This window comes from Lacerta agilis, chromosome 15 (genome assembly GCF_009819535.1).
Source record: "Lacerta agilis isolate rLacAgi1 chromosome 15, rLacAgi1.pri, whole genome shotgun sequence".
In the NCBI taxonomy this organism is placed as follows: Eukaryota; Metazoa; Chordata; class Lepidosauria; order Squamata; family Lacertidae; genus Lacerta; species Lacerta agilis.
In genome coordinates this window covers 32,505,920-32,619,532 of record NC_046326.1, presented here as the reverse complement: position 1 = coordinate 32,619,532, position 113,613 = coordinate 32,505,920, and the positions used below count along the sequence as shown (strand labels likewise).

General features: G+C 46.3%; 4 protein-coding genes and 1 long non-coding RNA gene across 6 annotated transcripts; 2 read left to right on the top strand and 3 right to left on the bottom strand.

The window, feature by feature from the left end:
• The first annotated feature begins 11,547 nt into the window (after positions 1–11,547).
• Positions 11,548–20,861, top strand: RFC2 (replication factor C subunit 2). The gene is made up of 11 exons (XM_033172160.1): positions 11,548–11,703; positions 12,805–12,874; positions 13,423–13,464; positions 14,054–14,160; positions 14,719–14,820; positions 15,929–16,029; positions 17,058–17,215; positions 18,321–18,386; positions 18,571–18,651; positions 18,895–19,008; positions 20,548–20,861. The coding sequence occupies exons 1-11, from the start codon at positions 11,588–11,590 to the stop codon at positions 20,656–20,658; spliced, it is 1,068 nt and encodes a 355-aa protein (XP_033028051.1). The 5' UTR covers positions 11,548–11,587; the 3' UTR covers positions 20,659–20,861.
• A 1,714-nt stretch (positions 20,862–22,575) lies between these two features.
• LOC117060392 (linker for activation of T-cells family member 2-like) lies at positions 22,576–33,100 on the bottom strand. Of its 2 annotated transcripts, none has more exons than XM_033172611.1 (9): positions 33,045–33,100; positions 32,742–32,779; positions 29,925–29,963; positions 29,130–29,160; positions 26,939–26,997; positions 26,670–26,726; positions 25,867–25,935; positions 24,750–24,798; positions 22,576–22,751 (listed from the first exon to the last, which is right to left on the bottom strand). In XM_033172611.1, exons 1-9 carry the CDS (start codon positions 33,056–33,058, stop codon positions 22,739–22,741), a joined length of 369 nt encoding a protein of 122 aa, XP_033028502.1. In that variant the 5' UTR covers positions 33,059–33,100; the 3' UTR covers positions 22,576–22,738. The 2 variants fall into 2 exon arrangements, with proteins under 2 accessions (XP_033028502.1, XP_033028501.1); XM_033172610.1 differs by having other exon boundaries at positions 22,592–22,751; positions 24,750–24,801.
• A 2,573-nt stretch (positions 33,101–35,673) lies between these two features.
• On the bottom strand, positions 35,674–38,764 carry LOC117060129. The gene is made up of 3 exons (XR_004427972.1): positions 38,459–38,764; positions 36,238–36,350; positions 35,674–35,758 (listed from the first exon to the last, which is right to left on the bottom strand). It is a non-coding gene; the product is annotated as an uncharacterized LOC117060129 (long non-coding RNA).
• Positions 38,765–45,499: 6,735 nt separating this feature from the next.
• Positions 45,500–63,238, bottom strand: EIF4H (eukaryotic translation initiation factor 4H). The gene is made up of 7 exons (XM_033172671.1): positions 63,097–63,238; positions 54,127–54,311; positions 53,460–53,524; positions 53,257–53,356; positions 50,644–50,712; positions 48,264–48,422; positions 45,500–47,558 (listed from the first exon to the last, which is right to left on the bottom strand). Exons 1-7 carry the CDS (start codon positions 63,153–63,155, stop codon positions 47,419–47,421), a joined length of 777 nt encoding a protein of 258 aa, XP_033028562.1. The 5' UTR covers positions 63,156–63,238; the 3' UTR covers positions 45,500–47,418.
• A 3,761-nt stretch (positions 63,239–66,999) lies between these two features.
• On the top strand, positions 67,000–112,234 carry MYBBP1A (MYB binding protein 1a). The gene is given in 28 exon segments (XM_033171674.1): positions 67,000–67,209; positions 68,678–68,776; positions 69,056–69,139; positions 70,626–70,700; positions 71,360–71,467; positions 72,199–72,389; positions 72,752–72,919; positions 73,428–73,545; positions 73,839–74,128; positions 75,478–75,594; positions 76,745–76,870; positions 77,071–77,273; positions 77,782–77,894; positions 80,245–80,338; positions 80,523–80,680; positions 81,789–81,878; positions 82,185–82,367; positions 84,037–84,201; positions 86,662–86,819; positions 88,306–88,440; positions 90,920–90,940; positions 90,942–91,038; positions 91,798–91,929; positions 92,376–92,444; positions 99,761–99,874; positions 106,330–106,431; positions 110,061–110,185; positions 111,752–112,234. Coding segments are annotated over 28 exon segments (3,921 nt in total). The 5' UTR covers positions 67,000–67,014; the 3' UTR covers positions 112,143–112,234.
• The last annotated feature ends 1,379 nt before the right edge of the window (positions 112,235–113,613 follow it).

Below are 113,613 nucleotides of genomic sequence, written 5' to 3'. Positions count from 1 at the left end.
ATCACAACATCACAAGATTGTGAAGGGATACCTAAAAGCAACCCCAGGAAGTCTTAAGGGTTGGCGTTTTGTATTATTTTGATTGCATTTTGAATGGACAGCCTATTTGTGTCTGTGCCAAAAAACATTTTACTTTATCTGAAACGGCTTCTGGCTTCAATCAGCAAATGTTTCTTGCACTGGATTTAAGAAATCAATATCTGAAATATTACAATAAGGTGCAGAACTACACCCTTTCATTTTGTCTCTAAACTATGATTCCCTTTAAATAAACGGGGAACGCACAGAATTAACCCATTGGGTTGTGGCAGCAAGAATGGGGGACTGCTCGGAAATGGAAAGCCCCGAAACTACCCCTGGCTGGTGAGTGGATCAACAAGCTCTGGCAATTGGCTTCAGTGCCAAAACTAACCTACTACATCAGATCAAGAGAACAGATTTGTGGAAATATGGTCCCCGGTTGTAATACATTGCCAGAGAAATCATTCTCTCCCAAATGCTCTGTATGGTGTTGATGTTTTGAAGAATAGCTGATTCTAATAATTAGAAGTAGATTGCCTGTAATAAAAGAGAATGTAATAGGAGCCAGAGTGATGCCGTTATAAAAGTGAAAAACTTAATCGTGTATCCAGATGAGTTAACAACTTCTCATTGGGGATGCGTTCATATGTCAGAAACGCACAGTGCTTCTTATATGTTCATCACCGTTTTTTAGTGCATACGGCTTCCCATTAATCATTTGTTCATCTCACACTTGTAAGTGCCTTTCACTGTCACTTTCCCAACAGCAAACTGTCTGTGTTTTCTTAAAAGCTGTAGAGCAAGGGCTTGCCGACCTTGGGTCTGCAGCAGTTTTTTGGACTATAACTCCCATCATCCCTAGCTAGCAGGTCAGGGGTGATGGGAACTGTAGTCTAAAAACAGCTGGAGACCGAAATTTGGGAAATTCTGCTCCAGAGTGACAGAGCATTTCAGCTCACTTTATGTGGCTGGGGAAACCCAGTGATGTGGGCAGGGTACTATTATTATTACCTGTATTATTATTATTATTATTATTATTATTATTATTATTATTATTTGCAAACCCGCATTTGCAGCACTGAAGTGACCTCTCCGAGGCGCTAACCTGGGCAGTGTGTATGGAGCACCTGGGCTGCCCAGGTGAAAAGACCCTCCCCTCGGCCTCACTGAACAATACATTTGGCACCAGCTTGGCTGCAGAAGTTGCCGGAAGGAGGCCAGTATTTGCTCAAAAAATCCCACAAAATACTCAAGGAGCCTTGAGGTCATGCCTGTGACTTTACTCCCCAACAAGCCATACAACTACCGCCCGGCTTCCCCTGCAAGAAGAATGCAGTGACCTTTAATGTGTATTTAAAACAATCATTCAATTTCTTTTGCGAGATGAGTATCTTGCGTCCTTCAACGTCTTCAAAAGGGCACCAGCGCTATCATCTCGGTGATACGCGAGTTTATGTTGCATTTCACAGATGGATCATTTAAAAGGTTCGAAGTTAATCAAGGGGAGGGAGGGAATCTTTAAATCAGCAGGCAGCTCTAAACAGAGTCCTCTTTAAACACTAGCCAGAGCCTTGTACCGTTTTGAAGCCGAATGAAGTTTAATATGACACAAACCAGGCTTTCCCCAACCAGGTGCCCTCCATCAGCACAGAGGTAGTCGCAGGGCTATTTAAGCCTCAGTCTGAGTGGGCTGGTTGCTGGATTTACATTCATAGAACTATAGAGCTGGAAGGGACCCCATGAGTCATCTAGCTGAACCCCATGCAATGCAGAAATCTCAGCTAAAGCACCCATGGCAGATGGCCACACAGCCTCTGCTTAAAAACTTCCAGTGAAGGAAAATCCACCACCTTCCAAGGTAGCCCGTTCCACTCTAAAACAGAACTTGCAATCCCAATGTCCTTTCTTGTAATTTGAATCCACTGGTTCGGGCCCTACCCTCTGTGCCTCCAGAAGCCTGCCATATCTAAGTAAAGGCACTGCTTGGAGCTATCCAGGGTGCTATTGCTGCTTTGCCTGTTTGACCTCTGCCCAACCTTCCATATCTGGGCTTGCCCTCCAATATATTGGCCTTGCATTGTGGGAACTTGACCTGTGCATGACCTGATTGTGCATCTTGGACCTGGAACTGGTATAGTATCTGGTGTCCCTGGAGCCAGTGTGGTGTAGTGGTTAAGAGCAGTAGACTCGTAATCCGGTGAACCGGGTTCGCATCTCTGCTCCTCCACATGCAGCTGCTGGGTGACCTTGGGCCAGTCACGCTTCTTTGAAGTCTCTCAGCCTCACTCACCTCACAGAGTATTTGTTGTGGGGGAGGAAGGGAAAGGAGATTGTGAGCCGCTTTGAGATTCCTCCAGGTAGTGATAAAGCAGGATATGAAATACAAACTCCTCCTCCTCCTCTTCTTCTTCTCTGGCTTGCACAATACCCCACTTGGGTCCCATCTGCACTGTATCTCTAAAGCAGTTTTGTACCACTTTAAAAAGTCATGGCTTCCCCCCCCCCCAAAGAATCCTGGAGGCTGCCGTTTGTTGCTTGGTGCTGAGGGTTGTTTGAAGGCCCCTATCCCCCTCACAGAGCAACAATTCCCAGAGGGAAGAGGGATTGTTTGTTAGACCGCTGTGGGGAAAATAAATAGGTCTTTGCCTGACACTGAAAAGACAACACTGTGAGCCCCAGGCAGGCATCACAGTAAATCCCACAGAAAAGTATACCCACCTTTACTATGAAGCAGCCTTCCCCAAGCCCTCCAGAGGACGCTGGACTACAATGTAGTGGTTAGTAGTGGTTAGAGAATTGCGCTAGGACCCGGGAGACCAGAGTTCAAATCCCCACTCAGCCATGAAGCTCACTGGGTGACTTTGGGCCAGCCACCTACCTCACAGAGCTGTTGTGGGGATTAAATGAGGGTGGGGAGAACCACTTACTGTATTTATTTTCCCCGATCTGAACTATAAAATGGTGATTTCCTTGAGTCAAAATGAGAGTATCCCTAAACATTTTTTATTTTATTTTTTAGAAAAAAGGCACTGGTTGTAGGAATTAAATGAGGATGAGGAGAACCACGTATGTCACCTTGAGTCAGTGTTAGAAATTAGCCAGGCGCCAGGCACGTTTTGCTACTGGTGCGGGTCCAATTGCGACCATGTGGAGATCTCTGGATGCCAGGTTGGCAACTGACTTCTCCATCTGGCTGGCTCCTCCAACTTTTTATTTTTTTTTAATAAGGATTTATTGGATTTTCAAAATAAAAATACACAAAATACAAACACTACACAAAATACACACAAACAAAACAATTAATTCCTCATCCTTATCTTCTTTCTAATCCTAAACTTGGGACTTCCTCACATCCTCTCTTTTGCGTTCATTTCAAATCTTCTTTAGTAACTTTGTAACATTGTAAAATCTACTTTCTTACATCTAATCTTAATCTCATAATTATAATCAGTATATCTTAAACCTTAAATCTTATTCTTATCAAAATATCTCAAATCTCAAATCTTATTTTTATCAAATAAAACATCAAATTACACATCTCAACCTCTTTTATCCTCTCTTCACTTAACTTTGTTATGCTGTGGCCTATATTTCTTCTGATTCCAATTTCAAATATATAATAAAACACATTTAACAAGTACCTAAATATTCCTTCCATTTTCATAATCCGTTTTCCCTCTGGTGTCAGAGTACCGTGGTCAGCCTTTCATTCCCCAATAATTCATACTTTACCCCACCCCTCTCCTGTCCATCATCACCCTTCCCTTTACCTTTCCCATCCCCCACCAGTCTCCCCCCCCAACATTCCACCAGTCCAGGTTCTCCTTCTATTATTTCCTTCATGTTTAATTTTACTTCTTTTCCTTCTGTTCTTTCCTTCAGATGTAGCTTCCTCTGCTCCAGAATGTAGCAATCTTCTTGATAAGTAGTTGCAATAAGTTTATCACAAAGTATCTTTCCTCCACTCCTCCAACTTTTTAAAGCAGGTAAGCAGAAGGGCTTATTTACTGGAGTTATCTCCCACCTTTTTCTCCAAAGAGTACATGGTTCAGCCCCCTTCCTCAGTTAATCCTTATGACGACCCTGTGAGGGAGGTTAAGAGGCTGTGGCTGACTCCAAGTTCGCCCAGCTTGAAATATTTTCCTTGAAGCTTGAATTTGTTTTATTCTTGGTTGTTTTATTTGACGTTTCAATGTGTTGCAAACCACTCTGATATTTTTTTTTCTTTAAAATATAAAGCGGTATAGAAATGAAAAATAACAATAATAAATTTCATTGTTAAAAAAAGGCACCTTGACATTCCGTTGTGGCGACTGTAACCTAGGTAATAAGGTGTCATTTTGTGATTAGCATATATATATGTGAGTTCCTAACGCTGCCTTGAGCTCCCGAGAGAAAAAAGTTGGGACATAAATGGAATTGATCAATCAATAAGTCTCTCATTATCCCCAATTCATTGATCATGCTGATGGGTGCTGGAATGCAACCACATCTGCAGGGCATCAGAATCATAGAATCATAGAGTTGGAAGAGACCACAAGGGCCATCCAGTCCAACGCCCTGCCAAGCAGGAAACACCACCAAAGCATTCCTGACAGATGGCTGTCAAGCCTCCGCTTAAAGACCTCCAAAGAAGGAGACTCCACCACACTCCTTGGCAGCAAATTCCACTGTCGAACAGCTCTTATTGTCAGGAAGTTCTTCCTAATATTTAGGTGGAATCTTCTTTCTTGTAGTTTGAATCCATTGCCCCGTGTCCGCTTCTCTGGAGCAGCAGAGAACAACCTTTCACCCTCCTCTATATGACATCCTTTTATATATTTGAACATGGCTATCATATCACCCCTTAACCTTCTCTTCTCCAGGCTAAACATATCCAGCTCCCTAAGCTGTTCCTCATAAGGCGTCGTTTCCAGGCCTTTGACCATTTTGGTTGCCCTCTTCTGGACACGTTCCAGCTTGTCAGTATCCTTCTTGAACTGTGGTGCCCAGAACTGGACACAGTATTCCAGGTGAGGTCTGATTGGGAGGAACTGATCTAAACTGTAATACAGGGATGGGCAAGAACAGAGGCAAGGCTCTGGAGGACTAGAGAGATATTGGCAGTGAACCCCCCAGGCTTGCAGAAGCTGAAAACAAAATTTGCCATGGGGGAGGACACCCCCCCCCCAAAATCCCAGTAAGCACTGAGCATGCCCAGTGGCTCTTGAACGCTCTTTTTTTGGCAGGGGGAGGAAAACCAGGTAGACTTGGGGAGACAGAACAGAGTGGCTGGAATCTGAACAGAAGAACTCCCACATGGCAACGTTTAGTTATAGGACCCTTTGCCGCTTGTCTCACGTCGTTTCATTCACAGCGTTTTCCATTTTCATTGGGGGGTTTATCGTTCTCAGTTTTATCATCACAGTCAGGTTTAATGTGAGCCATATGGACGGGATCGGATTAGAAAGCTACGTTAAGGAAGCCGAAATTGCTTCGGAAGATTTTGGCCGTGGACGAAATTGCAGCAGTTTCTTGTCGTCGTCGTCGTCTTCAGGCGGATTTAAATGCAGTTCAGGAAAATTGGCAGGGGGTTGGGAGTTTAGACGGGGTAAGAATTGCGCAAAGGCACATCAAAGCACCTAACATTTAACTGCACGTACAAGAATAGGGACAAAAGCTTGCAAGTCACCCACCCATCATAACAAAAAAATCCTAAGCTAAGACCCTCCAGGCATTAGGCAGTCAGTCACTGCTGAAGGCATCATTCTGTTACAGGCTATATTTGCATGGAGGCAGAACCTGTGGCCCTGGAGATACTGTTGGACTTCAACTCCCATCAGCCTCCAGCAAGCACAGCCAATGGTCAGGGGTGAAGGGAGCTGTAGTCCGACAACACACAAGCTTTCCACCCTCACATCACTTCTTCTGCAACAGCCAGCAGTCCCCTAATTGTTAAAGCCCACAGGGTGGTGGGTCTTTTGCTAACAGAAATATTGGAAAAATCTACCCAGAGTGGCTGGGGAGACCCGGCCAGATGGGCGGGGTATAAATAATAAATTATTATTATTATTATTATTATTCAAAATAAACCTCAGCAGCCACTGTAGGTAAAATTGCAGGCCATCCTGCTGCAAAGCACCAAAAGTATTCATGTGTTTGCATTTTTATATGCATATACAGGTGAAACTCGAAAAATTAGAATATCGTGGAAAGTTTCATTTCTTTCAGTACTTCAACTTAAAAGGTGAAACTAATATATGAGATAGACTCATGACATGCAAAGCGAGATATGTCAAGCCTTTGTTTGTTATAATTGTGATGATTGTGGCATACAGCTGATGAGAACCCCAAATTAACCTTGGGGTTTTCATCAGCTGTGCGCCATAATCATCACAATTATAACAAGCAAAGGCTTGACATATCTCGCTTTGCATGTCATGAGTCTATCTCACATATTAAACTCCAGTAGCTTATGAAAACAATTGCTTACATATATGGACTTTTCCACGATATTCTAATTTTTCGAGTTTCACCTGTATGCTACCTAGACATCCAAACCTGATGACTGCGATGTGTAAAAACGTCCATAGGTGCAAAACACAAATGCTCGTTTCAGAAACTTCAACAAGCGCTAGTGCAGGCCAGGAGTTTCAAATGCATTGCAAATTAGCTTGCACCAAGAACACTGGTTCCTGGCGTGTTTTTAAAACGCTGATACTAAATTGTAAAGCCCTAAATTGCTTGGGTCTGGCTTATCTAAAGGCTCGCATTTGCCTGTGTGATCCAAGCCTCTCTGGGCGGCTCCCAACAGAATTAATAATAATTAAAAAGCGATAAAACATCAAACATTAAAAACTTCCCTAAACAAGGCTGCCTTCAGATGTCTTCTAAAGTCAGGTAGTGGTTTATTTCCTTGACATCTGATGGGAAGGCGTCCCACAGGGTGGGTGCCACTACCGAGAAGGCCCTCTGCCTGGTTCCCTGTAACCTCACTTCTCGCAGTGAGGGAACCGCCAGAAGTCCCTTGGAGCTGGACCTCAGTGTCCGGGCTGAACGATGGGGGTGGACATGCTCCTTCAGGTATACTGGGCCGAGGCTGTTTAGGGGAAACACACTGACGTTAATGGATATGACTAACTTAGTTTCTGATGTATGGTGTGTTCTTCATATTCTGTTGGAAGCCGCCCAGAGTGGCTGGGGCGACTCACGTCAGATGGGCAGGGAACAAGTAATAAATCATCATCATCATCATGATCATCATTATTATTATTAGGACTTAGGAGGATGCAACCCCATATTACAAGAGAGAGATTTCTGCTTTTGGAGCAGGAGGTCTGAGCAACCAAAACAATATGAACTTCTAGGCTACAGCAGTTGGCAACAGCTCATACTATATTCATCAACAGCAAAGCAGGGTGGGTGGGTGGTGGTGGTGGAGGAGGAGAATCTGAAGGTCCAGGAAGTAAATATTTCTTAGGGACACTGGAGTCACCCCTGGCCCACATCCAAAAAAACAAGGGATGGCCAGAGAGGCCGGATGAGAAGCAAGAGATCCCTTTGGAGGCCAGCCCAGCAATAGGAAGGAGATGGTTGTAGGAGGCAGGATAGCTTCCTTCTTGGAGCTGAGCTCTCTATCAAAACCTAGAAGCTTGGCACAGCTCTCCAGGCCCACCTCACAGCGCGGAGTCTCAGAATTGTAGAGTTGGCAGGGACCATGCGGGTCAACCCCCTGCAATGCAGGAATCTTTTGCCCAACATGGGGCTCAAACCCACAACCCTGAGAGCAAGAGTCTCATGCTATTCCATTGTCGTCCTCTCATCTTTTGCTGACCCCTGAAAGGCACCAGAAGAGATTTAGATTAACTGTTAGGCTAAGTATTTGTTAAGAGCAAGAGTGGCAATCTTGTGGCTCTCCAGATATTTTCTGAACAACCACTCCGATCAATGTTTTCTCACTGGATTTGCTGGCTGAGTTTGATGGCGGTTGGAGTGCAAAATCCAGAGAGCCACAGATTTAGCCAATCCTGCCGAAGAGCAAATCGCAGAATCATAGAATTGTAGAGTTAGAAGCGACCCCCCAGGGTCATCCAAACCAACCCCCTGCAATGCAGGAATCTCAACGCGGTCCCCCATCCAATCTGAAACTACACTGGACCCTGCTTAGCTTTGCTAATGTGCTACCAGTTATATTGCTGCACCATTAAGAGGACATGTTTGTGTTAGGAATTATGACCACCAGGGAAAGGTTAAACGCCTTCCCCTTAAGAGGCAGCCCTGATTCAGATATATCTATCTATATATTGAAATACAACATACAGATACTGAAATATAGAATCATAGAATTGTAGAGTTGGAAGGGACCTCAAGGGTCATCCAGTCCAACCCCCTGCAATGCAGGAATCACAGCTAAAGAATCCCTGGCAGCAATGCATCCGACCTCTGTTGGAAAACCTCCAAATAAGGAGAGTCCACCCCCTTCCAAGGGAGTCCATTCTACTCTTGAACAGTTCTTACCGTCAGGAAAGTCTTCCTAATGTTCACCCGGAACCTCTTATGTAGCACAAAACTTTGCAACAGAATAGATGTCGTTTATGTGCAGTCATTTAAACAGCGGACCTTGGAGACGAGTTCAAATCCCACATTAGGCACAAATTAAGGGAGAGTCCTCCTTCCGTCAGTCTGCAAAGTGGGATACCCAACAGGGGCTGCTATAAATAAATAAATACATAAACACATTGCAGCAAATTTCAGTATAATTTTGGCTGACACTGCTTATTACTCATGGCTGAGTAATGCAACTGCGTAACTCAGGTCCGAGCCAAAACTGGGTGCCAATTTCTCGGAGACAAAAGAAGATTTTTGACCTTGCAAAGTGGCCGTTTTTTTCCTCCGCAGATGAGTTTCTGATCATCCCAGAAGTACAGGCTCCCTCTGCTGCTCAGTGTTGCAAATGCACACAATGACAATGTTTCTGCACCAGCCATTTACGGTATAGCACAACGAACGCACATTTGTTACTCATGTTCCTCTTCCTTCAAGGCTGAGAGTCAGCCACCGTCGGCATCCCATTTTAGGAACATGGGAATGTAGTTTATCTAGCATAGTATTGGCCACACAGACTGACAACTTGTCCACAACTTGGTAGGGTTCTCTCCCAGTCCTAGCTGGAAATGTTGGGAATTAGGATCATAAAACTGTAGAGTTGGAAGGGACCATGAGGGTCATGTAGTCCAGCCTCCCAGGATCTTCTGCAAGCATTGCAGATGCTCTACCACAGAATTATGACTTTTTCCTGATTTTGCAAGGTCTGGATGTGCTGCATTACTTTCTCCTGAAAAATGCAGCTCCTCTCCTCAATTGCACCCCACTTGCCACCATCATTGCTGCATGAGAAATGGCTGGATCTTGTCTTTGGCATCAACAGTATTGGCCGTTGCCTTTAAAGAAGGTGGGCGGAAACTTTGGCCTGCCAAGTGCTGCTGTACTACAACTCCCATCAGCCCCGGCAAGCATGGCCAACAGCCAAGGGTGATGGAAGTTATAGGTCGGCAACATCTGGAGGGACAAGGATTCCCCACAGCTGCTTTATAGCTCTAAAAGGCTTGGGACCCAAATACTTGAGCAACCATCTTCCTGTACCTGTGTTACAACATCTGTTTTGGGGGCCCTTCTCCAGGGGCTTTGATTATAGGAGCGGCACCACTCAGCTGTAGGAGAAAGGGCTTTCATTGGCATAAGCAGGGAGCCACCACCAAGAAGGCCCACCCTCCGCACCTCCCATGGACAGGGCACACAGAGAAGGGCCTCCTGCAGAGCTGATATTCCAGCATTCTAGGGGGTTGGACTATGATTCTATGAAAGCATAGGTAAGCGACCAGAATGCTATGACCTCATTTAGGTGATATGGGAGTTTCAGAGCTTTTGGCATACCTGTCCAGGCTCCTTAGCTTAAATCCACACGTGTGCACCTAGCAGCACTTCAGAGTTATTTTAAGCACTGCATTTTGTTTTCAGCAACTGCAGTGCAGAAAGCTCCTCTCCGTTTCTACAAGCAGTTTGGAGGCTTGGCACAAGAGTGGGTGATGAGGTAAGGTATTTGGGGTGTGGGGGGAATGCTTGTACATTTAAGAAGACAGTTTCCATTTGGCAGACCTGTGCCAACGCCAACCCCTTCTTGGAATGCCTTTTATAAGGGCATATAGACAATTAATTCAGGGATTTTGCAGCAGCAGGTGGGAGCGTAGCTGTCAACTTTCCCTTTTTTTGCGGGAAATTCCCTTATTCCAGCGCCGTTTCCCACTGCAAAAAAATGGGAAGGTTGACAACTATGGGGGAGCAAGTGTCACTAAGCAGCAATTCTATAAACCAGGCCTGGGGAGACTTTGGCTTTCCAGAATATTGCTGAACTGCACCTCCATTAATCCCTGGCCATTCTGCATGCTTGCTGGGGAGTTGTGGTTCAGCAACCGCCTGCAGAGCCAAAAGTTCCCTGCACCTGCTATATACTATAACCTGTTTTGGCAGGTGAAGCCCTATCTAGAGAAAGCTGATTGAGCCAGAGTGATACGTAACGCAATGACTTGTTTGTGTCCATTGTTAGATTACTGTAATGTGGTGCTGTCTTGGAAAATAGCCCAGAAACTGCAACAGACGCAGAAAGTGGCAGCTAGACACTCAGACCATGCAATACCTAATTTGCATCATATCCAGCCTGAGTTACTGCAGCTGGTTTTGGCCTTTAATTCCCAGAAGGGTTTGGGGTGACGTTATCAGAAGGAACACCTATGTGAGTTATGAGCCTTCTGAGGCTTTAACATCAGAGACCTTGCTCTCTGGCCTGCCAGTGGGAGCCTGTAGGCTAGTACATATGAGGGACAGGACTTTCTTGGTGGTGGCCCCACCACACCTTGGGAATTCCGCCCCTTCCACACCAGTTATGTGTGACTGGCTGTGACTTGCGGAGGGGACAATTAAACGCTTTTGTTTTGTGTATTTTGCAATAGTTGTTTTCATGTCTTAAAGACTTGTGTCCCTTGAAAGGTGCGTTAAAAATCTTCTGAGCAAATAATGCACGCATGTTTACCTGTGAGTTAAGTCCCATGGAACTCCTTCCAATTAAGAATTGCACTGTAAGGCCACGATCCTAATACACACTTACTTCAGGGTAGATATGTATCGTATTGCGGTGTCAACACGCCTTATTTCCAGTTCGACAGGTATAAAAATCGCGCACCTAGCGCAGTCAAGATGCGGTTCCTTCAACAACACCGGCATGAAAATGGCATGAGCGGGCGAGCTCTCCTTGCCGCATTTCTGCCTGCCGTGCAGCTCGTTAAAAAGTCAAGAGGAGAAGGAGCGGGGTGGGGAAACCAATTGCAAAATGGGCATCTCCGACATCAGCCAATGCGGCGACAGGGAAGCACAGGCCCCGCCCCAGTGAGGGCGGAAGCGTCGCGCGGGCGTCAACCGCTGAGGTACGCCCAGCCCCGTTCCTTCATCTGCCCTCAGCCAAGATGGCGCCAGGCCCGTGCTCTGCCGCGGGAACAGGGGGCGGGGCCAGCGAGCCTTTCGGCGGGAAGCGAACATGGCGGCGGTTGCCATGGAGGTGGCCGGGCCTGAGAAGCCTCTGCAAGAGGAGAAGCCGCGGGGAGGCGCCGCCGCCTCTTCCTCCGCAGGGAGCGGCACTTATGAACTGCCCTGGTGAGAAAGAGAAATGCGACCCCCACCCCCAAAAAAAGAGTTGCAGGGAGCACCATGTGTGTTGCTATGGGGCAATAATGGCAGCTGGAGGGAAGCAGCATTGTCTGGGGGAGGGGGGGAGTACAAATAGAAGAACATAAAGCTTCTTGGAAGGATATTACCTGGGGGACATAAAGATTGATTGGAGGGAGTCAGGGACTATCACTTGGGGGCTGTAACACTTGTTTTGGGGAAAGCATATATATTTAGCTGGGGGGCATATATTTGGCATGCTAGTAGCTGGAGGGGTATTGTTTTGGGGTGCTCATAGTGTGTGGGTCGGGGAGCATAAAACTGGTTGGAGCAGCGTTGCTGGGAGGGGGTTAGAATTATAGTTTTTTTGGGGGGTATAAAGTTCATAGAGTTGGAAGGAAGGGGTCCCCCCAGGGTCATCTAGTCCAACCCCTTGCAGTGCAGGGATCTCAACTGAAGTTTTTGGCGTGCCCTGGCATGGGGTCACTTCTCCAAACTGCTTCGCACGTGAATGTGCACCCTGCTCAGAAATCGGGGGAGAGGGGGGAGCTTCTTGTGAGATGGAGCAGAAGTGATTTGTAGCGTCGTCAATGCGCATGGAGGCAAAGTAACGTGCTTGCGCTTTTGCAGGTGTATGCTTGCATGCCGCGCTCGGAAGGTTTCCAGGAAAGCTATATAGTCCTGGCCATAGTCCTCGCTATCCAAACATCTGATGCCCCGTGCTTTATTTCAGTGTTTTTCAACCACTGTTCCGCGGCACACTAGTGTGCCGCGAGATGTTGCCTGGTGTGCCGTGGGAAAAATTGAAAAATTACTTTATATATAGTCAATATAGGCACAGAGTTAATTTTTTTACCATTTTCTAATGGTGGTGTGCCTCGTGATTTTTTTCATGAAACAAGTGTGCCTTTGCCCAAAAAAGGTTGAAAAACACTGCTTTATTTCATACTAAGCTGAAAGCATTTCCCCTTTTAAGAAATCTTCGCTAAGGCTTCACTTTGAGACTTAACTCCTCAGCTGGGTTTGTTTTCTTCTGGTCTTTTATACGAGGGAGGGGCTTAATGTGTCTCATGGATTTTTTTGACACAGGGTCGAAAAATACAGACCTGTGAAGCTGTCTGAAATTGTTGGGAATGAAGACACCGTCAGCAGACTAGAGGTATGAGACAGTTTTGCTGTAACAAAGATCCCACTTTTGAGTTTCCGTAAGTGAGCTTACTCAGGAATACAGTTTAAGTCTGTCTTGTAAATAACCCCCCCCCCCCAAGCCTACAGAGGTTTTGCTTCCTGCCCCCACCTCACCCCAACCTGCTGGGTGCTGGCAGACAAGGGAACACCCCTACTCTAGCAATTAAGTTGTTTAAGGATGTAAGACTTGCTAGATCAGGCCAATGGCCCATCATTCATTACATATCCATTTTTATCTACTGTATTTCCCAGTGTTATAAGAATTTAAGTTCTCAAATATATAAATTAAATGTTCATAAATGTACAAGGCAAACACGTACATAAATATTTAAACCACATGTCTGAAACACTACAGGAAAACAGTCCTGAAACCATTTTGACTCTCCCAAATTGACCAAATGTTTCTCTGCAAGGAGGGAGGAAATGGGAAAAAACCTCCCCATTGTCTCTTTGCTCACAAATCCTGCTCTTACACCCAGTAACCTAGTCATTCCCTTTTCTCTCTATTTCTCTCCACAGGTCTTTGCAAGGGAAGGAAATGTCCCAAATATTATTATCGCAGTGAGTATTGATCAGATCAGTGGAATGCCTTCTTGCAGATCTTCCCTTTTGAAGATTTAATCTCAAACCTGAGCAAGGCTTAAAAATAGTCGTTACGCACTATCCAACATTGGTCACACTCAGAGTAGACTCATTGAAATTAATGGACATGGCTAACAGGTTCATTAAATGCAATAGGTTTACAGAGCTGCCTTCAGATGTCTTCTAAAAGTTGTATAGTTATTTATCTCCTTGACATCTGATAGGAGGCTGTTCCACAGGGCATGTTACTATTTTTAAGGTGCTCTGCATTGTATTTGCCTCTGCATTTTACACGTCAGGAGCATTTTATACTCTACTGATCCTTATTAGCTGGTCTCTTTTATTGTGATCTTTGTGTTTTATTTTAAATGTGCAAACCAACCTGGGGACTTCTTTATTTGAAAGGTGATGATACACAAATGTTTTAAATGATGGAATTCCTAAAGGTCAGGTTGTTTTGAACATGAGTGTGTGAGAGAGAGAAAGAAAGAAAGAAAGAAAGAAAGAGAAAGAGAGAGAGGGAGAGAGAGTTGGCTAAACCTTTGGGCAATCTTTCTTGTGTTGGAAGGGTCCTCCAGGAACTGGGAAAACCACCAGCATCCTCTGTTTGGCACGTGCCCTTCTGGGGCCTTCATTGAAAGAAGCTGTTCTGGAGCTGAATGCGTCAAATGACAGGCAAGTCCAAAAGGATTCCAGTGGGAATTGGGTCATGCCTGGCTTTGCCATGAAGCAACACAAAGCTGTTGGCAGATTCCAGAGGAAGTGCTGTCCCTGTGTCCTCAACCATCTGTGTGGGCTGTTGGTTTTGTTTTTGTTTTTCTAATGCTTTGGTCCAGTTGTATTGGAGTGATTCTGACATGATTTCCCCTCCTACACCCTACACTGCTGCTTCCTCGAAGCCTTGCCCAAAGGTCTTTTGGATTTCTGAGTAAACCCCGCAGCAGGCTTTCGGGCTCTTGTCCACCTTGGCGGATCTCCTTAGTTGTAAAACAAATCTAAGGGTTGCGTTCACTGTTCCAGTTGTGCATGGGCTTGTGCATCAGAACTTCTCCCCCGCCCCCAGTGCCCTCTTGATCTCTTTGGAGCTGTAGCTTTTCTGCACCAAAAACTGAAAGGAGATGGCATTTTTCTCATTCTTCGTCTCATTTCTTTTTTTAAGAAAAAGGTTTCTCCCCCATAAAACTTGCTGTCTGTGACCCACAATTAAATAATAATTGGACCTTTTTCTTCCAGAGGCATTGATGTTGTGAGGAACAAAATCAAGATGTTTGCTCAGCAGAAGGTGACGCTTCCAAAAGGCCGACATAAAATCATCATATTGGATGAAGCTGACAGGTGCACGAATCTTTCTTCTAAACCAGGTGTGAGGAACCTTTGGCGCTCAGGTGTTGCTGAACTATGACTCCCGTCAGCCTGAGCAGGCCTGACCAGCAGGTTTTGTATTTCAGCAGCATCTGGAGGGCCAAAGATGGCCCACAACTGTTACAAACCACATTTGACACTCTCTGCGTGTGTTTCAAGGGCTGCCTGCCTCTCCGAGTCATGAGAAAGATCAATGCTACTTATCTCACAGTGCGGAAATAACTTGACAGGACCATGCCGCCACTCCTCCCCTTCTCACACTGTTGTGTTGCTTGGCACCAACTTGCACTCTGCTGAAGCATCACAACATATTCTAGTTGAGGTTTCATCCCTGTGCAAGAGGCATTGCAGGGAACAGCAGCAGCAAACAGCAGGCTCAAAGGGTTATTTACTTGTCATTACCTCACATCCACTATTCTAAGGGCAAGCTCGTTCTCAGAGTGTTTATATGGCCGAAACAGCACAATCCACACACAGGAGGGAGGTATCAGCAGGCTCGGGGGAACCCCAGATAGAAACGGCAATTAATCCAGAATTTGGCAGCCAGACTGGTGACAGCTGCTGGGACCATATAACACCAGCCCTGAAAAACCTACATTGGCTCCTGGTACGTTTCCGAGCACAATTCAAAGTGTTGGTGCTGACCTTAAAGCCCTGAAAAGCATCAGACCTGTATACCTGAAGGAGCGTCTCCACTCCCGTCATTCAACCCAGACATAGGTCCAGTTCTGAGGACCTTCTTGTGGTTCCTTCACTGCGATGAGTGAAGATACAGGGAATTAGGCACAGGGCCTTCTCAGTAGCGGCAACTGCCCCATGGAACGCCCTCCCATCAGATGTCAAAGAGCTAAACAATTACCTGGCTTTCCGTACACATCTGAAGGCAGCCCTGTATCAGGAATTTTTTAATGTCTGGTGTTTCACTGTGTTCTGTTATATTCTGTTGGAAGCTGTCCAGAGTGGCTGGGGTTTAAGTAATAAATTGTTGTTGTTGTTGTTGTTGTTGTTACAAAACCTACACATTTTGGCAAGCTTCCCTGACTTAAATTATCTTAAATTTCTTCCCCACATCCCCAACTAGCATGACAGATGGAGCCCAGCAAGCCTTGAGACGGACAATGGAAATTTATTCCAAAACAACTCGCTTTGCTCTTGCTTGCAATGCTTCTGATAAAATCATAGGTAAGAGCTTTCAGCCACTTGGGGTGGGTGGCATAGATCTCTTTCAATAGTTCACACCACATGCTCCCTCCCCTCTTGTGCAGCTCTGGTCTGGCATAGTGTAGGAGCTAAGACAGAATCAGGAAGTTAGTTCACATCTCACCTTTGGTGTGAACTCACTCAGATACCTTAGGCAAACCGCACACACTCTCGGCATTGGCCCTCTTCCCTGTCATATGGGCATAATCATGACCTGCTCTGCAGGTAGGGCTGGGAATTCACCTTCACAAATGCAGTGGCAGAGGAAGGGAGGCGTGAGGGGTACGGGATGCCCCAGGTGTCATCACTGAAGGGGTGACAAAATGACAAAAATATGAGTTTTAAAATATGGGCTCACAAAACTTTAGTTCAGTCAGCAAATGTAACGAAACGCAGCTGGTACTGGGTGCCACACCGCGGGGGCCAGCACTTACTGCAGGGCCTGCAGTGTGCCTGAGCCACGCGTCTCCTGGGAGTGACGTGGTGGCTTGGGTGCCTGCAGGCTCCGCGCTGCCTAAAATGGCAGCGTGGGACTTGCGTCTACCCTCCACCTCTCCCTCAGCTGCCCTACAGCTGACGGGGAGGCGGCAGAGAGGCTCCATGCAGTGCGCCCCGCCCCTATGGGCGGCTCACCCTGCCCCCAGCTGCAGGGCGCACGCACCGCACTTGGCACCCAAGCGGCTAGCTACGCCGCTGCACAAGTGACATTGTGGCCAGTGGTCCCCACAAAGTCTTTTCCCATGCAGTTTGATCTCAGGTTGTGTGAACAAAAGAAAACAGGTCGTCCAACAGCATTGTGATGTCAGGTGATCAACAGGTGGCTGGCTGCACCCCACCTGTCAAACTTGACCTGCCTGGGTGGGCAGGTAAGGATGGAGTCTCCTGGCCAGATTCAGTTCCCCACCGCTGGTGTGGGTGAACCTGCAGTCTGGCTGTTTTAAGGCAGTTTCCTAGGCTCCCGAAAGGCAGGATCCCACCTGCCCTTTCTCCCTCTGTCTGTCCCCCACCAGAACCCATCCAGTCTCGCTGTGCAGTGCTCCGCTACACCAAGCTGACGGACGCTCAAATTCTTGCCAGGCTGATGAAAATTGTCGAGAAGGAGAACGTGCAATATACAGACGATGGGCTAGAAGCCATTATCTTCACGGCCCAGGGAGACATGAGGCAGGTGAGCGCAGAATGGAAACCATCCTTTCACAGCTTTTCTGTTTTGTATTATTAACCAAGCAGTGTGGCTTTGCAGCTGTCAGTTTCCGAGGCCCCACAGTTCAAGGAACTGTGGCCGTAGCCGGAGGGAGCAGGCATCCTGCAGAGAGCTTGTGGTCTCTGCTGCCGGCAGGGTAGTGCAGCTGGGCTTGCGATGTTGCCAAAACCACAGAGAGAACTCCGTGTTACCAGAAAGCAACCGATCAAAAACTCTGTGACTTTTATGTCAGCCCCACTCTAAAGTGGGGGGTGCAATGGGGAACTCCAGGCCTCAGAATCCAGACTGCAGAGGTCCTTCCCAGGCCACACCCTCTGATGACACACAAGCTGCTGGACCCCACAAGTGTCTTCCTGAGCTTCTGCATTTCCCCTGCCTTCCTTCCTTTGGCATCTCTTGGAGGGCAAGGAGAACAAGAGACCAGAGGGAGGATGGTAGACAGGGAAGCTCAGAGCCAGTCATGGAGTGCAGCAACCCTTGTTAGCTCCTTTGTCAGCCCACTGTCTTCCACCATTGGCAGCTTACTGCATTTCCACGCACACAGAGTGGAAGCCAAGCTCTGTGAGCACACACACACACACACACACACACACACACACACACACACACACCCTATGGCCCAGCCTACCACCAGTATGTGGACCCTGACCGCTTTTGCCAAGGGACTCGGACTTTAATGCCCCATGAGCAATGGATGGCTCTTGCACAGTGTCACAAACAACTTCAGTCCAGCTATCCCATTCTGATTTGCAAATGGAGCATGGGTGGAACCTGCAGCCAGATCTTTGCAGAAAGATCCAGAAGACCTTGCTGGTCAAAACCCATGCTATAAAGAAGAGGAATCCATCAGGCCAGCCCTCACATGAGCAGAGAGCTGGTGTACTGTGTAAAAGGAAAAAAAAAAGTCTGCTTGACCTTGCACACAACTGCAGTTTGCTCATGCAGGAGAGCCAAACTTTACACTTCAGGAACACACCAGCCTTTCGTTTTGCCAGACAAAGAGTACTGAATAACTTGGAAGATCTCCATCACTTAAGTTCATTTTTAAAAAAAACTCTTTTTGAAACAGGCGCTGAACAACTTGCAGTCTACCCATTCTGGATTTGGCTTTGTCAACAGTGAGAACGTGTTCAAGGTCAGCAAAAGTGTTTTCTCCTTCTCTCTTTAGCCTGACCAGAGAGTCCACAGGGCTCCTGTATTTTTCAGGACCTGCACAGAAGAGAGGACAGGGTGTAGGTCGTCCTGTGGCTTTTCCAGGGCCAGAGGGACTTGTGCAGTTCAGAAGCTTGCTTCATGCATGGAATGCCTTCTTTCCACAGGTGTGTGATGAGCCCCACCCTTTGCTGGTGAAGGAGATGATTGGCCACTGCGTCAGCGCCAATATCGATGAAGCATACAAGGTGAGTTCAAGGGGAGCGTTCAATCTCTTGCTGCCCCACCCTATGGATATATCATTTTCTGGGCAGCCATGACACAGAGCCAGTCGAGAGAGCAGTGGTCATGGATTGAGATTCTGCCTCTACTTTTGTGTTTGCACATTTGCTGATTATATTGCTTTTAATTTACTGCTGCTAAGAGATGAGGATAAAAAATATGTTAGATATATGTTTTTTTTTAACGACTCGTACTCCTTCCTGGTCCAGATCCTGTCCCACTTGTGGAGGCTTGGCTATTCTGCCGAAGACATCATCGGCAACATCTTCAGAGTGTGTAAAACTTACCAGATGGCTGAGTATTTGAAGCTGGAGTTCATAAAGGTTGGTTCTGGGGGAGGGTTGCCAGTGTAAGCCGTGGCATTGAGATGTCCAGCCATCCTGTTGAGAGGGGAATCTGCTTAGCATTCGTGTCTCAATTTCTCCACACGAGACATCATGGCAGGTGTGAACATAGTGGACAAAGAAGGCTTTCTCCCTCCTTCGTAACACCAGAGAACTTGTGGACATCCTGTGAAGCTGAGCGATGGAAGATTGAGCATACACCTGCATTTCCCAAACTTGGGCCTCCTCTCCAGCTGTTTTTGGACTACAACTCCCATCATCCTTAGCTGGCAAGACCAATGGTCAGGGATGATGGGAATTGTAGTCCGAACCAGCTGGAGACCCAAGTTTGGGAGATGCTGGTATAGACAAAAGAGAGTACTTCATGCAGTACAAAGTTAAATGATGGAATTTTCTGCAACAAGGACAGCACCTTGGATGGCTTTAGAAGACAAATTCCTGGAAGATAACTGGTATTCAGAGGCATCCTTATTGCCTTAATAGGAATTGCAGGTGGGGGGAGTGCTGCTGACCTCGGGTCCCTCTTGCAGGTTTCCCACAGGTGTCTGACTGGCCACCTTGAGAACAGGCTGTTGGGCTAGATCTCACGTTCTTATCTGGGATAGCCTCTTCACACATGCACATGTAGAGACTTGCTTCTCTAAGTCTGTCCCCGCAGCAGACCATGCAAATACTCAGTGCAATCCTCTCTGAAATAAGTGGAATGAACATCTTTGGTTTATATCACAAACAGTATATTCGGCAGCTTGACTGAGATGCTCTTATTTGGCATCACTTAGTGCAGAGATGGGACACGGGTGGCTCTGTGGGTTAAACTACTGTACCGCTTGGGCTTGCTGATTGAAAGGTCGCTGGTTCGAATCCCCACAATGGGGTGAGCTCCTGTTGCTCGGTCCCAGCTCCCGCCAACCTAGCAGTTCGAAAGCACGCAGTGCAAGTAGATAAATAGGTACCGCTCCAGTGGGAAGGTAAATGGCGTTTCCGTGTGCTGCTCTGGTTTCGCCAGAAGTATCTTAGTCATGCTGGCCACATGACCAGGAAAAACTCTGTGGAGCGGCAAACACCGGCTCCCTCGGCCTGTAAAGCAAGATGAGCACCGCAACCCCTGAGTTGTTCGCAACTGGACTTAATTGCCTGGGGTCCCTTTACCTATACCTTTAGTGCAGATACAAAAGTTAATTAGGGAACCAAAGCTCCCTCCCTCCCCTCCCAGGTTCTGAGATGTCCACAGGCATTTCCTCACACACTTGTAAGATCTTTCCACCAGGAGGGCTAAAAGCCTTTTTTTAAAAAAATTAAAAATCCCTTAATGAATCTGGAGGTTCTCAGGAAGCGGTGTCCTTTTCCAGCTGCAAAAAAAGGCCCTTGATCTTGAGGTCTTGGTTTAAGGATATGTGTGAGCACAGAGGTGTTCTTTCAACCATATTTCCTTGCACGTGTCTCAGAGTTCTGCGTTTTCTCTCAGCAGAGGAAAAAAGGTAGACTACCTGGATCTTAAATGTCTTTTTGTATGGTTAGGAAATCGGCTATACACACATGAAGATAGCGGAAGGAGTCAACTCGCTCTTACAGATGGCAGGACTGCTAGCCCGCCTTTGTCAGAAGACAGCGGTTCCTACAGCGAGCTGAATCCATGGATGGGAGGTGGACCTTGTGAGGAGGGAAAACTGCAAGTGAACCAACCTGTTTGTGTAACAGGTGTGGGCATTTGGAGTTGCACTTGGCGGTTTGGACACAGTTGTCAAAAATATTTGTGTGAACACATGTGAGTTGTAGGGATTTTTTTTTTTTTTACCACTTCAGACCGAAATAAAGTTTGATATAAAGCTGAAGACCTCTCATTTCGCTGTATTGATAAGATTACCACAATCAGTAAAAGCAGATGCCTTTTAAAAATTTTCCTCACCTGTACTGCTCTGAGATCTATGGCTAAAGTATAATAATGATGTCTTCTTCTTTGGTGATCATTCATAGCCGAGTAAGATTGTCTTCCATGAACACGGTGACTGTGGAGCCCGATGATGATACCGTTTTTAAGGACCTGGGTAGCACATCTTATCTTCTCATGAAGGATGTTTGCTCAGTTAACCACCTACATCAGGGTTTCCCAAACTTGGGTCTCTGGCTGTTTTTGGACTACAATTCCCATCATCCCTGACCACTGGTCCTGCTAGCTAGGGATGATGGGAGTTGTAGGCCAAAAACAGCCAGAGACCTAAGTTTGGGAAACTGTACATAATGCCCTTTTTAAAAGCACTCAGTGCAGTCGAAGCATCTGCTGATCTTTAGTAGTTGGAGGAATATCTTAACATTGCTCCTGGGAACACATGTAGACCTGGTGACATAATCCTTTTTTTGTTTGTTTGTTTTAAACACCCCAAGCAAGTTGATATTGTCAGCAAACTTGACTGCTGCCTCGCTGGTCACATCTGGATCATGGAGAACAGGTTCCAGCTAGCTGTTAATCAGGTGATACCACAGTGAAATCAGATGCCCCAGAGGAACATTTTTCCTTTGTTGGAACAGTTTGACCCATGCCTGCAGGGGCAAGATCCTTTGCATTGAATACAAGCCAGTGGTTCAGTGGGGAAAATTTGCATGGCAGTTACGCTCATTGACTCTCAGAGGTCCCCCATCTTTGCCTGCTGTGGACCATTCATGGACAAGTTATAAAAAACAGGTCCCAGTGGCACTCCTCAGGTGACTCCACTTCCTACATCCCTCCATTGGGAGAACAGCTTCTACTATCTTAATTTTGTTTCTTAACTACCTTACTGAGCCATAACAGGACCTGTTCTCTTACCCTATAACTGATGAATGTGCACTTTGCAGACCACAGGGGCCTCAGAAAAGAATAGACCACACTGAGCTGAAGTGTCTATTTCTTTCGCAAGAGATCCACCCACTCGTTCTTCTGCTAAGCGATAAATGTTGAACTTGCCTTGCAAGCTAAAACAAACACAGCTACAATTAACTCACCGGAGGAAAGCGAAGATGTTGTCATGGGACGAACTACAGAAGTGTGCTACCAGTCTGCAGATACAACACTCAGAATAATTCTTTTTTAGCCTCACTTGAAGAACTAGGGCCCAAAACAGTATTTTCACAAATCAGAAGCTAATGGTTGTCCGTGTCTTGTATTGGCAAAGGGAATAAAGATGTATCGGGATCTGTTGCTAGGTGTTTGGTGCAAGAAGGGCAATAATTTTGCTCCCAATTATTCAACCATTGCAGAGCCCACATAAGGCTGCCCCACTCTGGGGCTTTCAAAATTACACTGTAAACAGCACTGCTGTGGAGTAACCTCAACTTCCCAGATGTTATTGGGACACATTCCCCACCCCAGCAGAACTGTTACATCTCTTGTTGTGAATTATACACAGGGGCTTCGGTTGCTTCTTTTATTTTCTAAACTGCTTAGAATACAATAGACTTTGCTCTGGCTAACAGACAGAACAAATAAAGCAAGAAAATGAAATGTAGATTGCCATTTGCTCATACTTCATTTATGAACAATCTCTCCCTCTCTCTCTCAACACATGCGCACACACTTTCCAGTTGACTCTTTTTGGAGAGTAGCAGCCTGCCCTGGTGAGGTGCACATCACTGCATTTGCTTGGAGTTGAACTGCAAGGTAGGAACTAGCTGCAAGTGGCCAGGCCCCCTGGACTGTAGAATGAACGACTGCCGAAGCTCTTTCCGCCAGCTCTTAGGCAGGAAACCTAAAGGGAAGAGGGTGGATAGATAAGAGGTCTCTTTACAACCTCAGTGAGTTGTAGGGGATCTAAGTCGAATCCCCCATTTGATGCATTCCCAATAGATGGCCATCTAGCATGTGCTTCAAGACATCCAACAACCAAGAGATCCTCCATCCCTCCTGGGTCATTTTATTCCATTGTTGAACTTTTCTTGCAGTTAAGATGCTGCTTCTGCTGCAAGAGGCCCACCCCACTCATTCTCCCTGCGGGCAACTTAAGCAAATTTGATCTAGTCCTGCCCTCGGGCAGCAGCAGAGACCAACCTTCACTGATATGAAAACCATTCAGATATTGCAACTTTGCAATCATCCTCGCTCTGCATTCTTCAGGCAATTCCTCCGACCCTTCCTGGTCAGACCTTCCCCCCCCCCCATTGCCCTGTCCTGAACCTGTTGTAATTTATCTGTACTCTCAAAAGTGTGGGGCCCAAAACAGGACACAGTGCTCCATAAGAGGTCTTCCTAGTGCAGAACGAAGTAAAAATGATTACCTATTCTGACTTGGAAACCCTGGCTCTAGGAACTCAAAAACAGTTTGAGGCTTTTCCCACTTCATTTCCCCCTAACGATCAGGGGTACCCTTTACCTTTACCCCAAAATGCGGCATGCTGTGAAAGACTAAAGGAGTGGCTCAGAGCTCTTAAAAAGTTTGAGAAGGAGGATATGAGAAACTCAGTTGCTCCAGCCTAGTCTTGTCTACTCAGGGTTGGGCAACCTTTTCAGAGCTGAAGGCTTCATTGACTTGGAGGAAAGTGGTCAGGGGCCACCAACCAATGGCAGTGAGTCAAAGCAGAAAAGTGGGTGGGACACCCCTTTTTTTCTCCCTTATTTGACCATCACCCATTCATTGTCTCCCATTTTCTTTTGTGGAACATACGGGGAGCATCATAGGAGGTGGAGGGCCACTAGCAGCTGCAGATTGCCAACCTGTGGTCTACTCTGGCAGCAGAACAGAAAGGGGAAGAGCCATGGCTCAGTGGTAAAGCAGCTGCTTTTGATGCTAAAGGTCCCAGGTTCAGTTCCCAGTGGCATCTCCAGGTGGGAGAAACCCAGAACCACTGCTAGCCCGGGTAGTCTACGGAGTTAGCCCACTCAGTATATATGGCAGCTTCCTATATAGTTCTCCCGACATCTGAGCTGAAGGTCTTCCCTTGGTCCTGTATACCTGAAGGAGCATCTCCACCCCCATCATTCAGCCCAGACACTGAGATCCAGCTCCGAGAGCCTTCTGGCAGTTCCGTCACTGCGAGAAGTGAGGTTACAGGGAACCAGACAGAGGGCCTTCTCGGTAGTGGTGCCCGCCCTGTGGAACGCCCTCCCATCAGATGTCAAGGAAATAAGCAACTATCCTACTTTTAAAAGACACCTGAAGGCAGCCCTGTTTAGGGAAGTTTTAATGTTTAATGCTGTGTTGTGTTTTTATATCCGATTGGGAGCCGCCCAGAGTGGCTGGGGAAACCCAGCCAGATGGGCGGGGTATAAATAAATTATATTATTATTATTATTATTATTATTATTATTATTATTATTATTATTATTATTTTCCTAATCCTCCCTGCAACTAAAAAAACAGCACAGCAGGCAAAGGACAGGGCTTGAAGCTCTGTCCTTGGTGTGCTAGATTTCTAACTGCAAGGAGTCCCCTTGCCACTCTATATTAGGCAGGTTTTGCATCTGGGACATTAGGGGTATAACCACATGCTCTCAACACTGAACCATTGAACAAATTGAGCTGAGGGAGAAGCCATAGAGAGTACTTGAGCAGACAATGACTGCGTGCAAACTTCCTCTCCATATGTTTTGGACCACAGCTGCCACTAGCCTGAGGCCACATGTGCTGGCTGGGGCTGATGAAAGCCATAGTTTAAAACATCTGGAGGGAGCAGCTTGGAGAAGCTTGCTTTACACTCGTCTTGCCAGAGGCAAGGAGAAAAAGGCAGACACACACACAAATATAAATTACCTGCAGTTTGGATCTGAATTGATGTAATCTGATTCATCGTCGTCAGAGTCTTCTGGTTTGAGATAAACATTCCAGGGTTGGTCCAAGACATTTTTGATGTAAAAATCTCCGCATATCTCCCTCCCAACCATGCACTAATTAGCTGGGGCATGACCTACCACAACTTCATTCTGCTGAAGTAAAGGAGTCTTAGGCAGTTCATCATGTTCATCCTAGGAGAACTTCCCAGACATTTGAGTCCTATAGATGCAGTAGCTGACTTCAACCACCCAGCTAAACCGTAGTTCGGTACAATGCCAACAAGCCACAGTGAGCTTTCTCCTAACACTAACAAAAGTTTAAATGAGCCAGCTCTGGCTTGTTTGAAACAAACAATAAAGGCTAACCATGGTTGGGTCTAGACAACATAAAACCATGGTTAACCCAAAGTGGAAGCTTCTGAACTCCTTGCAGTTGTGTGGAAGGAAAAGGGAAGGGGCATCGCCAAGGACTCCGGGCACAGACACAAATTTGCCTAAAATTTGCATGTGCTAATTTATATTGAAAGAGACAGAAACGAAGGGGGGCATTTTCCAAAAAAAGAGGCCAGGAGGAAATAAGTGCAGATTTCTGTTTACAACAATATGCACAGATGCAAATTTAGTTCATCTTTCAGAAGGGGAAAAACAAAACTCTGGCTTTTGCTATCAGGGCTTACTTTTAACAGGCTGAACGAAATAAATAAATAAATAAAATTCCTCCCAGTAGCACCTTAGAGATCAACTGCCGGTAAGTTTGTTAATGGTATGAGCTTTCGTGTGCATGAAGAAGTGTGCATGCACACGAAAGCTCATACCAAGAACAAACTTAGTTGGTCTCTAAGGTGCTACTGGAAGGAATTTTTTTATTTTTTATTTTGTTTTGACTATGGCAGACCAACATGGCAGCCTACCTTTTACAGGCTGGTACATCAATACAATCCGTTCCACAGCTAGAAAGCAGGAAAATGCTTTATGTGCAGAGCAGATAGCTCAAGAAAGTTAGCCAAGTCACACATGACATGCATCATATAATCAAATGATTAAGATTGTAGATGATTTCTAAGGTTTCCTCAGAGAATTTGCAGCCCATAGTTCACCTGCGATCTGCGAGTGCTTCCATATCTGGATCGTCGTGCTGTTTTCGTAGACGTCCACATCTGCCAAGACTACAGAAAGGAAGGAGAATCCAGTCAGGGGAGGGAGCTAAAATTATTTGATTATTATTATTACTACATAAAATGTCTTGAAGCAACTTACAATTGTAAAAAGAAACAAGCAAGCAAGCAAACAAACAAACAAACAACTGCAAGGATTTAAAATGTCAAACAATATGAAGATTGCTGGCTGAGCAAATCTCATCCAGGTTCTATAGGTAACCAGTTAGGCACCTAGGATTCTGGGGGAAAGAAGTAGTGGCTGCTCTGAAACAATTGCATTGTTTGTTCGCAGGCTTACTTCCAAACTTCTCTCTACCCCATCATAGTCTCCTCTGTATTCAATGGCTCTGAGTGCCACTCCTTATGTATCCAAAATGGCACCACCCACATTCTGGAGGGATGCCTCAGCAGGCTTCACCCAATGGAAACCCAAAGAGCAGCCCAATGAAGGTTGAGCACGCTCAGTGGCCCACATTCCCCACCACCACTATCCAGTGCTATCAGATTGTTGCAGGGGTGCGTGTGTAAAACTGGGAGAGGATGGAGAATGGAGTGTGTGCCAGTGGGCATGGTCATGTGGCTGGCTTGCAACAGTTGACAGGAGCACTCTGCGCACCCTCGTTTTGTTCAGGTCCCAAAATACTGACAACAAATTATAATCCTTATTAACAAGACTGGGCTGATAAAATTATGCCTGGTGTTTAGAAAGTGGAGAGATAAACACCCTAGTAAACAGAATTTACCAAGCCCACTGCTTCTCGATGGGCCAGCCACATTTTGATAAGAGTAGGTATCGTCACCTGAAAGAGGAAATATTTGAGAATCAACATGGCATAATAAAGAAGCACAGTATCGATTAGGTGCTTGGCTGAATGCATATGGAAGGAGGGACGTGATCATTCCCCCCTGCCCCATCCCCTGGGTGCACAGAACACAGTGCAGTATCTCAAGGACCCTCCGCACATCCAAACTGCACATCCTTCATCTGTGTATTATTGTCTTGTCCACTTACCACTGGATTGCCTTAAGAAACTCCCACAGTTGTAATAAATATCTGCAGCGATTGGTTTGCTAGAAGAGGGAAGAAGGGGGGGCAGGAAATCCTTATGGAGTCAGAGAGAAGAATTTCCACCCAGAGCTCAATATTTTGGCGACCGAAAAGGCACTGTGACTTGCCAGGGAGCATTTGCTACAATGCTTCGACATTTATTTATCAATGGCACCTCCATATGAAATACCACGAACAGACTAAAAACACAGTATTACAATAAAGACGTCAGGCACACCAGCAAGAGCAAGAGCTGGGAAATAATCTTAGGCTCAAAAGGCCTGTCTGAATAATAGCAGTTTTTAGAAAAGCGAGCAGGCTCCTGGTGAACTTCTATTGGCCAGGAGTTCCACAGGGCACTGTCCTTACAAACTAAAGGCCTGGTCCCTGGTACAGGCCAGTTGAAACTCAGGGGCACATGAGGCCAGTAAAGGTGGCCTACCACCCTGCATTATGGTGCCTGTTTTCTGAGGTGAAGTGCTAAAAAGAATGTAAGAATGCACAGAGGCCCCATACAGAGTGCGCATGTGTGGAATTCTGCGCATTAGCACTCCGTACAGGGTCAGAGTGCACATGCGCGGGATGCCACACATGCGCACTCCATACGGGGCCGCCGTGCGCTAGCAGCAGCCCGTACAGACTTGCATGGCGGCCAACGGGCAGCCGCTTGCGCGGTGGCCCCATACGGAGTGCGCATGTGTGGCATCCCACGCATGCACACTCCAACCCCGTACGGAGTGTGCATGTGCAGAATTCCACACATGCGCACTCCGTATGAGGTGCCACTCGCGGGCCTGCCCCTCGCCTCTGTAGCCGCCGTGCTGATCGAGGCTTTGTGGCGGGGCGAGGCTTGGATGTCGTGGGGCGAGGGGCATGTCGAGTGTCACCCCCTCCAGTGTGGAACACGGGGCGCCCCGCCCCATTGCCCCCACCTTCCTATGCCACTGTTCAGAAGCAATACTACCTCCAACTGTGGAGGGAGAGCAGAGCAATCCTGGCTAGTAGCCATTTGTTAGCTTTACCTCCATGAATTTGTCTAATCCTCTTGTAAAGCCATCCAAGATGGCGGCTGTCATTGCCTCCTGGAGGGGAGCCAGTTCCATAGTTTCACTATGTACCACATAGGAAGGGACCACGAGGGTCATCTAGTCTAACCCCCTGAAATCCAGGATTTTTTTTGCCCGATGTGGGTATCGAACACTCTGATATACCTGAATTATCAACTGACTGAATCGCCCTTGTTGCCGTTCTCCCGCCGAACCATTTTGTGGTCCTTTTGAGAAGAGCAGCCATGGCAAATCCAGCTACATTTTTACATATACAGGGCAGAACCTGAGGGACAGCATCACAGCAACAATACTATAGGGGGATAAACATCTAAAGTTTGTTTCTCCAGTGACCAGAGTCCCTCTTGGCAGTGTTGTGAGAGGCAGGAGGCACTGGAAGAGGCCATAGCTGAAATGCTTTCCACCCCAGTGACGATGCCAAGCATTTTGAGACTCTCTGGGCCAAAGAAATACGTTTTTTGATGGACCACTCTTTCCATCTAACCCTAGAAGCCTTCCAAAGGAAGCCACTTCCAGAAGACTTCATAGGGGGCACAAGAAGATTGTGGGAACGGTTTGCTATATATTCATGTAGGCAGTTTAGGGGCTAGTTTTGGGTCTGAAGCTACTGGATATTTTGACCAGAGCTTTATAGTCCCTTCAATACTGATGTACATTAAAGGAACTGCTAATTTGGGTCGATTTGTGTTTTTTTTTAATGTTACGTTGTAGTAACATTATACTTTTCATTGTGTACCCTTATGGTACTACTGAATTTAGATTGTGAACCACACAATCATAGGTGTGGAAGAGTTGGAAGGGGTCTCTGAGGCTCATCTAGTCTAACCCCATGCAAAGCAGGAATGTGCAGCTGTCCCATACAGGGGCAACCTTGGCATTATCCGTGTCACGCTCTAACCAACCGAGCTATGTCGAGCGCAGAGGCATTTGTGGAATTTATTATAAGAAGGTATTGGCTATGACCAAGATTTCACGTGACCCATGCAGAAAAAAACCAGAGTCCGCTGCGCCCAAGAGATGAGGAGAATTTCAAAATAAGCACAACACACATATCCCGCCCCCCAAGCCTACTGCAGTCCTGGACTTACACATACGCAGGATCTTGCTCCACTTGCAGCACTGAAAGTACAATTGAGTGACCGTTAGTTCGAAGGCCATGCACATCATCGAGATAAAACTCAGAAGACTGTGCTGAGTTTTCCTTTCCAAAGCCCAGTGGCGCTTGGGACCAAAGTATATGGCAGAGAATGGAGAGACGAGCTAATCAAACAAGCCCCTCGCACACAGGGTGACGAAACAAGATGGCTTTGCTCTCGGCAAGGGTGAGGGGACAGGACAGGGCGGTGAGGGAGCTGGGGAAATGCTTCTCTTGCGCACAAGGATTCTGCTTCAGGACGATCCTGGCTCATTCTCCTCCCATCCTCAGTGGCAGCGGCACTGGAGGGGGGGGGTGAACGGGACACTCTCGGATGAAATCAGAAGCTGGGATGGCTTCTGTAATTCTGTGCATGCTGAGGGAAAATAGGGACACTTGACGGGTATGGTGCTGTTGACTCATGAAACAGCAGGGCTCAATTTTTGGGAAAAGGGATACCCTTCATGGGTATTCCATCTCCTGATTGCACACACCCCAGTTTTGGAGGAATCCTGGTTTCTCTTGGAAACAGTGGCCGAAGGGGTCTGGATCATAGCTGTCAACTTTCCCTTTTTTGCGGAAAATTCCCTTATTCCAAGGCCGTTTCCCATTGCAAAAAAAAAAAAGGAAGGTTGACAGCTCTGGGCTGGATCCCCTCTAGCCCTCTCAAATTCACCCAGCACCAGTCAGTGCTCAAATCACAGCATCCGTTTCCTTTACCTGCGATATGCTGAAGTAGCGCACTTACCTTTTTCAATATTTTGATACCTGGGCTCAGGGCAGGCTTCTGAAAAGAAAAACCATGGCTGGGTGTGATGAAGTTCTGCCTGGTTCCAGCCTGTGTCTGTTTGGCATGTGTTCATTCATAATTCCACCTCGCCCCAGTTCAACATTTATTTATTTTTTTAAAATCCACATGATATGAATTCCTGCCAGCCTAGCAGTTCGAAAGCACGTCAAAGTGCAAGTAGATAAATAGGTACCGCTCCGGCGGGAAGATAAACGGCGTTTCCGTGCACTGCTCTGGTTCGCCAGAAGCGGCTTAGTCATGCTGGCCACATGACCCGGAAGCTGTAAGCCAGATCCCTCGGCCAGTAAAGCGAGATGAGCGCCACAACCCCAGAGTCATCTGCGACTGGACCTAACGGTCAGGGGGTCCCTTTACCTTTACATGATATGAATACTATTTAAACACACATTGTTCTGCCACAACATATTGACAAATGTATTTTATGCGAATGCAGGCATTTGTCAACATCTGTTTATCCTAAAATACGCCTTGGAGATCCACTTGGGTACTTCAGTACTAAAAAAAAGGGGGGGGACAAAATATGGAAAGTGCGAAAACTGAAGAATAGTTCCATTCAGTTCCGAATATTAATCCCCAAAGTCAGTGAGATCTGTCGGTCTTTCTTCTTCCCAGGCCCATTTTTTTTTAAATCTGGGTCAACTGGCTGCTGAGTGATTTTGAGTTTGAGTGGAGCCTGTCAAGCATTCAAACTGCTTGGACATTTGCAAAGCAATAAGCAGGGGCAGGTATGGTTTCAAATTAGATGGGCATTATTGTTGTGTTGACATTTCTGCATTGCATAGGGTTGGATTAGATGACTCTCAGGGTCCCTTCCAACTCTACAAATCTATAACGAGAAATCAAAAGAGAGTTTTGCTCCCCATCGCTTCCCCAACAAGCTAAATTCGAAAGGCTACAATGCCCCCACCCTCCTGAGAGTATCATGGAGAATGAGTTGGGGAGGGAAGTGTTCCCTCCCTGACCCCAGAAATATCTGCCAGCCATGGGTTGCTCTCTTCAGAGGCTGCTCTGTGGGGGTCTCCCCAGTACAGATCTGGGGAACCTGTGGAGGTAAAAGGGACCCAGTGGATAACTGTCCAACACCCTACAATAGCAGGAAGGAATATACATTAAATATTATCGGAGTTGAGTGTTGATTTTGTGCTCTTTATTTCAGCTCATGGTAAACAGTGGGTGACTGCTTTCCCCCCAAACATCTGGCTATATAGACATTATTTATGCAATGGGTCCCGTGTGATTGGAGCCTGATTGGACTGTTCCTGCAGGCCAATCAGGTTGCTGATTCACTTCCTCCTGGAGCCAGATTGGGCGGCTCCTGCAGACCAATCAGGTTGCTGCCTTCTAGGATCCTACCTGCCTATTGTTGTAGGATCCAAGCTCAGTACATAACAATGAAGCTGTCTCTTCCGGGGATCAAACCTGCAACCTTGGTGTTATCAGCACCATGTTCTAACCAACTCCATCTCCCATCAGGCATCTTGCCCAATATTCAGGGATGGTGGGAATTGGGGTCTAGCAACATCATCCCTATTTAGGAAAGTTTTTAAAGTTCGGTTCTATTTTTAATATTCTGTTGGGAGCGGCCTAGAGTGGTTGGGGAAACCCAGCCAGATGGGTGGGGTATAAATAATATGTTGTTGTTGATTCAAGGTCTATGATGAATACTCCTGAAAAATAATCCTCAATTTTGATGTATATTCTGTATTGCTTTGGAATGCAAACCACTGCTTGCTTCCAGAGGTGGTATTCCCCAATACTACTACCCTCAGTATCTTAGCTGAGTTGCGTACATGCTTGCTTTCAAGTGATGTGGATGCTGGTTTCAGCCACTCCTGTGACTTCTCTGTATCGTTTAACCAGTTTCTCCTCCTCACCCTTTGCGAACCACAGTTCCCAGGATTCTTTGGGGGAAGCCATGCCTGTTTAAAGTGGCACGATACTGCTTTAAATGTGTGGTGCGGAGCTCGCCAAAATGGGTTTTTCATGTGGCCTGTTTCACAGAAACACGCCAGCATCAGGAAAACGAAGCTATCGGACTTGCACGCTTAAAAATCCCATCAATTCCAGCGAGAGAATGTTGAAGCCTATGCTTGAGTTTAGTCTGGCTCACAGGCAGGGGCATTCCTAGCCCCTTGGCTGCTCAGGGTGGGAAGCCAAGAGGCACCCCTGGGGGCAGGGGCATCACGGCGCGTGCGTGCGTCATGATGTCATGACGCACGCGCGCGCCGTGATGCCCCCGCCCCCGGGGGATGCCGGGCGGGGGCTTTGGGAGCCTCTGCGGGCTGCAGAGAGTCCCGAAGCCACTGCTGTAGCACAAAGGAGTGCCAGGCTGCGGCTGCGGGACTCTCTGCAGCCCGCAGAGGCTCCCAAAGCCCCCGCCCGGGCCCCCTCAGGGGAGCGCAAGTGGGGCAGGGAGAGGGGCGGGTCAGCGAAGAGGGGTGTCACCTCTCCTTGCCCCAGCTCTGCAAGCCAGCCAGCAGCGCGAAAAGCCGCTGGAGGACGGGGGCTATTTTCGGCGCTGCCGGGGCAGAGCCGCAGGGGCAGCCAGCGAGTGGGGCGACACTCCGACTCGCTGGCGGCCCCTGCGGCTCCACCCCGGCAGTGTCGAAAATAGCCTAAAAAGAATTTTTTTTTAAAAAAAAAAAAGTGAAAAAAAGCCCAGTGGGCGGGGCCGCCCCCAATGTGCCACCCCCCCTGCGACACCCCTGCTCACAGGGCCTCTTCAGGTCCTGTTAAATGAGTAAGAATACTTACGAAGGCGGCTTGCAAGGGCGGGATGTATGCTTCTTTTGCTAAAATATAGAGGGACATATTTTGAAAGACAGCAAGACTACGAGAAAGCAAGGAATGTCTGGATTGTGGCTTGCCCAAGCCTCCCCAATTGCCTAGACTGGGTTTTGGGCCAAGCAGATGGTAACTGGCTACAGGACCTTTTCAGCAGTGGTACCTGGTTTCTAAATGGGGAGGGAGGGGAGAGAGAGTCCATATTCAAAACCCTAAGCACCCACTCAGGTAAAAAATGAAATAAATGCATCAGACCAAAGCAACCCGACCTACCTTCGTCCTGGCATGTCACACGGGATTTTTGGACAGTCATGTCTCGACACTGAAAACAGGAGAGACAGAGGCAGCAAGTAGTTAGTTATGCCTTTGGAGGGGAAAGATTCAAATGCTACTAACCACATCAATGCAGAGGTGATGCCTGGGACTGGTTGGATGCAGAGGAATTGTGAAAGGAACCAGCTGGGAATTCCCCAGGGGAAGAAGGCTCAGAGCCCGGGGAATGGTGGTGGGACAGGGGAGAAGACTGCGAAGAGGAGGTGTCAGAAGATGAAGAGGTAACAGGGCTTAGTGAGCGGGGAGAGGCTGTGGCAGAGAGAAGTCTAGACTCAGAGGCAGAAGCAGAGATGGGCCAAGAGGCCGAGATGAGTCAGGCTAGTGAAGAATCACAGGCAGGCCCGGATTTAGGTTTGATGATGCCTAAGCTACTGAAGGTAATGGGGCCCTTTATATGTCCAGCTGTCCTTTGTCAGCAACAAATTGTCACTGTTTTTATGTTGAATATATGCTATGTGGCAATTTGTGGACCTAATAGGCATCTAAAGCCATTTGCACATATAACAAAATATGTAGTTTATCAAAGTAATTGTTGAACTTATCTTATATTTTGGAAATGTACATCTAGGTTTTTTTCCCTTTAATTTTTTTGGAACCCCCAAGAGAGTGGGGCCCTAAGCTATAGCTTGTTTAGCTTATACGTAAATTTGGCACTAATCACAGGTGTCTCCCCCTCCTGCTGCGGCCAGCTCCCTTCCCCTCTTGTATCCCAGAACCAGAAGAGGCATGAAAAGGGCGGAGGAGAGCCCTTGGCTGCACGCAGGCACATTCTCCAAATTATTGGAACAAACCCTGGAGAGATGAGGAGCTTGTTGCAGCAGGAACGGGCGAAACTCATGACTCTTCACCAGCCCAACTCATCTTTGCTTCTTGGCCTACCTCTTTCTACTCTCCTGCTTCAGCTTCTGCCACTGATTCTGGACTTCTCTCCATCACAGACAGCGAAGTGGAGACAGCCACCCAATGGTAAGCTCTCTAATCCCGGGCTGAGATGGCTAACTCCATCATCCTTCAAAACAGAACATGGTTTCCAAAGGCCATATGTCAGGTGCAACGCATGATCACCTATATGGACCCACTTTGGCCACAACAAACAGTGAGAGTTAACTCAAAAGAGACACACACTTACTCGAACAGGAGCGGACCGCCTCAAACCTCTGCTGCTCTCCATAACTGAAAAGATACGGGGAGAATCTTTGGTGTTTAGTTTTCAACATTTTGCTGCCGAGGACTGCATTCCCTACATTATGTGCAAAGATGTGGGAGAAATTCAACTTAAAGTTGACAGAATATGCACAACTTGCAGACTTAACATATAGAATAAGAGAACAAGAAGAACATACGCTTAAAGTTACTGCTCCTCAGTTCAGGGATGGTTTTAGTAAGCTGTTTGGTTTTATTAAACTTTTTTATATGCCGACTTGGGAGAGCTAAGGCAGGGTAGAAGAATCTGGCCCAAAACCTGTGCTGCCTTGCAGCTACACTCATTTGTGAGAAAGGCTTCCTTGAGGAACAATCTGTACCTGCTGCCTTGTGGGATATCTTTGGGGAAATAAAAGGCTAAGGAGCAAACCCTACACAAATTCAGAGTGGATGGCGGCTTCTTATACGGCTCTGTGACGGATTGGCCCTAGGGTGGAGGAGTTATTACCTCCCGGCTCAGGAGGAATCAATCCACCTTCATCTTGACTGACAGATCATGCTTTGGGGGCGGGGCGGTCCCTGGTTTAAAAGGAGGGAACAGCGGTTTTGACAGTTGAGAAGAGGGAGGATGTGTGTGGAGACAGGGAAGAAGAAGGGTGTGGGGCCAGGACAGTGGTGGTTTAGGTTAGGTTTAGTTTATCATGAAACTATAGATCGAAATATGTTTCTGTATTACCGCAACTAAGAATGTGAATGCATGAATCTTTAAAACAACTATGTTCTCAAGAAAATAAAGTTCAGTTCTTTTTGGTGCCAAGGAGGAATCGTCATTATTGGTCCAGCAGGGTATCAAATCCCACAGAGGTGTGGACTCAAGAAAGGGCAAAACTTACCTGAGGAAATGGAGGTGATAGTTTATGTCCTAGAGTCACACAGAAAAGGGTTAGATGGTGAAAACCTAGAGTGCCATGAAGTTGCCAGAGTGTTGAGGCAAATCGAGACAGTGGGGATCCGAGCTGAGGGTGGCCCTTTACTGTAGGCAAGAGGTTGTTCATTTAAGTAACTCAGAGTAGTGAGGATACCAGGCCACGAAAGCTGGGAAAAGACTCTCATTACTATTAAGCCCTTGAAGTAAGAGGGGTTTGTTTTGAGGCGAACCAAGTGGAGGGGGGGGGTTGGTTTCACCCCTGTACCCTTGTAATTGTAGGGGGGGGTTGGTTTCACCCCTGTACCCTGTACCCTTTAGTAATTGAGAGGTGGGGTTCGTCACAGCCTCCTTCTGGCAACTCCTGCAGCCAAGCTGGTGCAGAACGTATTGCTCTGCTTTCCTTTGGACCACATCAGCGAGTCCGAGAGGGGGAGTCTTGGCATCTGGGCAGCCCAGGACCTCCACGCACACTGCCCAGGCTTATGCCCCAGACAGAGAGAAATAAGAGAATCAGACATGCAACGGTGATCAGCTACTTACTTATTCCTCTGACTGTCCAGGCCTGTCTGCACCTGTCTCCCTCCTACAAGGAGGAGAGAGAAAGAAAGAAACATTTGTGAGCTAAAATTATACAAAAGATGGGAGTGGGGAAAACTAACATAGCCATGGTCCAGAACAAAAAGTTATCATTTGTCTAGAGAAGATGAAAAGGGGGAAGTCAGGATCATTCTAAGGTTGTGTGCGGTAGGCGCATTTGCAGAGTGTGGTTGGCGGGGCAGTATCATCGTGCCCATTTTACAGATAGGCAAAACTGAGGTCGAGCAACAGTGGTTTCGCCAACACATATGCTTAAGGTGTCTAATCCTGCACACTATCAGCTTTCCAACTGCACCATTTCCCCACAATTGTGTCCAACTACACACACACACACAAAAACAAAAACAAAACTTTAACCTTCTCTTTGTGGCCCATTTTTCACAATGTGTCGGGGACTTGTATGAAGAAGGGGAAACCTCCAAACACGGATCCAGATCCATGTTTCAAAGCAAAGCAAAGCCTTACCTGTCCGTTGGCATTTCATGCACATGCTGACCAAGGCTCCTAAGAACATCAGGGAGAAGGCGCCCCAGATCAGCTCCACTTGGCTCATAGCTCGATCTTGCCACAACTACAACCTTAAAAATGCAAGAGCAAGGTGGGTGGACAACTCAGAGCTCAACACATGTATCTCCCCCACCCCAGCTGCACGGAAGCAGGCGAAGACTACCATACTCTCCAACATTTCTCTAATGAAAATAGGGACATCCCATTCCATAATTATGTTTCCCACCCCCACCCCCTATTTATACCCCACACATCTTACTGGGTTGTCCCAGCCGCTCTGGGCGGCTTCCAACATATGTAAAAACATAATAAAACATTAAACATTTTTTTAAAAAAACCTTCTCTATTCAGGATTGCCTTCAGATGAATCAGGGGTTGGATAACTCCAAGCCCTCCAACATTTCTCCAATGAAAATAGGGACATTCTAAGGGAAAGCAGGACATTCCGGGATCAAATCAGAACCCGGGACGGCTTCTCTAAATCAGGGATGTCCCTGGAAAATAGGGACACTTGGAGGGTCTGGACTATGCCTGTGTGTAACCTTCTGCTCCTCCCTCTTCAATCCTCTGCTGGTCCTGGGAGACAGTGGAGCAGGAGGAGGAGGAGGTATGGAAGCCCTTGACTCTCCACCAACCTGAACTCTCTCTCTCTTCTCCTGCCTCTGACTCTTGGGTTCCCCCAAGGAATCCTGGGAGCTGTAGTTTGTTAAAGACACTGGGAAATGTAACACTGTGAAGGGGTAAAGGACAGTTCCCAGGATTCTCTGGGGGAAGTCATAAGCTATACAGTAAATGTGCATTAAATTATGCTTTCAGTGTAGGGTGTGAAACCACCCTTTGCAATACACATTACTACCTAAAGAGGGAGGTCTCCCTCATCGCCTTTACGCCCGGAGTCTACCCAAATGCATCACATTCCCACCCAGTTCGAACGCCCGTCTGATGCCATTTGAGTGCTCGGCTTGGATATTCGAAGGGAACAAAGCAAGTCACGAGGCCTTGGCTCACCGAGCGAGGAAGAAAAGCTGGGGATTCTTGCTCAGACAACTTCTCCTGCTGCCGTTGGAAAATCTAGAATCATAGGCCTGGGGTGACCGGAAACATCGAGAGCCAGCTCTCTGGGACGCTGATCACTGGATCCCTCTAGCTCATAGAATCATGGAGTTGCAAGAGATCTGGGTCGTCTAGTCCAACCCCCTGCAATCTCAACAAGTGGTCCCCCATCCAATTTAAAACCATACTGGACCCTGCTTCGCTTTGCAAGTGTGCTAGCAGTTTTATCGCTGCACCACTCGGAGCTAGTGTCATCTCTAAGCTGACTGGCAGCAGCTTTCCAGGATTTCAGATGGAGGGTGTTCTCAGGCCTGCCTGGAGATGCTGGGGTCTGCTCTGCCGCTGAATCCGAATCCGCAGCCAGTCCTTCCCTCACATCCCCCCACCCCAATCTTCCCTAACCCCACCAGTACAAGAAAAGACTAATAGGTTTCAACATCTGAATAAGAAACAACAGGAAAAGCAGTTGCTCTCTCCTGGGGATGTAACCACTGGTGTGGCTTGCAGACTAAATCCAACATCTCTTCCTCTCTCCTCTACTGCTCACCTGGAATTGTCTCCCAATTTACCTGAGCAACGCTGCATCCCTGACATCCATTTACCCTCTTCTTCAGAACCCGCCTTTCCTGAGTGACCTTTGCTACAGCTCTTTCATGCCGAGATCCAGCCAGATTACATGGACCTTAAATAAACCCAGAAGCTGGTGGGAATTGCAGCGCAAAACGTCCAAGGGTGCCAGGTTGGTGGAGGACAGCCGACAGCATCCTGGGAGAGGGAATGGCCTGGTTATCCGACACAAGCCTGAACAGGAGGCCTCCTGCTAGGAGGGAAGGGTGTGTGACGTTATTCTGCACCTTTTTGTTGCAATTCCCACCTTGTAACGAATAAGGGCTCAGCTCAGTGGCGCATTTTTCAATTTTAACCGCCTGTCGCCCTAATGGATAGCCTCACATCTAAGTTCAGTTCTCACAAGGAAAGAAGGAGAGATATTCAAGGATATCGTAGGCTGGCGGTGGAGAGAGAGCCGTTCTTGGGATAGGAGAGCAAGGGTGAGAACCCAGAAATGAAGTGTCTGGAGTTGAGGGAGGAGGCGCAAAGGTGAGAAGGCACCTGAAGGCAGCCCTACCTTCTGGCTCTAAGCTGTTCTCAAGAGCTGCAGCTGATCCTTTCCCCTCCGGCCATCTCCCCTCGCTCACTCGTCTCTGCAGAAAGAGCCGACCTCAATGTGGTCACTCGCTCACAGAGACGGTGAGCAGACCTCTTGCTTCCTGTTCCCCTATGTGAGTCACCAAACCCAGCATCCGGCAGCCAGGCTCGGACGCGGCCCTCTCACCAAACCACAAGACCAAAAGCAGAGTCACGGGCTGGGACGCCTGCGTGTCGCATCCAGGTCAACCGCTCAGCCAAACCTGGGGAAAGGCTGGCTTAAATCCTACAGGTTGACTTGGAGGAATATCGGAAGCTGCCCTCACAAGAGAGGCAGACCACCGGGTTCAGCTAGCTCAGTGCTGCCCACAATTATGGGCAGTGGGTCTACGGGGTTTCAGGCAAGACAACCTGGATAGCTCAAAACAAAATAAATTTGAATTTTTTAAAATGCCTGCTCCGAAGGTCTTATCTTACTATACTATGGATTACATAGCTATATATGAAATTTCATGCATATCGGTTAATATCTTGACCCTCCTCCACCAAAATAGCTGTTCACTTGGCTGTTTTCCTATGTCATAAAGGTTGAAATTTCAGTTCAGAGAACACTTTACTGTTCCCAACCCTAACCCTGTGGAAAGCCATCTAATTAGACTTTGATTTGATTTTGAGATTTTATAGGAGGTAATATAATTATTGTTTGATTTTATACCAATGTTATGTATCTGATGTTAGCCACCCTGAGCCCGACTTTGGCTGGGGAGGGTGGGATATAAATAAAAGTTTATTATTATTATTACTTGTTATTATTCCTTTGTAAGAAAATATGAAATAATGTAAAACCATTTTTTGCCGGGGGGGGGAGGGAATCAATGGGGGGGTTGACAATAAATTTTCTGCACCAGGTACCACCTGACCTTCCCATGCCTGGGGGTGGGGATGGCAAAAAATTTTTTGCCCCCGGGTACCAATTTACCGTATTTTTCGCTCCATTGGACGCACCGGACCATAGGGCGCACCTCATTTTTAGAGGAGGAAACAAGGGAAAAATATTTTTTTGGTTTTCCTCCTCTAAAAGCCCTGGGTGTTTTTTTTTTTTGTTTTTTTTAAGGATCAGCTAAAAGTTTTGCAGCTGTTTTTGCAAAGGCAAAAGGCCTTTTTTAGGATCAGCTAAAGGTTTTGCAGCTTTTTTGCAAAGGGGGAAAAGCCCTGGTTTTTTTTTTTTTTTAAACAGAATTTATTAGCATTTTCATAATATAACACAAACCCAACCCCACACCTACAGATACAAAAACAAATACAAATACACATAATGTCAGGATTCTTCTTCTTATTTATATACCTTACAAAAAAAAAAAATCTAGTTCTAAATCTTGACGTTTGACTTCCCCCGCCTATTCACCTTCGGTTTTAAATCAATATACTATTTCCTTAACAACTTTTCTCTATAAAAAAATTAACTTTACTTAAAAAAAAGATAACATACTTATCTTAATCTTTGCATTATAACCTAAATCATAACCAAATATTCTTATAGCTAAACTTATTTCTTCTATCCTTTATCATGCTGCTTTTAACTTAAAATTCAATATCTCCTTACTTATTTAAAATAAACTTGTAATTAACAGACTTCACACTCCAATTTCAGATACCATGGCAGACCATTTGGATTATACATTTAGTACTTCAACCCACTCCCCCTCTGTCCATTGTCTTTTTCTGTCTTTCACCGGAACCAAATCTCCAATTGTCTTCCTCTGAGTGTCCACAGGTCCAGGCAACATCCACAACAAACCCCGCATCAAGCCTCAGGGTCTTCATCACTTCCATGGGCTCCTCCGTTTCTTTTTCTTCTTCTTCTTGTAGAAATCTCAATTCCATGTCCCTTGCCCCCGAGCTGCCACCTCGGAGTCTGGATATTGTAAATTTTCCCGTTCCAGGGCTGCCACCCCCAGAAATCGGCTCCTCCTCCTTTCGGAGTTGCCCAGCCATTTCAAACCATTCTTCCAGCGCCCCTCCCAGCTCTTTGCCAAGGTTTGATTCCATTGTGTAAAACTTTTGAAAAGCCTCCTCTGTGGACAATAAGTCCTTTTTGTTTATAATTCCACTCAAAACTTGTAGTTTTCGATTAAGCAGTTCCAGCTGCAAGACAGTGAGCATTTCCTCATCCTTTAAACTAGAGTTCGATACCAGTGCGAGCACAAAGTCCAGCATTTTAGGAGGGTGAGTATCAGATTTCAGTTCCTGTCTCTTCCTTCCTTTGTTTCAGTTTTTTCCCACGACAAACCAAGTCGTCGCCATTTCTCCGAAGCCGGAGTATAAAGACCAAAACTTCAAATGGAGATATTTTTTCCCCAGTTAACCCCCGAGGGGAAATCTCAACAGTCTCAGTTTTTAAATTCCAAATACTTTCTATCGATTGTTGTAGCAGCAGTCACTTAAAGAGTTAATTTCTTTCACCACCCGAAGGGAGGGAGGCGGGCTGCCTTTCTTCTTTCCCCCAGATCGTTCCAGGAATTACAAAGAGTCGAACAATTACTCACAGCCTCTGGGTTCTTATCCGCTCCTTAAAGACAGGTAGAACTTAGACGCTCATCACAGGCTTTGTCGCCGCATTTACATCCCGGTTGGGGCATGTCCCCTATAGCCCGGCTCCGTCGTCCCTTCACCCCCACTCCCCCTTTACAGGGGGAGCGGGGGAAGGGTTCGGAGCCACAACGGGCACAGCCGGGGCTGGTTTTTTGTTTTTTTTAGGATCAGCTAAAGGTTTTGTAGCTTTTTTTGCAAAGGGGGAAAAGCAAAGAGGAAAAGCCCCATTTTTATGGGGTTTAACTCACATTTCTGAAAAAATCTTAAGGAAAGGGAGCCATTTCTACTGTTTGCAGACAGATAATCTAATCAGCCAGTCACATGTCCTGGGGAAACAAACAACCTCCCTCTGCAGCACATTCAACAAAGGAGGGCGTGGCTGAAAGGGAGCAGGGACTCTTATCTCTCTCCCGATCTCTTGTTGATCAGCTGCTGAGCAGGGTCCTTTCAACACTCCCCTTTCTCTTTGTAAAATAAAAAGCACAATCTGCTTTTGGCCCCTGGGCAATTCAGCTCCAGGGACCACCATTCGCTCCATAAGACGCACAGGTATTTCCCCTTACTTTTCAGGAGGGAAAAAGTGCGTCTTATGGAGCAAAAAATACGGTACCTTGCTACGCCCCTGTGTAAGGGGAAGAAGTTTCAAAGGGGGGGGTGCCACCACAGTAGAGGCCCAGCAGTTCGCAATGTGCCACTTTTGCTATACAACACAATAGCTGTAACTCAGCGGTCGAGGAAGCTTTGCATGCACAAAATTCCAGGTTTGATCCTCGGCCTCTCTAGCTAAGGCTGATCAGAGAACCAGGAGAGCTGCTGCCAGTCAGAGCAGACAATATGGAGATGGATCTGATCTGATAAAAGGGAGATACAGACCTAAGATTCCAGGGAGAAAGATGTTTCCCGAGAGTGCGTTTTTCAAACAGATCTTACTGTTGGACCCTACTACAACTTTTTAACATTGCACATTGGTTAGGCGCACCTTGAAACAGGAAGCTGCTGTGCGATGGTGCCAAACCACGCCACCCCTTTGAACAGAAGGAAACATTTAATGTGAAAACAAGGTGTGTCCCCCCAGAGCTGATACAGACCCTAAAAGATCACCCCACTCAGCTGTTAAATTGCACATGGCAAAAGTTGGCTTCAGGGCCATTTGTGATAAAAGCCATGCAGTAACAGGTGACTGTATGTTTTGTTTTGTTTTTATAAATGGAGTGGAACACAAATAAAAACGTCATGTGGTAAAATTCTGGGGTCCAGGACCTAGAGCATTCCAGGGAGGCAGTGGGTTATTGTTATTGTTTTGGTTTTTATTATGTATTTTGTGTTGTTGTTTTTTTACATCTTTATTTAAAGTTCAAAAAGTACATAATTATAGAAGGTCGGCGGTTCGAATCCCCGTGACGGGGTGAGCTCCCGTTGCTCGGTCCCAGCTCCTGCCCACCTAGCAGTTCGAAAGCACGTCAAAGTGCAAGTAGATAAATAGGTACTGCTCTGGTGGGAAGGTAAACGGCATTTCCGTGTGCTGCTCTGGTTCACCAGAAAGCGGCTTAGTCATGGTGGCCACATGACCTGGAAGTTGTACGCCGGCTCCCTCGGCCAGTAAAGCGAGATGAGCGCCGCAACCCCAGAGTTGGACACGACTGGACCTAACGGTCAGGGGTCCCTTTACCCTTAAACATGGTGAGACGTAAAGAAAAGAGAAAAAAAGAAAAACAGAACCTGTGTAGAAAGGGAAATAAAGAGGGGGGGGACACCCAAAACTGTTTATTTTACAAGGTTGTTATTGTACTTCACCAGATCTTAACCTATTACAGTAAGAATGGATTCCAAATATCATTGAATTTGTCCATGGCAAGCCTGTGTTTACATGCAAGTTGAGTTTGTACAAGTCTTCAATCCAATTGTAGAAGGGAGCCGCATTTTTATTTTCCCAATTCATCAGTTATCAGTCTTTTTGCTGTGGTAAGGGCACAGAAAGTCCACTCATATTGTTCTTTTGTAAGGAAGGTTCCACGTGCTGGGTATACAATTCAAAAGGATATTTTGCTCTGTAAATGTTAAGGTTGTTCCGTACAGCTCTGTTGATAGTTTCAGTTACCTTCTGCCAAAAACCTTTCAATATAGGACAATGAAAAAACATGTTTTAGAGAAGCATAATCCCTATTGCATCTCCAACAGTTAGATAGCACTTTTTAAAAACAAATGTAATGGGGTCCAGTACAGTATATTCAAAATATTATTTTGTGTTTTTATCTTGTATTTGTATGCTGTGATCCACCCTGAGATTTACAGATAAAGGGAGATATACAAATTTAATAATTAGTAACAACAGCCTCAATCCCAACAGTATGAACAGCACAACAAGCAAAATTCTCAGTTCCTATTGATTTTGGTGGTGGAGGCAAAAAAAAACCAACCAAAAATGAATGGTGGGGTGGATGAAGTTTAAACCTCTCCACCTAGCTCGAAGAGGATGCAAATTTTACCCTCCCCAGATTTGAGCAATTATTTGATGAGTGGGGCTCAGCAGATCTGCAAGGGACATCCGTTGCAAAAGCTAAGCAGAGTTTTGAGCGAACATATTGTCCAGTCCAAAATCCAGACCCATCCAGAGGGTGTGCAGCTTACGCCACCTAAGGGCCAAATCAGAGATGGCATCCAATGCACGCCTGAAAAGGAACGTGTTGGAGCGCTGGGAAGAGAGGCAAAGAGAAGAGCTGGGTTCTGAATGGAGACACGGAAGGGAACAGCTACTCTTTCCCCCTCTTGTGATCTGGAGGGGAAACCCTCCTTTGAAGCTGGTATTTGAAATGGGGAAAAAACCCCGCAGAGGCACCAACGCATTCTGAAAAATGTGCATGTATCCATAAAGAAAACAACATTTGCTTCTGGCTCCTCTGTATGGACAGGAGTAAAGCAGCCGAGGGGCGTAAGAAGTGGGGGGGGGGGCTCTACGCCCCAGGTTCCATCATGCAGGGGGGTGACAAATTATCAAAGAACAATTACTGCCCTACTAGGGCGGTTCATAAAAAAAACTTTTCTTGAAAACGCCTGCTCCAAAGGTCTTATCTCACTACACTAGAGATTATATAGCTATATATGAAATTTCATGCATATCAGTTAATATCTTGACCCTCCTCCACGAAAATAGCTGTTTACTTGGCTGTTTTCCTATGTCATGAAGGCTGAAATTTCAATTCAGCGGAGCACTTACTGTTCCCAACCCTAACCCTGCGGAAACCCATCTAATTAGAATTTAATTTGATTTTGACATGTTTTTAGGAGGCAATTTAATTATTCTTTGATTTTATACCAATGTTATATATCTGATGTTAGCCGTCCTGAGCCCGACTTCGGCCAGGAAATAAATAAATAGTTTATTATTACTTATTTTTATTCCTTTGTAAGAAAATATGAAATAGCATAAAACCATTTTTGCAGGCAAAAATAAAAAAATGGGGGGGGGGGGTTGACAAGAAATTTTCCGCACCGGGTACCACCTGACCTTCCTACGCCTCTGAAGCAGCCAACCCTCCTCAATCTTTCAGCAGATGGAACAGAGCCCCAGGATGTGGCTGGCAATCTTTGGGCAAAGAATTCAGCACCCACAAATAATTAGGGACTTTCCCTTCCTGCCATCTCTGTGCTGCAAATAGCAGCAATATACCTAGTGTTGCAGCAGAATCCCAAGAATTTTACTTCTGAACAGGCTTCACAACTGAAATCAATAAACACTTTTCCACTTAAGCTGCTTTAACAGTATTGGTGCTTCTTTTCCTGATGTTCAGAGGTGAGTGGCAAAGCTTTTGTAGCCAAAACCGCAACATCCATGCATCAGTAGGCCTGGGGGAGCCTCGCTGTTTTGTAGAAATTATTTTATTTTTTTAGAATGAACCTGTACCCAGTGAAGGCTGATCATGCTCAGTGACCAGGGAATGCTGACCAACTCTTTGCTACAGTTACAGGTAGGTAGCCATGTTGGTCTGCCATAGTCAAAACAAAATAAAAAATAAAAAAATTCCTTCCAGTAGCACCTTAAAAGACCAACTAAGTTTGTTCTCTTTCCTGGCAGTGAGGAGGAAAGAGGGAATGGAATGGAGTAGTATCCCAAAAAGAGGATAGCTAACACACAGGCACACTCAACTCCACGTTGCTAACATTTCACTTTAGGTCCCATTTTGTCGTATTTCCAAGCTCTGTATCACTGGTTCCTTCTACAATGCCCTATCCAACACCTGTTAAGGGGGATTGTTTGGGGGGGGGGGGGAGTAATTAGGATAGACATTTTAATGTTTGCAAGAAAATCTACTAGAACACGTCCGCAAAACATACTTTGGTTTTCTATAAACTGCTGCCCCTTGAACAAATCCGACAGCCCCGAGAACTCTTCTCTGCCCAGATGGTGCACACACTTCAACACAGACCAGTCTTAAATATTACTTAATGTTTTCTTTATTTAAAAGTTCATTCACAAAATACCATATCCATAAATTTACTTTGTCATGAAGCAGAATGTGTTGAGTGTTTGGAAACTTGTCTTTACATGTTTAAAAGTCAAACAGATTGACTACCAGGTGAGTTTTGCATGGGCATCCTTTTTTTTTTGCATTTGCTCTTAAAATTCTCAGGTCTCCCACATTTTGAACGGAAGAGCGGCTACTGGATGGATTTTGATTGGAACACAACCACACACACATACACACACACAAAAAAAAATGCATGTCTCAAAAGAAAAGTAGTGTTAGACAAATGGTTCTTATTCTTAGAAGTGGACTGAAAGACAGGGGGCAGGAAGAGACATTTATACTATGATATCCAAGGGGAGGCTAGCCCTTGGAACATTTGCCTATACAAATTGGAACCTGTTTTTACACAATGGACATGTCTTTTTTTTTTTAAGGAGAGAGAAAGAATCACATCTGCTGCTTTCAATTCTACCTGTTCCAAAGCTACAACCGGACACCCTAAGCATCCACGTCAGGCACTGCAGGTGTTCACACCTTGACCAGACTTCACACTGAAAGCAATAACCTGCGAGCGAGAAACAGCTCCCTTCTTGGTCACCCAACGGCTCAGTATTCTGCTCCCTCTTTAAGTTAAGTGCGCCATCAAACCTTTTCAAGCAGAATCCTTACGGTATGGAGAGACAGGGGTTTGCAATCACCTGTGCCTTTAGCGGCACAAAGACACTGGGGTTCTGCAATCCAAAGAAAGCGTCACCCCCTCCCGTCTCCATCTGAGAGGCAAAGCATGAAAGCAAAGCTAAGTTCTGCACGGCAGCCCAAGAGACAAGAGCTGAATGCTGGAGGGGCAGGGTCAAGAGCCGTTTCCTTCGAAACAGAGCCAAAGAAAGGAAGGAAGGAAGGAAGGAAGGAAAAGTAAACTTTATTGGTTTCAGAAACTAGTTAAAAAGTGGTTAGCAAATATGTAAAAAGAAAATGCAAGAAAATGCTGGAAGAAGACAGTCCTTGGTTGCTACAGTAGGCACGAGCTTCAAGGGCCAGGGAGAACTCGGCAGGCCAAGTCAAGGAAGCAGCAGAGCAGGGGTCCTTGTCTAGATTTGGCTGCCGACACGCAACTCAGCCCCAGGCAGGGGTCTGCAAAGTGCTGGCGGCACTGCCGGGAAGGGGAGGGGTGGAACTGATTTTATACAGTATATATATATATATTATTCCAAAGTGCCTAAGGGCTAACGGGTGGCAATCCTATTTAACGTTGTGCTGCATAAGCTAATTCTACAGGGGCTGTATTCTAGAGCTCGAGACGTCTTCCGCTTGGCCGGGACTCCTCTGAGTTGAGGGGCCACGAGGTGTCGGTGGTCAGCATGCAGTGGAGGTAGAGAAGCACCGTGGAAGGCAGAAGGGAACGACATGGAGCAGCAGGACTGAACCCTAACTCGCGTGTCTCGGAAGTGGAAAGAGCCAGAGAGGAAGAAAAGGTGAAAGCAGCACCCCGGGGGGAGAGAGGTCCACCTCTGTGGAAGAGGGCAGCGCTTTATTGGCCAGAAGCCATGTGCTAGGTTTGGGGGAAATGGCTTGCGAGGGGGGGGGGGGGAGGGAGGGAGAAACTTAAGACAATGCAGGCACTAGATACAGCAAAGCCAAGAACGTACTAAAAACCACTTGTTAACAGCTGACATGCATTCGCAAGCTCTGGTTTGTTTTGTTTTTCCTTTTTCGTTTCAAGGAGGACAGGTGTCAGATGGTAGGAATGGTGGTTGCAGGGTTAATGTTCCGAGCACAGTTAGACACTCTGGGCTGTCTTGCGTTTTGTCTCCCACCCCACCCCCACCCCCTCCCTCAACCCCGTTCTCCCGCCCGCCCCCTCCCATTTCATCTCCCCTCAAGCTCATTCTTGCTCTTCCTTTACTATTTCCTCCCTCGGCTTGGCTCCACCAAATATGGCAGAATTGGGGTTGGCTACTTGATTGAGAGGAGTGGCAACCGTCCGGGGCTTGAGCTGGAGTCTGGGCCGCTGGGCTCTTTCCTCTGGAAGAGAAGAAACATTTCTGCTTGAGATGCAGCTCAGCTGGTCCCGTGAGCCAATGTACACCATGCCGCACAAAGGATTGTAGGGCACCTGTGACAGGTTGATCAAGGACAGGAAGCGTGTGCTCCTCTGGGTGCTGAACTCCCAACTCCCATCAGCCCCGGCCAGCATGCGCAGTGGTCAGGGACGACAGGAGTTGTAGTCTGACAAGATCTGGTATAAGGCTAGAGCCCATGAAGGTAGCAGAGGAGTCCTCAAGAAGGCAGATGAATTGAGAGCAAAAATTGCAAAGCCATTCTTGGCCTTATATCCCCTATCATGTTCATCTCTTTGCCACTGGCACAATCCTCTGCTCACTATCCTTGCAAATGTGTGATGTATTTTACAAGGACTCTAGCCCCCCCCCCCAAAAAAACCCCTCATGCCAGGCACCTTTAAGAGATCCACAAGACTCTCCAATGTATCTGTTATAGCAGACGGTTATGGCCTGCTACTCTGGAATGTCTCATACTCACAAGTCCAAACTTCTGTTGAAATGAATGAAACCAAAAAGCATTTCAAAATCAAGGTGTATCACAGTGCCGTCTGCCGCCGCAACTGAAGTGCGACCCTCCAGATGACGTCACTGAACGCTGCAGGCCAAGAGTGGTGGACAGCAGCAATTCAGCTGGGCCAAAATGCAGGAGAAAGCAAAGGCTGCCCACCTTCAGTTGGCTCTCTGAAATCCATGGAAGCGCCACGCACTGGAGGCCCATCCCTGAAACGACCGGTGCCTCCCATGGGTGGACCGGCTGCTCCTCCTCGCCGATCCCCAGGACGGGTCCGGCCTCCCCGGCCTCCCAGGAAGTCGTCATCTCTGAAACCTGTCGGGAGAGACGCGGCAGTAAGCGCCAGCTCTTTGGACGTGTCTGAAGCGACAGCCTTGCTTCTCACAGAGGCAAACCCATGGGCAGCTTCATCCAACCTGCGGGAGCATCTTGCAGAAGAGTGGTGGCCAAAGGACCTGCTTGGCATGCGTGGCTTGCCAAGAGATAGAAGTGATTTTAGTTAAGCAGCATGCACTGGGCTAGGAGATGACGGCCACTAAACAGGAAGAAAAGAAGCACTCTGCCATTTTATACAACTAGCTACAGAAAGTGAAAAGCTCCTCCAACAGCGGGGACCTGTATAGGCCCTAACACTGCCCACGGTTTGTTGAGAGGTAAAGGCATGGCTTTTCCAGAGTGTTTTTGAGGATTGCCTGGTGCCGACGCTATGCCTTGGGCTCTTTCTCTTGGTGGTGGTGTAAAAACTTGGCACTCTTGATTTTACTGTTAAGTGCTTATTTCATTCTCTTACTTTGATTGGGTTGCTGCCTTAAGATTTCTTTGCAAAAGGAAGGAAGAGGTGTTTGGGTTTTTTTAATAGACTGTTGATAATATGAGGGGGATCAAAGAAAAAGAGAGAAAAGGTTCACACCTGCAGACTGCAATACAAATGTAAGATTGCTGCAGCCTGAAATCACGATCCCATACGATTTCTTCCTTTTGGAGAGTGTCACTGAAGCAAGAGTGGTTGCTTTGGAAAGAAGGTAATCCTTGCTGCTAAAATCAAGATGCACACATGCATTTTTGCCAAGAGGTTTCTTTTGACCGACAGGCAATCCATCCCTACTGCAAGTAGGCTCAAAAATAAGATGGGAAGATAATCTGCACCAACTGACATATGCATACCTATAAAAGGATGCCGGAAGAAACCCCAAATTTCTGACTGGAGAAAAATGCATGGACTGTAATTATAATGACTACTTTATTATTAGGCTGTCTGTCAGTATGCTTTTTATTATGTTTTTATCATTGACATTCTGTAATGTGTTTTTAATGTTGTACACTGATCTGGGATCTTCTGTTAATGGGCAGTATATAAACTGAAATACTACTACTAATAATACTAATAAATAAATACTACTACTACTGCTAGACTTACAGAGGCTTACAGAGTTAAGTTTGAAAATTTTCTGGCCTAAAGGAGGGTGGGAGTGGAAACATGATCAAATACAAGGAGAAAGCAGTCTAAGTGCATCAGGAGTAGGACAGGAGAGGGAAGAATGAACTACTTGAGGATAAGATGACGTTACAATCTCCATCCACTATGGGATGCCTCCAGCATCTTCTCGCGCAACTAAGAATGTGGCTGAATTTCAAGTACAACCATGAACACAATGCGTAGCCACAAGCATTTGGTTTACACTCCCAGATTCTCATCTGCTGAACAAAAATAACCCTCATTAAGGTAGCTGTGGAGGTTGGATTGTACACACAAAAAACATCTTGCTAGTTTAGTGCTATGTAGCAATAAACAGGAATAAAAGGAAGGAGCTATATAAGGCTACACACCCCGCTCTGAGCAGGTCTGCCCGGCTTATGGAGCCAACTTAGTCCTGCAGCCAGAGCATATATTTATGCCGCCTCTCCCAATTGCCTCTGCCCATATTGTAAGAGGAAAGAAGCAATCCAGCATGTTCAGCTGAAAGGCAAGTTAGTAAGCTTTCAAGAGGGAGTGGGGAATAAGCTACCTGGGCCTATTCTCATCTACTTCTCCCCCAGTGGGCCCGATGCTTTTATTACAGGATCCAGAAGTGTTGAGTGCACCAAAAAGAGACAGACAGATGGAAGCAGAGTCCCAGCAGATGCAAAGACAGAGTTACTCAGAACTGCACAATCCAAGCCACGTCTTCTGAAAGCAATTCAGGTTACAAGGAAGGGTACTTACAATTGTCAAAAAGATCCAACACTTATTCATGCCCTCAAGTTTCCGAAGACTTTCAACTCCCCCCCCCCAACTATGACTAGACATTGAAATCCTTCAATCAAAGCAGAACACAGATGACATGCAACCTTTGCCACGGTCTTCAAAAATTAAGAAACATCCAGATCAAGTTTTGGGCTTCTGCCTTAGTGGCCAACCAGACTGCCATAGGATGATTTGTGGTCACAGGCATGTCTGACAAAGGAAGGCAAAAGGAAGTGGAAATAAAAACTTTTTTTTGGTGGGGGTAGGGGACAAGGAGGAATCAGGAAAATGAAAAAGGAGAAATACTGCTACCAGCACTGAAGTCATCTCTGGAATCCCATCCACCTCCTCGTGATTCCCGCGGACCTCCTCCGCCCATGCCTAAAAAGAAAGCCACATTGCAAGCAGGAGTCAATGGGGAAGGGGGGAAGGTCTAAAAGGATCCACTGCCAGCGGGCGGAAATCCCAATGCTCTCTCAGCCCGATGCAATCCTCACATTCACAAACATCGGGCAATTGTACTCTGCAGGAGAATGTGTCTAGATCAGAGGTGTGGTTGGCACATGGAAACCCAGGAAAGGACACCACACTTAGCTCTCAAAGAAGGGGGCTCATCCATCCAGGCCTGGGCAGGAAGGTTGCAATGAAGAGACCTGTGAAGTGCCAGCGTCTTCAGAAAATGCAAAAGTTCAAAGACAGCTTTTCCGTATTTCCCTGAGCTGAGATGCGCTTAAACCACTTACATCACGAAACTACACAAAGAGACAGAGGGGGCCTGCTAAGGTTAGGAAGATGGCACATTTTTCTGCAACAACATCTACACAAACCGTCTCATCTGCTGCTCCTCTATCTGGGAGCACTCAGCCTTGTGACTCATGCAGTTGCCCAGGCTATGAAGTAGAGCATTAGCAAGTTCAAGGTTCTTGATGTTAGTTACACAAGAAAAAAGTTTGCTTCCTTTTGGATCCAACAGCTCAAGCTGTATGGTATTATTAAAATAGTAGATGAACACTTGTGAGCTCACGCTGGTGCCTCCTTTCGTTTTAGAGAAATAGCCCAGCCTTTGAAATACCTTTCTGCTCCGGATACTTTTCTGCCTAGCAAAACACATACAGTGTGTAAGCCTGGAGCTCTTTAGAACAAAAGAGGCAGCAGCATTAAAACAGTCCAGAATTACTCAGAGCAGCAAGATGCATGGCTTTGAAGACGCCAATTAAATCATTAAGGGGTTATGAGTTAACAGCTCATTGCTACTTTAGCGCCTCAAGATACACCATCCCACGTAGTTTTAAACTCCATACTTAACTTTAGTTGGGGGAAACTCAACTCAAAACATAGTTGGGGGAACTCATGTCTTCAAAGGCTGGCATACCAGTCTACACTAAGCCTTTTTTGAGCGTCTGCCTACCATCAGAGCTAAGCAGTGCAAGGCAGTCACCTCCTATGTTTGCCGAGTGGCACTACATTAGGACACATTTGCTTTCAAGGAAAATGAAAAAAAGGGCAAGTTGAGGCAAACTGTTAATTCTCCCTGCCCTCCAGTTAGCCAAGAAAGCAATAATATTCCCTCCAATTCAATTTCTCATGTGCTCCACACTGATGATGTACAGGAACAGGCAGGGAGACCCAAATCTCCAGCCACAGTTCAGTCAAAACTGCTTTCGTGACTACCACACCTTGAAAAGTCACTGCTTGCAGCTCAGATTATAACTGAGCCAAGGTAGCTCCTACCCTGAGTCACTCTCCTTCAATTTGCTTCCTTGAGGTTCCTCCCAAGCCAGCCTTTAAGGAGATAAAGCTACTCACCTGCCTGGCTCTGTGCCTACCTATGAGATTCTCATACTTGGAAGAGTCATCCAATAAGGCTTGAAGTCTCCTAAGCAGGCATTTGCTGGCACACAATATGGCCACTTGGTGCGCAACAGACCTGGCTAGAAGCCAGAGCACCAGAGAGGTTGGAGAAGAGGACTTGCCACCAATGCCACTCCCCTTTGCTGCCTGCCACCAGCCACTCCTGGAACCAGCTGTGAACCACCCAGCCCAGCAGAGGGCAATCTTCAAGCTTGCAGGATCTAATTTGCATTTTACTGGAACCCTGTCAGATGGAGCCAGGTGCAAAAGACATACCCTTAGAATTAAAGAACAGGGTGCCTCCGTGCAACTGTTGAGCTCATGAATTTGTTCTGAACTCAAGAACTGAACTGAACTCAGTCCTGCCACACACAAATCAATTTCTTGTTAAATATTGTTTGCTTTTTAGACAGTACACTATGTGTGTGTATGTGTGTTTAAATGCTTTATATTTATTTTCCAAGATTTCTTGATTTCAGCAATCTAATTTAGGTATGTCATTTTGCTTGTTGCTATTGTTAAACAACTAGAAGTCAGAAATCCTTGCCAATGCACCACCAATCACCCAAATATCCAGATTGCAAACTACCTTCTGCCTACCCCGATCTAGGCTGCTCACCTCTTCTGAACTGCTGTGGCCTCCTGGAGCGCAGAAAGACTAGAAATTGATTAGCTTCTTGATTTATTAACTGGCCTGTTTGTTTTGATTTAGCTCTGAACTTGTGGTGCATGAAGTTTAGATTATACCACTCCAATAATACATTATCACAAACTCTAGATTATTCCACCATTAAGACTAATTTTTCCCATGTGTATTTAAACTGGTGTTACTTGTCTTTGAATTTATTGTTCAATACAGATAGTTTCCCCCCAAATGTTATGTCTTTTGATAATAGTAACATTTATATAATACTAACTTATTGTGAGCAACTTTGGGCACAGTTTACTGTTGAAAAGTGGCAGGTAATTAAACTAAAAGCTTAATATTATACATACATACATGCTAGTTTAAGGCGGCACTAATGCACTCATTCCAATTTGCCATATATTAAAGAGCAGCTATTTAAACATCACCTCTTTCCTCTGGTCCGCCACCTTTTCTGAAACCGAAGCCACCTTTGTCTTGTTTCCTGCCTTCGGCAATGTCCACTCGGAGTGACCGGTCCCCCCAAAGCTGTTGGACACAGAAGAAGAGGAGGAGAAATCTTACCACCAGTCATTCCAGCAAGGGCAGCTATCAATCCTCAAATACTATTTTATAAAAACGGTAAGCTTACTGCTCCATCGTATGTCAGAGCTTCTTTAAGTGATTCAACCTCATCAAATTCTACGTAACAAAATCCTGCAAGACAAAAAGAGATTAAAAACAAAACAAAAAAACAGAAGCCAATTTTCATCTCAGTATCTGGAAAGTTGCGAACCCAGATAGTGCACACAAGTGGGCTGTTAGTATGCTGAGGCAAGGAAGTCAAACTAGGATACTGGGGCAAACAGAGGTTCATGAGCTGATCTGTCTCCTTGATGTACCACTGATTTCCATCCTGTTCCCCAAACTCTTCCCTCACTTCTGCAAACAGAGTAAGGAGATTTGAGAGATGGGGAAAGAGAGAACATGTAAGCAAACCTGAAGGACAATGTGCTCCCACACAAAACTCCCCCAAAGCAAAAGTCTTCAGAGAAGTTAAGCTGAGTGACCACCAGAGACTGCCTGTTCTCTCTATGACTGTAAGCAGACTATGAAAGCTAAATGGTACAGCACATGCTATGCAAGGAGAAGGTCCCAGTTTCAATCCCCATCATCTTCAGGTAGTTCTTGATTAGCAGGGTATGATTGAAAACTACTTAAGATGGCATGTGCACCTTAAAAACTGGTATCTCTCACCACTAATCAGCTGCCTCTCTACCTCAAACTTGGTTATGAAGGAGAGACATGGAAGCACCTACCTTTAAATTTATCTGTCTCTTTGTCTCTGACTAATCGCACACTCCTTACACTGAGATCTTTGAAGATGGCATCAATGTCTCCTTGGACTGTGTTGAAGGGGAGGTTGCCAACGTACGCTGTGAAGGGGGGCTCTGTTGGAAGCTCTTTCTGTCTACGTGAGCCAACACCAGCACTGCTACGAGATCTGTTGACAAGCACAGAATTAGAGCCTAGGCCAGAATGCTCCTGGGATCAGGGAGCAGCAAGGATGCTCCATGTGGGGAAGGTAGAGATATTACAGTAGAGTTGTATCTCAGTTATACTAGCTGTGTAATATAAAAAAGGATGATATATCCTCTCCTCCAGGAGTTGACAATTCAAATTTAGCCAGTAGAGAGAAAGGAGGGTGTTAATGTATACAGAAACAGGGGCACAGAAAGTAGATATATGTTTTAACTAAAATCTTGCTTTTAATTAGCCACACAGTGCAGCCCCAACAACAGATGCCTGTGAACAAATTCAGTTATGTGCAGCTCCCCAAGTATGAAGAACAGCAGTCAGCCATGCCAAGTTCAATCACTGTGCTGCCTGATCCTATGCACATCTACTCGATGCAGTAGAAAGATTTGAAGGGGGCAACTTTCCCCAACCTTTCAGTACGGGACACTTGGTACAGGCAGGAAGGTTTAGTGAGCATGAGTAGAAACCCAAGGGCAACTTGCTTTTTATACAAAATTAATTCATATATACACAGTGTTCAATTTGATAACTTGACTGAGTGCATAAAACCAACCCCATCATCCTGAAAGGTATCTGGAACAGCAAGGTGGCTCTAACCAGCTGGCTCTGTCATTTGGTGTCCGTGATGGAAGATGTTGACAGGAAGTTAAAAAATGACATACTACTAACCATATGCAGGCCATTTTATACACAGGGCAGGCAGGAGGTAGATCAGGATGTACTGACAAGACCTTTGGATGAGCTACAGCTATGATTTGGGACTCCCAACCATTTAAGAAGAACAAGTACAGAACACTTTGCTGACATGGCTAGCCTTGTGCTGAGGGATAATCTCCAAGCCTATTTAAGCCATTATTAACTGGTAGGCTTTCTAGGACTGGGCAATATCTGGTTTTCAACAAGGCGATATATCACCAGCTACACATCGGGATCTATCACAATGTGTAAAATAAGGATGGAGCTGTGTAGAGTCATTGGCTGGCTTCACGGTTTTCCCCACACTGATTTTTGCATAGCACAAATGTATTTATCATTATTTGTGATGTATTGACAGGTTAAAAATTATGCAACTGAAATCATGATATGAACTTCAAACCTGTTTTGGGCTATATATCAATATACAGCCCAGCTTTATTGACTACATCTTTGTGTAGCTCTGCTAGCCAATTTTAAAGCTGTATTGGAATCCCATCTCTAGTAACTCAGATGTAGATTGGTACTTGCGTATTTATTTAGAACATTTTAACCCTGCTCTTCAACTGAAAAGGCTCCCAGATTGACAGCCCCTGGCTACAGTAGTCTTACAACCTAAAATGCATGAAATAAAAGGGAAAAGTGAAGAGGGTTGAAGAAAGGAGAAAGTAAGCGAGTCCAGGCTCCAGTTCTAATTGCTGGACCTCAGAGGTTTAGTAAAAAAAACACAGACGACCTGCCCATTTCTATTTCTGAATGTTCTGGCAGGCAAGGAGGGCACCCACTTGGCTATGGCTTTCCCAAGTCAATCTTTCTGCAGTCCTTATGGGAAGAAAACTATTCCACAGCCAAAGCATGTATTTGTAGTTAAAATACTTTTTAGTATAATGCCCCAGTCAAAAATTCTGCCAGGGCAGCAAGCATTTTAGATAAGTGGCACATCACTGTTAAGAAAAACTACTATGCAAGCACACAAAAAGCTAACTTCTCAGTTAGGAAGGCAGCACTTGGACAGATGCTAGCCAAACGGTTTTGGATATTTTATCAGTCCTCCATTTGGAATACATCCCAGTTGCCTTCTTTTCACCTGATCAACATGCTTCATATGCATAGAAAGATGGGTAAATATCCAAGTAATGCTATTAGAAAACCTAAAAAGATGCCTTCCAACTAAGGTTAACTAAATTGATAGTCTCAATTGAGGTAAGACCATTCCTAAACTTAAATACACATTGAAAAAGAAGATACTGAAAGCTAGGACAGGATAAGTGTGTAGTTCTGAGTGTGGTGCTGTTGAGAGATTATACTGTATCAAATGCTTATCAGTCCTACCTCCTAAATCTACTTCTTAAATAGAAGCAATCACCATAACCTACTCAGTGCAAAGATATACTCCACCTGCACCCAACTGTGCATTAAAACTCACATGATGGATACCTTACATATAACAGCAATGCCAACAGTATGGTCTCATGGATATGTCCACTACATTTATCAATGGGTGACAAATTATATCTGTCTTATGGAGTTTGACCACAAAGAGCTTAGGGAAACTGGCCCGTCCAAAGAAGTACTGAATGGGTCTTGCTTTGAGTCTTCCTTTCCACATCAACCAGCCATAAATAGGTTGGGCTTGGTAGAATTCTTCACAACAGAGGCAACAGACTGATAGAGCATGTCAACACCAGTCCTATGAAGATATGATGAACTGTTTTCTGGAAGGGTGACTCGGTCTTATGAGCCAACCATGACCAATTCATGTGCTTTCATAAGGACACTCATAAAGATGTCACATTAGACACACTTTAAGAACAGTTACTCAAGCAGTTGACCGGCAAACTAACCTCAGCACCATGAGCCCTGGATGAAGACTACCTCCTAGATACTCCCAGTGACACACCTATCCCATCATGTTTCCTATTGACAATCTGCAGTCATCTAAATTTATGAAGTTGGTTAGTCAGGGGTGGAAACTGCTATTCCATGAAGACAGAGACTATAAAGGAAATGGGATCTAGGTAAAGAGCAAATTATCTGATATACTCTGCAAGAAAGGATGTTTAGAATGATGCATGTAGACATGATGTACCCTAAACATAATCTACTTTAAAAACAACTCCACAACCTTAAATGCTTCTATATTGCTTTCTGAAGAGAATTCAATTTCCTTGTCAAAAATTCACCAGCTGCCAACATGCAAGCAACATACTATTTTAAGATACAACTTTTCTAAAGTCCACATTACTGCAGAATCCAAAGAAACTAATAACTAACATAATGCTATCACCCTTGCAGCACAAGAGCATGCGATGATTGTGGAAGATTCATGCTTTTCCCCTAGATATAAAGAGAGTTCTCAACTCACTCTCACTCCCATAGGGTCTGCGCTAGCCTGGATGAATCACTAACCCTGGATCAAGTCTTCTTGAGGGGCAGTCTTCATGCAAATGGCCTCAATTTCACTCCTGGCATATCACTGGCACCGGCATAATACTCATTAGAACAAGCACAGCTGCCAGCTATGAAGTCAATGCCATTAATAAAGAGCGAGGAAAGAAAAGGTAAAGCCTGGCTCTCTAATAGGAAAACACCACCTCCTTTCAATGGTGAGGCAGCTTATAAAGCTGAGTTACAATACTAGGTTCAACAGATGTGCATAACACCATTTTTTTTAAAAAGTATACTTGCCTCTACCAGCTAACCTGTGACCCTCCGCATATTTTGGATTACAGTTCTCATCAGCTGCAGCCAACAATTTATTACAGACAGTTTACAATCACATAAAACTAAAATAAAAGCAGACTATTATTAAAATGACAATGAAACAAAAGAATACAAGGTAATGTAAAAATCTAACATATGAACAGCTTGAAAGGAGAAGAGAGTCTTATCTTGATAAATAAATGATTGTAAGCTCAGCACAAATGAAACCACTTTGGGGGAAACTGAACAAACAGGACTAACATATCCTCCTGTTGTCACATCTGGTGGCAGGAAACCCAGAGACCAGTTGGAATGGGAGCAGGCACTTCTCTAGACATCCCTGTGTGATAAGAGCTCAAGGCGTGCTGCAATGCATCAGTGCACTTTCTGCCGGAATGGAATCAAAAATATTTTTGCTGCAGACCAAAATCTAATTTCCAGTCCAGAAATGGGGGCAATAACTTTAACATATAGTTATAGAATGGCTGCAACTGAATTTTTAGAATTAGGTTGTTTCACTGCAGTTTGATAGCACTTGAAATTGCAACTTAAGGAACTAGGAAATTACTAGGAAATTACCAATACAGTACAACAAAGGGGATATCAACTGTTTGTTATCTTCAGCAAATCTTAGGTAGTTGAACAAACTTTTTCAGGCTTGTGTCCCAGCTGTGCTTAAAAGTTTAACTTAGATTATTTAATTACTTATATTAATTGCACTGAGGCTAATACAGCCACAACAGCATGCATTTTTGCAAAAGGCAGCAGTAAACAGCTCAACCAATTTTCAAGGTATTATGCCTACCTACTGCTTTCAGAAGCCTTTAAATAAGAATGCTAGTGAACAAATGCTGGAGCCGATGAAATCTGGTATACACTTAAGAGTTTTCCATCTTAGACTACACCCATACTGTAATCAGCTCATTTCCCAGTTTGATAAACTCCAACTGAAAAGTAAGCTCCAAGTACCAAATGTTCACTTCCCTTTCCATAGGCAACACACAAGCAGCATCAGCCACTCCTCATTGCCCTGCTCCCTTATTTGATTTTAGTCAGACTCTTCTCTGCCTTTTGCTTCTTCCTTTCTCATGCTTAGCCACGGCAAAGGGCTAGGAATGCAGAGTTCTTATGGCTTGTAGCAAAAGGTACAAGCTGTGATCAGGTCAGCAAGATGCCTGGCAGATATGATGGGGAAATGAACCTCTAGGGGGCAAAGCAGATCACCTCCATACACCTGCCAGATCATGTTAATGTGGAGAATAATACAGTGCAAGACATATGCAATTCCTCCTATACAAAAAGTATCCCCTAAAAATACTGCTGAGGGGCCTTTGTGGGAGGCATCAAGTGACCAAAAGGCCATTAGTCTCTGCTCCACTAGATTCAAAACTAGCCAAATGAGTAGCCATCAACTTCTCTTTTGCTCCACCTCATAAATGTTTAAGTGCTTTAACCCACCTCCTCACCCTAAAGGATACAACCCTGTATTTCATCCTCTATTTCACCTTCAATCTCATTTTTATCCTTAACCCAATAATTCCACTTCATCTGAACTCTGTGCGCCACCTTACATCCAAAGGATCTACCTTCCCTGACCCCTAGATTCATACCATCCATCCCCACTCCTGCTTAACCTCTATTGATTGATCCATAATCTTCCTTTCTTCTGGTCTATCAAGATTTAGATTTGGCAGCTCCTTGAGGAATAGCTTTGTTTTATTTCTTACTCGTGTTATTCTGTCAAGCAATGCTGACATTAGCAGAACTACGTATAGTAAATTCTCAGCAGTCCATACAAACCATACTGTAAGGTAGACAGAATAAAGAAGGCCACCCTGGAAATACATATGAAATAGAAGGGGCAAGCTGAGGGGCTAAGTAAATCATCCTATCCAGTATGTTTCACACCCACAACTATTTTCATAAGAGATGGATATATGCTTTTCTAAAGAGAATACGCAGTCAACTCGAATGCAGACTAGAAAAGAAATCATATCTCCTAGCAGAGCCCACCCGCCTGCGAAAGAATAGGAAATGTTTAAAGTGATTCCATTCACTTGCGAAAAGTATCACCCACCCTTCACCAAATGGTCCTAGGGAGGAAAAACCACAAATATTACTTTAAAAATCATTAAAACAAAATACTCACAAGTAGATGACTCATCACTATCCCTGGCTCCTCCTGCAGGCCTGGACAAAGAGCTATGTCTTCCGTAAACGAAAGTAACACTGCTCTAGATGCGCCTCAGAAGGAAGGGCACTCCAGAGATGAGAAGGCACCCAGAGAAAGCTCTCTTATTAGTTAATTCTATCAATTTCATCCCAAAGTAGAATCACATGCCAGCTGCCAATCTTCAAATATTTGCATCACAGGTAGTTTAAGGCTTTATACATAGACGTAAGTACCTTGAATTGTACTCTAAAGCAAACCAGCAACCAGTGCTGAGCCTTTAAGACCAGTGTTAAATGGGTGTAGCCATCAATGCCCACCAGTACCCCTAGCCAAAGCATTCTGCACAAGCTGCAGCCTCTGAAACATGTGATGGCAGCTCCACATAGACAATGTGGACAATAATTTTATCAGGAGGTTATGAGAATATGAGTTATTATGGTCAGGCCTTTTTTTTGCAGACTGTAAGATGAGCCTGAAGGGTCAGGCCAATGGCCTATTATCTCATCCAGTATCCAGTTCTCACAGTGGAAAGCTAGCTATTTGTCAGAAGCCTGCAAGCTAGGCATGAGCACAACAGCACTCTGCCCACTTGTGATGTCCAGGAACTTGTATTCAGAAGCACGATGCTTCTGCAGTTGAGGTAGACCATAGTCTCATGGCTAGTAGCTGTGGCTACCCAGGAATGGGTGTAGCTGGTGAACCAGGAAGTAGACACACCTAGCCACTGAAGCAACTTGGACCTCAGGTAAACATAACTGTATAAGCACTACCCCAAGCTATCCACCTGCCTTTCAAGGAAATGGAACCCCATTTAGTTCTTGGATTCAAGAACCCAAAGCACACCTCCATCTTGTCTGGATTCATTTTCCACTTATTGGTCCACATCCAGCCCATTACTGCCACCAGCCCAGTCAACACTCACCTGTTTCAGATGGAACAGAGAAAAAAAGTCGGGTGTTATCTGCATATTGATGAAACCTTACTCCTTATCTCCTAATTACCTCTCCCTGCAGCATCATATAGGTGTTAAAAAGAATGGGGGATAGGATCAAACCCTGCAGGACACTTACCATGCAGTAGCTCCCCATTGCTACTCTGTAAGTAACCCTGGAACAGTGTGGTCACCTCCCAAAGCCACAGAGTTGTACACACATAGTACTTCTTGACTGACCCTAAAGCTTTTTTCTTATGACACTTCTATATGCTGGTTCTTTCTATTTTCTGAAACCTGTCAAGATGATTTCACATACTGAAGATTTCTGGCACTCCCTTCCCCCTCACTCAAAAACTTATTCAGGCAAGTCACTCTGACTCTCCCCCCCCCCTCCATATTTGCTATATGAAGATAATAATGATAAACCTACAGGGTTGTTATGAGAATGGCTAAGATAACTGCTCTCAAATACACAAGATATAAAGCTTCATAATTCTCTCATTTATACCACTTTTAAACAGTTTACAAAGCAGTACTGTATATCCCAAATATACTCTCTAATATTAAAAATAGAAATCTTTCAGCTTCTCTGATAAGAGATCACTCATGATTCTTACTTGAGTAATAGGACTGGTCAATAACTCCAGATTCTCTCACAAAGACAGCCCTGCAGTTATGGTTTAATGTTATGTGTGAATGCAGTCATGAGATGTGGCTAAAGAGAAAGCAAAAATAAATAAACAGGAAAAGTAACTGTTACTTTTTTATGCCCCCTTCCCCATATACTATACTTACCCATCTAGATGTTGCTGGGTGGGTGTGGAGAAGAAGACAACATTTTCCTCCAACTTCCATCCATTCCTCCATATTATTCTTTCCTATGGTATGACTTCATATGTTCCCCCCTCCTTCAAATTACCACCCCCTTGCCCACAAATAAGCACCAACTTGGGGAACAAACTCAATTACGAAAACAAACTCCATTATGGAGCCCCAAGCCAGGGCTAAGAATATAGGATGAACTCCTTATTCAACTACATGGAAAGGTTACAATATGAGGGAGGGGTAGTTTAGAAGAAAAAGTAGAGTAAGGGATGGACCACTTGACAGAGATGAAAAAGTAGGTAATGAGAAGTTTCTCTCAAATTTATTCATCAAATAAAACTGAATGGCACAAATTATGGGATTCACTGCCACAAAATGCAGGGACAACAATGGGCATGGATGGCTTTATAGGACAAATTTGTTAAGGTTAAGACCATCATTGTTTACTAATCATGACAGCTATATGCGGTGCAGCAGAGGCAGAATATATCTGACTAATAGTTGCCCAGGAACTACAGCAGGTTCCTATTGCCCACCACCCTGTCTACTTCTGGACTTTCCAGAAGCATCATGTTGGTCACTGTGATGCTTAATTAAGTAGGACCCATCTTATTCACCCTTCTCCCCCCATGGGACTGCAATTCCAGTTCCCATGCAAAAGCATCCAGGCCTGAAACCTCTTCCTCATAGGCTTTACTTACACCCCACAGAGTCCCCACTTCCGCTTCCCCCTTTAACCAACCTCCCCTGTCAGAGCCAGCTTACCTTCCATCAATGCCCAAATCAGTCTTCCTGCCCACCAGCACCACCCACCTCTTGATACCCCACCAAGAGACTAAAGAAGCTGGAGCCCTTAAGCTCACCCCATAAGCTCACACCTTCCTCGACCCGCCTCCCTTATCAGAGGCCACTTACTATCCATCAAAGCCCGTTATCCATTCCCATTAAGAGACATCTCAGGCCTGGTCCACCCCCCACCCCAATAAATTATGCCCTTCTAAATCTCCCTCTTTTTCAGCTCCTCTTTCCTGTCAAGAGGCCACTTCCAGCAGAGCCCAAAATATCCCCCGCCCCGCCCCCCCAGAACACCTTTGCTCGCACCTTCCTCGATCCCCCTTGTCCTGACCCCCCCCCCCGCCAGGGGCCACTTCCCTTCGGCCAGAGCCCGGATCCGCCACCGCCGCCCCCTTCTTGGCACCCGCGTGAGAGGCGCTCCAGGCCCGATCCAGGCCGCATAAGCTACGCCTCCGGCCCTCCCGGACCCCGCGCTCGCTCTGACCCGCGCCTTCTCCTCCCTCGACACACGCGCTCACCGCCCCGCGCACGGGCCCTCCAGCCGCCGCCACCTCGCTCCTCCCCTCGCACGGGCCCCGAGGCCTCCCTTCGTCACCCCGGCCGGCCCCGCTTCCCTTCCCCGCTCACCCGCGGCCGCCGCCGAAGCTGCTGTAGGCCCGGTCGTCATAAGCGTCGAAATCCGCCATTGCTGCTGCTCCTGCTGCTGCTGCTGCTGCCGCTGCTCCTGCCGCCGCCTCAGCCTCCCCCGAGCGCGAGCGAGTGCCGCAGGACCCCTGCGCCGCTTATATAGCGGGCCTCGGTCAGGGGCTGTCCGCCACGGTGCCTGCAGCCGAGGAGCGCTCTGCGCCTGCGCGCAGCTGGGGTGGCGCCGGCGGTGCCTGACTGGAAAGTGAAGTGTTGGGGGAGGGGGGAGAGAAGAGAGGAGGGAGGAGGAGAGGTTTCAAAATGACCCAGTCCTAGCAGGCAGAAGAACCACATGTGGGGATTGGGGTGATGGAGGATTAAAAGCTTCTCTCCTGCTACCTGAGGAGAGATAGAGGAGGCAGTGCAGCTAGCCTCCCTCCCTCTGACCTGCTGGGAGGTGCAGAGAAGTGCTTTGCCATCCCATGCATGAAATTCTAGCCTTGGAGCACTGGCATTTCCAGCTTATAATCATTCCTCTGAATGCCAGCTGCTGGTCTGGTTGGCCACTGAGGGCAAGGCACAGTGAACGTATGTGAGCACCTGCCTCTCTTGGGAGATAATGGAAGTCTGCGCCTTTGGGACTAAAGCCAAACTGTTGGAGGGTCACTGTGCCTGCTGTGGCTGTAGAGACCAAAAATGGGAGAGACATGTTTTGTTGCAGCTGGGGCAAAGGAAGGCGCCCGGTTGTGCTGCTGCAGGTGCACCATGTCATTTCTTCTCTGCGCGCTCTTCTCAGCAGTCGGTCCTCCTTGGGTCACTGCTGTGGATACACAACCTGACTGTCTCCAGATGCTGCAGTCGTCTGCAAGGGATTCAGACAGGCAGGGTTGATGTTGCCAGCCTTTATGTCTCATTGGTAATGCAGTTGGTCTGCCAGGGGTGCCTGAAGACAGCTCCGCATAGAGCATGTCTATAGGAATCCTGCCATCTGTGTACGTGACCAAGCCAGCATAGATGTCGCTGAGACAGAACTGTGAACATGATGGGGATATGGACTTGGGAGAGCACATCTTTGTTTGAGACTATGTCCTGCCATGTGGTGACCAAAATCTTCCTGATGCCGTACATTGAAGCGGCGCTCCTGGTGGGTGTAAGTTGCCCACAACTCACTTTCATAATGCTGTGAGCTCAATACACAGGGTACTGTGCTATCTGTCTGTTTGTCTGTTCGTCTTCCACCTTTGTCTCCAATGATCTCAAGCTAGTGCATTTGGTTTTCCTCCTTCATCATTTTAGCCTCAAAACAACCCTGTGAGGTAGGTTAGGCAACTGCCTAATCTTCACATCAGTCAGTGAGCTTCATATGTCTAAGTAGGGATTTCAAGCCTGGACTCCCAGGTCCTAGTCAGATGCTCTAACCACTACACAACATGACTAGATGAGCCACTGGCATAATCCAGCAAGGCTCGTTTTATGTTCTTAATAATTACAAGAAGGACGATAGACAAGAAGGTATTTGTTTCATGAATTATCCCCAGATTAAGTTTATGGGAGGAAGACCCATAGAATCCAAGTGGGCAGACTTCTAAACAGACATGCACAGGATTGCAGCATCACTGTGTACTCTTGTCAACACCACTCCATGCTGTTTTGTTTCTCTTTAAAACCAATGGGGAAATAAATTAAAATATATAAAATAAAAAAGCAAACAGGCAGAGAAGGGAAGGGATGCACCCGCTAAACTGGAAGAAGAGTTTGGATTTTATATCCCGCTTTATCACTACCTGAAGAACATTCTCCTTTCCCTTCCTCCCCCACAACAAACAATCTGTGAGGTGAGTGGGGCTGAGAGACTTCAAAGAAGTGTGACTAGCCCAAGGTCACCCAGCAGCTGCATGTGGAGGAGTGGAGATGCGAACCCGGTTCACCAGATTACAAGCTAACTAAAAAAAAAAAAATGCCTTTAACTGTCTGCATAAGCCTAGAAATATTTGCAGCAGACATCTAAAAGTTAATACTGAGGGTGCTTCTGAATCTCTATCAGAAGACCGTTCCACAAGACTGAGCTGATGAAAATGAAGGCTCAATTTATAGCCTATACCGCACATATATCACATGCACATCTAAAATATTTTTAATCACATAAGATCAATAACAAACAAGACAGTCCCTGCCTGTAGGCTTATTACAGAAAAGACACAACACAGAAGGAAAAAGGGATGGGGAGGCAGAGAAAAAGAAGCAAATTCATCACATTGTCTTATGCTGGTTTTTTGGTAATAATTGGTATATTTGTTATTATTGTCAGGGTAATAACATTTAAAAAACCTTTTATTTCTAAATATCAGGCTATTGTTTGTTCCACATTATGACATTCCCACTTAAAGCTAAAAACTAACCAAGAATTCCAAACAGTAGCATTATCTCACAGGGGGCATTTAGACATTGTTGTCCTCATTAACATAAAAAATAACTTTTTTGCTGGATAGTGGAAAATTAATCTTTGTTTTGGCATACCTTAATCTTTGAGTTAATTCTTCTTCTTCAGCAGCAGCAGCTATGGAGTAGATTCAACTAGACCACAAATCCTCATTTAATCCCTCTATATACCGATTGCCATCCCAATCTCCTAGCGATGCGAGATTCCAGGCGCCTACGCAGGGTTCCATTTTCTCGAAATGATGGGATGGTGGAGACTGTGGTGTCTTTCTGATATATGGTTTATTTACACATATATTTAAGCTGAGCCTACGAGGGAGGGCTCATACCATTAACCCCCCTCCCAAGAGGATCTTCCTTCTCCCATAGTCACACAGCTTTCAATTCCACCATAAATGAGGCATGGTTCTGTCCCTCAGCGACCCCGCCTGCAGCCTTGCTCTGAGCTCACACACACAACACCCATTTTGCTTCTGGCACAGAGCCACTTCCTTTGTTACCTTCACCACCCGTACTTTGGGAGCCATTATGGCCCTTGGCTGGCTAATTCAGTAATTGAATCCCTGCTGGATCCAGGAATTTGAAGAGACTCAGGCACAAAGCCTACCCCCCCCCCAAAAAAAACACCTCACACACAGCCATACTTTCAATTTCTTGCCATAACCATCCCATCCCAGCAGTTAACAGTGAACGTGGGCTCAACCCTTTCTCCAAAGCATTTCCATTTATTTGCGTAGCAGGCAGTGGTGAGGGATGGCAGGAATTGGGAGCCCAACAGCATCTGCAAAGCCACTAATTAATAGCTGTCAACTTTCCCTTTTTTGCGGGAAATTCCCTTATTCCAACGCCGTTTCCCGCTGCAAAAAAGGTAAGGTTGACAGCTATGGTTCCCAATGCAAGAAATACAGTAGTAGTTCCTCATCACTGAATTTTGCGCCCTGGGCGAGTCTAACTACTTGCAGAAACGCCCCCCCCCCCAATTGCTAACTCCAATTTTCAAAAACAAAATACTGCGGGAAAACACAACACTTGAAACTGCAAAGTTTATTGCAGATGGCAAGAATAAAGAACGCAACGACGTTTGATCGCCTTTCTCAAAATACGTCTTAGCGCACACGAATCCTTTGGTAATAATGTGAATCTATAGAAAACAGTGCCCCGCAAAAGTCAGTGCTGCGCCTTTCTGTGGTCTGCGCCCCAGGCGGCTGACAGCATCACCCTTAGGCAAGGAAACGTGCCACCAACCCCCCCCCCCCAAAAGAGCTCACATCCCAGGCAGGGATTGATGCGCATGCAGAGTCTGGCGTTTCCACGTGGGGCAGGCAAGTGCGTTGTGCGAAGGAGGAAGCTGAAGAAAGCGAAAGCCCCGGCAGGGAGGGTCCTATCCAGCCTCTGCTTTCCTTAACCCGGAAGGGGAGGTTCTCACGTGCGCCTCTGCGCTCCCTCCTTCCACGTGCGTCTTTTTGCTGCGCTGCCTCCAGCATGGCCGGGGATGGCAGCGGTAGCGGTAGCCCCAGCGAGGAAGCACTCGCCGCGGCCCCGATCTCCCACCCGGGCCGGCTCCTGGGCCAGAACCGGCAGTTTTTGGATTTCTTCTGGGACATCGCCAAGCCCCAGCAGGAGACGCGCTTGAAGGCGACGGAGGATCTGCTGCGCTACTTGCGAGAGAACCAGAAAGTAAGAGAGACGGTGGAAAGTTAATACTTTTTGCACCACGCTACGCTTCCCCCTATGGGTTAAAAGGGCGGCTACGCTGGTAATGATAATGATAATAAAATATATGCCAGCCATCTAACTGGGTCGTCCCAGCCACTCAGGGCGGCTTCCGAGAAATTAAAACATCAAACACAGTATAACATCAGTATAACATTCTGAAGAAGTGTGCATGCACACGAAAGCTCATACCAAGAACAAACTCAGTTGGTCTCTAAGGTGCTACTGGAAAGAATTTCCTATTTTGTTTCCTAGTATAACATCAGACATTAAAAACACAAAACATGAAAAAACATGAAAGCCGCGTCTCTCCCCCTCTCCCCTACCCCCCAAAGTATGTGTTTGCAAGTATTGTTATTATATATTGTTTAAGTTCCAGCCCCAGGAGTCCCTTTGAAATGGATTTTGTCCCGCCGATTTCAGTAGGTCTTCTCTGACTATGGCTCAGTACAGCCGATTGTTTTTAAATTTTATTTTAATAGCAAAAACGATGTCTAAAGTCGTATAGCACCTGGACAAATAAAAGACTGCCTTCAGGTTTGCAGTGTTAACAGACAGGATACAAAAGGAATAGGGAGGGAGGAGGAAATGGATGGGACCAGGTTGGTCTCTCTTGCTATGGTGAGAGGGGGGGGGGGGTGCAGCCGCCCAGTGGGGTCTCTGGCCTAAAGCAGTCCCAAGGTAATGATGGCATCGCATTAACTTCTCTGTAGCACTCTCACATTCTGCATTGGGTGAAATTCACCTTTGGGTGTTTGTGGGCAGAAGTTTTCAGGGAAGTGAAGTCACCAAAATCTGCCCAGCAAAATTCTTTCCCTGAAAAACGCTGCGTTGGATCCTTGGGGTGCCTTCCAACACTACGGTTGTACAAAGCCACACAAGGCCTATTGGTAGCAGTTTTGCACACCTATTTCATTAGGGAAAGTGGCATATACATTTTATAATAAATAATTTGCTGCATGCAAACGGGGGGGGGGGGGAATCACCATACTGTGTTTTGAGTTGATTTTATGACGTTATGTTTGTGAGAAACATATAGTTAGCAAGCCTATACACACAGAGAGACATTTGATGCTGGGATTGCCCTTTAAACATGCTCAGAGGTGGTTTTCCCCTCTGTTGTTTCCAGGTATTTGAACAAGGGAGCTATGGATTAGAATAAAGCTCCACCAGTGTTTAGGAAGAAGGCTGATGGGGTTGGCCTACTTTGGAAGGTTGTTAGGATTATGAATGTGGCTGTGGAATTTAAGAGGTTTTAGGTAAACTGATTCTTTAAGTTAAAAAATAAATTGATCAGTGTAAAAGCTGCTCTGAATTAAGCAGAACATTAAAAAAAAACTATTTTAAAGGAAAATAAACATTATTTTGGTATGTGGCGTAGTCAAAAACCCCACCATCACCACTGCCTGAACTTCTGAATATTTTATTTTAGGACGACGAGCAACTGAAATACAGCTTGAAGCGCCTGATTGATGGGTTGGGAGCAACGCGTGAAGCGGCCCGTCCAGGATTCAGTTTGGCTTTAGCTCAGGTTGGTGTTCCTCATTGGAGTGCATTTGGGCTTTCTTGCTTTTAAGATTTTTAAAAAAACAAAGTTGAATTTAAAAATAATTCCTTCCATAATTCTTCCGTAGAAGAATAATAAAAAAAGTTGAAAGTAACATGTAGCCCTCCTGATGTTGTTGGACTACAACTCCCATCAGCCACAGCCAAAGGTTAGGAGCGATGGGGGTTGTAGTCCCAGTGGCATCCCGTTGCGTCTCTTCTCAGCGATTCCCGCAGGTGTTCCCTTCTTTTTCTCTCTCCCCAGGTATTGCAGGTTTTTGAGGAGATCTCCCTCCTCACAGTCCTGGACCAGATCAAAGAAAAATATGACCTCGGCAGAGTGAAGAAGGTAAGGGGACGGGGCGAGCTTTGAGTTTACAGTTTGTGGTTGCCGTGAACAGCAGGATTTTGTTAAGAGGCGCTCTGCAGGTCCGCTGTGTTAATCTGGTGATCCAATCAGCAGCAGTCCACACGGGCCAAATCCTGGCCATTCGTTGGACCCCAGCCCCCGGGGTTTTTTGATTTTGTTCTGCAGGATTTGGCAGGGTGACTGGTGTCGATTGGATCGTCGGCATAGCAACCTGCTTTGAACAGGCGCTGAGAGAGAGAATGTGCCACACCAAAGTTTCACCCAGAGTGACTTATGCTTGTGACCATAAGGAAGTTTGTGGGTTGCTGGTGCCCATTGGGAGTGCCTGTTTAAAGTGGCATCGTGGTGCATTGAAAGAACGGTGCAAAGAGCCAGTTTGGCGTAATGTGTAGAGTGTTGGACTACGGCCTGGGAGACCAGGGTTCGAATCCCCACTCGTCCATGAAGCTCCCTGGGCGACCCTGGGCCAGTTGCCATCTCTTAGCCTGACCTACCTCACAGGTTTGTTGTGAGGGTGAAATGGGGAGGAGGAAAACCACGTACACCACTTTGAGATCCTTGGACGATAAAGGTTGTATGGAAATATAACAAATAAATAAACAATTTCTCAGCATCAAATATGGGTAATAAAACAGGCTTTTTTTTTTTTAAAAAAAAAAAAGCTAACTGCAGTTGACCTGAACCGTGATCCTCTGTGCCAGCAAAATGGGACAACGTGTTTAATATAAAAGCAGAAGCGAAAGCTTCTGAGATCTTTCTGGTCACGCTAGAGGACAAAAGGGGATGTCACAGCAAACTATGGTTTGTCGTAATGTGTGATCATGGCTGTCTGGCTGGAGAAAGTGGGGGGAAGCCTCTGAAAATGGGGTGAGGGGGAAATCCTCATTGTCTGAGACAGCTAGGAACGTATCACGGCCCATAGTTTGAGAAGCACCGGGTAAAAGCTGGTTATTCATTTATTCAGGCCATTTGTACCCTGCTCTTCAGTAAAAAAAAAAATGCTTCCATGTTAGCTTGCAGGCAGTCAGATAACAAAGCAGTCTTGCAGTCTGAAACAACATGACACACAAGGGAAGAGGGCAGGGAGGGAAGAGGAAAAAAGCAAACTCAGGATGACCATCCGGCATGGAAACAGTTCAGCAGTAGAAGGTCTTTCAGCAGAGCTGGGGGAATGGACCCTGCTCCACACATCTCTCAAGATACTTCCCTTGTCCCCCCTAAACAGTATTTGGGGTCATTTGGGGGGGGCCCTATTCGATCAGCGGTGGGAAGTTTTTTTTTTTAGGTTGAGGGCTGTATTTCCATATTGAAAGGTTTTGGGGGGCTGATGGGGACCCATTCAAGTGTTGAGTGTTGCTAGATACTTCCTGTTGTTTGCAAGTTTGCTCGCTCTAAAGAGTCGCTCGCAAGATTCCACAGCCTTGCCTAGAATGTCTTTCTATGTTGGTTTCCCATTTTGCTTCAGAAACTCTTCCGAAATGCTCTGTTTGGGAACTTTTTCGGTGTTCTGGCTCTGTTCCAGTCCGGGCGTCTTCCAAAGGTAACACTAAATGCAAATGTTTCAGGTCTGCATGCCCCTGGTGCAAACCCTGTGACGTGATGATGATGATGATGATGATAATAATAATAATAATAATAATAATAATAATAATATGCTGAATTCTCTGATGTGCATAAATTTTGCTGATAGAGTCAGCTCTGCTGAGTTGTCTGCTGAATGGGAGGCCCTGGAGATCACTTCCACCAGTCCCTGGAAATCCCAAATCACCCCCCCCCTTTCCAGGCATTGCTCACATATGCTTTCAAGCCTCGCTTGGAATCCATATGGACTAGAAACTTGAGAGAGCTCCTGCGCCTCCTAATGGAACACATGAAGCTCAAGTGTTCTGAGCTGATTCTTTGGCGCATCTGAAACATCTGCTCTGCCTGGCAGCTGGTGGTAGAGTGAGGAGTGTTTTTCCTCCATCGGCTATTATATCCTTGGGTGGGCGATTTTTTCCTGTTAAGTTTTTCCCTCTGGGGTAACCTCTCAGGGAGGACTAAGACTATCCCTTGCTGAAACCCTCAAAAGCTTCTGGAAGTCACTGCCAACAGTGTTGAGCTAGATGGATCAGTTCCTCAAATACATGCTTTCACTCTTGCGTTCCCTGGGTCCTCTCCATCCTTGTAGACGCACCCACTTTTCTCTAAATTCCTTAGGATTCAAAAGCTCTCCTTGGCTGCGTCCAGCTTCTCCAGAGCCTTTCGGATCACCACGCCCACCTCAAAGACCTTCCTAGGAAGACATTGGCTGACATCGTTTCCGAGGTAGGGAGATGTGGGGTGTTGTTGCAAAAAAAACAAGGGAGCCTCTTAAATATATAGTTGCGTAGCTTCTTCTGCAAGAAGGGCTTGCCGGCACCAACCCATCCCCGTTAGACCGCTGGTGCTAATTATGATGCCTCGACAGGACACAGGGAAATATTCCTGAGCTACAATTCTCTTTGAGTGGTTCAGCAGTCAATCCCTCTTCACGGGGAACTCTGGGAGGGGAATGCGGTTCTCCTAGCAGCTCTCAGCACTGCAGTTCCCAGAATGCTTTGCAGGGGAGCCATGTTTAAACTGCGCTTTAAACGTTTGTTGTGACTGTGGCCTCAGATGGATGCCACCCATAATTGTCACGTAGGCCAGGATATCTGGCACCTGAGTGAGTTCCACGGAAGCGAATGCTGATGTATTGCCAAGCAAACAAGTTTGAGGAGAAACAAAAGTCCAAAGATGGTGCTGGGGGGGTGGGGTGGGCGGACTTGGCTGTGGGTGGCTTTATAAAATGGAGGACAAGGCGGGTGCAGAAAGAGATGGGCTTGTTCTGGGGGGGTTGGTTAGCCACTGAAGGGGCCTAGGAAGGGTTGTTGGATGGTCTGAGCGATGGAGGAGGTGAATAATTTTGGCACAGGAGTCTTGCCTAGAGGTGGGAGGTTTGAGATGCAAAACTGGGGAATCTAGCATGGACGTCCAAACCAGGGAGTTGTTCGCTTTTGTTTTTGCTGGGGGCTCAGATTCCGGAGGCTGTGTTTGAAGAGGTCCTTTTCAGCTTCTTGGAAGATGACCTCACCTCGGCCTTCAGCAGCCCAGGGCAGCTCTACCTCCTGCTGGTGGGCATCCAGAAGTTCCCCAGGGTTCTTCGGCCAGAAAAACTGAAGGCCCTCTTGGGCACGACTGCCGTCATCACGGCAGAAAACATTCCCAGGTATGTTGACCAGGAACATTCCCAGGTATGTTGCTTTCCAGCTCTTGCAGTGAAGGAAGGAAAAGGAGGGTTCTGGGATCTAAGATTCTTCTGGGGTGTTGTTCAATGGTAGATCCCCGCTCTCAGCATGCAGAAGGTCCCCAGTCCAGTCTTCAGCATCTCCAAGGAGGGCAGGGAAAGGCCCCCAGTCGACATCCTGGGGAGCTGCTGCCAGTCTGACTAGGCCGTACTCAGCTGTATGGGCCGACAGCCTGCTCTAGCCTAAGGAAGCGATGTGTGCCCCTAGGCTTTGCCTCCATGCAATGGAAGGCAGTTTTTAATTTTTTTTTTTTAAAAAAAATTTGTTTTGCTCTTCGTTGCAGGCTGCTGGAGGTTTTGAAAATGGCGGCCAAGTCTGAGAAAAAGGACAGAAGTCTTCCTACTGTCGGACTGGACTTGATGAAAGTGGCCCTGAAAGAAGGCACCTTTGAGCTCTTCTGGAAAGAAGCTGTTGAGAATGGCCTGCTGAAGGACAACGTTGGACCTTGCAGGTTGGCTGGGGAAGTTTTCGCTTGTCTGTCACTCGCTACATTCACACCACATGTTTTGAAGCACTGTGACACACTTTGCAACAGTCCCAAGAATTCTGGGAGCTGTAGTTCGTTGAGGGTCCTGAGAGTGGTTAGAAGGCCCCTTTTCCCTTCACAGAGCTACGGTTTCTAGAATGTTTTAGCAATCAATCCCTCTTCACAGAGAACTCTGGGAATTGTAGTTCAGTGAGGGAACTAGGGAGTCCACAGTTCCCATAATTCTTTGGGGGAAGCCATGACTGTTGTAATGCTTTAAATGTATGGTGTGAACATGGCCTCGGTCTCTCCTTGCACTTCTTTCTCCCATTTTTATAAATCCCAGTGGTTTTCGAACTGTGCTCTGGGAGGCTGTCAAATTCTTCGCGAGTTTAGCAGGCCGTTTATGAAATCAGTAAAGGCAGGCCCCTTGAAAGCCAGTAAGCTGCTTTCACACATTATTTCTTATCCTGTGTGTCTTGTTCTTCCTCAGTTACATGTGTTACCGGTTGCTGGGCAGCTCTCTCCCGCTCCTGTCGGCTAGCCAGCTAAGGATGGTTCTCCGAGGGGAAGTTATGCGTCATTACGGGACCCATGTTGTGTCCACCCAGGTAGAGTAATGGCAACAATATCCCTTCCCCAGTATGGTAGCCCCCATAGTTTGCTGGAAAACAACTCCCAACATCTCTATTGATCTTGCTCTCTGGGACAGATGTAGTCCAAAATGCCCGCAGGCCGCTAGGATGGCGAAGGCTGGTCTACCCTGATCGGCAGTGGCTCTCCAGGATTTCAGACAGCAAACGTTCCCAGCCCTCCCTGGAGACACCAGGGATTGGGCCCTTCTGCTTGCCAAGCAGGTGTCCTGCTGCTCAGCCGCAGCCCCTCTCCTGCCTGTGTTTTTCAGATGCACGATAGATTCAAGTTTGCCCCAGAGATGGAGGCCTACGTTGACTCATTTTTGGAGGGATGCAGTGACCCGGCCAAGCAGCTGGCGGCGATGGTTGGTTTCTCCACGCTCACCAACCAAGGCTACCCAGTGGTGCCCAGCTTCTGGAAAGTGCTGAGGCACCTGCTCCCCGGGGCGTTGCTGAAGTACACGGCCTGGCTCAAGAACATGTTCCTCGACCCGGATTTGGACGCCTGCGTGGATTTCGCCACCAAGCGGCAGCAGCAGAACGAGAAGAAGACGGACGCGTGAGTGGCAGCTGGGGGGAAGGTGGAGGCACCTCTGGCAGAATAGGAAGCAGCCTTACGCTGGGTCAGACCACTGTGAAGAAAGTCCTTCGTGCAGAGCGTAGTTAAACTATGGAACTCCCTTCCACAGGAGGCTGTGATGGCCACCAAGTTAGATGGCCTTAAAAGAGGATTAGACAAATTCATGGAGGAGAGGGCTACCCATGGCTACTAGCCATGATGGCTGTGCTCTGCCTCCACAGTCTGAATACCATTTGCCGGAAACCACAGGAGGGGAGAGGGCTCTTGTGTTCGAATCCTGCTTGTGGGTTTCCTACAGGCATCTGACTGGCCACTGTGAGAACAGGATGCTGGACTAGATGGGTCACTGGCCTGATCCAGCAGAGCTTTTCTTCTGCTCTTCTCTCTCCCAGTCAGGAGAGTTGCCAGGGGTTGAACCTGGGACCTTCTGCACTCAAAGCAGATGCTCTACGACTGAGATTCTACCCTTCCCCTAGTTTTCCACACACACCTGAAGCTCCTGTTGGTATTAGTGAGGCTTTGCCACTGGATTCTCCTCTGGCGTTAATTTCTGTGAGGTTTCTTGGCTGTACTGTATTTGTATTTTCCACCAAGGGACCGTGAAGTCTTTAGGTTGGCCAAAGCTCCCTATAGCTCAGTCGGTTAGAGCCTGAGACTCTTAATCTCAGGGCCGTGGCTTCGAACCCCACAGTGGGCAAAAGATTCCTACTTTGCAGGGGCGTGGGACTAGATGACCCTCGGGGTCCCTTCCGGCTCTACAGTTCTATGATTCCCACCTATACTGGGGGTGGTGGTCAACTGATTTGGTCAACTGTTGCCACAGGAACAAAGGACGCTGGGTGTTGTTGTTTTTTAACCGAAACCACATTCCCACCATTGTAAGCAGCCATGACTTCCTCCAAAGGATTCTGGGTACTAGGAGTTGTTACGAAGCGCCTGTTCCCCTCAGAGAGCTACAATTCCCACAGCGCCCTGTGAAGAGGGATTGATTGTTAAACCGCTCTGGGAATCTTAGCTCTCTGAGAGGAACAGGAATCTCCTCTTAACTCTAAGCACCCTAAACAAATGAAAGTACCCAGAATTCTTTGCGGGAAGCCATGACTGTTTAGTACCACGGCACTTTAAATGAATGGTGCGAAAGTGGCCAAAGGGGGTGGGGGTTCCCGGCCCCACCTGGCAATACTGGAGGCGTCTTATAACGCTAAATGGTGGCTTAGCATGACATCTGAACCGGCCTGTTGTCCGCCATCTTTTTACTCCCAATAAGATGGCAAGGCAAGGGACTGCTTGAGTGGCTCATTACTTCTGATTGCTTTCTGTCGATGCAGGGAAATGACCCAGCACTGTGTGACGCGCCTGAGGAAATGGATCATAGCTCGGCTGGTTGGCCTAGTCGAGAACCCGCAGATCAAGAAGGGAGAAGAGTTTGTGACTGATGTGACCAGGTAGGAGGGACAAGATGGTTGACAGCGGCTTGCTCCGCCCGCTTGCTGAGGGAAGGGTTTGTTGTTCACTCGAGACAGCTGAATACTCTAAAGCAGGTTGTGTACTGCTCACAACCTTTGTATGACCGTAGGCCGCAATCTGCACTAATTCCTTTCAAGCAGTGTCTTGCCACTTTAAACAGAGGCTCCCCCAAAGCTTTCTGGGAGCTGCAGTTTGTTCAGGGTGTCCAGAGTTGCTAGGGAACCTTTGTTTACCCTCACAGGGCTACAGTTCCCAGAGTGGTTTAACAGCCGTTCCCTCTTCCTCCAAACCTTCCTCAAAAGCACAGGTTTCTGTGAAATCTTCAATCCTCTCACTGGAATGAAGACCAAAGAAACATAATTGAATAAAAGTACATATTCTTCCCTTTCCCAGACCTGTTTCCATTTTCCTCCCCATCCCAGTGTCAGAAGTTTAGCTTGTAAGGTCCTTGGGACGGGAGCTGGTCCTCTGGTATTTGATAGCGCAGTGTGTATGTTGATATTGCCAAGATAGAAACTTAAGATCCTGCAAGACACGTTTGGCATTTACGTTGCTGAGTGGTTGCCACAATGCAAGCTAGATCTAGCTGAGATGTAACCAGTGCTTATTTTCTATATTCTGGTACTCACCGTGAAGTTGTTACAATAAGTGCCACACTCTTTTTTATTAAAAAAGGAGTTCCGGTACTGTGTACCCTTGAGTAAACGTAAAAAAAAGGTAAAGGACCAGGTAAAGGTTACGTCCAGTCAAAGGTGACTATGGGGTTGCGGTGCTCATCTCCCTTTCAGGCTGAGGGAGCAGACGTTTGTCCGTAGACAGCTTTCTGGATCATGTGGCCAGCATGACTAAACTGCTTCTGGCACAATGAGTGCCAGAGCGCATGGAAATGCCGTTTACCTTCCCGCACTATTTATCTACATGTTTTGGCGTGCTTTCAAACTGCTAGGTTGGCAGAAGACCCCCATCTATATTTACCTGCCACAAACATGAGGACTAGAAACTTCTTTCCAGGTGAAAGTGTGTATTCTTGGCTTTCTAACTGAAGTGTCTCTAGAGTTGCGAATCATTTGGGAAAGGCCGCTTTGTTTCAGCAGCCTGTATTAAGAAGTCGCTGTTGTCTTCTGCCAGGTTCTGCTTCTTCCACGCTTTTTTCAAGACCAAGAAGCCGACCCCTGAGATAACTGAGACGAAAACTACACCATCGGTGCCCCTAAGCGAGGCATCCCGTACAGCAGCCGCAAACTCGTTTTTCAGGTATTCCGTTTGCTGCCTTGCTAGTTTTGAGCTCTTAAAACCGTCAAAAGTTCTTTAGAGCGACAGGCTTTCATGTTGTTGGTCCTCATATTCAGCAACGACAGCTGTCGAGGAAGCCTGATGTAACTATTTTTGACATTTCTGCATATCCCAAACGGCGGTTCCTGTGTTCAGTCGTTGCTCTCTCTCTCTCTCTGCAGTTTGCTCCAGCACTTGAACACGATGCCCGCCCTGGGGGACTCGGCCAAAGCCGAAGAAATGAGGAAGAAGCACCTTCATGGCTTGACCGCCAGCGGGGACCCCTGGCTCTACCTCATCATCCAGTACGCCAGTGCCCTCCTCTCTCACCAGGCCCACGTTGCAGTTGTGGTGCCATTTAGCGATGAAGAGAAGCTTGCTTGGGAACGGTACGAGGCGCTTAGAGTGGGGTGGGGTGCCTGTGGCCTTCCAGGTGTGGTTGGAGTCTGCCTAGTGCCCAAGCCATTTTACTGCCCGAGGCGGAGGAACAAGTTGGTTCTTTCCCCTTTCAGTGCACAAAGTCTTCACTAGACTGGCCTATTCTCACCAAGCTCTGCTGGCTGGAGAAAGCAAATAAACAAAAACGCAGAGCTGCGTGTCTCAGTCTGACCATTCTCTCCCCATCACTGGTGCGGAGCCAGTGTGGTGTAGTGGTTAAGAGCGGCGGACTCGTAATCTGGTGAACCGGGTTCGCTTCCCCGCTCCTCCACATGCAGCTGCTGGGTGACCTTGGGCCAGTCACACTTCTCTGAAGTCTCTCAGCCCCTCTCACCTCACAGAGTGTTTGTTGTGGGGGAGGAAGGGAAAGGAGAATGTGAGCCGCTTTGAGACTCCTTCGGGTAGTGATAAAGCGGGATATCAAATCCAAACTCTTCTTCTTCATCATCATCACCACAGAATGCTGCAGACGGTGGAAACCTTGCGGAAGAAAGAGAAGAAAAGTCAGAACCTGAAGTCCTCCGCCTTCCAACACCTCCTGCTGTTAGTTGGCATTCACCTCTTCAAGGTAATATCCGGCACACTGGAAGTGGCTGTTTTGAGTGAGGCTTTGAATATGGCTGTGACCATAATCCCTGAGCCCAGTGATGATGATGATAATGGAAGGGGAGAGATATTTTGCAAAGGGCTGCCAGGGCTTGTCTTGAGAAGAGCATAGGAAACTGCCTTATATGAGGTCAGACTATTGGGTCTACAGTGGTACCTTGGTTCTCAAAGTTAATCCATTCCGGAAGTCCGTTCCAAAGCCAAAGCGTTCCAAAACCAAGGCGCGCTTTCCCATAGAAAGTAATGCAAAACAGATTAATCCGTTCCAGACTTTTAAAAACAACCCCTAAAACAGTAATTTAACATGGATTTTACTATCTAACAAGACCATTGATCCATAAAATGTAAGCCATAATCAATGTATTATAGTATAAAATAAAACAAAATTAAAAAATTAAAAATTCCTTCTGGTAGCACCTTAGAGACCAACTAAGTTTGTTCTTGGTATGAGCTTTTGTGTGCATGCACACTTCTTCAGATACACTGAAAAAGAAGTCACCAGACCCTTATATATAGTGAGAGAGTGAGGAGGGGTATTACTCAGAAGGTTGGTGGGAATGGGTGATCGGCTGATGGGTGTGGAAAACCTGTTGACAACTGTTAACGACTGCAATTGGTCTTGCAGGGAAAGGCAAGGGGTGAGATGGCTAAAGATAGCTTTGTCATAAGACAGTATTGTAGATGATAAAAATTAAAAAAAAACATCTTACCTGCACTGATGATAGTCGTTGTTTGGATGGAAGGCTTTTCTCCATTTCCGCAGTCACACAATCAATCAATTAATCAGTAGCTGAACTGGGACCCACATAGTCACAAAAACAAATGAACCGAAAAAGCCTCAAAAACAAAAAAACGCAAAATAAATAGCAAAAACAAAAGCGCCAAATGCAGTGGTACCTTGGTTCTCAAACCTAATCCGTTCCGGAAGTCAGTTTGACTTCCGAAATGTTTGAAAACCAAGGCGCGGCTTCTAATTGGTGTAGGGCCCCCCGGAAACAATAGCCGACAGCCGCATTGGAAAACCGGAACACTTCCGGGCTTTTGGTGTTTGAGAACCAAGGTGTTTGAGAACCAAGGTACCACTATGTATAGTTCAGTGTTGCCTACACTGGCAGTGGCCCTCCAGGGTTTCACAAGCAGGGGTCTCTCCCAGGCCCTACCTGGAGATGCTGTGTCTTGAATCTGGGAATATATTCTTTTACACAGGAAGCTTTGCTCTGCTACTGAGCCGCAGCCTCTCCAAAGTGGGGAGCAAACTGAGACTTCTCTGTCTCCCTGGCAACTCCATCCTTTCAGGCAGAGCCACAGGGGTTCCTCTCTTTTATAAATATACAGGTGAAACTCGAAAAATTAGAGTATCGTGGAAAGGTTCATTTCTTTCAGTAATTAATAATAATAATAATAATAATAAATTTTTGTTTATATCCCGCCCTTCCCAGCCCAAAAACGGGCTCAGGGCAGCTAACACTAATTAAAATCACAGCAAAAACATAAACACAATCAATTTAAAATAACAGATTAAAATACAAATTTAAAAATTCAATATTAAAACTGCAGTCTCATTTTCAAATAACCCACCAATAAAAGAATGAAGCATAAGTATCAAACAGAAACCAACCCAAAGGCCAGGTGGAACAGCTCCGTCTTGCAGGCCCTGCGGAAAGATGCCAAATCCCGCAGGGCCCTGGTCTCTTGTAATAGACTGTTCCACCAAGTCGGGGCCAATACTGAGAAGGCCCTGGCCCTAGTTGAGGCCAACCTAGCATCTTTGTTGCTCGGGACCTCCAAAAGATTATTATTTGAGGACCTTAAGGTCCTACACGGGACATACCAGGAGATTCAGCTTAAAAGGTGAAACTAATATATGAGATGGACTCATGACATGCAAAGCGAGGTGTGTCAAGCCTTTATTTGTTATAATTGTGATGATTGTGGCGTACAGCTGATGAGAACCCCAAATTAACAATTTCAACTTTAGCAAGTGAACTGCAGGGTTGCAGAATGCCCTGAGATGGGCTCCTTGTTGCAAAGTGCGTAGGGCAGGGCTTTGGAATGCCAATTTTCGGAAATGGGAGAATTACTGAAACATAGGAACACTGAAGCCCTTTCCCTGAAGTGCAGGTCGCCAGAAAGTCTCCCTTCCTAACCTACTTTGCAGGGCTGTTGGTGAGGATAAAACCAGCCTCGCAGGCTGCCCCGAGCAACTTTGGAGAAAGACGGGATAAAGCATAGTGACGATGACTACTTTTTTCTTTTCTTTCTCTTTTGGTTCCCCCGCCTCTCACTTCCTCACTTGATTCTCACCCGTCTAGTCTCCTGCAGAGTGTGTGAATCTTCTGAGTGACCTGCAGAATTGCACCCAGAGAGCCTTTGGAGAGAAACCAAAGAAGAAAAAGACAGCTGCTGGTGAGTCTCTGTTCGCAGCCTGATTTATCCACCACACCCTTGTAGATAAGCCCCTCATAGTTGCTGGCCTGATATTTACCTATTTATATAGTAAACAACAGGATTAAAGGCAGGCTGGATTTGCTGACTAGACTGGTGTTGCTTTGCATGCATTCAGGCTGCCTGTGTGTTTTTCTCCATTCAGGTGGGGAAGAAGAAGAGCCGGAATGGGTGGAGGTGATCATCGAAGTCCTCCTTTCCCTCCTGGCCCAGTCCAGCGGCCTCATCCGACGGGTCTGCAAAAGCGTCTTTGGGCTCGTCTGTCAGCACATGACAAAGGGCGCCCTGCAGCTCATCCTAGACGTGAGTAGCCTGTGGCCGCCTAGAGCAGAAAAGATGAAATTCCCACCCTCAGGGGCCGCATGTCCTTGGGGGAAAGCGGTTGGGGGCCACGTCCCAGTGGTGGGGAGAGTCAGAGCTGGGTGAGGTTAAAATGGGGGGGGGTCACGTTCATTTAAAGCGCTAGGATACAGCCCCTCCCCAAAAAAGAATCCTGGGAACTGTAGTGTGTTAAGGTTGCCAAGACCCGTATTCTCACAGAGCTACAATTCCCAGAGTTTGAACCACTCTGGGAATTGCAGCTGTCGGAGAGGAATAAGGAGTCTCCTTAATTCCAGCATCTCCCCCCGCCTTCAGGCCTGTGGGGCTTCGACCCCTGGTGGAAAAACGCCACAACACTTCTGCTTTTGACAACGGCTGTCATTGAATTCTACTCAATATTGACCCAGAGCAGAACTCCGACGTATAGTTAGCAGAGTAAAAACGTAAACACGTTGCAGGATTCCCCAAAAAATAGACCAGAGGCAATTGTATTTCATCCAGCAGAGCTTTACTGCTACTGAAGGCAAATGAGCATAATGGTCACAAATCCAATACATTCAGGATTGGCACTGTCCATAAGAAATCCAGTTGCAGGAGACTTAACTTAAACTTACAATAACTTATGATAAGATGAAACCTTAACACTATATGCAGAACACCACACCAGAAGGAAGCGAAGGTGAAACCCAGGCTCCTTCTGGCCCAACTTTTATAGTAGCATGACCTTGACAGAAAAAGATAAGAGAACCAGTTTAAACCAGTTGTATTCAGATTCTCTGAAGGTATAACCCAAACATCATGAACCTTCTGCTTGTTTCTTTCACACAGAGAAGCTTCCAGAACCCTCTTGAATTAAGTAGATTAGGAAAGATCTCTGCACATCAGATCAATACTTTCTGTACCAAGAAATGCAAACTGACCATGGCAGCCCTTTGCCACAGCAAATGCATGCTTAGGGAGAGCCACTCCTTTGCGCGCATGTGAGAGAAGGGGCACATCTTTGTCAATATGGCGCCTGCAACTTAGGTTTGAGTGTCAGTACTGACCACCTGTACGTATATGTGTAAAATATATCTAATTTCTCCACAAGGTTCTCGACCCACAGCACGACCAGGATGAAGAGAGCGCCGTCGTCGTGATGGAAGAAACTCAAAAGAAGAAATCTTTGCCGGAAGATGCGGTAACTGCTACCGAATTTGTTATAATAATGCCCTTAGCCCTGGAGCGTCACTAAGGCCACTTTCCCCCTTTGCATTTTAGGACTGTGTCTAATAAACTGGGTAAAACATGGGGAACGGCTGTTGCGACTTCAGGCTAAGCCTCCTGACGTTCCTGAGCCGCTGTATTTGAATATAAAATAAGACTGAATGGGAAAAGGAGCGATTTTGAGCACTTTTAGCTTGATGCAGGATTTTTTCTAAGGACGGAGATTTGCCAAGTCTTGGATTCCTAATAAATTGTGTTGAATCTTCCTCTTTCTCGGCAGAGCGAAGACGACGGCGGTGGGGAGAGTTCTTCTGGCGAAGAAGAAGACGGCAGCTCCGAGGACGACGAGAGCGAAGGGGAGGAGAAGGAGGCTTCGGAGACGGATAACGAAGACGAGAACGTTGAGGCCGACGAGAAATTCCGCGCCATGCTGCGAGGAGTTCTGCAAGCTGGGAATGCACTGGTAAGTGTCGCAGGAGGCGAGGGTGAGGTGCGGAAGGCTTATATATATTTATTTGGTTTTTCCGATTAAAATTTTACAGTCATATATCGAACATAGATCATAAAAACAAGGTTCCAAGGAATATCCTGGACTTCCACCCTCCTAATAATAATAATAATATTATTATTATTATTATTATTTATACCCCGCCCATCTAGCTGAGTTTCCCCAGCCACTCTGGGCGGCTTCCAGTCGAGTGTTAAAAAAAAGACAGCATTAAATATTAAAAACTTCCCTAAATAGGGCTGCCTTCTGATGTCTTTTAAAAATAGGATAGCTGCTTATTTCCTTGACCTCTGATGGGAGGGCGTTCCACAGGGCGGGCGCCACTACCGAGAAGGCCCTCTGCCTGGTTCTCTGTAACCTCACTTCTCACAGTGAGGGAACCGCCAGAAGGCCCTCGGTGCTGGATCTCAGTGTCCGGGCTGAACGATGCAGGTGGAGACGCTCCTTCAGGTCGTTTAGGGATTTAAAGGTCAGCACCAACACTTTGAATTGTGCTCGGAAACGTACTGGGAGCCAATGTAGATCTCTCAGGGCCGGTGTTATGTGGTCCCGGCGGCCACTCCCAGTTACCAGTCTAGCTGCCGCATTCTGGATTAATTGCAGTTTCCGGGTCACCCTCAAAGGTAGCCCCACGTAGAGCACATTGCAGTAGTCTAAGCGGGAGATAACCAGAGCATGCACCAATCTGGCGAGACAGTCTGCGGGCAGGTAGGGTCTCAGCCTGCGTACCAGATGGAGCTGGTAGACAGCTTCCCTGGACACACAAAATTGACCTTCGCCTCCATGGACAGGTGTGAGTCGAAAATGACTCCCAGGCTGCACACCTGGTCCTTCAGGGGCACAGTTACCCCATTCAGGACCAGGGAGTCCCCCACACTTGCCCGCCCCCTGCCCCCCAAAAACAGTACTTCTGTTTTGTCAGGATTCAACCCCAATCTGTTAGCCGCCATCCATCCTCCAACCACCTCCAGGCACTCACATAGGACGTTCACTGCCTTCACTGGTTCTGATTTAAAAGAGAGGTAGAGCTGGGTGTCATCCACATACTGCATACTTTGTGGGTCCTATTTTTAATCATTCTTTCCTGTATGATGATCCAAATCTTTTCCATTTCCATTGTATCCAGAATTCACCATTAAACTACAAGTGATACTCCAATCCTACTAACGATTTTAACTGTTTACAGTGGTCTTTTAAGATGAGTTATAAATTTCCCCCATTCCTTATTAAAATTTTGCTCTTCCTGATTTCTGATTCTTCCGGTCATCTTAGCCATTTTGGCATAGTCCATTAACTTGATCTGCCATTCTTCTCTGGTAGGGGCTTTATCTTCTTTCCATCTCTGGGCCAATAATGCGGCACTTTCTTCTGTGCTGAGGGAACCCCGAGTTCTGTGGGGAAGAAAGCTGAATTCTGCAGCTTGGAAACCTATTGGGTTGTCCTTCCTGGAGTTTGCCCACTAAAAATGGATGGACTTGACTGACCCCAATCTGTCAGCTCCAGTGTTTCTACTCTGGGTCAAACTTAGTTGGATACAACCCAAACAGTGGCATAGGACCAGCATTGGGTACAAAACTTTAAAACACACACACACACACACATTTTTAATATTTAAAAATCCCAGGGTGGCGATGACAGCGACGAGGACGTTGACGACGAAACCATGATGTCCCTCGACGAGAACCTGTCGGCCCTCTTTGCCGAGCAGAAGAAGCGCATCCAAGCCAAAAAGGACGAGAAGGAAAAGATGCGGAAGGAGAAAATACTACGCCGGGAATTCAAGATCAAGGTAGGAGGAGACGAGGTGTTGGCCGCAGGTGAGAGAAAACCCTTTGAAATCTCAATAAAAGCAAAGCCATTGAGAGCTGGTTCGGATCGATGCAGAAATGTTAAGCGGAGATAAAAATAAAATAAAAGCGGATTTGTTTCCCCTGGGTGAAGCCAAGGGTGTATTTTCAACCTGCATCTAGAAAACATTGCATTGAAAGATGGGTTAAATGACTCTAATCATAATAACCTTCAAATTATGAGTTAAGATCCTGGTTGTTGTTTTTTATCTGACTTGTTCTGAAGCTGATAGCCAAAAGCTAGCTATCTCTTTGTAGCATGAGTTTTTGTTATTATTTTAACCAGAGGTTTTCAACCTTTCTGAGTCCACGGCTCCCTTGACCCAAGCACATTTTTTCTGTGGCACCCCTGTGGGACTCGGGAGCCCAATTGTGTCACCCCTTGCCTGCAGAGCTGGCAGCCTCTCACCCTTTTTCGAACACCCTTCCTTGTGGAGTGTTCTCTGAGCCTCCTCTCCTTCTCCCCTCTCCTTCGGAGTCCTACGGGCAGCCGCTGCTACCGCCCCTGGTCTCTGAGCTGAAAAAGAGAGCTGCCTCCTCACACTGCCCCACAGGGGCCTGGGACTTGTCTGCCCATTCCCAACAGCAAGGGCTGGTGGACTGGCTGGCTGGGCTTCCTCACCCACTTGCTTGCTTACTCCAAGGCTGCCTTAGCTCCTGGCACCCAGCACCCCCTGGCCAACCCCAGAGGCACCATTCACCTGGGGAGCTTGTAGCTAGGGCTGCTGCAACAAAGAGCCATGCAAGCCTTTGGGAGGCAGGGATGCGAGAGGGCATCCAAGGAGGGGGGGGGAAGGAAAGAGGGACAGAGGCCAGTGTCGCCCACAGCACCCCTGACCACCATTCAAGGCACCCCAGGGTGCCACGGCCCACTGCTGGAAAGCCACTGATTTAAACATTTTCACCCCACCTTTCAAGGCGCAAGATTTTCTTGGAGCCACGTATGAAACAGCAAAACATAAAAATAGCACTACCGTAAAACAGTACATATATATATAACAGCAGCTGAGCAGTAAAACCACAGGAGATTTGCAGGGACAGTACCTATTTTTGTTTTGATGTACAACTTACGGCACATACTGTTTTTAATTTAGAACTGCTGTCCATCCCTCTGTGGCTGGGTCTGAGGATGAGAGGATGCAGTTGGGTTTGGGATTGTTTTAATTGTGGCCTCCAGGGGTCAGCATAAACTTGGGAAACAGTTTTCAGCATGTGAAATGCTGTTTGGTGGCAAGAATCCGAACCGGAGCAGTAGAGCCAAATACTGAGCTAGCTTCTGAGTTACTCAAGTCTCTTCCCTGATGTTCCTTGAAAAAATAAGTGGATCAGGAAGGGAGAAGAGGGAAGGTCTTGTTCTTTACCAACATGATGGAGGCCTTGACAGATGGCAGTGGAGGAACCCTTTTGCAGACTATTTTGGGCTGTGATCCTGTACTCACTTACCTGGGAGTGAGGCCCATCAAAAACAACAACAGGGCTTCCTTCTGAGCGTAAGTCATTTTGCGCAGTGTACAAAGTGAGTTGCACAAAAGCTTAGTGGGAGTTGGGAGAACAAAGGGACCATCATGCGGCCACATCTGTGCGGTTAAATTTGGTGGGGCACCCCAGGACCAGGGCCCAGGTGTGGCGCTCAGGAAACTCGCCAGGCTATACCCAGGGTGATTTTTTCCCTGGCTCGATTGTTTCCTTCAACTCTGATAACTCTTGACAGTGGTGTGTCTGTTTGTAGAAACCAGCTTGCTCTGCAAAAGGCAACATCTTACTTACATTGCCCCACCCACTTTTGCTTCTGGTTCCGCCCACCAAGTGGCATGTGGCCCTCGGAAGGTTTCTCAGAATAGAGTGTGGCCCTCTGGATGACCAAGTTTCCCAGCCCCTGCTCTAAGAAGAGTTTGGATTTGATAACCCACTTTATTACTACCTGAAGGAGTCTCAAAGCAACTAACAGTCTCCTTTCCCTTCCTCCTCCACAACAAACACTCTGTGAGGTGAGTGGGGCTGAGAGACTTCAAAGAAGTGTGACTAGCCCAAGGTCACCCAGCAGCTGCATGTGGAGGAGCGGAGATGCGAACCCGGTTCACCAGATTACGAGTCTACAGCTCTTAACCACTACACCACACTGGCTCTCAGTAGCGGGCCTCATCCCTAACAACAGTAGCGGGTTATAGGAACGCCCTTTCTCGAGACTCTGGAGAGCTGCTGCCGGCCAGAGCAGGCAGTGCTTGTCCAGGTGGACAGATAGGCTTTTCCTGGCAAAAGGCAGCTCCCTCTGTCCCCATATACTGCAGTCATTGCTGTCGGCCCAGCCCTAGACTTCCTGCATGTGCACCCCTTCTCTGTCTCCGGGAAGCTTGTGTTGGCCTGAGTCCGACACATCTCCCTTCTGTCCCTCACACTTCCAGGTTCTGGATTTGGTCGAGGTGTTCCTGTCGAAGCAGGCGGAGAACCCCCTCGTGTTCACCATCATCGACCCGCTCCTCTCCGTGATCGAGCAGAGCATGAGCAGCGAGTCCGACAAGCAGGAGCAAGACTACCTCCGGAAGACGGCCGATATCTTCACGTGAGTTTGTGGCGAGGCTTATTATTTGCTATTTCAATTTTGATAGCTCAGCCGGTAGAGCAGGAGATTCTTATTCTCGGGGTTGTGGGTTTGAGCCCCACATTGGGCAAGAGGTTGCTGCATTGCAGGGGGTTTGACTAGTTGACCCCCGGGGCCCCTTCCAAGTCTAGGATTCTATGATTCTCTCTCTCTCTCTCTCTATACCGCTATTGAAAACAACAACAACCCCAAAGCAGTTTACAACAACTTAAAACGTACAATAAAAACCACATAAGAAGTTAAAAACAGACATTACATCATTATAGCTAGGAGGTGGAAGGGGCAAGCAGAATATAAAATGAAAGAATGGTATTAAGAGGTGTGGGGTTATAGCTATTACAGTGGACTCTTAGGTTACGTACCGCTCTGGTTACGTAATCCTCAGGTTGCGAACGTGGAAGTGTATACTTCTGGGTTTTGCCGCCTGCGCATGCGTAGAAGAGCGCTGTGCGCAGAAGCAGCGCCTCTAGTTACAGGTTTGCGCACCCCGAAACGAATTAAATCCATAACCAGAGGTACCAGCGTAATGACAAATTAACATGTGTCATTAAGGTAAGACGGTGAATATGCAGGAGAAATGATTTTGAGGAGATATGGAGGGTGTTTGTAGAATTTGTACAAATGGAAAGGGGTCAAACCATTGCAAGAGGTGTTGAAATTTTGGGAGGTTGGATACTTACAGCGGAATGGTCTCGGTGGGGGGCGGCACATTTTTATTCCTATTTATTTATGATTATTACTTTGTCAAAATAAAAAAAAATTAAAACAACACACAGACCAAAAACAGACATCAGCGAAAATATTGCCTATGTACATCTTACGGAATAGAAAGGTTTTCACCAGGTGTTGAAATGGAAGATGTCTTGCTCGGTTTTTCTACTGGCAGATCGTGATCGACCAGTCTTTCTTTGCTGTGCTGGGGTTTATTTTAAGGACCTTTGCTACATTTTTTATCCAGAGGTGCAAAACGAACTGGGAATTACAGACCTCGTGTTTGCCTCTCTGCATCTTGATGTGGATTCAGTCCATGTGGCATGGGAGGAAGATTTTCTTCTTCAGGCAGACCTCTGCATGTGAAACATTGTGTATCCAGTGCTAGTCCTACTTAGAGTCGACCCATTGAAACTAACTCAAGTCCATTAATTTCAATGGGTCAACCTCGAGTAAAATGTAGATGGATGTGACACGATACCAGGGTCTGCTGCAAAGAGAGTCTGCAGGTCAATAGTGTGTTCCTATTGATGGTACAAAATTTTCCAGCCGTGCTCTGAAGTCAGCATTTTGATTTATTTATTTTTTAAGGTAGCTGAGCTACCTAGAACAGTTTAGGTGTGGGGGGAAAGTGCAGTATACAAATTATGAATAAACAAAACCAGAACGGAATCATACCAATAGGGTTTCTTTGGTTTACTGACTGCGTCGTGCGGAATGTTCCCTTGGCTTTCAGGAACCACCTATGTAGATCCAAGCAGTACTGCAAAAACGTGGCCCCCATCCGGGAAGAACTGCACGCCCAGCTGGAGAGTCTGGTGAAAAGAGCTTGCAAGCAGAGTGACTCCTCTGTTGCCCTTTACTGCTTCAGGTGGGTCGTTTGGGCAGGTGTGTGGGATTAAGAAACACACACACACACACACACACACACACTTTATCTTTTCATTTAACGCTGCAGTTGAAAGGGGTCTGGAACCCTGAGATTTTCAATGAAAAGCAAAACCCGTTTTTCTAAGTTTAAAAGACTTAAAGCGGGTTCCTAGTTCTCATGGTTTTGGAGGAAATCTGCAGAGGTATCATCATTTATTATTTATTTATTTATTTATTATATTATTTTGTACCCTGTTCATCTGACTGGGTTGCCCCAGCCACTCTGGGCTGTTTCCAACATATATAGCAACATATTGAAACATTAAACGTTAAAAAGCTTCCCTATACAGGGCTCTAAGCGAATGTCTTCTCCCATATAGACCTGGCAGGTGTATAAATATGCAAAGTAAATGTGTTTTGTTTTGCATAATTTATTCTGCTACACCAATAGCGCAGTACAGGCATCTCCTGGGGGTTATGTTTTAGATGGGAACACCATCTAAAAAGCCTGCAAACCAGTGTGGTGAGAGCCAGTGTGGAGTAGTGGTTAAGAGTGGTAGCGACTCGTAATCTGGTGAACCAGGTTTGCGTCTCCGCTCCTCCACATGCAGCTGCTGGGTGACCTTGGGCTAGTCACACTTCTCTGAAGTCTCTCAGCCCCACTCACCTCACAGAGTGTTTGTTGTGGGGGAGGAAGGGAAAGGAGAATGTGAGCCGCTTTGAGACTCCCTAGGGTAGTGATAAAGTGGGATATCAAATCCAAACTCCCCCCCCTCCTCCTCCTCCTCCTCCTCCTCTTCTTCTTCTTCTTCTTCTTCTTCTTCTTCTTCTTCTTCTTCTTCTTCTTCTTCCGCCCTCTAAACCTCTGCAAACCCTTTTAAAAACCAGCAGCACTTACCAAACTGGTATGAATGGTGGCAGTGGTGGCTCTCAGTCTTCCTCCCCACTGGAGGACGGTGTGGAAATGACGGCAAGGTAGGGGGCTAGACTGGTAACCCAAAGTGCCTGGCTGTGATTCAGAAGTAGACCGGTACCTCAAAGTGCTTGGTTCTTTCCACACCATTTTCCTGCTCTTTCCAGACCATCACTGCCCTTTTTGCAGTTCAAATTGGTTTATTTCATTTGTTTCCTGGCGCCGTGCGTATACGTGGTCATGTCCTCCTCAAACACGCGTATGTGCGGAGACGCCTGTTCGGTACTTAGTCTAAAAAGAACAAAGAAAGAAGAAAAGGCTAGAAAAGGGGGAGCGGGGGGGGGGGAGAGAAAGGGAGAGAAAAATGAAATAATGGGGGGGGGGAATAAAGAAGATTTGAAAAGAGTAAAAGGACTTCCGGCTCTCTTCTGCAGCTACGTATAATATTCATTCCTTACAAATCCAACCATTCGATCTTCTACCGGTATAAACCAGTATTACCGTATATACCCGAATATAAGCCGACCCGAATATAAACCGAGGCACCTAATTTTCCCACAAAAACCTGGGAAAGCTTATTGACTCGAGTATAAGCCGGTTCACCTTTGCCGCTGTGGAGGAGAAGGAGGAACGAGCAGCCCGAAAGCAGCCCTTTGGGCTGCTCCTTCCTCTTCCTCCTTTTGCAAGTTTGCATTTATGCGAGCAGTTCAGGAATGGAACAAGCTGCCTGGGGAGAGTAAAGAACCGCTGTTCTTGTATGCTACTTAAGGATCGGTTGACTGGGGAGAGCGGGTGGCAGCACAAGCGGAGAGAAAGGGCTTCTTTCTCGCCGCCCCCACCACCCGCCTCACTCAAGTATAAGCCGAGGGCAGCTTTTTCAGCACAAAAAATGTGCTGAAAAACTAGGCTTATACTCAAGTATATAGGTATTTCAATTCTCAAATCCCGATATTGCCAGTTCATTTTCTCTTTCACTCAAAAAGCCCATAAGAAGTTTCCAATCTACAAATCATTACATACAACAAGCACTAACTTTGCAATGAATGTTTGTTTATATTTTTCTCTCCCCCCCCCAATTGATTACTTATGTTACATAGTTTTTAAAACCAATAAAGCATTTAACGGGGCGGAGTGGGGGGGGGAAGTTTCCAATCCTTAACAGATGTCAGTAACGATTTTTCTCTTAATTAAACATGTTAACTTTGCCATCTCAGCCAGATCCAATAATTTTCTCAGCCATTCGTCTACAGTAGGCAGGGCTTTCCGGCTTTCCATCTTTGTGGAGTCTTGCCTCTGTAGTCGTATATCGGAGTGATCTTTTGTAGTCCTTTTCTAACTGTGTGTCCCTAAGCCCTAAGAAACCCCGACTCCTAGAAACCTATCCCTACCCCCTGCCAGGCATTTCTCACCCACAAGTCTATCCTCGCAGCCATAATAAGGTCTAGAAACTTGCTTTTGAAAATGAAGTGGAGGTTCTGAGCCCAAAAGAGATTTCTGAGCTGGTTCAGCATGGAATGATACATAGGCTTCTCCCTGACTCTTCTCTTGTGTATCTCTCTGCTTTTAGTGGGTCCCTCTACCTCTTCGGGTATTAAGGGGAACACGGCTGCTGAAGGAGCTCCACAGGTCGCTCAGCCGAAAAAGAAACTGAAGAGCAGTGAAGGAAGCAGTGCGCCGACCGCTCAGGTGAGGTGTCCTGCGTTTTGTCATCTGTGTCAGTAAACCGCAGCCTGTGTTCTGCCGGCATTGGGGCCGGTCCTGGCTGCCGCAGCACATCCCACCCCTGCCTTAGCCTCCTCCAATCAGAGGCTGGCGCAGGGCTCTTCCTGAAAAACTTACCCTCACATATAGCAGTGGCAGATTTGTTCTCTGATCATTGTGTCACAGAGAGGTGGCACCCACAGATTACAGCGGTACCTCATTTTTCGAACGTCTCCGTTGACGAACATTTCGGTTTTCGAACGCTGTAAACCCGGAAGTAAATGCTTCGGTTTTCGAACGCGCCTCAGAAGTTTAACACTTCCTGTATTGAGTTTTCTGTATTGAGGCTTTCATACCGAGTTTTTGAACGTTTGGAACTTGAATGGTCTTCCGGAATGGATTACGTTCGAAAACCGAGGTACCACTGTATTATTATTATTAGTTAGTAGTTAGTTAGTTAGTTAGTAGTGGTAGTAGTAGTATACTGCCCTATACCGAAGGTCTCAGGATGGTTCACAAAATAAAATCACAATATAAAAACACAATATACATAATCGGAGCAAAAACAACCCAGTAACACACACACCCTCCGACACATTTTCAAAGGGCATTGGGTGTCAATCAGCCAAAGGCCTGGTTAAAGAGGAACATGGGGAGAGCATTCCACAAGCTGGGAGCCACTTCAGAAAAGGTCCCGTTTTTGGATTGCCAAACACTTACTCCTTTTATGCCTTTTTCTTCTAGTCCCTTGCTGTCGGCAGCCTGGACCTGGGCCGAGTGTCCGCAGTGTACAAGGAGGCTTTGAACCTGTTTTTGACGAAGCGCAAGAGCCCACTGACAGGCCCCATGTTTCTCGACCTCTTTGAACGCCACCCGGTAGGTAGCAGAAGAGCCCGGTCTCGGGTGTCGCTTCCACACCGTGTGAGCGCACGAAATGCACATTGGTTGTCGATGGGTTTCACGGGATCTGAGTGACGTCCCAGGAACGGAAGGGGTGTTCTGTTGCCAAAGCCTTCACAGGGCAGTTAGTCTTCTGTACCTCAGAATTTATGACACATCTCTCCGACTAGGGCCACGTTCACAACGTGAATTTAAATCGCCACTTTAAACTGTCATGGCTACTGCCCTCCCTCAAAGAATTCTGGGAACTGTAGTTTAAGGGTTCTGAAGGTTGTTAGGGTAGCTTGATTTCCCTTTGCTGGCCAAATTCGGGAGACCTGGCAGGCTGGAAATCCCGCCCCTCGCTTGTCCTAAAACATCACTTGCGATCCTGGTGATGCGAGGCTCCACTAAACTCCAGGTCTCTTCTTTTTCCCTCGAAGATCATGTGCAAACAACTGATTGACACCATTGTCAAGTCGATCACAGAAGGAGCCCGGCAGCACCAGCAGGTAAGTGAAAAGGCAGCCATGCTGAGCGGGGTCTGTAGTGGAATTTGCCTTTGTTGTTTGTGTATATCAGTGCAAACAATGCGATGCCAATGACTTCTTAAGTATAATAATAATATAAGAAATCTTTATTGCGGTCCAAAGACCCATAGAACAATTTCAGAACAAATACAGTTAAGACACCCAACCACAAAAGAGAGAGAGAAACCGAGGCCGTCCTTTTGTTTTGGTCTCGAGCTTGATGATCTTTGTTCTTTTGACTTCCGAAAGAAACTTTGCCACAGCCAGTGTAATATCATTAGACCTGTCACCCAAAAGATATTTAATAAGGAATGCTTCACATTTTCCTGGCAGATTTGCCAGTAGGGGTTTGATCCCTTGCTTGCTCATGCTGCCTACAATGCAGTAAGATGTGCTTCACGCATTCAACGTCCTGAGAACATAAAGCTTATTCTGATAAGGGATGCCTCTCAGTCTACCATTTAGCACTTCCAAAGGAAATACATTTAGTCTGGTTTTGGTAAAAAAACACCAATAGGTTGGTACAGACAGGTTCCTAAGATTATGTATGTTTAAGAGATTTTTTAAAAACTAATCACAGCTCCCTTTCCCCACAAATTCTCCCTCTCCTTCCTAGGTTTAACATCAGCTTGGCGTTAACATCTTACAGCTATGCTAATTGCAATTAATGCTCGCCAAGGCCCCCGAGTTTTAAGCAAGAAATAGGGGTGTGTGGCACATTTACTCCTGACCCTGACACGTTGCTTCCTTTCCTGTTGGCAGTTTTGGGATTTGGCTTATCTTGTAAAATGGCCGACGCTGCAATTTGTAATAAATAGCTTTGAATACATACTAGGTGGGAAAGCAAGCCTTGATGGGGCTGCTAATGGTCTGCCTCAGATGTCTGGCTCTCACAGAGGGAGCTTTTGCCCGTTCCAATAGTTATAATTACTTGTGAGACAGAAATGTGTCTGGAATATGAAGTGGTGCGAGGAAATTGCCTTGGTGTTTCCCTTTTTTCCCCCTTTTCTGTTTTTTCCTGTGGGTCATTGGGCTTCCTACCATTGTCAGCCTGACATTGTTCATAAGCACCGAACTCTTACCTCCCAAATTCCAGACTGAAACATGCACAGAAAATGAGGCTGAATTTCCCTCGTCTCACACACACACACAAACGCACACACTCTAATGCGGTTTTGATCTTATTGCTGTGACAATTTCCCCCTCAGGGAAGTTGACCTTCAAAATGGCTTCCTCAAGTTGTTTATCCCTGAATGAAGGGAATTTCTGAGTGTGTGTGTGTGTGTGTGTGTGTGAGAGAGAGGGAGAACTCCCTCATTTATTTCCCTTTTCTCCTGGATAAAATTTAATTTATCTCTGTATGACTTAACCTATGAGAATCCCCTGAGTTTAAAGCAAGATAATGGCTTTAAACTCAGCCCAAGTCTCTACATAGCTCCATCCTTACTTCAGACATTGTGATGTATTGGTATATATCACGATATTTAGCTGGTGACATATCACAATGTTGAAAACAATATGTAGCCCAGCCCTAATATGAACGTAATAAATTAAAATAAATTAAATAAGATGGAACAGAGTCTGGCTGATTATTTTTTTAAAGAGGTGATTTATTTGAGACTCCTCGATTTGCTAGGATAAAAAAAAAAGAAAAATACAAAAATACAAAAACACCCAGCAACTAAAAACTAATTACACTCCAGCACATGGCGTCTTATGACTAACATACAGCATGGAATTAAAAGAGGGGGGAAAGCCGCCTCGCGTGAGTGCTCGATTCTGCCCACACCGGCAGTGAAGCGATGACTCAGTTGCACGAACGCATTTGAAGTTGAATGCCTTCACCATAGATGTTTTTCAGCAGGTGGTAAAGGGAGAATTAATCAAGGAACATTTTGCATAAAGAATGAGAGGCAATAAAGTGGTTTTTCTTTTCAAAGGGGAAAAAAATATAACCCTGCTCTGGTTAGTGTTGCCTACTCTCTCTTTCTGAACTGCAATTAGCGCTTTCAGTGATGATTAGAGCTTATTTTATTGATTGCCCTTTTATCCCACTCTTCTGGCCAGAGAGATCAAGCCAGTGTGTGCACTGTCTTGCCCCTCTTTGTTAATGGTCACAACAACCCTGCGAGCAGGTTTCGGCAGAGAGAGAGAGCAGTTGATCCACAGTCTGCAGAGGAACTTCATGCCTGTGTGAGGCCTAATTTCAAAAAAGCCCCCCCCCCCCCCGCAAGTGGCCAGTTCACTCTTGCAGCCCCCTAAGTTAAGGGGTGGGGAGAGAAGGGGGTGTCAGAAAGAAGAGAGGAAAGGGGGCACTCTTACCTCTTGTGGTTTAGCCTACTGCCAGCATGTGGCCTCCAGCAGATCACGCCAGAAGGAATGTGGCCCTTGACAGAAAAAAAAGAGTTCCCCAGCTTTACCCTGGTCCACGAGGTCCCCCCCCCTCACATCCCTTTAAATAGAGCTTGTATTAAACGTGAAACCTTTAGCGTGACGTTACCTGTCTTCCATCGAGTCAGCGATTCCTAATTTGGCATTTTCCTCCTTTGCATAGGAGAATCTTCTCTCGTCTGTTTTTAAGGAAGTGGCCCTTTTTAGGCGAGATGGGCAAAGAGGCAAAAGCTTCAGGCCCTTCAAAATGGAGAGGACCCTGGCCTCAGGCCACGCAAACACTTAAGTGGTTTTAATTTTATGCCAGCCAATTGATCTTAATTCTGCCTGTATTATCACACAACCTCCCCCCCCTTTCCTCAGACATCACGTTTGCCTCCCTCTCTCCAGATTTCAGTTCTTTTAATGCAGAAACGAGCCTTTGTGGCACTCAGGAAACCAAACAGGTTATAACACATAAGGTTTCATGGACGAGGTAGAGTCCAGGAAGCATTTAGTTGTGTTTCCTGGACTCTATCATCTGAGATGATGATGATGATGATGATAATAATAATATTTTTTTCTACTCCACTCTGAGGTTTCCAGCAAAATATAAAAATAATAAAACGTCGGACATTAAAAACTTCTCTGAACAGGGCTACCTTCAGATGTCTGCTAGAGGTTGTGTAATTCTTTATCTTCCTGACATCTGATGGGAGGGCGGCCCACAGGGAAGGCGCCACCACCGAGAAGGCCCTCTGCCTGGTTCCCTGTAACTTTACTTCTTGCAGTGAGAGAACCGCCAGAAGGCCCTCGGCGTTCCTTCACATATAAATGAGCTGAGGCCGTTTAGGAGTATTCGGAGTCAGACAGAGTCCCTAAGGTACTCTTGGCCCAAATTCTTTTCTCACACTGCTATTTTTTTGCATAGCACACAAACAAATCAAGCCTGGCTTAAATACAGTTCAGAGGGGAGGGATCCTCTCACCAGTCTAGATGGCACGCAGCTGGCTCCCATATCCTTACTCCAGAGGAGGCTAGCAGAAGCAAAACACAGACGTCCGGGAGGGCAGTGGTTGTCAGTCTCTTCTCTGGCTGCTAGCACAGGTCTTATTTCTCTGATGTGTGCAAGTTCTAGTGTTGTTGTTGTTGTTCAGTCATTGTTGTTCATTGCAATTACATATATATCTTTTCTTTGCATTTCTCACCTGCAAAAATAAGACGATTAAAGAATTGGCTTTCAGCTTCTAGCAAAAATTCTAGGCTATAGTAATCGGATGTAGATTTGTACAGTATTTGTTTATGCACATTATCTCGTGGGTTGCAGTAATTAAGGCCACATCCGCACTAGCCATTTAAAGCACCATGAAGCCACTTTAAACAGGCATTGTTGTTGTTGTTTAGTCGTTTAGTCATGTCCGACTCTTCGTGACCCCATGGACCAGAGCACGCCAGGCACGCCTATCCTTCACTGCCTCTCGCAGTTTGGCCAAACTCATGTTAGTAGCTTCGAGAACACTGTCCAACCATCTCATCCTCTGTCGTCCCCTTCTCCTTGTGCCCTCCATCTTTCCCAACATCAGGGTCTTTTCTAGGGAGTCTTCTCTTCTCATGAGGTGGCCAAAGTATTGGAGCTTCAACTTCAAGATCTGTCCTTCTAGTGAGCACTCAGGGCTGATTTCTTTGAGAATGGATATGTTTGATCTTCTTGCAGTCCATGGGACTCTCAAGAGTCTCCTCCAGCACCATAATTCAAAAGCATCAATTCTTCGGCGATCAGCCTTCTTTATGGTCCAGCTCTCACTTCCGTACATTACTACTGGGAAAACCATAGTTCTAGTGTTACTTCATAGTTAACTTGATGGCTACCAGCTTGAGCTGCTTTAGAAGGGAATCAAACCAATTCAGGGAGGATGAGGCTGTCTGGGGCCACTAGTCAGTGGCAGCTTGTCTCCTTATACCCAGAGGACCATCGATGGGAAAGGCTGCTGTTGCTGCTGCTTGCGGACTTCCTGGGGGCACCTGATTGGCCACTGTGGGGCGGAGGGGGGGGGGAGGATGCCGGGCAGATTAAGGTCTGATACAGCAGAATTATTTAAGCCCAGCTTGCACCTCCTTAGGTTGTTCAGGCGATGCCCTTCTAAGGTCTGCTTTGGCCGCCTTATCTTCATTGCCACAGGTTGGAAGAGGGATAATGAGAGCTCTCCGCCTGGAGCAAAGCAGATGAATTGCTCACCGGAGCATAGCTAACCTGTCTCTCAACAGCCGACTCTCTCCGTGGAAACGTACCGGCGCAGTCTGCAAGGACTTGTAGGGTTGAGTAATTTCCCTAATGCGCTCGAATTATATTTGCCATTTGATGCGTAGACAGCAGAGGCTTTTTTTAAAGATAGGAGACTGACAAGAATCCACACCAGCCTTTTCTTCTTCTTCTTTTTTTGCAAAGTCCACCAAGCGTAGCCTGAGGGGAGTCTCTTGCCTCGGTTGCAAGGTCACAGGTAGGTTGCAACTTTGAGGTGCCAATGAGGGACTTTGCTAAGACACCTCTCCTTTCACCAAAGCCTTTGACTAGCAGGTGGAGCGGGAACTTCTGTCTCACCTTGACACTTCATATCCTTGGAATCCCACTTTGGCAAATTCTGGTGTCAAAGGTTTACTAGGTAGTTTTTCAAAATCGTAAACATTCGCTGGAATCGTTGGTCGAATGCCCGTTATTAGTATCTGGCATCCAGCGATACCCAAAACCGTTTTGCAGCTTGAAAGAACAAAGAGGTGGCATCTCAAGGACTAACACATTTGTTAAGACTGTAAAGTTGACGTTGTCAGGTGCAAGATAAAGCTTTGGTTCACACCATACATTTTAAGCACTTTTGCAGTCATGGATTGCCCTCCCCCTTCGCACCCAAGAATCTTGGTAACTGAGGGTGCTGGGAGTTGTTAGGGGACTGCTCCCAGCGCTACAGTTTTCAGCACCCTTAAACTACAGTTCCCAATATTGTTTGGGGCGGTTTCCTTATAAGAAAGCACCGTACAATTTTTTCTCCTGCTCTGGAGGGTAGGACTCAAACCAATGCCTTCAAGTTATACAAAGTATTTTGACTAAACATTAGGAAAAACTTTCTGCTAGTAAGAGCTGTTTGACAGTGGAACGGGCTCCCCCGGGAGGTGGTGGACTCTCCTTCCTTGCAGGTTTTAAAGCAGAGATTGGAGGACCACCTATCAGAGCCAGTGTGGTGTAGTGGTTAAGAGCAGTAGTCTCGTAATCTGGTGAACCGGGTTCGCGTCTCCGCTCCTCCACATGCAGCTGCTGGGTGACCTTGGGCTAGTCACACTTCTTTGAAGTCTCTCAGCCTCACTCACCTCACAGAGTGTTTGTTGTGGGGGAGGAAGGGAAAGGAGATTGTTAGCTGCTTTGAGACTCCTTAGGGTAGTGATAAAGCGGGATATCAAATCCAAACTCTTCTTCATGGATGCTTTAGCTGAGATTCCAGCATTGCAGGGGGTTGGTTGGACTAGATCAGGCATGTTCAACTTTCAAGAGACTGCGATCTTCTCCCACTATAAAAGAACTGGCAGTGATCTACCAAAGTTGTTGAGCTTTTTTGGGGGGAGCAGGACCTCCCGTGATCAACCTGTTGGACATCCCAACTAGATGACCCTTGGGGTCTATTCCAACTCAACAATTCTCCCAGTCTTCTCCTCCCTCTGACCGCTCATCAACATCATCCCACAACCGGTTCCCCGGCTGGTACCTCCCACCACTTCTCTGCATCCAGCAAATCCATGACTAGGCATCAGCTCTGTCCCATTCTGGGAGCAACACCCACCCCCCCACCCTGCTCCAAACTCAGGAGCTCTTTGGGGCATAAGGGTTGGCCAACTTCCCCCTCTTATTTTTGGTCCGTCTCAGAATCTGGCTGTGTTCTCTTAGGTCAGCAGGTTGCACATCCTGTAACTGGCTTCTGTCTTGGCCACTGATACACGATTAAAAATAAAACCACAGCTCCTGCCCGGAAGTTGCACAGAGACAGGGTCCGGTCCTGGCACAAACTGGTATATCACAGCGTTCATCAACCTGGTGCCCTCCAGGTGGCTTTGAGTTGAAGCTCCCATCACCCGTTGACCACTGAGTGCTCTAGCTAGAGCTGATGGGGATTGTAACAATATTTTTTAAAAAATCTGGAGGGCACAAAGTTTGCAGAGCTGGGCTTTATTATCTGGTAGGTGATGGAGTTTTTGCCACTAGCTGATGGAATAAAATTGGAAGCGCTTCCCAATTCTTCCTAATCTTCTTTCTCCTGCTAGCTTAATTTCCTCAATGGTTCAAAGATAGAAAGAAGCAAAATACCTTTAAGTGTCTCTGCATTGAATGACTGTCTGTGGCCTTTAGGAGCCCAACTAAATGAACAAATCTTCCCGTGTCCGATGTGCTTCCGAGATGCAGGTTGTTAAAAGGCTAGGTTATCTGTGTGTGCAAGGATCAGGGCCCAGAGGCAATCAGTACTTGTGCAAACATCTCCTGGGTTTGAGGTTTCTTTCGCCTGGGAGTTTTACACACTGCACAGCGACAAACCTGTTGACTTCCCAATGTGCATTTAGAAGGGCACTGTGCCCTCAGGGGGCTAAAGTTTCAGGGGATTAGCCTGAACAGCAGAGACTTAGGGTGTGTTGTGATGGGATGTGAGGTGGAATCTCCTGGCCGGTTTTATGAACTCTTAGAAGCAGCTGCAAAATAGGATTTTGATCAGGTGTCTCCCTCTGGGAGGGCATGTAAGTCTCTCCCCTGCACCATCTCCTTGACTTAGGCCCCCCTTTCCTGCAAAACTACTATTAGACACAGACTTAGGGGTGGGGTGGGGAGATCGCTTCCCATATTGTACCAGTTTTCATTAGGAGTTCACCTGCTTTTCCACCCTTTTCTTTTTCAGGCCCAGGCATGCGTGCTTCTTCAGAAAGCTCTGCAGACCCGGGATTTCAAGCTCTCGCTGTCCGAAAGCGAGTGGGAGGAGCTGATCAGGGAGAGCACCAATCAGATAAAAGAGGTGAGATGTTCCAGTCTGATATTAAAACCAGTGTTTGGTCTCGTCCCCGTCCCCCAGATAAATCTCATACCTCTACTCTACTGCTGTCTTGAGAGTATTATCTGGTCTGTAGACAGGAGAACTGCACTCATGTGCTGCTGAGGAATAGGAATGGGCTGTGTTCATGCAGCAGTTTGTTCCATTTCCCTTATGTTTCCCTAACTGTTAATTTGCACATTTTATTTGAGCTTCCTTGTGATGTAAAAGCCACTTCTGGAACCATAGTGGAAGTTTTAGCACCCATTTCCATATCAATTGCTTTCAGGGTGGGGGGGAACCATTAACTCAGAAAATTTCAGAAAGTGACAAAATTTGGAGCGGTATACCGGCATACAGGTCTTTCCTGCTTTTGCCATAGGGGAATTTGGGAACAGGGGCACACATGTGCGGGAAGTGGAAAGGGGGGGGGGGAGTAGCAGCAGTGTTGTCCAATCATGTTTGGTGTTGTACCCACTCCTACTGGCGTGAATGAAATTTAGCACAACGGCCATGGAAAAAGACCACAGTTCCATAATGCAAACTGCGAAGGGAACATTAGAGAACAGGACAGAATATAGTTGGCCCAAGTCCTTATCCAAACTATTCCTCTAAATATTTAGCAGGTCATTTTGGCAAGGGCTGATGGGAGTTGTTGGCAAAAACATCTGGAGGGCACCAGGTTGCCAGAGGTGGGATGTATATGATACTTTCAAAGGGAGAAGGACCATTACAGTGGAACTCCGGGTTACGCACGCGATCCGTTCCGGGTCACCGTGTGTAACTCGAACGCACGTAAAAAAAAAACCCTGAAAAATCGGAAGTCGCGTGATTTGAGCGCGCATGCGCAAAGTGTACAGAAGCGTTCTGCGCATCCAGCGGTCGCGCATGCTCCCGTGTGCTCCGGAAAACACTTCCGGGGGGGGGGAGTGCATATCCCGAACATATGCAACACGGAGCGTACGTAACACGAGGTATGACTGTACTTTCTTCTGCTGCAGTCTTTAAATCCATTTTGCAACCCAGCATGGTCAAATAGAATTAGGCTTACTCGCTGAGATGGCGAAATGGACATGTTTAATCAGAGAAAAGTCATTGTTAACGTTTGCTAAAGATTGGAAACCTCTCACAGACTTTTAGCGTCGTGAAAAAGAAATAATGACATCTGGATTTGAGGATTGAAGATGATGTTTGTTTATAGAAAGTGACTTTGTGGGGTGTTATAGTGGATTGGACTATAATATTGTTTTTATATAGTAGACAGATGAAGAATCAGAAGTTCTTTACTTTCTTAATCTTATATTTCTATCTTTCTCTTTTAACCTATTTTCTATTCTTCTTCCCCCCCCCCTTCTCTATTCCTCCGCCCCTTCTGTGTTTTTATTGTATCTATATAAAAAGGCTTGGTTTGGTTAAAAAAATGGGAAAATATATCAAGTTTTGTATTTTTCTCTATCAGCCTCAATAACATTTATTTTGAAAAGAGAGAATTGGGCTTGCTTAACACCCACTCCATCTTAGAAGGTACAGAGAGACATTTCCTTGCCCTTTTTGCCCACCCCTCCTCCTCTTTTCTTTTCATCTAGCCTGAAGAAGCATTGTGGAAAACTCAAAAGTGACATTTCAACTAGCTGTAACACAGATATTACCTTACTGCTATTCCTAGATATTCTCTCTCTCTCTCTCTCTCTCTCTCTCTCTCTCCGTGCAATGGACCCAACACCGCTACCTGCTTTTCTCATATATAAATCTCAGGAAACGGACACCTGGAGCCGTTTTTTCCCTTTGACAGGTGCTTCTGCTAAATCGTTCGCTGGGGCCCAGTTTGCGCAGCCTTTCGCTTCCTGCTGTGCCCTCCTTTTCACCCCGGCTTGTAATTTAATAGGGCCGCACAGTGTCTAGTCCACCTGCTGCAGGTGATGCAAGACAGATGATTGCAGGAGTTAACAGGTTGCGGGGGGAGCCGTCCTTTTTCAGCGTGTTGTGTAACAGGAAGCCAAAGGAAAGGGAGTCCGGGGGAGGGGAAAGAGGCTATTAGGGGGGGAATATGTGACAGTCGCCTAAAATAGCATCCTAACTAGCTGCAGGCCTCTGCATCTCTCTGCTCACTTACATAATAAGAACTTCCTGACCTTATTTGTATTCATACTGGTCGGGATACCATTTGCGGGGTCGGCAGTGCTTCAGTATAATAATAATAATAATAATAATAATAATAATAATAATAATAATAATAATAATAATAATAATAATAATATATTTATTTGTACCCCACCCATCTGGCTGAGTTTCCCCAGCCACTCTGGGCGGCTCCCAATCGAGTATTAAAACAATAGGTTCAGGTTCTCCACAACGCCTGAGCAATTTCAGGCAACTTGTCTTCTGTGCCTTTGCTCCAAAATTGGTTCCAGAAAATATATTATTATTATTATTATTAGTAGTAGTAGTATTATTAGTATTATTATTATTTCAATTTATATACTGCCCTTTATGAAAAGATCTCAAAGAGATGTACAGCATTAAGAGCACATTTTATGGAGCATCAATAGTCAAAAAGCATGATGATAAAATAATCATAACAACCGTCAACTCCCCAGCTTTAATATGGGTTTATTTTTATTTATTTTTAATGTATTTGTATCCTGCCGTTCTCCCAAGTTGGGATTCAAGGTTGCTCGCAACATTTTTTTAAACATTTAAAAACACAAAGTCGTAAAAACAAAACTATTTAAAAACAATAGTTTAAATAGAGTGAAACACATTTAGGACCAGCCATGAAAGTACAGTTTGCCCTGATGGCAGCCCAGCGATCAGCATCGCCTGCACCTGAGTTTCCATTGGCCTGCCTGAAGAGGAAGGTCTTAGCTTTCTGGAGGAAGAACAAGGAGGGAACCAGTCTAGCCTCTCTTGGGAGGGAATCCCACAATATGGGGGCTGCCACAGAAAAGGCTCTGTCTCTCGTCACCACCAACTGCACCCCTGATATTGATGGGATCGAGAGAAGGTGCTCACCAGAGAATCTTAGCACCCTAAGGCTTCATCCCTGTCAGAGAGTAGACCCTTTGAAATTCATGGGCATGGCGGGTTAGGACCATTAATTTCAGTAGGGCACTCTGGTTGTTAAGGAGGAACATTTGAAAATAGGCCCTGGGGGGTTAAATTCTTTTGGTCTACTTCTGCGTTCTAGGATCTAGCTAACATGTCCCATCGGTGCAAGGATGCACGTTTCCACACTGGAACTTTCCCCATCCTCCCCTGCCATGTGTGCAGCCCCCCCACAACCCCCAAGAAACTGCAAATATGAAAACAGGGCCCAGCGTTTGCCCCTTTCGGTTTTGAATGCTTGAGTTGTGTTTTGTAAAAAAAAATGTTTTGGCAGGCATCAGGTACGACACCACAATACGTCTTGTAGGCAACTGGAGAGCTTTTCCTTCTACCCCCAAATCAGATACTGTGTTTTGATAATAAGTGTATGTTCTGTTGTGAGCTGCTTTGGGCACAGTTTGAAAGATGAGACACGAGCTAACCCGTGTTCTCGTCTCAAATGCTGGCTATTCAGTATACGCGGAGCTCGGGTTCTGATTTGTTCGTGGTGCTTTGTCCTTGCTTAAATCCGCAGGATCGCTTCGGGGGCCTGTCTGTTTCAATCCATCACTGTTATTAAAAACAAAAACCAATAATGAGCGACATATTTTGATGGCTTGGGGAGGCTGAACCTTGTGACAAAAACAGAGGGTGTGTGTGGGTGTGGGTGTGGGTGTGTATGTGTGTGTGTTAGTGAGAGAGAGAGTGCAGCAGCATCAGTTAAGCTTGGATAATATAAAAAAATACTCTTTATGTGTACACAAATGGAAGAGCTCTTGCATCAATCCTCTGCAGACCAAACACCCTGGCTTTTGCCAATCCGTGTCTGGGATCCTGATAGTGGAATTATTTATTTCAATGTTGATGTTTGCGGCAAGGTTTTCTTTTGGCACAAAGGCAGCAAACAGAGGTGGAGGGCAGGGGTCCTCTACCTTAGAAATACAGTGGTGCCTTGGTTTACGAACTTAATCCATTCCGGAAGTCCGTTCTTAAACCAAAGCGTTCTTAAACCAAGGCGTGCTTTCCCATAGAAGCGGGGGACTCAAATTTACAAATGGAACACACTCAACAGGAAGCGAAACATGTTCTTATTCCAAGGCAAAGTTCACAAACCAAAACACCTACTTCTGGGTTTGCAGCGTTCTTAATCCAAGTTGTTCATAAACTAAGCTGTTCTTAAACCAAGGCACCACTGTACTGTATATCACTCAGCTGATGAATTACCCTGCTGGAGTTGTAGATTCACCTCTGCATTCCAGCAGACGGAATGAATCCAGTAAGCTGTTTGCTAAGGATGGTCCCGGGCACCAGGCCTTGCGCGGTGAGAGGAGGGGAAGGCGTTACCATGGCAACGCAAGGGCGTGCCAAGAGGCTCCAGGCCGGGTTGTTGTAGGGCAGTGTTTTTCAACCTTTTTTGGGCAAAGGCACACTTGTTTCATGAAAAAAATCACGAGGCACACCACCATTAGAAAATGTTAAAAAATTTAACTCTGTGCCTATATTGACTATATATAAAGTAATTTTTCAATTTTTTCCACAGCACACCAGGCAACATCTCGCGGCACACTAGTGTGCCGCGGAACAGTGGTTGAAAAACACTGTTGTAGGGATTGAATAAGGAGGGGGAGAACCACATACACCACCTTGAGCTCCTCGGAGAAAAGGGCAGGATATAAATGCAACAAATAAGTAAAATAAATAAGTAGGCAGAAACATAGCCGGGCAGTGAAATCCGCAAACCCTGGCGCCCCAAGGAATCTCGGCACCAGTGTAGATTCTGGTGTATAGATCTTGCCCTGATTTGCTGGTGGCTCCTCGCAGAGCAGACTGAAGACCAGGGCTGTGTGCATATTGAGGCCTGCTCTGTCTGTAGGCAGCAGGACCTTGAGACAAAGGGAGCCTCACTTTCCGAAGAGAACAATCCTGCTATTTAAACTGTGTCAGACCAGCCGGAGATGATACGGGTTGGATCCTTGACTCAGGGAGGAGCCCGGGAGTTGTGGCGGCATGGCTTTCTTAAATAAAATAATTGAAATAATCCTCATCTTTGTTTCCGGCTGTTTCCCCTCCTTCTCTGGGAAACAGCATAATCTGCATTGCTCGCCAGAATGACGAAACATAGTGACATTTTTTACTAGAATCATTGACTCCTAGAATGGTAGCGTTGGAAGGGGACCACCACGGGTCATCTAGTCCAACACACACACCCCCTGCAAAGCAAGAATCACAGCTAAAGGATCCCTGACAGGTGGCCATCCAACCTCTGCTTAAAAACTCCTCCGAAAGGAACAGACGATAATTCGGCTGGTGGAGCACCTGCTTTTGCAGAGACATCTCTAGCCGAATGAATTGGGTAGCAGTTGATGGGGAAGATTGCAGGGAGCCACTGTCCGGCAGAGTGGACAGGACTAGGCTAGATCAGGCCAATACAGGACCAGCCCACCCACAACACACCAGGGGGCAATGAATGCCTCTGCAGCCTCTACTCCTCTCCCTGCTCTCTGTCTCATTCTGAGGAGGGGAAGCGGGGTCCTTCCTTAGAGCAAGGCATTCTGGGAGGAGGGGACCAGGAAGAGAACTCGTGACCCGCTGCCGTGGAACTTCAAAGTTCTTTGTCGCATGTCGTCGCATACCGGGCCTGACCAAGGGTCTCGTTGAACCTCTGCAAAGTTCAGCGCTTGCCAGTCCTCAATTCCTGTATTTATGGGGCTGCACCACTGCCCCTGACCCCAAGTTCACACAGCAAAAACCCAGGTGTATGTGGAGACCTATGGGGCCCTGATGATTTTGCGGAGTTGATCCACTCACGAGAAGCTGAGACGCCTAAGGAATAGGCCCACTGAAATGAATGGGACCCAAGCTAGTCAGGCCCATTATTTCCAATGGGTTTTCTCTGAGGAGGACTACCACTGGAGACAATCCCTAAGCCAAGACTGGGGTACCTTTGGCCTGCCGGATGTTGCTGAACTGCAACTCCCAACAGGCCTAGCAGGCGATTGGAGTTATAGTTGGGGGGACTGGTTTATTTTCCTCTCATTCTCTCTTAATAAAAGCAATAACAGCAGACTTAAGTTTCACAAAACATAATTCATTTCCTTCAGTTGCTTTTGTTTTGTGAAAAAAACTTCACTAGTTTTTTTTTGCCTGTGTAACTTTCCATACTTTCTCACGCCGTGATTCTAACGATAGATTTTTAATGTTCTGGAGTGATAGTTTTCTGATCCTATGCCTTATTTTCTCTTTTTGTAGCAATGCTGAGGAAACCGCAACAAATAACGTCAATGTCTTGAGGTCCCTCTTCGTGGATATGATTTTCGTGGTAATTGATTTTGTTTTCTTCCTTCCTTTTTTCTCAGACTTTAAAGACCGTGGGTGAGATCAAGGTCAAGGTGGACCAGGAGAAGATCATCAAATGTCTGGAGCTACTGAGCTACCTCATAAAAACTGTGACTCAGCAGGTAGATGTCGCTCTTCCAGCCTGGTTTTATCTTTTATCTGGGACACTGGAGTCTCTTAGCTCACGTAAATTGATCATATGGACCTTTCCTCTTTGGATTAAGATTGCTGTTCCATTAGGTCTTTGTAGTTGAGAATAGGTGTTTCTTGGTGTGAGATAAGGCTGGATGGAAATTAAGCCTTACTGTACATTGGGGATGATGATGATGATGATGATAATGATAATAATAGTAATAGTAATAATTTTATTCTTTATACACCCACCCATCTGACTAGGTTGCCCTAGCTACGCTGGGCAGCTTCCAGACTATAACAGAACACAGCGAAACACTTGACATTAAAAACTTTCCAATACAGGGCTGCTTTCAGATGTCTTTGGAAAGTTGTGTAGTTGTTCATCTTGTGTAGTTGTTAACATCTGACGGGAGGGCGTTCCACAGGGTGGGTGCCACTACTGAGAAGGCCCTCTCCCTGCTTCCCTATAACCTTACTTCTCGCAGTAAGGGAACCAGCAGAAGACCTTCGGAGGAGAACCTCCATGTCTGGGCTGAACGATGGGGGTGGGGACGCTCCTTCAGGTATACTGGGCCGAAGCTGTTTAGGGCTTTAAAAGCTCAGCATCAACACTTTGAGTTGTGCTCGGAAACTGGGAGCCAACATGGATCCTTTAGGACTGGTGGTATATGGTCCCGGCGGCTGCTCCGTGTTCTGCCAGTCTTGACTCCTGGTTCCTTGTCCTGTGTCTTTATCTCCTGGACCACCAGCGCTTTGTATCAACCACAAACCAATTGGACTCAGCTCTGAGCCTTGAGTCCTCCACCTGCGAATGGCATCAGTCCTGCCTCCTGATTCAGTCAGCAGAGCCCAGGGCCAATCCCTGTCCACCGACTCCTATAAATCCCCAGGTTCCGGACTTCCTCCTCCCTGAGGAGCATCTTAGCCCATCTGAGAAGGCCTTGCTTCCTTCTCTCATCCTGCATACTACCTGTCTGTGTTCCCTCTGATGACTGCTTCTGAAACCCAGCCCCCATCCACACGTGTACCTAGCTCTTGGTGTCGGGCCCTCATACCCCCCCCCCTTGGACCCTGCTAATCTCCCAGTAGAGAGTGAATGAGTTGTTGCTGAGCGACTGATTCAGCGGATGGGTGAATGAACGAAATCGAGCAATGAATGAATCATTCGTATTTTATCTCCCTTGCAGCGAACATGATGATGGGGAAGGAAGCAGTGGCATGAAGGAGAACAATGATGCATTCTGCATATGCTAAGCATTATTCTGGCCTTGCAGGAGAGCAAGTGCAACTTCATGCCAGCCCCAGTTCATCTGTTGATTCCCCCCTCCCCCTTCTTCTTTAACTGTTATTATGCAAGGCGACCCTTTGCCTTCTTTTTTGGCGTATTTATTTATTGGTGGATTGTTTAGAATTGTAGGCTTGGAAGGGACCCCAAGGGTTATCTAGTCCAACCTCCTGCAATGAAGGAACTATAACTAAAAGCACTTGTAAGACCTTAGGGATCCTTAGAAGTTTGTTTTTTGGGGGGGCGGGGGAGCTAGATTGTCGGTGGAAAAAATCATTTTTCGACAGCTGTGTGGGTGAGACAAGGACAGGACCCTTGCGGGAGAGAGAGGTTGACAGCTCAAGCACAGACAGGAAGGAGCCAACCCAGGTTTCCCTTCTGGGTCTCCAGCTTCCCCTGAGCTTCCTTCTACTGAGTCTCCCCCCCCCAATGATAGCTTCCTTCTCACCCCCTTTAGACACCATGTCTTTCTGTGAAATCGCCAGCAATCTGTAGCCAGTGGCAGCAGCCAGGGAATCGTCAGCACAGCTTCCCCAGCCCCGACAATTATGGGGGCACCTCAGCAGCAGATTACTCACATATTATCCATTTCTCAGCACATCCTTCGTGTGTAATGATCCCAAGCGGGTGGGTGTGGGGTGAAGGGCAGGAGCGCACCATAAAACTCAGGTATAAGATATCCCATTTTATCTTATTTTGGAAGAAAAAGACCAGACTCTACCGGTAGATGTGTTTAGAAAGGATTTTACTTATCAATATAAGCTGGCTGGCCTTGAGGGCTGCAGTTCTCTTCAATGCTTTCGTGGGTGGTCTTGAGAAAATTTGGCCCGGCTTCAGACATCCCTGGAAGTAAGAAAAAATAGGGGGGGAGTGAGTGCGATGGCTGAAATTTAGCAGCATCACCCAGAGCACCTCCACTGGCATCTGCCCAGCAACTTCACCCGCTAACTTCAGCCTGCCAGTTTCCTCAGCTTTCACCTGTTCACAAATATCCGCCAGCTTCCCTTTTCGCACATCGCGTTTGCATGAATGCGCGCACACCACTTGCCTCGACCGCATTTGAAGCCTCCCATTCTCTCACACACAAACGAGCAGCAGCCAACATCCATGAAGAACGCCAGCAAGGACGTTTCTATGTCATTCGCTCTCCATTCATTCCCATTCATGCCCTGGCTTCAGTCCACAAATAATCAGCCAGCTTCTGTTGACTGGTGTCTGAAAGTGAGCTTCAACCGGCCTTCTGTCAACAGATGTTTTATCTGGAACTTCCCTCTCTCATTCCATAACAGCCGCTGCCTCTGTTGTCTTTTGTGCATCCATTAAAATTATTTTTTCAAGAAGACGCTTAAAGTGGAGATTTCCATCCCGGTTTGTCTGCTTTGAATCTGACTAAAAAAAAAGAAAGAAACAAATACAGTAGAACCTCTACTTACGACCGCCTCTACTTGGGCCCGATCCAAGTTGTGACCGTGGCAAACCCGGAAGTAAATACTGGGTTTGCCGTGATTCACGCACACGCAGAAGCAGCTTCTGCTGTTTGCGCATGGGCAAAAGCGGCTGCCGCCGTCTGCACATGCACAGAAGCGCGCTGCCGCCAAATGCGCCTGCACACAATGGCGCTTCTACCAGCGACCTGGATCGACTTACGGACGGACCTCTGGAACTGATTGCGTCTGTAAGTAGAGGTTCCACTGTATGTATATGAAACTGTTTTTATATGCTTATATTATCAGAGCCCAATGGAGTGAGTTGGAAGGATATGTGGCAGATCTCATCATACAGAACCCCAGTGCAATGGTGGTACTGGGAAGGGACCTAAATGCTAGACTAGGACCGAATAATCAAACTTTATACACACGTTTTGGCCAAATCCCACCTGACTGGGAGGCAGTAGGGCCACTAAAAACTCGAGCCTCAAAGGATCAAATGTCAAATTTTGCAGGTCTCTGTCTAGCCCAAATGACCTATAAACTAGGTCTCTATATTCTAAATGGGACACTGGGAAAGGACCACCCGGCAGAGTTCACTTTCCTGTCTGGAATTAGGATGAGCGCCATAGACTATATAATTGTCTCGGAAGACCTTCTGCAATATATATATGCTTATATTAAATTGCTCTTAGATACGTATCTGAAATCGAAATTAATTAACATGGCGACATATGACTGCTCCTTCATTTAGGAAGACGTAAGTGCTCCGTTGCCGGGTCGGGACCACACCTTGCCAATTTGTGAGCGTGTAAAGATCCCGATTTGCAGTTTGCGTGACTTACTTGGGGTGCAGTGTTTGGCGGGTGCCAACCAATCTGGCTTTGCGGTCTTTCCCCTCCAGAAGCTGAACGTGGATCTGGCAGGGCTGCGCAATGTGCTGCAGGCGCTGAGTCAGCACGAAGGCTTCGGGAGGTCCACACGACTTGACAATATCTACTGGAACGTCATGAAGCTCCTGGGCGTCACGTACGTGCTTTGTTTTGGGGCGAGACCTGGCCGGATGTGAATCGCATTGTTGGCCCTTGCATTTATTTACAGGTGAAACTCGAAAAATTAGAATATCGTGGAAAGGTTCATTTCTTTCAGTAATTCAACTTAAAATGTGAAACTAATATATGAGATAGATTCATGACATGCAAAGCGAGATATGTCAAGCCTTTGTTTGTTATAATTGTGATGATTATGGCGTACAGCTGATGAGAACCCCAAATTTACAATTTCAACTTTGGGGTTTTCATCAGCTGTATGCCATAATCATCACAATTATAACAAACAAAGGCTTGACATATCTCGCTTTGCATGTCATGAGTCTGTCTCATATATTAAACTCCAGTAGTTAATGAAAACAATTGCTTACATAAATGGACTTTTACACGATATTCTAATTTTTCGAGTTTCACCTGTATTACTTTCATTAAAATGAAACCTCATGAGAGGTCTGCAGCAGCAGAACCTCTGTGGTGTAGTGGACAGACTACGGGCATGGTAGACCTGGGTTCAAATCCTCACTCAGCCAGGAACAACCTCCATCGCAGGGTGGTTGTAAGGATAAAATGAGTAGAGGGAAGACCGCGTCTGCCTGCTTGAGCTCCTCGGAGGAACGGTGGGATATAAATAGAATGCCACTGAACATGGCTTGCTGGTAGAACATTGCTCTGCATGCAGAAGGTCCCACGTTCCATCCTTGGCATCTCCAGGTGGGGCTGGGAAGGACCCCTCCCTGAAACCCTGGAGAGCGGCTGCCAGTCAGTGTCGACAGCACTAAGCTAGATGGACCCAATGGTCTGACTTTGTCTAAGGCAGCTGCCTAGGCTGCTAATATAGCAACCTGGGTTGGAACAGCACAGGGATGTCTTCATCTCTGCGTTAAGACAGCTTCATAATCTATGGCCTGTTAAATATGATGCCCGGCGAACAGGCGCACTTTGGGGGGGGGGACGCAGAGGGCAACGTGAGTAGGATGCAGCAGGGCAGCCATGCACCCTGTCAGCCCCCCCCCCAAAAAAATGTGCCTGGGCTCCACGCTACCCCCCTGACCCTATCCAGGTGTTTAGAAAGTTGGTGCGTGTTTTAATTTGCTTTCGGTCTATTGTTATTTTAACGTTTTGAAATGCCATATTACTGTATTGTTGCTGATTTTTCTTAGTGATAATTTTGTTGCTTGATTATTTTTATTTTTATTTTACAATCAAGCAGTGTATAAATTTTTATTTTACAATCAAGCAGAGGGGACCCAGGTTCGGGAAGCCTGGAATAGATGAGCTTTACTTATTTATACAGGGTCAGTCTTTTAAAAGAGGCCCCATGGAACATATGTACTCTGTATCCACGGGGCCTTTTTTAAAGGACTCACCCTGTATAAATATCATAATAACAGGGTTGTGGGGAGCCACTGCTCTTAACTCGCCATAAAGCCACATCATAGATACACACACACCACCCCTTTTGCTGTTCTGCTATTTATCCAGCCTGCCCGTTTCTCTGCCCGGTGTCTTTTCAAAGCAACTTGGACCATATTCTCTTGATTTCCAGGCGACCGGTCAAGGAGAAAGCCCCGGCCCAGCCGAAGAACCCAGCCGCCGCCGAGGCGCCAAAGCGGAAGAAAAAGGGCTTCCTCCCTGCCACTAAGATACGCAAGAACCGCAAGAAGGTGCCGCCAAGCCAGCCCCAGGAGAACGGTGCCGAGAACGGCGGCAAGGATGCCGCCACGACTGTTGCAGCCAACGCCACCCCTGCGGGGAAGAAGAGGAAAAGGAAGAGGAAGAACCGAGGGGGAGGCAGCGGCCAGAGCCAAGCGTCCGTAGAGGGTCCTCCAGCCAAAAAGCAGGCGCAAGGGCGCGGCAAAAAGGCCGATGCGCAGCAGGGCAGTTTGAAGAAGAAGAAGAAGAAGAAGGGAAAGAAAGGGAAGATGGCAGAGGACTGATTTGTGAAGGGAACCGGAAGGGGGGAAAGGGCTGGTTTTATAAATGCTCAGAGGAGCCTTCACCAACCTGGCACCCTCCAGATGTTTTGGACTACAACTCCCATCAGCCCCAGCCAGCATGTTGTAGTCCAAAACGCCTGGAGGGCTCCAGGTTGGCGAAGGCTGGAAAAAAAACCTTTTGCACCTTTTGTTTGGTTTAAACCAGGGTTTCCCAGACTTGGGTCCTCTGCTGTGGTTGGACTGCAACTCCCATCATCCCTAGGTAGCAGGACCAGTGGTCATGGATAATGGGAATTGTAGTCCAAAACCAGCCAGTGACCCAAGTTTGGGAAACCCTGGTTAAATAATGCACCGAATACAAATGCGTGGTAAGCATCCTTTTTATGTATATATTTAAAAAACCAGCTTGCAGAATTTTGACTATACTACTATAATACTACTGTAGTAGACTGTTACTGGTAGTATATTACTACTGCTTGGAAGTCCAATACTCTGCTCCAGAGTTACTAGCCTTGAAACAAACAAAATAACTAAAAGGTTTTGGGTCCCTTGGTTAATGTGCTCAGAAAGCCCAAAGGAAGCAAGATCACAGACAATATAACACATTTTGGGTTTAAATGGAAGTGGCCTCTTTTAGATGAGGCTGTCGGAACTCCTTGGAACATTCAGATTTATGATCCTCTCCAGTCCGCTGTCCTGACCTTTTTAATAACAGAAGGCTGCAAGTTACTCCACTGTTGGATGTGTAATCCTTCATAAAAATTACATGTTTTAAAAGAGTTAGCAGTGGTGAAGTCTCTGATAGAGCTGCAACAGGTTTTTCTCTGCATGTCCTTATTTGATAGAGACGGGGGGGGGGGGGAAAGATTATCAATCAATATAGTAAAGGATTGTCCTAGAGCTGGAAGGGAGGTCCAGCGTCATCCAGCCCAGCCCTCTGCCAGTGCAGGAAAAATGTTTCAGAGGTCCAACCTCTTCTGAGATGCTCCTTTGGACTTCTGGACAATCAGAAGTCTTTCCTCTCATAATTTGAACCCTCTGGTGTGGCTTATGCCATCTGGGACAACAGAAAATGAAGTTTATTCAGTGGGGGAGAATAAAACAGTGAAAGGAATAGTTTCTCATAGAAAAATGAGAAAAATAGTGCCTGTATTTTTCTCATGTTCTACAAATGCTAGAAGTATTCTTATACTTTATAACTTTATACTTTAGAGCTGCTAGTCCTTCATTCTATCACTTCATCTGTTTTTGCTAGGTTGAGCAGAGTTTCCCTTGTTTTGGAGAAGACAGGGGCAAAGCAGGAGCTGAGAATAATTCCTGCATTGCAGGGGGTTGGACTAGATGACCCCTAGGCTCCCTTCCAACTCCACGATTCTATGATTCTATGACTTTCATCATCTTTGCACTTCCTCTTGCACTAAACCAAAAAAGCCCTTTAAAAAATATGTAATTATACAAAAAGCGGCATGTC

Coding starts and splice junctions, on each gene's coding strand:
- RFC2 (XM_033172160.1), top strand. CDS start 11,588: ATGGCGGCGGTTGCCATGGAGGTGGCCGGGCCTGAGAAGCCTCTGCAA. Junction 18,387..18,570: donor ACAGTGAGAACGTGTTCAAG/GTCAGCAAAAGT, acceptor TTCTTTCCACAG/GTGTGTGATGAGCCCCACCC. Junction 19,009..20,547: donor TGAAGCTGGAGTTCATAAAG/GTTGGTTCTGGG, acceptor TTGTATGGTTAG/GAAATCGGCTATACACACAT.
- LOC117060392 (XM_033172610.1), bottom strand. Junction 26,998..29,129: donor GAGCAAGATCCTGCGTATGT/GTAAGTCCAGGA, acceptor TCCCTCTTCTAG/CAAACCAATCGCTGCAGATA. Junction 24,802..25,866: donor GAAGCACTCGCAGATCGCAG/GTGAACTATGGG, acceptor ATCTCAAACCAG/AAGACTCTGACGACGATGAA.
- EIF4H (XM_033172671.1), bottom strand. CDS start 63,155: ATGGCGGATTTCGACGCTTATGACGACCGGGCCTACAGCAGCTTCGGC. Junction 50,713..53,256: donor TGGCGGACCAGAGGAAAGAG/GTGATGTTTAAA, acceptor CTTTCTTTTTAG/GCATGGGCGGAGGAGGTCCG. Junction 47,559..48,263: donor TTTCAGAGAGCCAACTGAAG/GTGGGCAGCCTT, acceptor CTTCTCTTCCAG/AGGAAAGAGCCCAGCGGCCC.